The 144,179-nt window shown below is 43.1% G+C and overlaps 2 protein-coding genes across 2 annotated transcripts in view; both read right to left on the bottom strand.

Moving 5' to 3' along the window:
- Positions 1-17,967, bottom strand: part of LOC120936192 (fibrocystin-like) — a 123,461-nt gene extending 105,494 nt beyond the window's left edge. Inside the window, exon 1 of the mRNA XM_040348360.1 lies at positions 16,954-17,967. Within this exon, the coding sequence (XP_040204294.1) occupies positions 16,954-17,912 (959 nt within the window). The 5' untranslated portion in view covers positions 17,913-17,967. The remainder of the gene's footprint in view (positions 1-16,953) is intronic.
- A 53,501-nt stretch (positions 17,968-71,468) lies between these two features.
- On the bottom strand, positions 71,469-138,131 carry LOC120935615 (fibrocystin-like). Its single transcript, XM_040347664.1, has 6 exons — positions 137,978-138,131; positions 129,101-129,253; positions 126,889-127,767; positions 120,704-120,869; positions 117,857-118,005; positions 71,469-71,653 (listed from the first exon to the last, which is right to left on the bottom strand). Exons 1-6 carry the CDS (start codon positions 138,129-138,131, stop codon positions 71,469-71,471), a joined length of 1,686 nt encoding a protein of 561 aa, XP_040203598.1.
- Between the last annotated feature and the right edge of the window lie 6,048 nt (positions 138,132-144,179).

The raw sequence follows: 144,179 nt of genomic DNA, 5'->3' as shown, positions 1-144,179 counted from the left end.
TATATAAATACCTGTAATACTAATAGTGTCCCCATTGGAAGATTTCCCATCTATTCCTGTTCTGTTGACAACCCAAAGTTTGGGATTTTCTTTCACTTTCAGTGAAAATGGTAAACAGAACAAATAGGGTTAATGGGGGCACAGACAGCAATAAAAACCGGACGGGGCTCTAATCCCTCTCCACTCTATCCTAAACCTAAAAGTTAGTTTTGCCTTTAGTTATACTTTAAGTTTAACTCCATCCAAATAGCCAAGTAACCTATAAAAATGTGTGTTTTAAAACCAACATATACAGTGCTGCGAAAACCTATTCATACCCCTAAACATTTTCCACATTTTGTCATGTTACAACCAAAAACATAAATGTATTTTATTGGAATTTTATGTGATAGATCAACACAAAGTGGTACATAATTGTGAGGTGGAAGAAAAATGATAAATGGTTTTCCATATTTGTATACAAATAAATATCTGAAAAAAGTGTGGCGTGCATTTGTATTCAGCCCACTTTACTCTGATACCCCTAACTAAAATCAAGTGGAACCAATTTCCCCTCAAAAGTCACCCAAATAGTAAATAGTGTCCACCTGTGTGCAATTTAATCTCAGTATAAATACAGCTGCTCTGTGAAGCCCACAGAGGTTTGTTAGAGAACCTTTGTGAATAAACAGCACCATGAAGGCCAAGAAACACACCAGACAGGTCAGGAATAACGTTGAGGAGATGTTAAAAGCAGGGTTAGGCTATAAAACAATATCCTAATGTCACAGTCGCGATAAAAATCGCTGATCAACGCCATTACTAATAATAAAAAAAATATAATAAAACTATCCCCTATTTTGTAGAAGCTATAACTTTTGCATAGTATCAATATCAATATCCGCTTATTGCAATTTTCTTTACCAAAAATATGTAGAAGAATACATATCGGCCTAAACTAAGAAATACATTTGTTTTTCTTTATATAATTTTTTTGGGGATATTTATTATAGCAAAAAGTTAAAAATATTGGCCCAGATTCAGCATAGCTTGCGCTATATTTGCGGGGGAGCAGGGCAACGATTTTGCCCTGCGCCCCCGCAAATATTTTGCGCTGCCCTCGATTCACGGAGCAGTAGCTCCGTGAACTGCGAGGGCGCGCCGGCAAATTTGCCCGGCGTAAGCGCACGCAAGTTAAATGATCCCGCCGGGGGCGGGAATCATTTAAATTAGGCGCGTTCCCGCGCCGAGCGTACAGCGCATTCTCCGTCGGGAAACTTTCCCGACGTGCATTGCGGCAAATGACGTCGCCAGGACGTCATTTGCTTCAAAGTGAACGTGAATGGCGCTGGACTTACGCAAACGCCGTGAAATTCAAATTTCACGGCACGGGAAGGCCGGCTATACTTTAGCATTGGCTGCCCCTGCTATTAGAAAGGGCAGCCTTGCGCTAAAGTTGCCATACGGAAACTCCGTACCTGGCTTGCACGGGGCCCGCGCAAGCTTGTGAATCAGTGGTAGTATGCAATTTGCATACTACACGCTGATACACAATGGGAGCGCCCCCTAGCGGCCCCCGCAAGAATGCAGCCTAAAATCTGCGAGGCATAAGAGCCTTATGCCGCGTAGATTTTAGGCTGCAGCCGGTGTAACGAGGTTCCTGAATCAGGAGCACTCGTTACACCGGAGCAAGTAAGCAATTGCGCCGTGTAACTTATGGTTACACGAGCGCAATTGCTTCTTGAATCTGGGCCATTGCTATTTTTGTCAAAATTGTCACTCTTTTTTTTGTTTATAGCGCAAAAAATAAAAACCGCAGAGGTGACCATATACCACCAAAAGAAAGCTCTATTTGAGGGGAAAAAAGGACATACATTTTGTTTGGGTACAGCATCGCACGACCGCGCAAGTCAGTTAAAGCGACGCAGTGCTGAATCGCAAAAAGTGCTCTGGTCAGGAAGGGGGTAAATTTTTTAGGGGCTTCAGTGCTTAAATAACAATGTGGCTTGTGTAGCCAATGTATATGCTATATTACTTTTTTATTTGCAACATTTTTTCCACAAAAGTAGAATCACCCTTTAAGTTAACTTGAAATCAGAAAGTAAGGGCGAGCTCCCTGGAGTTTCCTCAATCCATATTCAGGGAAACAATGTCATGGGGGAAAATGGATGTCATTTATGATGTAATGAATTACAACATTCTGTAAATGAGGCCAGACAATGAGATCATAAAAGAACATTTTGAATCTAATGAATGTGGGGGACTTGTAATGATTCACTATTGTAACTTTTTCCTGCAGAAGCATTAGAGTCACTCTGTGCAATCGTATCCGTGAAATGCAGCTGGCCTTTTAAAAAGTAATAGACAGCTTGAAAGGTAAAAGGATTCTATTAGATAAAATGCTACCGGATGCATTATCAGGATGATTGAACGTTCAACCTTGCTAAACGCTCTATTTTTATCCTTATCCGCTCAGTTCAGTTCAGAAACAAAGATTAGGTAAAGTCCAATCCACTCAAAACTTTTTTCTATATAGAGTAGGAAAAAGGAATGAGAGATTGCTGTCTCTCCATAGGGAAGATTTAGGCCTCGTATACATGATAGGATCGCCAGAGGAGAACGGTCTGAAGGACCGTTTTCATCAGTCCAAACCGATCGTGTGTAGGCCCCATAGGTTATTTAACCTTTGGTCAAAAAAATGAGAACTTGCTTTAAAATTGAACCGATGGACGCCTAACCGATAGGTCAAAACCGATCATTAGTATGCAAATACATTGGTTAAAAACCCGCGCATGCTCAGAATCAAGTCGACGCATGCTTGGAAGCATTGAACTTCGTTTTTTTTCAGCACGTCGTTGTGTATTACGTCACCACGTTCTGACACGATCGGTTAATTAACCGATGGTGTGTAGGCACGACGGGCCATCAGTCAGCTTCAACGGTTAACCGATGACAACGGTCCTTCTGATCGTTCTCTTCGGATGGACTGATCGTGTGTACGAGGCTTAACTCCCACTTCCAGTACCACTGTCACTGGGATAAGGGTAATCTGTGCAATAGAGACCTATACAACAACAAAAAAATAACAAGGTAAGAACCTTTTTAAAAAAATAACATTTTTATAACACCTTTTCACCCTTTTGTAGTTCTGTTCTAGAGTGACAACATTGATTCAACCATACATTTGGTACAATGAGGCAGCGTTGTCACTCTGAACTAGGAAGCATGCTACTGTTAGTTAGAATTTCCGATAAAAAAAGTCAGACGGAATTTTTTCATCGGATTTTCCGACAGACTTAGAAAGAGAACATATTCTCTTTTTTTTCCAAACGGAAAAAAATTCTATCAAAAATTCCGTTCATCTGTATGGAATTCCGACAGAGAAAAAAATATGCATGCTCGGAAACAATTCGATGTATGCTCGGAAGCATTGAACTTCATTTTCCTAGGCTCGTCGTACTGTTGTACATCACCACGTATTTGACGGTCAGAATTTGGTGTGTCCATGTGTATGCAAGACAGCTTGAGCGGAATTCCGTCAGAAAAAAACATCAGAGTTTATTCCGACGGAACAAACGGTCGTGTGTACGCGCCATTAGGTTTAAATATGTTTTAAGTTGTCTGTGTACAGCAGAGAACTACCTACTTTTCCACTAGGGGTTAATCAGTTGGTGGCCCCAGTTTTTTAAAATTTGAGCTTAGGAAAGAATGTGAATATTCAGCCTTAAATTCTAAGGGCCAGATTCTCGTAGATCGGCGTATTTTTGTGCGGGCGTAACGTATCCTATTTACGTTACGCCTCCGCAACTTAGACGGGCAAGTGCTGTATTTTCAAAGCACTTGCTCCGTAAGTTGCGGCGGCGTAGCGTAAATAGGCCGGCGTAAGCCTGCCTAATTCAAATTTGCAACAGGGGGGCGTGTTTTATGTAAATAACTTGTGACCCGACGTGATTGACGTTTTTCACGAACGGCGCATGCGCCGTCCGTGGAATATCCCAGTGTGCATTGCTCCAAAGTATGCCGCAAGGACGTATTGGTTTCGACGTGAACGTAAATGACGTCCAGCCTCATTCACGGACGACTTACGCGAACAACGTAAAATATTAAAAATTTGACGCGAGAACGAGGTCCATACTTAACATTGGTACGCTGCATGTACGCCTCATATAGCAGGGTTAACTTTACGCTGGGAAAAGCCTAACATAAACGGCGTATCTGTACTGTGTCGGCCGGGCGTACGTTCGTGAATTCGCGTATCTAGCTGATTTACATATTTCTAGGCGTAAATCAGCGTACACGCCCCTAGCGGCCAGTGTAAATATGCAGTTAAGATCCGATGGCGTAAGAGACTTACGCCGGTCGGATCTAATAGAAATCTATGCGTAACTGATTCTAAGAATCAGGCGCATAGATACGACCGCTCAGACTCAGAGATACAACGGAGTATCTGGAGATACACCGTCGTATCTCCTTTGAGAATCTGGGCCTAACTGTATTGAAAATTCTAGTTCCCAGGCTCATATTTTGTGCTTACTGGAATCAGCCATCAGTGCACAGGCCCAACGGGAGACCTCTCCCTCCCAAATAGCATTCACTTCTACTCCAAAGGATCGGCTGCACCACCGCCAAGTTTTTGAAAAAAACAAAGCTTGTCGTGACAACATCCCCCTTGACACAGTTTCCTCCTCTAAAGTAAAGCTTACTTGTAAAGGTATTTGTATCTATTCTCTTACTTGGCTTTACTTATTTTGTCTTAGGATGACTCTTGCATGTAAAGGTCTTGAGTAGGATACAAGGAGTGCCCGGTGTTCAGAAAACTGCAACTTTGATGTATGGTTCATAAGACGTTTAATAATAATATAAACATCTACATCAAGCCAACACGTTTTGGGGGAATGGACTCCCCCTTCTTCATGGCTGTTGCTGCTTGCTATTGGATACAAATGGTTCCCAAAATGATATATTGATTGGAAAGCACAATGTCAGAGGCAGTGCTAGCCGCCACTCTGTCATTCACCTCTCCAAAACCTGGTAATCAATATATATCATGCTATGCTTATACTTTTAATAAACGTCTTATGAACCATACATCAAAGTCGCAGTTTCCTTGGCCCCCGGGCGCTCCTTCTATACTAACCAGGATGTCTCGCTAAAACGACCATAAGGCCGTATTGGGAAGGTAGTATCCCAAGCCTCCAAGAGTGTCTACCACCACTGGGCATGACCTACTGGAAGGGAGCTCTTCCTCTTTGCCCACACAATCACTCACCCATGACCATTGACTCATCCAGTCAGTTCAGCGTGGTCTCCAGCACAATCCAGATATCTTGCATGTAAAAGTCAGCAATAGGAAGCCCTCTAAGGGGATCCAGAACAATAAAGTCATCACAGGTCTTACTGGATATACAGTATGTGCTGTTTTCCACAGTTAGCTGTCCGGAATGTTCTCTAAACCTTTTTATGGTCTAATCTAGCAGTTTGTGACTTGTTTCTGCTGTGATTACGAGATTGCCATGCAGTACACTTATTTATGGCTCCTGGAACTAAAGACAATAACCTGTTGATGACACAGGTGTGCTACATATGCCCAAAAAAACGTAATTGAAGTACACAGGGCACAATGTAGCATGCCCCATCCTTCTTACCCGCTGCTGTTCTCCCCCTTTAATGATTGTTGCAATTCCCGGCTGTCAAAATGACAGCTGGGAGCTGCTGTGTAAATACAGGAGTTGTTGAAAGCTGCTGCTGTCAAAAAAAATGAACCATCTGACACAGTATTTTTAAACATTGTTCAGACAGGAGATAGAAATACAAAGTAATATTATTACATTTTTCTCTGTTTTGTTCATCTGCAGAGCAAAGGGATAAACTTGGATCTGAATATGATGTCAGATAAAGCACTTTACAAGTAAATAGGTTTACATTTCTTTTTTTTATATTCTTTTATTAACCCTTAGTTTAACCTAATCAGGCCCAATTAAAGGGGTTGTAAAGACAAAAATATTTTTCTCTTAAATTAAAGTCTGACAGTAGCTGATAAAGTAAAAAGTAATGTTTTGCATTATAACTAGTTTGATACCTGTTGAAATCGAGCGTTTTATTCACCTCCGTCACTCCTGAATCATTATTCTCACTGACTTCCTGGTTTGCGGTTCACATTCATTCTTGCTACATCACGGCTCAATGGGAACTACAGTTCCCATTAGGCTTAGCCTCCATGCCTGTGAGGGATAAGAGAGCATCTTCACGCAGGGCTGTAGTCATAGGGAGGGGGTGAGCACATTCTGCTTTCCACCATGCAAAACAGCTCAGATGCTGGTGGAAAGCAAGAAGAGGAGTGACAGGAAATGGCATTTTCAAACCTGGATTACTGTATTTTGGAGGTCAAAAGGAAAAACGAGGTAAGTGATATTTAAATGCTCTAGCTTACAGCAATCAATTGATCTAATAAAAAACAAACCTTTAGTGTTCCTTTAACTCCTTCTTCTTCTAAAGCGGATAGGAAGTTCAGTCATCTCTACCTGCAGCAGCCTTTTAAAATATATCTACAGGCAAAAATGTTTTTAGTTTTGAGCAAAGTGGAGAGCGCTAGAACAACCACATTTTGAGTTGCCCCCAGAACAGTAACAGAGGCGTAATCTTACAATTAGGAAAATTGTTCTGGTGACAATCAGGGATTCCCTAATTTTTCAGGGATTTCCTCTCACTTCCTGCTTTGACTATGGGACAGGAACATAAGTGTGCACACAGGGTGTGCCAGGTGTGCCCAGGCACACCCTAATCTACCCTGTGCAGCACAGATTCCCTCTACTGCCCTGGCTCCTATCTTTTCCCTGCAGGGCTGCCAGCTTCCCTCTTCTCCTATCGGATGTTGCTGCTGGGATGTTTAAAAAATGGGGAAGGGGCCAGTAAATATGTAATTTACTGGCCCCTTCCCTTTCTGAATGAACACCGCGAGTGATCGTAGTGTGTGTTTTGGCTTTGGGGTGCACACCCCAATGCAATAGGCTGTGCACACCTATGGACAGGAAGTTAATAGAAATACCCCAATGGGACTCAAAGGGATCAAAGATCAAAAGGATGAAATACAATGTTGCCTTTAGTTCTACTTTAAGCCTTGCCAATACTAACCAAAGTCAACACAATCCTTGGCCATTGACAGGCTAAGCTCCTCCTTTACACATTCCTATTGCTTCATCATTATGATGGGCTGCCACACAGGCCAATAGGAAGCAACGCAACTTTAAGCACTCACAAACTGAGCTCAGGATGGCCTGGGATTGGGCTATAAAGAGAGGCAGTTATCTGCATGCTACTCTTGGTGTCTCTAACCTTTAAGTCACTCATTGTAAATGGGGGGAAGCATTGCTGCGTACTGGAACTTCATTGTGTGGGATGCCCAGTTGTTGTAGAAAACTCACCAAGGAATTGTCTTGTCTGAAATAGCATTAATTTCCTCGTACTGGCCCAAAAATATACAGAACATTATAATTTCTTCCAAATAATAAGACCCAAGTAAATATATTATGACTTATTATTACTGACTATCTTGTTTCCCTTGCTTCTCCTTTAAAAAAAAAAGACATATTTTAGATGGCTGATTTTTAACCTCCACGAGTGTGTATTTCTGTCCCCAGCAATGTACAGTTGGCGCTGCCTACTTTTTACGATATGTTATAAGAGCGTAATAAATCTGTTAGCTTAAAATCGAATCTCTGTGGCCTTTTAGAGAAATCATCATTAAACGCGGAGCCCCCGTTAACGACGCCATCCTGGAGAAATTGTTTAATCTCCAGCTGGGGTGAAAGGTCGCCAAATGCATTTTTTATAATACATCAACTTGACACGCAATAGGGAAAACTGCAATAGATAAAAGTTACGGAAAAGGGCACCCTCTTCTCTGGATAGGTCAATAGCAACCAAGAGAGCCACTCATCCCGTCACCTCTCAACGCACTGCGCCTTTTCCCATTTAATATGGACACCCAATTAAGACCTGAGTAGCATAGGCGGCCTCATTTCGGGTGAATTATTGCACATCCTCCCCCTTCCCCGAGATGGAAGTGATCACAATATATCATCGGATGGTGAGAATTAGTCTTAATTGATTTGAGTTACCAAGCGATGATAGGCCACTTAGACAATGTAAGCCTTATTGGCTCCTGGAAGGGATGAAGGTAAGATTAGATTGCTGGGCCCGTTGCCGTGGTGACAATGGGCAGCTGACATCTTGTTAGACAATTGCAAGGTTCTATTGCTCTCACCGATGGGGTCGTCAGTAAGCTGAAGTGATGTCTAAACATGGTTATGTGTGCTCTGATATTAAAACAAGAGGATAAACACCTTATTGCCAGTAACCTGGATTTGTCATGGCCCTGTTGTTATCCAATTTAAAGCCACTAATGCGACTATAGCCAGGGGGCAAAAACAACTAACAACCAAACCGAGGCGGTGTAAAAAAAAAATAGCAACGCTTTACTCCTCAAGTCAAAACAGTATACAGCATACAGTAGCTAGCACTCTTGTTGGGTCCATTCACATCTCTCCATGTATGTTGACATATGTTTTAACACATACTTTTAAATGAAATGTGTTGTGTTAAGGAAGCCCATGTTCATACATGTGTCCCTCTGCATTGCATGCAAAATTAATATTACATGCTGTACTTTTTTGAACGCACATAAAAGCAACACAATGGTGTAAATTAGGCTCATTGAAAAAAAAATATATATATTTTTTTGCATATGTGTTTAAAAATGCATTTGACTTCATCTGCTGTATAAAGTAGGTGTTATCCCAATTTAGCTGCAAAAGTGCAAATATGTTTTAAGCAATTGATCTAATCGATGTATTATGTTTTGAACTTACATACTGTATGTATTTGTATTACTACATGTATTTTTATACACCTCAAAATATTCCTCAACCACTGGTCAGCAAACTTAGTTGTTTGATACTCAACATGTTTCCCAGATCACTGATCTGCTTCATCAGGAGGATTAGGTCCCTTTCACACAGGGCGGACTTCGGCTGCAATTCACTTTCTCGGCAGGGGAATTATCCACTTGTAGCACTACCCCCACAGAAGCTGCTTGAATATTTGTGCCGGGGTCTCCCACTAATTAATCCACAGCCAGTTACATGGTATTTTCATGCAGCCAGTTGCACACAATCTTCCCCTCATTGTCTCCAATAACAAATCTAGGGGATGTGTTTTTATGTTTTATTAGGAGAACTTGGATAATAGAAGGGAATTAGTAGAATACTCCAAAATAATTATGCACAAGTGAGGACAACTCTTTCAATAGAACTGAGTGCTGTAACTGTACTTACAAGGCCCTAGGCACAGGTCACCTTCCTCCATGATACCAGACAGGATCCATGGACATCCTCCCTCATTCAGCTTGCAAAGGAACCATGGGTTGTAGCTTCAAGGTTTCAGGCCCCCAGGTTGACCACATGAGGCCGCCTGGCAGCCTACGCTGGGGAGAGGCAGCAGCCTCCTCCCCCCTGGACTTCTCTCAGAGGGACTTGACCATGAGCCCATGTGCTCTTCAGATTTAAATACAGGTACCCAGCATTCCTTGGGGCATATCCCCTTCTAATTGGTCAGGACTGTATATACATCCATGCTCTCACCTGCTAGGTTTCCACCCACTGTCCAATATTTCTCATTACTATTGGACCAGTGTGAAACCTTCAAGACAGCATGAGCAGCACCAGAGCACACTGAGCAGACTCTACCAATCAATCACAGCTCTCTTTTAAGCAGACATCACCTGCATTTGCTTAGCTGTCTCCCTGTTAAGCAGGGAAACCCCAAAACGATATACACTCACTAGTACCTAGACGGGCGCTACACACTGATCCCACACTGAGCAGGTGGATGACAGGTCCATGTCCACTCTGCATAGGTGGACACAGCCTTCTCTCCTCTATTGGCAGCTGGATACAAACGAACCACATTTCTGTTTACACCCGACTGCCATCCGATCCAGCCAGGTGAAGTAGAATGGATCACCCTTTCCAATCACACAAATGGACACAAGTCCATTTAAATCCAGATACCCAGAGGAGAATGGAGGGTCCGGTTGGGTCTGTCTGCAAAATGGACAGGTGGGTCCCGACTGGACTACCATGTGACAGTGTAAAGCCCTGCTGCTGTGAAAATGGGTGTAGAAAGGCAACAGTGTTTGCAGGAAGGCAACATACGGAACTCCATTTATCAGCTTTGAGTGTAAAAAAATGTTTTTACAGCTTACTCCGGGTTATGGGTTTCCCGGATTCTGCTCCGGAGTTTGAATATTTCAAAGTGCTTTGGACAGGAAGTAATCTCCAACCCAGTGTCCGTGTTTTGCTAAAGACCAGCAGGTTGTGTGTCAAGGTGTGTACATTCCTTATAATGAAGACCTTTGGGCATAGCTCAGGGCTCCTCTTTGGAGACAGAGGTGCTCTACTCAAGAGACTGCACTCCATGCTGGAGGAGAGATTCTATGTCCATAGAACAGGGCAGTTAAGTGAGTCTGGGATACAGAGAGAGCCCAGATGACTAGGCGTGTCCAGGCTACTGAGGGGATTTGGAGGGGTGAGAGAGCCCGGGGTGTCAGGAGAACCCCTCTTAAGAGGCCAAGAAGGGGGCCTGTGCAGCTGAATGCTGCAACTAAAAGGCAGAGAGAGCCAGGAGAGCCCAGAGAGCCAGGAGTGGTGTGTGAGATGGTTCGAGGGACGTATCTAAAGAAGAGGGAGCAAGGTGGGTCAGCATTTTCCATTGTTTGTTTTGCTGGTGAAAATCCACTGCGTGGACAACTGTTTCACACAAATCTTTAGCCACTTGCTGACCAGTCACGTTCCTGGTACACCACTGGACTTCAAGTGGTTGCTCCAGGATGATGCCTGTGTAAATCCTCTGTAAATCTAAAGTGGTAACATGTAAAGACTTTTAAAGCATCGCCTATGGATAGTAAAATTTACATTGTTTATTGCCGTTGCACGACGTGCACAATTTTAAAGAATGACATGTTTGGTATCTATTTACTCTACATAACATCTTGTATTATATTTTACACAAAAATTGGGTTATGGATTGTGTTTTTTTTTTGCATTAATATTTTAAAAAGTGTATTTTTTTTTTAAAAAAAGGTAAAAGAGCAGCCCAGTAATCTTAAGTGTCTGTTGATGTGACTGTGGATGGGTTATCTAGCCAACATGACAAGACTTTTAGATATTTTTAGTAGATGTCTTGGTATAAAGGTAGGTTAGAGGTCACCAGTCACCAAAACCGAATAATAGGAGGGGGAGGATTTTTTCCAACACATAGAGATAGCTTTCCTGGCAACTCTGCTTGATTTTTAGTTTTAGTACTAAGCCCCAGAGAAGAGCCAGTGAGCTGCCATCAGGGCTGTCTTTTAATATCCATTGGACCCCGGACAAACATTTTCTTGGCCCCCCTCCCACACATAGACTTAAGCAGGCCATAGTCGGATCGTTTTTCTTTCCTGCAGCCACGGATTGAAGGAAAGAAAATTGGTTGATTCCCTCATTAACACAGTCAGTGTTGACAAGGGATTCCCTCAGGAAGGAGCCATTGTCTTCACAGTGACATTATGAACATAATGATTTTTGCTAGCAGTTTTAACAGCCGCTAACAATGATCACATGTAAAATCTTGCAGGCTGGTTGTAACCAAAGTTGATCAATCAATTCAATCTGAACCATCTTTTGCCGGCTTTATCTAATAAACTTTACCAACGTAAACATAATTAATTGGTTCCACACCCACTGATTGTTTGCTAGAGGTTACTGCACATTATTACTGCTCACTTATTGGTTGCTAGGGGTTACTTCACATCATTACCGCTCACCCATTGGTTGCTAGAGGTTACTGCATATCATTATCGATCACCTATTTGTTTCTAAAGGTTACAGCACATCATTAACACCCACCACTTGGTTGCTAGAGGTTACTGCACATCATTAACGCTCACTGATTGGTTGCTAGAGGTTACTGCACACCATAAATGTTTACCGATTGGTTGCTAGAGGTTACTGCACACCATTAACACTCACTGATTGATTGCTAGAGGTTACTAGACAACATGAATGCTTACTGATTGGTTGCTAGAGGTTCCTGCTCATCAATAACACTCACCCATTGGTTGCTAGAGGTTACTGTACATCATTAACACTCACTCATTGGTTGCTAGAGGTTACTGTACATCATTAACACTCACTCATTGGTTGCTAGAGGTTACAGCACATAATTAACACTCACTCATTGGTTGCTGCACATTATTAACGCTCACCCATTAATTGCTAGTGGTTATTGCACATCATTAATGCTTAACCATTGGTTGCTATAGGTTACTTCAAATCATTAACACCCACCAATTGGTTGCTAGAGGTTACTGCACACCATTAACGCTCGTTGATTGGTTACTAGATGTTACTGCTCTTTATTAACACTCACCCATTGGTTGCTAGAGGTTACTGCACATCATTGATGCTCACTGATTGCTTGTAAGGCCCCGTACAGACGACTGAACATGTTTGCTGAAACTGGTCCGCGGACCAGTTTCAGCAGACATGTTCGGTCGTCTGTACAGCCGAGCGGACAGGATTCCAGCGTACATTTGCCCGCCAGACCGTTTTCGAGCGGGCAAATATTTCTAAACATGTTTAGAAACATGCCGCTGGAATCCTGTCCGTTGGACATGTTCGGTTGTCTGTACAGACTTACGTACATGTGCGAGTGGCCGCCATCCCTCGCATGCGTCGAATGACTTCGAATGACGTCGGATTTCTGTATGATGTACAGCCATCATACAGAAATCTCCGGGCGGGCATGTACGATGAAAACGGTCCGGCGGACCGTTTTCATCGTATATGTTTGCCCGTCTGTACGGGGCCTTAGAGGTTACTGCACATCATGAACACTCACCCATTGGTTGTTACAGTTTATTGCACATTATTACTGTTCACTGATTGCCTACAACTCACAATGTCCTCCACTGGAAGTTGCTCTGGTCCTGCCGCCACTTTATTAATCTCCCTCCACTGCTGACAGAAGAAGGGTGAAGAATCCATATGCAGCCCACTCTGTGTCTTTAAACTCTACGTTGCTGACTGGAGAAGGGGGGGATATGGGGGAACATAGAGAGCCGCACTGCCTCACTCCCTGCCACAGCTGTTCTGGTCCCGACAGAGGGAGAAATGTGACTTTTGGTCTCTAGCACATACAGCCCACAGCATTGCCTTTCCCCTGTCACATTGTGGCTGCTTGAATTAACCAGCCAGGAGAGCAAGTGCGGGGATGGACTGCACCCACTATAACTGGAAAAGAAATTGCGGGCAGTGTAAGCTCACGGGGCAGCTGTTTTGGGCCACACAACAATGATTGGGCACATGTGCCCCTTTTGCCCTGCATTAAAGATCGCCCTGGCTGTCATTGACTAGCCCCCATATCCACCCCCAACCACACCTTACTTTATGACATCAGTCAGTGGTACCCTGCCAGGGCAGATGTCACAAGGTGCCTGCAGTGCTGGGGGGCACCGGGTAGCTTGCATAGAGGTCTAAAAGCAAAAATCTAGTCTTGTCATTCACCACTTGGTAAATGTACTCTTGCAAAATAGAGTTCATATGTACCTTTAAACAGAAGCAAGCTAACAAAGACATTTTGCAAAGTTTGATGCTATCAGCAATAAGAGCATATTCTCAGAGAGTTGTGAACATTACCACACCCCGCTGGAGAGAAGACACTTCAGCTCCAATTCTATTTCCTTCTTGCTGCCAGCGGAGTTGAATCATTGAAACAGATTTGACACTGCATGTTTTCAGCCATTACAGCTCTTCCTCTATGTCAAGCCGAGAATAATGTGACCATTGACAGGCCACAGACAGGGTTGAGTAAAGTGTAATTTCAGGACTTAGTTTCTAGACAAAAGAACTTTTGGTAGAAAGAAATAAGTCTCGGCATTTGTCTTTGAAAAGGGCAAACTAAAAGGAATGACCCAGTTTGCCGTGATGGACCCTGGTGCTGATAACCCAGAGGTTCGGTACGCCAGTTCTGTGTGTGGGTAGGTATGCATTATGTGTACATCACTGGAAATGAGCTTCACAAACCATGATAAATATGAGAGATTCCACCACAATGGAAGCATACAGTTATGCCATACCATTAAAGCAACATTGTCATTAAAATAAAAAATTCCACATAGACATCTAGTACATATATAAAAAAAAATGTGGATATATTGGGCCAGATTCTCATACATTCGCGCTGCTCCTGGGCAGCGTAATATATGAGATCTACGTTACACCGCCGCAGGTCTACAGGTTTACATCCTGATTCTCAGAACACTTACCTGTAAACTTGCGGCGGTGTAGCGTTAGATTGCTCGGCGCAAGCCTGCCCAATTCAAATGGGGCGGGCACCATTTAAATTAGGCGCGCTCCCGCGCCGAGCGTACTGCGCATGCTCCGTCGGGTAAATTACCCGACGTGCATTGCGCTAAATGACGTCGCCCCGACGTCATTTGCCTAGATGTATACGTAAATGACGTCCAGCGCCATTCACGGACATCTTACGCAAACGACGTAATTTTTATTGAATTCGACGCGGGAACGACGGCCATCGTTAACATTGGTTGCGCCTGCTAATTAGCAGGGGCAACCTTACGCGTCGGGTACGCTACGCAAACGACGTTAATTCGCTGCGTCGACCTCGCGTATGTTCGGGAATCGCCGTACTTACCTCATTTGCATAGACGACGGGGAAAAGCGACGATGCGACACCTAGCGGCGGGAAAAAAAATTTCTTTTAAGATCTGACAGCGTAACAGCCTTACGCATGTCAGATCTAATGGGTACCTATGCGCAACTGATTCTGAGAATCAGTCGCATAGATACCCGGGGCCAGATGAGGTGTTACGACGGCGCTAATGGTGTTGCGCCGTCGTAACGCCTTTGAGAATCTGGCCCATAGCTTTCCTGCTGCCCACACTGTAGAACTCAGCTCTACTTATAAGAAATCATCTTTTCCCTTCTGGGAGTGCCGATGCCCTGGGTCCTCTGCAGCTCTTACTGGTTCCTGTCCACCACATCATCACAGGAGACAGCAGTGTGGAAATCAGGAGGAAACTGTGAGAACTGTTTACCTATGGAGGATTTCTCAAGACTAAACTGGATATTGGCGACATTAACAATAAGAAAGGTATGTGTCTGCAGTCTTCTTTTACAGGTACTGTATTTGTTCTTTTGTATTTTTTTTTAATTGTTGAAATCATTTTAAAGTGATGTTTTTTATTTATTATATCAAATCTTTAATTTTACATTGGGTATGACAGGTGTACTGGTGCCACAAAAAAGCACAGAGCAGAAGCTGTTTTCTTTCAGACTGTCAACCTCTAACCTAATTCTTGATGCACCTCCTCATATAAAAAGAGTAGGTGGAAGAAAAGTTCATTCAATCCTCTAATCATTTAATTATCTGTAAATTGCAACTTGACCTACAGAGTTCTATAAACAACAGACTTGTGCATGACAAACAAGTGTGTTTAGTTTAGTTTCTGTTTCGATTCATCAATCTAGTTATTTTGTTAAGTTAAATTTGTTTGATTCGTTGAATTCCTTTTTTGGAATTCGTATTCGCAATTTAAAAATTGTCTTCGAATTTACAGATTTTTACAATTTGAAGACATCAAATCGATAAATGTTGGAATCGGTCGAAACTAAAATGTTATATTGTTTTCGATTCGAATGTAGCAAAGTAAACAAACAAAAGAAAAATCTTCATCAAATGATTACACTGAGGCCTCGTACACACGACCGAGTAACTCGACAGAATCCATCAAGAAACTTGGTGGGAGAGCTTTTTTGCAGAGGAAAACGGTCGTGTGTACGTTTTTCATCGAGGAAACCTCGACGAGAGTCTCAATTTCCTCGTCGTGTTCCTCGTCGGGCTGGTTTTCAACGAGAAACTCGAGCGTGTGTATGCTAAGAAACCCGCGCATGCTCAGAATAAAGTATGAGACGGGAGTAAATGTAGCATTTATAATGGTGATAACACATTTTGCACGCTGTAACAGACTGAAAAGTGCAAATCGTCTCTTGCCAAACTTTTACTTAACACGCAGTAACATGAGATTAGCAAAAGCAGCCCCCAGGGTTGTGCCAGTGGAATCGAACTTCCCCTGCCATTGTATGTGTTGTACGTCACCGCGTTTGAGAACGAGGAGATTTTGTCTTGACCGTGTGTAAGCAAAGCAAGCTTGTCGTGTGTACGAGGCCTGACTCTTTAAATCACCATTGGCTTAACAAAACCAGCATTATTTTGAAATGGTACTCTAATAACACACACAGTCTTTAATGTCAGCAATATGTGTAGTTAGAATTCGACTAGAGTTCAATGTAAAAAGAATTTGTTTATATTGTAATTCGGGTATTCGGATATATCCGAAACTCCGAATAACGAAAAATTTGTCCGAACATTCATTTGGAACTAAATGAACCGCACATGTCTAATAAACAACAGACTTAGGACTAGCCTGGTAAACAATGGGCTAAAACTGCACTGGACCATACCAAAAGTAGTGCATGCACTACTCTTCAAAAATGCACTGCACCAGATTGCATGGTACCATGCTATCCCATGCATGCAAACACACTGCTTTACAATCTGCTCTTGGGGTGTCATAAGAATTATATTGAAACCCACAGCAGATCGCATGCCCAGTGCATTTTGAATGCGGTTCACATAGACTTACCCAGTGAAAAAGATCAGTAAAGCACAACCGTTGGGTAGTACAGTAAAGCAGGAAGATTCTGCATATGTAAGAAGTAAATATGGTTGCCAGTGTTCACAGGCTCCCTCCAGTTATCCTTTTAGCCTCACTACACAGCCCATAAAATAGGGATTGAAACATTGTCATTGTCTATAAAATCACATGATCATCAGTATATTAATCAGCATAATTACCTGCTTCTATTTCCCAAATCTGGTACAGCCACCATCATATAATCAATCTGCACACTGAAAGTATTCTCCAATTCTCCTGTCTGCAAAGCACTGATAATGCTGTTGGATATGTTCTGCATGTCCCTTTGTGTTGAAGAAGTTGCTATTCCTTTGGAGGCATTAGTTGGGCTCAATACATTAGGTTCATCTATTTCCACAATAAGTAATTCCAATTGGCTCTCTTGTCTTTGTCTTTTCTTTCTGTCAATATCTTTTAGGTTGGTACCAGAGTGACGTCTGACTCTTCTCTGTTTTTGGATTATGGATGGGCAGTGCCGCTTACGCTTTGAATGGCTGTCTGTGATGGTCTTTAACGTTGAAGCTCGACCCTGGAATATCTGCAGTACTCTTACTTGAGCTGGATCAATGTTCAAAAAGTGGGCCAGTTTCAAGCCTAACTGGTTGTAAAGGTCTGTGCCAGTTCCTTCCACCACATAGAAAAACAAGTGAACAGATAGCTTGGTCCATATCTCTAGTGGCTCATCTCCTTGCAAGATAACATACAACAAGTTCTCTCTAAAACTAAAAAAGCTTGAGCCATGTTTCTGATGTTGAAAGTCAGGTGCTATGTCATAGAGAACTGTGGAATACCGTTCTCCTCCTGAAACAATATAAAAACTATCTGGGATGTCGTAAAATAGAGCCAAGACAAGTTTGGTGGAATTCTGAGCCCCATGAAGCTGAAGTTTTAATGCCCTTGGAGTTGTACCTGTAAAACAAACTTTAGTAATTTTGTTTGCTGGCAAGATTGAGTAAAAGGTCTTATGACTGGTTATGTTACAGCACTGATCTTGAGTAGTTCCTCCACTGACAAACACTTGAGCAAAACGATCTGTTATTGCCAAGATTGGACCAATAGGGTCTACAGGTGTAATAATGTTTTCAAGAATTACGACACTGAGGTCCAACTGGTGACACATATGAGCCTGGGAATTCGATTTGTAGGTGCACTGGCCCTCTGTCCGATAAATTCCTGTAAAGAAACAAGTCGGAATTATTTTGTGGTTTCCAAAGAACTGTTTAGGTCACAATTCCATTTACTGTATTTGCTGGCGTATAAGGCCCCGTACACACGACCAGATCTGTCCGCTGATATTTCTCCGCGGACCAGTTTCAGCAGACAAGTTCGGTCGTGTGTACAAGGCCTAAGACTACCTTTTACACTGGCCAAAAAGCAGGGGGTCGTCTTATATGCCGGGTCAGCTGCTTGGATGCCAGCTGAATGTGTGGTAATACTGTATGTAGCTTCGGCTACATACAGTATATACCGCTTAGCCAATCTCGGTGAGCGATGTATTCAAATGAATACAGAGCCTGCTCGGATTGGAGTAACAACCTCTGCCAATATGAGCAGGCTACATACAGTAGCCTGCTCGGATTGGCTTTGAGAGTCAGAGAGGCGTGGGCTGATGATGTTACAGCCTCTGCCAATCCAAGCAGGCTTTGTATTCATTAATAAAATACATCGCTCACCGTGATTGGCTCCAGCAAGAAGTAAGAAGAATATAGCTCCAGAAGGAAGAAATATGAAGCATCAGAAACCTCGGAAGGGGGGTCGTCTTATACGGTGAGTACAGGCAAAAAAATCTTAAAAAAAAAGTAAAATTAGGGGATCGTCTTATACGCCCGGTTGCCTTATGCACCGGCAAATACGGTATATATTTTTTTCGCTTTTTTTATTTTATTGGGTACAGCAACAAAAGATTACATACTGTAGTATAAGTGCATTTCATTTAAACATGATAAGAATATTGTCATAGTTATAAATAAATGTTATTGCATACAGTAAAAGATGTCATGTTTTCCTATGCATACATTATACATTTCCACTGTGTGGTAAGTAGAGGTATTAGGTAATAGATTTGTATTTAGAGCTCATAAGGCTGCAGATCCACAGTTGGGAAACTTTTCGGTGATAACCACATATAAACATAGGGCCAGATTCAGGTAGGGAGCGCATAACTCCTATTTATCCTATTTACGCGACGCCTCCGCAACTTTGACAGGCAAGTGCATTATTCACAAAGCACTTGCTCCGTAAGTTGCGGCGGCGTAGTGTAAATTGGCCGGCGTAAGCCTGCCTAATTCAAATGTGTAAGATGTGGGCGTGTTTTATGTAAAATCATCGTGACCCCACGTAAATGACGCTTTTTACAAACGGCGCATGCGCGTCCGTGAACGTATCCCAGTGCGCATGCTCCAAATTAACCCGCAAATAGTCAATGCTTTCGACGTGAACGTAAATTACGCACAGCCCTATTCGCGAATGACTTACGCAAACGACGTAAAATCGACAAAAAATTTGACGCTGGCCCGACGTCCATACTTAACATTGGCTACGCTCATATAGCAGGGGTAACTTTACGCCGGAAAAAGCCTTACGTAAACGGCGTATCTGTACTGCGATGGCCGGGCGTACGTTCGTGAATAGACGTATCTAGCTGATTTACATATTCTAGGCGTAAATCAGCGTACACGCCCCTAGCGGCCAGCGTAAATATGCAGTTACGATACGACGGCGTAGGAGACTTACGCCGGTCATATCTTAGCAATATTTAAGCGTATATCAGCTTGAGAATACGCTTAAATATACGACGGCGGGGATTCGGACTTACGACGGCGTATCTACTGATACGCCCGTCGTAAGTCTACCTGAATCTGGCCCATAGTTGATAACATAGAACATATAACAGTAAATTTTAGCCAACACCATTAAACTAAAACTTATCTCCAAGCAGAAATATAAACTTTGGTCTCCATTATCCTTCTTCCACCCTGGCCAATGCTAACTCAAACCACGCTACATTTTACAGAACATTTTACAGATGCTGTATCAGGTCATGTACTGGAATTCTTACATAATTTCAATTCTTTGCGCTTTGGTTATTTCAGAACTTATATATGCTGACCAGGACTTTTTTTTTTATTAAGTAGGGATCGGTTCCTCAAGGGAGTTGATTTCATCTATCAGCATTAAAGTGGTGGTTCACCCATAAAAACGACTTCCCCCTATTACACTGCCCCCCCGCATTACAATACGAATATGCCATTCATTTTTTTTTGGCTGCTGTACATACCTGGGTACAGCTATTCACCCGTGTCCTCCGGGTTGCGAGTCCCGCGGGAGTGGGCGTTCCTACCATGGCGGTGATTGACGTTTTGACTAAAAAACGAGCTCCCCCCGTCGCGTAAGCAGCGTCACGATTGGCGGAAGGAGCCGAACGGCGAGTCGGCGCTATACTGCGCCTGCGCATCGCAGTTCGGCTCCTTTCGCCAGTCGTGACGCGGCTTACGCGACGGGGGGAGCTCATTTTTTTGTCAAAACGTCAATCACCGCCATGGTAGGAACGCCCACTCCCGCGGGACTCGCAACCCGGAGGACACGGGTGAATAGCTGTACCCAGGTATGTACAGCAGCCAAAAAAAAATGAATGGCATATTCGTATTGTAATGCGGGGGGGCAGTGTAATAGGGGGAAGTCGTTTTTATGGGTGAACCACCGCTTTAAGTGGTGAAGAGTGGGCTGGAGGTCCAGTAGGGGAAAGCCTCTATGTCAGTATGATTTTTTATTTTTTTTGGGCTTTCGGCAAACACAGAGGGGGTTATTTACGAAAGGCAAGTCCACTTTGCACTACAAGTGCAAAGTGCACTTGAAATTGCACTGAAAGTGCACTTGGAAGTGCAGTCACTGTAGACCCGAGGGGGACATGCAAGGAGAATAAAAAAAACAAAAAAAAAACATTTTAGCTTGCATAAATAAAATTGGATAATAAAATCAGCAAAGCTTCCCCTCATTTCAGATCTACCCCTCGGGTTTTTCAGCGACTGCACTTACAAGTGCACTTTCAGTGCAATTTCAAGTGCACTTTGCACTTGTAGTGCAAGGTGGATCTGCCTTTCGTAAATAACCCCCATTATTTCCCATCTGATCCCAAACACATGTATGCAATTTATGCAAATTATTCTGATGACAACTGCCTAAAAGGGAGATTTCCCTCACTAAAACGTAAGAAAAAAAAAGTTTTGGTTGTACATACTTTATTAAATGTGAATATACCCTGATTAACCATAACATTAAGACTACCCACCATAATATTTTGGCCATTCACCTAACATTGAGTGGGTCCGCTTTTTGTTGCCAAAACAGCCCTGACTTATGAAGGCATGGACACCACTAGACAAAGCATCACACTGCCTCTGCTGGTTTGCTTTCTTCCCATAGTGCATCCTGGTACTATCTCTTCTACAGGTAAGCAACATACATGCACCCGGCCATCCACATGATGGGAAAGAAAATGGGATCAGACCAGGCCACCGCCTTCCATTGCTCCGTGATCCAGTTCTGATGCTCACATGCCTATTGTAGGCACTTTTGACGGTGGACAGCATGGGCACCCTGACTGGTCTGTGGCTGCATAGCCCCATACACAACAACAACCTGCAATGCACTGTGTGTTCTGAGACCTTTCTATCAGGACCAGAACTAACTTGAGCTATAATAGCTCTTCTATTGGATCAAACTGCACAGACCAGCCTTCACAACCACATGCATCAATGAGCCTTGGCCACCCATGACCCTGTCGCCAGTTTGCTGGTTTCCCTTACTTGGACCACTTTTGGTCAGTCCTGACCACTGCAGACTGGGAACATCGCACAGGAGCTGCAGTTTTAGAGATACTCTGACTCAGTCGTCCAGCTATTTCAATCTGGCACCTGTCAAAGTCTTCCTTAGGCTTGGCTATATTGTCTGACATATCATATCTCTGACAGTCCCATGTGCAATTTCTGACTGTCCCGTGTGTAATCTCTGACCATCCCGTGTGCAATCTCTGACCGTCCCATGTGCCAGGATGTATGCAATCTCTGACCGTCCCATGTGACATGTGTGCAATCTCTGACCATCTCGTGTGCAATCTCTGACCATCCAATGTGCAATCTCTGACCGTCCCTTGTGCCATTGTGCAATCCCTGACTGTCCCGTGTGCAATACATGCAAACTGACCGTTCTGTGTTCCATGCATGCAAAATCTGACCGTCCTATGTGCCGTGCATGCAATCTTTGACGGTCCCGTGTTCCATGCATGCAATCTTATCGTCCCATGTGCGATTAATGCAATCTCTGACCGTCCCGTGTGCTGTGTGTGCAATCTCTGATCGGCCCGCGTGCAGTGCTCCAGGCCCCTCCTCTTCATTGGGTGCCACCAAGGAAAGCCTACTAGCACCATGGGGGCACTTATGCAGGCTCGCTCCTGGGTCCTGCTGCTGTGTCCAATGACACAGACAGCGATACTCAGCCCTGCTGCCCACTCCCATGTTACTGGATTTGAATGACAGCAGTGGGAGCCAATGGCTCCTGCTGCTATCAATCTCACAATGAGGAGAGAGGCAGCGGCTGGAGTTGCTGCGCTTGTGCACATTTCTGGATCGGGCTCAGGTAAGAAAAAAGGGGGGGGTCTGGGGGGAGCTGCAGCACAGAAGGTTTTTCACCTTAATGCATAGAATAAATGAAGCCTGTTATCATTATTACATCATAAAAAATTATATATATATATATATATATATATATATATATATATTTTTTTTTTTACAAAGAAGCAGTGTGAAGCTGGCTATGCACTAGTAGGTTTTCCAATAAACATTTATATGCACATTCGTAGGAAATTTTGTGCTAAAATTCTCAGTAGATTGGATTACTTGACAAATGTTGTTTGAAAATACTTAAAAAATAATTTTTTAACATTTGATTTTGGAACAAATTAGCTTTAATGAAGGAAAACTAAATTCATTGTTACAAGTTCATTAATTCTGAAAATTTTCCACCCCACTTCTTCAAATGTTCCCTTTACTGCGGTTTAAAACGGTTGATTTGACCCCAGTATCAATTAGAAACACAAAGAATGTTCTTAAAACAAAAAAAATGTAAACAGAATTCTTCTAGTGTACGACCAGCTTTAGTACCTGTAGTTGACTAGATATTATCTTGTTACATAGTATAGTTTGAATCAGCCTTTCTCAACCTTTTTACCATAAACGGGTTGTAAAGTTTTGTGTTTTTTCATCTTAAAGGGTCACTAAAGGAATTTTTTTTTTTAGCTGAAATGACTGTTTACAGGGTATAGACACATAATAGTTAACTGATTCCTTTTAAAAATGATTAAAAATATATATAAACCAATCATATAATGTGCCTGCAGTTTAGTTTCGTTTTTGCTGTTGTTTGCTGGTTCTCTGATGTACAGAGAGCCACTAGAGGGCAGTCAGCCAATAGAGAGCAGTGATACTTTGTCTAAAACTCCTCAGCACCAATCCAGTTTCGTTTTACACACAGTAATTACACCTCCTTGATTAGTCACCACCGTGAGAAATCTCCCAGTACTGTGGTGATCAGGAAACAGACAACCAGGAAGTATCCAGAACAGAGAGGATTTACAGCAACATCAAAGCAAAAACGAACAATGAGGACATGAAACCAGGACTGCAGTAAGGTAAAGGAAGCTATTTAGCTAAAAAAAAAAAAAAATTCTTTAGTGACCCTTTAATGCATCCTATGCATTAAGGTGAAAAAACATTGTGCACTCTCCGGCCCCCCCCGAGCCCCCGTTTTACTTACCTGAGCCCCAAATCTTCATGGGCGCGATTCCGCGTTGCTTTCCCCCAGCTCTTGTGGGCTCTTCATTGGATAATTCATAGCAGCGCAGCCATTGGTTCCCACTGCTGTCAATCAAATCAATGACGTGGCACGCCGGGGGGCGTGGCAAAGTGATACACTCAGCGGTTATGGCCACTGAGTGTATCATACAGGAGCCTGCCCACAAGCTAACCCCCTTGGGAGAGCGCTTCCCAGAGGGGGGTTAGCTCTTGTAGGGAGGTGCCGAGACAGCCGCCGAGGGACCCCAGAAGACGAGGATCGGGGCCACTCTGTGCAAAACAAACTGCACAGTGGAGATAAGTATAACATGTTTGTTATTTAAAAAAATAAAATAATTAAACCTTTACAACCCCTTTAAGGAACCATTGAAATGTATTTCTGGTCTCAGGTAACCCCTGCTGATAATTACGATATCTGCACTTTTATTTTGAATATTTTTTGAACATTTGTGAATATTTTTGTAAAATTTGCTGATAATCTATCAAATGTACAGATGCTGCTGATACTGTTTGGGGAGGCAGTTTGACTTTGGTCTGTATGTGTTTTTTTTTTCTGTTCTCTTTATTTCTTTTTTGTTGTTTTTGTTGCCTATGTGTTATAAAAACTTTAAAAATAATATCTGAATTAAAATAAAAATAAAAAATAATTACGATAGCTACAACTCACAGGAAAATTAGCGTGAGAGTCAAAAGGAAGAAAGCTCCTTACATTGAAGCCTCGTACACACGATCGGATATCTGATGGAATCTAATCCGATGTATTTTTTTGTCAGATATCGGATGAAGCTGACTTTCATCAGTCTTGCCTACACACCATGAGCCAAAAATCCGACCGTGCCAAAATGCAGTGACGTAAAACACTATGACGTGCTGAGAAAAATGAAGTTCAATGCTTCCGAGCATGCGCCGACTTGACTCCGAGCATGCGTGGATTTTTGACCGATGGACTTCCACACAGATGATCGTTTTTTTCCATCGATTTGTTATCCATAGGAAAAATTTAAAACATGTTCTATTTTTTTTCACTGGTGGAAAACAAACCGATGGGGCCCACACACGAACGGTTTGTCTGATGAAAACAGTCCATCGGTCTGTTTTCATCGGACAAACCAATTGTGTGTACAGGGCTTAAGGGTCAGTAGGAAGAATCCCCCTTATAAATAGCTGAAAAGATCATTGATCTCAGTAGTTATTTATTTGAGAGGCAGAAGTTGCTTATTGCTGAAGGAACATCTAGCAACCTCTGGAGGAATCCCAAATTTTCATGGACCTCTGGTTGAAAAATGCTAAATTAGACTAAAGCTGGATACACACTATACAATTTTCTTTAAATTTTTTCCCTTAGATTTGACAAAACCATTTATAATATGAGGTCATTTTGGGTACGAGATGGCTAGGCCACATTCCTCCCCTCCAGACAGACGCTGTCAGTTTGGCTAATACCTGCTCCACTACATGCTGTTGGCATTTGTGAGTGTTCCGGGTTAGGCCTTCTCCCACCGAGTTTGTTGTGAGCTGTTTTGTCTTTACTACAAGATTTACTAATTGCACTAGAACTGTGTAAGAGTTATTGCCACTGCACCATGCTGCACCATGCTGCACCCACCCACATACTGTTTGTAGGCCAGCCTGATTGTACAATAATATGCCCCCTAGAGGCCGTTTCAAGCCTTCTAAACTGCATATGTGTGTGTAGTCCTGGCTCCATCATAGCTTTAAACAATGGCTGTGAGCCAATAAAACTCCACGCATGCATGGTCTCCTCGGCCCAGAGCAGCTGCTACTAAACCAAGCTGAAGCCAGCAGAGGGTGCACTGTGCACATGCACAGTTTGAATGGCTCAGAATGGCAGCTAGGGGCCCATTATTGTGAAATTCAGCCTGCCCTGCAAACGGCAGGTAGGATAAGAAAGTGGGTCCAGCACTATTTTTGTAGAGTACACCAACAGCTGCATGTGTAATGGGAGGAACATCAGGCCTCGTACACACGACCGAGTTTCTCGGCAAAAACCACCAAGAAACTTGCTGGGATTTTTTTTTTGCCGAGGAAACCGGTCGTGTGTACATTTTTCGATGAGGAAACTGTCGAGGATCCCGTCGAGCCAAAAAGAGAGCATGTCTTCTTTTTCCTCGACGGGAATGGAGAAACTTGCCTTGTCGAGTTCCTTGACAGCCTAACAAGGAACTCGACGAGGAAAACTATGTGTTTCGCCCGTCGAGTTCCTCGGTCGCGTGTACGAGGCTTCACATTTCATACAGGAGGAGCTATGGTATGTACTATTCATTTCTATATTTTTTACAAGTTATTATATAGTGCTGACAAATTATCCTGCTCCTTACATATATATTGTACATATACATCAGTTCCTACCCTCAAGGAACTTACAATATAAATTCCCTAACTCACATTCATACATACGCATACTAGGGCCACATACTAGGGTCAATTTAGACAGGAGCTGACTAACCCATGTCTTTGAAGGGTGGGAGGAAACCAGAGTACTGCCTCGACACACCACCGGCTTTCCTGGCAGGAAAACTGCCATGAGAGCTTTTGGCCGGGAATCCTGGCCGTGTGTATGCTCCATCGCAGTTTTCCCAACAGGTTCTCTTTTTTCCTGCTGGGATTCCCGGTGGTTTTTAAGCCAGCAGTTTCCCTATGGGGAAAACCTGCGATGGAGCATACACACGGCCGGGTTTCCCGACCAAAGCTCTCATGGCAGTTTTCCTGTCGGGAAACCCGGCCGTATGTAGGGGAAAAAAGCTACCGAGCAGGTTCTCGGTTTTCCCGGCTGACTTTTTACCGCCGGGAAAACCGATTGTGTGTACAAGGCATACCCGGATGAAACCCACGCAGGCAGAGAGAAAACATGGAAACTCCATGCAGGTACTATCATGGTTGGGATTCATTTGGATATAGACCATTATAGGGGGATTTTTTGGAATTTTTCCCAAAAAGATCAACTTACACTTTAAATATAATCAGCTGTTGAAAACAATGTTCAAGTGCTTAAACACTGAAACGGTTAACGCATTTTCAGCCCTACAAACAGATCCACTCACTTGAGATATCTTCCTGCCAATCCCAATTTTCCACGGCCTGTTGATTTTGATCACTTTTAAATGAAACCCACACCGGCCTCAGTAATCATAATGTCATTTGCAATTTCCCACAAAACACATTTATCCACTTAGTAGCACATTGAAAAGAAGAACACCCGATGAACTCCTAGCAAAAAGGAAAAAAAAAGGGGGGGGCCTAATCGGATTACTTCCTCATGAACCTCCAAGCAGGGGTGCTTGTAAGGGATCTGTACAAGAAAAAAAAAGACAAAACTAGGCCCGGACACAGCTGACTCTCATAATGAAAACCGGTGGAGATAGCTGGAGCAGCACGCGAGGGGCAGAAGGATAAAGACGCCCCAGGGCTTTCCTCAAAGAGACTGGCCGGAGTGGATGAAGCTTAATGAATTCTCCAAATGACCGATGGATGCCAAGTGCACCGGCTTCGCTCTACAAAAACAATGGTGCTTGCTTTCTGCTTTACGTTAACAAAATTAAATCCAAATCCCTGTGTCTTCTTTGGTCTCCTCATGTGTGACTCTAAAAAGCTCCATTGTATAGTTCAATAACGATATGAATACCTTCTGTTTTGGATAGAATGGATAGTGCTATGAAAGATGATTGCTAGAGAATTTGTTCTTTAATATTAAAAAATAAATATAACAAGTTCATTCAAAAACTCCTGTGAAATTGTATTTAAAAAAATAAAATAAAAATCTGGATAGAATGGGGAAAAACAGCAGTTCTGTCTGTGGCCCCATTTTAGAGATGTTTATGTACTTCCTGTCCCTGTAACACCTGCATAAGAAATGGTTGTTACCGGTACAAGAAAGCACAGAAAGCAATAAAAACCTTGTCAGAAGTTCTAACCCTTCCTCGCTCTACTGTCGTAGCATCTTTGGGCCAGATTCAGAAAGAAATACGTTACTCCACGGCGGCGTAACGTATCCCATTTACGTTACACCGCCGCAGGTTTACAGCGTAAGTGCCTGATTCACAAAGCTCTTACCTGTAAACTTGCGGCGGTGTAACGTAATTTCGCTCGGCGCAAGCCCGCCTAATTCAAATGGGGCGGGCACCATTTAAATTAGGCGGTTCCCGCGCCGAACGTTCTGCGCATGCTCCGTGTTCAAATTTCCCTGACGTGCTTTGCGCGAAATTACTGCGCCCCAACGTTTTTTTTTAACTGCGATGTGCGTAGCGGCGTTTCGTATTCCCGGACGTCTTACGCAAAAAAAAAAATCGAAATTCGACGCTGATCTAAAGATAAGCCATGTTAAAGCAGGTGTAACTTTGCGACGGGAAAAACCGTCGAGCGACGACGTACGAGATTGCGACGAACGCACGGATCTTCGTGGATCGCCGTAACTAGTCATTTGCATATTCTACGCCGACCGCTATGGAATCGCCACCTAGCGACCGGCCTAGAATTGCATCCTAAGATCCGACGGTGTAAGTCAATTACACCTGTCGGATCTTAGGGCTATCTATGCGTGACTGATTCTATGAATCAGCCGCATAGTTAGGACGGGCGGATCACAGAGATACGACGGCGTATCAGGAGATACGCCATCGTATCTCTTCTGTGAATCTGGCCCTTTGTGTTTAGAAAGCTCTCCTATCCCTTCCTGTCAGGACAGTAAGTGAGGTGAAATCCCCCCAATAGGAAAACAGTCAGCAATTAAAACCTGATAAAGGCTCTCATCCTTAAAGTAGTTGTAAAGTTTCAAGGTTTTTCACCTTAATGCTTATTATGCATTCTATTCATTAAGGTGAAAAACCTGGCGCATGCGCGGGACTTCCGGGAAGACGTGCTGAACGGGAGCTCCTGACCGCCCCAGCACATCGAGGCTCACAACACCCGTATCGCTGGGAATTTTGTCCCGAGGAAGGTCCGTGTAGGCAGCAGGGATCACAGTGCATCTCCCTGGATGTCAGGCAGCAGCGAACGGAAGAGTTTTAGCCGTCAGCTGGACTTCGGCCTAGCGGCTCCTTCAGGCCCTAAAATGGCGACCGCGCCGTCTCCTCGTGGAGACGCAGCTGACACAGACTCTATAGCTGACCCATCGTCCCCGATCCAGCACAATCTACCATTGCTGGCAACTCCTGTGAGTAACGAACCTCCCTTCTTAGTTTCCCCTGCCTCCACGGAGTCACTTATTAAACGCACAGTGGCTGACATTATGGGAACCCCCAGGCTGCAATCCCCTTTGAGCCAAGCAGGCTTCCAGTTACCATCCCCCATGCCTCAGCCTTCTCACACTGACATGGGACAGCTCCTTAATTGCTTTTCTGACATGCTGGCAGCGGGGCTAACACAGACTGCAACACAGATTACCACCTCTATTAAGGCTGATCTACAGAACATAGGGGTCCGCATGGAAGCCATTGAACAGGCTGTGGACAATACCGCAGCCCGCACCAATCAAAATACTAACTGCATACAGTCGCTGCAGGACCAACTCGAAATAGCACTCGCTAAAATCGATGAATTAGAGAATCGCAACAGGAGATATAACTTTCGTATAAGGGGTATTCCTGAGGGAATTGTCAATATCCCTGAGACAGTGAAATTATTCATAAAAACCGTCATCCCTGATATTCCTGACCACAAGCTTGAGCTGGATAGGGCCCATAGAGCTCCTCAACCTCCTCGCCAAGACGGGCTCCCGAGGGATGTGGTGGTTAAACCCCACTACTATAGTGTAAAGGAGGAGGTCATGAGGAGATCCCGCACTATTGATGATCTCAATTTTCAGGGGAGCAAGATACAGTTATTTGCTGACATATCGGCAGCTACTATCCAGAAGAGGAGATCCCTGAAGCCTCTCCTAGGGGTCCTTCAGCAGAAATCTATTAAATATCGGTGGTCCTTTCCGTTTCGCCTTCAATTTGAATATAAGGACAAATCCTATAGTTTCTCAAGCTTCAGGGATGGTGAACAGCTACTATTGCGTCTCGGCTTCATAAATCAAGAATTACCCCCTCAGGACCCTTCTCTTCGCCCTGGTACATCTAAAAGACCTCCAACTGGCAGTCCTATCACCCCGTTGTGGAACAAACAGCAACCAAAGAGGCCCAGAGACTCTCGTCCCCCAAGATGAATACATCTTCTGGCTTTACTTCCTCGAGTATATTACACACTTGTAAGAATGTGAAAAGGGGAAAATACTGCGCTAATCTAAAATATCAAGTGAGCAGCCACACAAGCAATATGACAAAAATTGAAAATAAAATAGTGGAAAAATATGCAGCGCTAAAAATTCTTATAAAGAACAAATTATGCATCAATGTGATGATAACACAATAACCTGTGAATGAGTGTCCATTTGAAACAACCAACACAAAAAGAAAATACAAAGAAAAAAGTCCATCAATAGGGGGTGTATGACCACATCCTCATCTTTGGGAAAACTTTCTGCACGGTAGAATCAGAAATAGATGGAATACTCTTACCAGATGACGTGGATCTGCTTGTCAGCGACAACAGATCACAAAGGCATGTAAGGGATCGGCTCGGCTCTGCTCGGCTGGATGATGGTACAGTGGTAGACTCACCACGGGGTATCCTGTTGGATGGCTGAAGCCTGGACTGGAACCTCACCGTAGGTGTACTTGCTCCAACTCGAGTCCGTGGACAGGAACAGAGGGTCCGATTCTTTAAACGCCAACTGGTGATACGAACAGTGGTGTCCACTGATGCAAGGTGCACACTGGTATGGAGTTTTGAAAAAACTTTTGCATCCAAGCAAGTCATGCAGGGAAGAGAAAGAAAACAATGCTCCGGATGGTGCAGGTAAAAGAGGGTAGGTTTTATTGAAATAAAACCAATAACATGAGAGTGATCACTTCAGTATAAAATTGAATAAAAGCAATATGGGGTGCAGGTATAGCAAGCCCGACGCGTTTCGTCCAAGTGGACTTCAACTGGGGCATCTACCTTCACCCCCATATTGCCACATATATATAATAAAATTGCTTAGTCAAACCAAGTGGTTTGACTAAGCAATTTTATTATATATATGTGGCAATATGGGGGTGAAGGTAGATGCCCCAGTTGAAGTCCACTTGGACGAAACGCGTCGGGCTTGCTATACCTGCACCCCATATTGCTTTTATTCAATTTTATACTGAAGTGATCACTCTCATGTTATTGGTTTTATTTCAATAAAACCTACCCTCTTTTACCTGCACCATCTGGAGCATTGTTTTCTTTCTCTTCCCTGCATGACTTGCTTGGATGCAAAAGTTTTTTCAAAACTCCATACCAGTGTGCACCTTGCATCAGTGGACACCACTGTTCGTATCACCAGTTGGCGTTTAAAGAATCGGACCCTCTGTTCCTGTCCACGGACTCGAGTTGGAGCAAGTACACCTACGGTGAGGTTCCAGTCCAGGCTTACAGCCATCCAACAGGATACCCCGTGGTGAGTCTACCACTGTACCATCATCCAGCCGAGCAGAGCCGAGCCGATCCCTTACATGCCTTTGTGATCTGTTGTCGCTGACAAGCAGATCCACGTCATCTGGTAAGAGTATTCCATCTATTTCTGATTCTACCGTGCAGAAAGTTTTCCCAAAGATGAGGATGTGGTCATACACCCCCTATTGATGGACTTTTTTCTTTGTATTTTCTTTTTGTGTTGGTTGTTTCAAATGGACACTCATTCACAGGTTATTGTGTTATCATCACATTGATGCATAATTTGTTCTTTATAAGAATTTTTAGCGCTGCATATTTTTCCACTATATTACACACTTCCTCGTGTGTTGTGTTTCCTGCTGGCATAGTGGCGTTTTCTATAGCCACCGAGGTCATGCAATTCAAGTTGCTGTTCAAGTTACTCTTTATAGCTCAATTCAGAGATACTAGTCTACTCGACTAGTTTTGTTTTGTTTTTCCTGACCCTTTTCTCCCTCCGGGGATAACGGGGTTTATTTTTTTTTTATTTTTTATTTATTTTTTATTTTTTTTTTGTTGTGTTTTTTGTGTTTTTTGTGTTTTTTTTGTTTTGGTTGAGTGGGCTAGTGTTTATATAATTGCCACATTGTTCATACTTTAACCTTCTTCAGTGTTTAAAAGAAGAAAAAAAAAAAAAAAAAGAAATATTTTATATGTCTTTATCTAGACCTTAAGCCTAGAGTTCTCCCAGCCAAAATGTTATTATTATAATGTGAGCCTTTCGGCTGGGGCGGACTAGCTTGCCACTCCCTCTACAGTAACAGGACAGAGTTCGCTCTTCTTGTGACTGTAGGAATACAACCCCTATTGGGGTTGTCACCTTATTGGGTCCACCTTTGTTTTGGACTCGCTCCCAGGACTTGGCTTGCCAGTCCTGTCTACGTTAGTCTCCTAGCTAGCCTTAGCTAGGTTTCTTTTCTTTCCTTATTTTCTTTCATTCCTTCTTTCTTTACCCTAATGATTAGACTTTACACTTTATGCTTACCTATTTGTTTTATTTTGACTCCTCAGAAGTTCACACGGAAGGCCTCCACATTGCTGAGAACTTATATGCAACCTCCATCAGACTCCTTACTGTATGTTCCCGGTCTTTTAAGGGTTAAGGTAAGCCTTTCTCCGGTATGTTCGCACACACCCTCCTTGTTCCATGGCTGATACACCTCCAAGTTTGGCTGCTCTCAGAGTAGCATCGCACAATGCTCAAGGCCTAAACTCCCCACTTAAAAGACGCAAGGCATTTCAAAGTTATCACTCCAGGGGCCTAGACGTTGTTTTACTCCAGGAGACCCATTTCCCCATCACCTATAAACCCCCTTTTTTACACCGCGGATACCCAACTTTTTATATGGCGAATGCTGAATCTAAAAAGAGAGGGGTGGCAATACTTTTTTCGAAAAAAAACCATTTTGTGCACTCTCTAACTGTGGCGGATAAGGAAGGACGTTACATTCTAGTGAAGGGTACGATAGAGGGTAAGATTCACACTCTAATTTCCTATTACGCTCCCAACACCGGACAAGCCCATTTCTTTTCTAAATTATTTACTGTTCTGGCATCGCACTTTGAGGGCAGGGTGATTATGGGTGGGGATTCTAACATTACCTTTGACAATATCCTTGATAAATCCGTCGCCGGGATTCCCCGCCTTAAAAGACCTCCTAAACAAAGCCTTCAAATTGCCCGCCTTCTACACTCCTTAGGACTCATAGATACATGGAGGGAACTTAACCCCACGATGAAAGATTACATGCATTACTCGGCACCTCACAAAACTTACGCGAGAATTGATCATATTTTTTTGCACGCCTCTGAGGTCTACACCGCGTCTTCCGCGTCCATTTTTGACGTCCCGTGGTCTGACCATTCATTGGTCATTGTTAAAATTGCTAATGTAATCTCCTCCCCCGGGTTTCGTCCGTGGCGACTTAACGCTTCGCTTCTCTCTAACCCGGTTCATTGCACTATGTTGGAGAAGGAAATTCGGGAATATTTTGTAAATAATGATAATAGTGAGACCTCCCCCAGTTCCCTGTGGGGGGCCCACAAGGCAGTTCTCCGGGGGAAGATCATACAGCTTTCGTCGAAACTGAAGCGGGAACATAAATTGGACATTTTGAAACTTGAAAAGGACTTTACCATTATTAGTAAGGCTCATAAGCGTAATCCCTCTCGTGTTTCCCTTGACAAACTTGATTCAGCCAGGTTGGCACTCAATTTGGCTCTCACATCCTCGGCGGATAAACATCTGACATGGCAGAACAGTAAATTTTACATGCGGGCAAACAAGTTTGGCCCACAGTTAGCGGCTAAACTTTCACCTAAATTGAGGTCGTATGCAATCCCTAAGATTAAGGCCACGAATGGCAATCTGACCCAGAACCCCGAAAAGATTCTCAGGACATTTCAATCCTTCTACTCCTCCCTATATTCTTCTGAGACTCGACTTTCCCAGACGGATCTTGACTCTTTTTTACAGAAGATCCCTCTCCCCAGACTTTCAAAATCCCATCGTTCCATACTTGACTCACCATTCCAGGCAGCAGAGATTTGTGCTGTTATTAAAGACCTTAAAACTGACTCTGCCCCGGGCCCCGACGGATTCTCAAATCATTATTTTAAGACCTTTTCTGACATTCTGGCTCCCTATCTGGTCCGGTTCTTTAATTCTTTACGCAGTGACCCATTATTGGATCCCTCGGCGAATCTAGCGTTCATATCAGTCATTCCCAAACCTGGGAAAGATCCCAGTGAAGTGAGCAATTACAGACCAATCTCGTTAATTAATAACGATATGAAGATAATGACGAAAGCTTTGGCCAACAGGATGGCATCTTTTATTGATTCTTATATTAACAAGGACCAGGTGGGGTTCATTCCGGGAAGACAGGGACCGGACCAGATACGGAGGGCAGTAGATGTTATTTCACTTATGAGGTCGGGCTGGGATGGTGGGTCGCCCCAAGAAGGTTATTTGCTTTCCATTGATTTACAAAAGGCGTTCGATACGGTTGAATGGCCATACCTTTTTGCTTTGCTCCGTCACTGGGGTTTTGGACCTGAATTTCTTAAACTTTTGGAAGCACTTTATTCCCAACCCATAGCACAGGTCAGATTTCAGGGCCACTTCTCGGAACGTTTCCCCATTAGAAAGGGGACGAGACAGGGTTGCCCTCTTTCCCCCCTTCTTTTCGCGGTGGCCATAGAAACTCTGGCCATCGCGATCAGACAACACCCTGACATTCAAGGAGTTCGCTGTGGACAATCGACGCATAAATGCGCCTTGTTTGCGGACGACGTCCTACTGTTTCTTACTGCACCACTCACCACGACCCCTAACGTGATCCGCCTCCTCAATGATTTTGGCGACATTTCTGGTTTGAGAGTCAATATGTCCAAGTCTGTTGCACTAAACGTCTCCCTCCCTCAATCCCAAGTGGATAATCTGAAAAGTCAATTCCCGTTTTCCTGGAACTCTACTTCCATCCCGTATTTAGGCATTAATCTTACCTCACAGACGGAGCTTCTCCATAAACATAATTATCCCCCTATGGTTAAAAAGTTAATGACTGATCTTCATCAATGGTCTCTATATAATCTTTCATGGCTTGGCCGCGTAAATGCAGTCAAGATGACCCTCCTACCAAAAATTTTGTACCTTTTCCGCTCCCTTCCCATCCCTGTCACTAAATCGTATATTGATTCTCTTCAATCTGCTATAACTAAATTCATTTGGGAGAAGAAGGGCAACCGCCTCTCTAAGACAGTGCTTTTTAGGCCTCGGCTAAAAGGTGGCCTTGGGCTACCTAATCTGTGGTGGTACTACCGGGCGGCCCAACTTAGCCAGTTTTCTATAATTTACCTTAGAGGCCCCAAGCCGGATTGGGTCTCTATGGAAAAAGCTGCGACCCCGGGATACACCCTTGATTTCCTCTTATGGAACAATCCTAGGAACCGACCTCCGATTTTAGCTCCTACACTGTCCCACTCTATGTCACTGTGTGACTCATTACACAAAATACCATCACTGGTATCCCATTGGCACCCACTTGCACACATTTTTCGCAACTCCCGATTCCAACCCGGGTTAGATATTGCTGCCTTCAAATGGTGGCTCGACAAAGGCCTGTACAGGATTGGCCACTTCTTTAATTCAAATGGGCCCCTCACATTGGGTTATTGTACCTCTAAGCTCAAAATGCCCTCATCTGAGAAATTTCGCTTTTTTCAACTTTCCCACTTCTTACAACAGATTAGGAGGACCTGCTCAGAACAACCTACTGTGACCCCATATGAACAATGGTGCTCCTCAGCCACGGATACAAGGGGGGGTATATCTTTAATTTATTCAGCTCTAGCCGAACCTCTGGAGAAAGCGCTTTACATGAAGTGTTGGGAACGTGACCTTGACCTCGATTGGCCATTGGAACGGTGGCATTCTTATGTGGCCCGTTCCTTTAAAGGCATTTTGAATGTATCGCTTGCTGAAACGAGCCTCAAGGTCATGACCCGCTGGTACTTAGTCCCTACCCGTATTGCCAAGTTTTACCCACAATCCTCTCCCCTATGTTTTAGGGGTTGTGGGCTTTCTGGATCACTCCTTCACATACTGTGGGAGTGCCCAAGGATTCGTTCCTTTTGGCACAGAATCTTTCACCTTGTCAAAAAAATCACGGGAGTAAGAGTTGCTTTTGATCCTACCATTGCTCTACTTAATAGCCCTATCCCTAAAATCTCTAAAAATACACAAGCGTTGATATTTTTTATTTTATTAGGAGCAAAGATGACTATAACCAAGGCTTGGAAATCCCCGTCGGTTTCTCTTTTAATGGCCAAGAGAAAGATCTCGTGGATGATGTCTAACGAGAGGATTTCCAACAAGATCCTTGATTCTGATGAGAGGTTCAAGCTCATCTGGGAACCATGGGCAACGTATATTGGAGTCATTCTCTGAACCCTTACCTTGGTTCTTGGAATTTTAAGCTTGTCAGGCCTTCCGTGTGTCTCCTGCCCCTTTTTCTTCTGTTTTTTATTTATTTATTTACTTACTTATTTTTTCTTTACCTACTCTATTTTCCATTTTTTTTTCTTCACCTCATTTCCTTTTCCTACTTGTCCTACATTCTATAAGTCGAATAACGATGTAGCTAGGGCTGTAAGAATACTATTAGCCTTGAATCTCTTCATTGCTTTTGTTTTTTTTGTTTTTGTTTTTATTTGTACGTATTTTTTTTTTCCTTTTCTCTTCCGCAATGAGGGTTTATAAAGTCTCTATTTTTAGGGTCTCCGAAAGTTGTTTCTATGTAAATATCAATCTCATATGGCCCCTAGGATATGTCGACCCTTAGGCCCTGCTCGATTCTACTCCAGATCGGAGCTTCGCTTTACAAGGCATGCTCTCCATTATTTTTGTAATTCTGGGTGGGCCAAAATGTTTTGTTGGGGAGATCCTGGGGAGCCCACTCCCGGGGCAGTATGTTCCCTTTTTGGGGCTTGGGGGGTGGGTTTGACGGATACCCCTAATACTGTGATTTGCTGTGCCTGTAACTTTTGACCGATTTTGTTGTGAATCTGACTATTTTGCATTTTTACTTTGCTCCGATCTTTTATTGCATTGCTGTGTATCGCTGCATAATTTTTGTTTCTTCAATAAAAAAAATTTTTTTAAATTCAAAAGGTGAAAAACCTTCCGTGCTGCAGCTCCCCCCTTTTTCTTACCTGAACCCGGTCATTCCAGCGTCAAGGAGGATCCCAGAAGCTCCAGCCGATGTCTCGGGTTCTCATCGGATACATTGGCTCCCGCTGATGTCAATTAAATCAAGTGACACGGCAGCTGGGAGGGGGGGCGAGTCCTGTTGTCTGTGTCAATGGATGCAGCAGCAGGACTTGGCAGCGAGCCCGCACGAGTGCCCCCATGGAAAGCGGCTCTCTGTGGGGGCACCCGATGAAGAGGAGGGGCCCAGGCCATTTTTCAGCTTTCAGCGCTGTCGCACTTTGAATGACAATTGCGCGGTCATACAACACTGTACCCAAATTACATTTTTATAATTTTCTTCACACAAATGGAGCTTTCTTTTGGTGGTATTTGATCACTGCTGGGTTTTTTATTTTTTACTTTAAAAAAAAGACAAAAAATTTAGGAAAAAAATTGTTTTACTTAACCACTTGCTTACTGGGCACTTAACCCCCCCCCCCTCCTGCCCAGACCAATTTTCAGCTTACAGCGCTGATACACTTTGAATTACAATTGCACGGTCATACAACACTATACCCAAATGTTACAAATAGAGCTTTATTTTGGTGGTATTTGATCACCTCACCTATTATTTTTTTTTAAAAAGACCACGGGCCAGATTCTCAAAGGCGTTACGACGGCGCAACACCATTAGCGCCGTCGTAACACCTCATCTGGCCCCGGGTATCTATGCGACTGATTCTCAGAATCAGTTTCGCATAGGTACCCATTAGATCTGACAAGCGTAAGGCTGTTACGCTGTCAGATCTTAAAAGTATTTTTTTTTCCCGCCGCTAGGTGTCGCATCGTCGCTTTTCCCCGTCGTCTATGCAAATGAGGTAAGTACGGCGATTCCCAAACATACGCGAGGTCGACGCAGCGAATTAACGTCGTTTGCGTAGCGTACCCGACGCGTAAGGTTGCCCCTGCTAATTAGCAGGCGCAACCAATGTTAACTATGGCCGTCGTTCCCGCGTCGAATTGAATAAAAATAACGTCGTTTGCGTAAGACGTCCGTGAATGGCGCTGGACGCCATTTACGTATACATCTAGGCAAATGACGTCGGGGCGACGTCATTTAGCGCAATGCACGTCGGGTAATTTACCCGACGGAGCATGCGCAGTACGCTCGGCGCGGGAGCGCGCCTAATTTAAATGGTGCCCGCCCCATTTGAATTGGGCGGGCTTGCGCCGAGCAATCTAACGCTACACCGCCGCAAGTTTACAGGTAAGTGTTCTGAGAATCAGGATGTAAACCTGTAGACCTGCGGCGGTGTAACGTATAGCTCATATATTACGCTGCCCAGGAGCAGCGCGAATGTATGAGAATCTGGGCCCACATTTTTTAATTTCTTTTAAAATATTTTTTTATATTTTGTTCTAAAATTTTTCAAACAGGTAATTTTTCTTCTTCATTGATGTACGCTGATGGAGCTGCACTGATGGGCACTGGTAGGCTGCAATGTAAAGTGGTTGTAAAGGCAGAAGTATTTTTACCTTAATACATTCTCTGCATCAATTTTAAAAAAAAACTTCTGTGTATACCCCCCCCCCCCCCCAATACTTATTTTAGCCTGATTTTGATTTAGCCATGTGCCTGAGAGCAGACACTCACTCAGCTCTCTCCTCACTGGACATGGAGGCAGCAGTGGGAGCCTCTGCATTGCTTCTGTTATAGACAGTCAGTGAGCAGAAAGTGGGGGGTAGGGATAAGCCAAACTGTGTGTGTCTATGGAAAGGTGCAGCTCAGCTTAGGATTAAGCCTGCACCAGTGCCCCCATAGCAAAATTCTTGCTATGGGGGAACTTGGCAGGAGGAAGGAGCCAGGAGCGCCGGCAGGGAACCCCAGTAGAGGAGAACCTGGGCTGATTTGTGCAAACCCATTGCAAAGAGCAGATAAGTAAAACATATTTGTTGTTTAAAAAAATACATTTACAATCACTTTAAAAAGGAATTTAGGGAATCCCAAAAGCTTGCATCTGTAATAACATAAGTTAGCCAATAAAGGACATATAACTTAAAACACAATACCTTCTACAGAATTTAGCTTGCAGCTTGCAGACAGTGGGTCGTAAAAGAAACATGCTCAGAAATAAATTAAAGTGTTGTTTAATTAACTTTTTGAATTTGTTTAATTAATTAATTTAATTAATTAATTTAATTAATTAGTTTAATTTGCTTCTTCATCACACAATGCAGTGTAGCATAAAAAAAGACCATAATTGAGTAGGGTCCATGATAGTTTTTTATTTGTATTTACAGTTACAACTTCAGGTCAAGCTTTTTGGAATAAATCTCTTCTTCTAAGGTCCAAGCAGTACTGATTAGACATGTGCACAACAAAAAAAAATGTTTTTTTTGTTTTGTTTCGTCTCGTTCCGTAGATTCGTAAAGATTCGTAATTTCGTAAGACGCAAGTTTTCCTATTCGGACCTGTTCATATTTTCGTAACAGTTTTATTTTCATTTATACTGAATGATTCGTAATTCTGTCTAATTTATTTTCGTTAATTCGAAATTCGTAATTTTGTTAGATAATAATTTTCGTTTAATGGATTCGTAATTTTGTACATTCGTAAATACATTGCAGCGCGGTCATTCGCAATCTCGTATTTTAGTTTCATTTTCAACACGCGGCTAATCCATATTAAGATAGACTTTCTCTTAAGCCCCGTACACACGGTCTGACATTTTGCCAACAAACTTCAAAATGAGCAAGTTTTCCAAAAAATCCGACCGTGTGTACGCTCCATCGGACAAAAATTTTCGGGTTTTCATCAGACAAAAGTTCGCTCTGCAAACATACAAACTTTTCGGCAACAAAAGTCCGGCCAACTCCCTTCGGACAAAAATCCACGGAAAAGTTTGTTTGAAGGGCGATCGTGTGTACAAGGCTTTACACTGTCCAATGTGACTCAGCACAAAAGAGATAAGCTGATTGGCTAAGATATTAAAGCGGAGTTCCACCCAAAAATGGAACTTCCGCTTATCCCACTCCTCACCCCCTTACATGCCACATTTGGCATGTAATTTTTTTGGGGGGTGAGTGGGGGCTTCAGGAGGAGTGGGACTTCCTGTCCCACTTCCTCCTTCCGCCGAGGGGCTGGTAAGGCGATTAAACGTAATCGCCTACAGCAGCCCCTCCCTGTAGGCGATCGCCCAGGACACGTGACAGGTCCTAGGCAATCGCCTGTCCAATCAAACAGAGCAGCGCTGGGCCGCGCGCGCATGCGCAGTGCCGCTCGCGCATGCGCAGTGGGGAGGGGGGGGAGGGGGGGGAGCGGAGCCCCGGCCGGCGCGTCACTGGAACGCTGGAGCAGGTAAGTGTCTGTTTATTAAAAGCCAGCAGCTACACTTTTTGTAGCTGCTGACTTTTAATAAACATAAATATTGGCTGGAACACCCCTTTAAGTAAGATACATCACTCACTAACTACACTGCCCAGTGCCTATTCGAAAGAATTATACAAGTACACAAATTTACGAACAGACAAAGAAACGGATTTACAAAACACACAAATGAAAATATGAACATACGAATGAAAATACAAATATATGAAATTACGAACAAAGGATTTAAAATACGGAATGCAAATTGTTCGTTATAGATGTCATTTTCGTTCTTTTGCTATTTCGGTGTTTCGTATCTTAGTAAGTTTGTCCAATCGTACGTATTTTCGCTTGTTCGTTATTTTGCTTATCTCGTATTTTAGTACTTTCAGCTATTCGGATGTTCGAATTTATCCGAATGTACGAATACTAACAAATTTGTACGAAAATCCATTCGTTACGAACCGAATCGCACATGTCTAGTACTGATAGACAAAACCTTGCGTATTAGTGATGCTTGGACCTTAGGTTAGGGGGGAATAGGCCAAAGGTTTGCCCGGAAATCTAACTGTTACCAAAAAAAAAAAAAAGTATCACAGGCAGTACTTAACTGTGATGGACCAAAAGAACTAATATGGCTATAATAACTTTAAGCAAAATAGTCCATTATTAGGAGTTAACTAGAAGTGGGCAAACAACTTGTGAGGTCATTGCAGGTTCCTGAGCTAATTGTCCTAACAGCCCACACAGCTAACTAATCATGGAGGGGGGAGGGGGGTTATGGACTTTTTTGGGGATTGGAACATCAACAAGATTACTATTAATGACCAGTCTTTCTTTGTAAATTATTGGGCAGGGGTTTTAATGGAGAATGTAATGTAAGGCTCTGCCCGCCTGCAGCCTAGATTGAATGGCCTATGTATGCCCCATTATCACATACTGTAAATAAATCACCTTTCACAAGATTCAAATAACATTTATTATTTTTAGTTTAAAAAAAACTTGCACCCCTCTATCTATACGTACACGGCTTTGGTTAGTAAATCAGGTATTGCCTTATGAAAAACGTATTTTTGAACACAGAGATTGCCCAGCTAAGTATAATAAGGTTTGGGATCCATCTCACTTCAACCAACGCTTGAGAATATCATTGGGGGTATTAAAGTGTAAGTAACCCCCCCCCCCCCATTGTTTTCAGCCAACTAAGCTGCCATCTTTGCCTCTGTTTATTCTAAAACTGCCACGATGCTGCACATGTGCAGGGCCATCTTAATAGCATCATGGGCCCCTGGGCAAAGTAATGCTATGGGGCCCCTACAAGTTTGCCCCAATTTACGCACCTACTCTCAATAATGAAAGTTTAATAGTTCTACTTTACAGCGTGTCACTTTCTACTGTCCCCTGCCACCAGATTCAGCGTGTCACTTTCCACCCGTCCCCTGCCACCAGATTCAGCGTGTCACTTGCCACCCGTCCCCTGCCACCAGATATTTTTGGGGATATTTATTATAGCAAAAAGTAAAACATATTGATTTTTTTCAGAATTGTCACTCTATTTTTGTTTATAGCGCAAAAAAAAAAAAAAAAACAACACAGAGGTGATCAAATACCACCAAAAGAAAGCTCTATTTGTGGGAAAAAAAGGACGTCAATTTTGTTTGGAAATCACGTCGCGCGACCGCGCAATTGTCAGTTAAATCAACGCAGTACCGAATCACAAAAATTGGCCTGATCCTTTAGCAACAAAATGGTGTGGGGCTTAAGTGGTTAACAAGAACCGGTTTAACTCTTAATTTCGTAAAGTGTTCTTTACTCATAGAGCAGTAAGAATGTTAAACTCCCTTCCACAGTTGGTGGTGTCAGCGGTGAGTGCAGATAATTAAAAAAAAAAAAACATTTAGATTGGCATCTCAGCGAACACAGTTTACAGGGATATGGGAAATTCTAATGACATAAGCACATACACACAGGTTGAAATGGATGGACCGGCATCTTTATTCAACCTTACAAACTTTATAACCATGTAACTAAGTGAAACCAATCTTTGTGCGCTTGAAGAGCTTCGCGAGCTTCACCTTTCATTGTGATCTACTGCAATTGACACCTCTCGGTGCGTCAGATGACTGCATCTCCCCACTATGTGCTGTAGTTCTACCCACCTATACTATACTATACTAGTGGCATAGTGGCTGGAGTGGGTGGGGAATCACAGTTGGGAGGCACAGGCATGCCATATGATGATAAATTCAGCCTGCCTTTTTTATTTTCATTATATTTATTTATGTTAACCCTTTCATGACTAAGCCTATTTCTGACATTTGTTGCTTACAAGTTAAAATCCGTATTTTTTGCTCGAAAATTACTTAAAACCCCCAAACATTATATACATAATACAGTTAGAAACACATGTGAGGTCACACTTAACCCCTTCAGCGCTCCCTAGTGGTTAACTCCCAAACTGCAATCGTCATTTTCACAGTAAACAATGCATTTTTATAGCATTCTTTGCTGTGAAAATGACAATGGTCCCAAAAATGTGTCAAAATTGTCCGATGTGTCCGCCATAATGTGGCAGTCACGAAAAAAATCGCTGATCGCCGCCATTAGTAGTAAAAAAAAATATTAATAAAAATGCAATAAAACTATCTCCTATTTTGTAAACGCTATAAATTTTGCGCAAACCAATCGATAAACGCTTATTGTGATTCTTTTTTACCAAAAATAGGTAGAAGAATACGTATCGGCCTAAACTGAGAAAAAAAAAATTTATATCTTTTTTAGGGATATTTATTATAGCAAAAAGTGAAAAATATAGTTTTTTTTTTCAAAATTGTCGCTCTATTTTTGTTTATAGCGCAAAAAATAAAAACCGCAGAGATGATCAAATACCACCAAAAGAAAGATATATTTGTGGGGAAAAAATGACACCAATTTTGTTTGGGAGCCATGTCGCACGACCGGGCAATTGTCAGTTAAAGCGATGAAGTGCCGAATCGCAAAAACTGGCCGGGTCCTTTACCTGCATAAAGGTCCGGGTCTTAAGTGGTTAACCAACTTTAAGAGGATTCAGCAAATTTTTTTTTTTACAAATACATCTAAAACACATTAAATAGACTACAGGGATTCTGCACCTTGCACATTCCGGATAACCTCATTAAATAAAACCACATGTTGACTTTTAAAGTATTTTCTCAAATTGTCTGCTGAAATTCTTATCATTCCAAAAACACCTGCTTTTCTTTTACACCATTCATAAACTATACAGCGCAGTCACCACAAACAAACACAGCTCCAGTTCGAGCGAGTCAAAACATAAACCAATAAAAAAAATTACAAATAGTCTAGAACTCGTTTTACCAGTATTTACCAGAAAATAAAATGTAGCCTTGATATAACTCAACCCTCCACTAGCACCGCCACAACCACCTTGGCTCTCTGAGGTAAAACTGAGCCGTGTTGATGCTCACAGGCTGTTATCAAACTGTCAACCTCGCCTAGGCCCGAGCGCACACAAATGCGATTTCGGCCCCTTTTCCTATTAAGTGATAAAGCCATCACCGTGCTACCATCTGTTTTGGGCTGCTCGGTAATTTCACTGGACGAGCAGAACAAGAAACGAATGTGGTTCTGCCACGCTTAGCTCGGAGTTGCGGACATAATGAGACCTGAAAGGGAAGGCCCGGATGTTATAAATTTGTGCCATATGTGGCTATTTCCTGTGTCGGTTCCTTTCTCATAACCAGCGAAGAGAGGGGTTTTTTTTCCTTCTTCTTTTTTTTTTTTTCCCCTCTCATGACCCCACACCATGACTCTGAAATCTTTCATGGCTGCTTACAGGCCTCAGGCCTTTCCACGCCAGTTGCATAAATAAATGGCTTTGACAGCAAGCATCATAAGGGTTGGCGGTTAATACGTGTTCACCACAAATGCTTCTACAGCACACTGGAGAGAAAGAAGGAGAGGAGAGATTATTTTCCTACCGCTAAACAAAAAGAATGTCTTTTGACAAGCAGTGAAAGAATTAAGTCAAATAAACGTGAAATATGTTACAACTAAAATTACAATCCTTCCCCCCACCGCCATCACCACCACACTTTCTGTTTACGATGGATCGGTGGTTTCACGAGAAAAGAGAAAAATGGTTCCCTTTTAACAAACAAACATTCTGCTTAAAATAAAAGATGCCTCTCGGGCTGAAGTGTTTGGGTCAGAATTTTTTTTTTTTTTTTTTTTACCTTTAAAATAGAATTATTGTTAGCTTCATGGGAAAAATAAAAAAATCCCTGAAGTCCTGTTTTAAGAATAAAAACGGTTTGCAGCTGTCGGAAGTCTGCGACGAATTATCTGTAAGTTATTGTTAAAAAAATAAATGCTGGAATTGTACAGTGTGTTTTTGGCTGTTGGCTGGCATGTTAGATATATTTATGAATTTAATCCAACAGGTTATGAAAACATGCCCAGTACTTCCCGTTCATGTAATCTTCTTCCTGCATATACTAATGAACTTACTGTAAGGCCCCTTTCACATTGGGCAGCGGAGGTGCGGTGGCGGTATAGCAGCACGATTTTTAGCGCCGCTATACCGTTGTATTTACCTTGCAAACCCTTTTTCGGCCGCTAGCGGGGGTTAAAACTGCACCGCTAGCGGCCGAAAAAGGGTTTGCCAGCGGAATTACTGCGGTTTCCCATTGATTTCAATGGGAAGGAGCGATATAGGAGCGGTAAACACCCTGCTCCTATACTGCTCCAAAGATGCGGCTAGCAGGGCTTTTGGAGCGGTCCTTCGGGATTTCACATTGTAGACTGCAGGGCACGATTTTTTCAGGCAGTATAGCAGCGCTATTTTTCGCGCTAAACCGGCTTAAAAACGCGTCAATGTGAAAGGGGCCTAATGCCGCGTACACACCATCACTTTATGTGATGAAAAAAAACGACGTTTTTTAAAAACGTCAATTTAAATGACCGTGTGTGGGGGAAAACGTTGTTTTATGTCTTGTAAAAAACGACAAAAAAAAAATTGAAGCATGCTACAATTTTATGTGTCGTTTTTCAAAACGTCGTTTTTTACTTCACAGAAATTGACCGTGTGCAGCAAAAAACGACGTTTAAAACAACGTTTTTAAACCCGACAGTACCTGCCGCCGAGAATGTGTTTTTAGCACGACGGCATCGCGCTGATTCTCGGCGACAGGGTGCCGACATCTCGCGCTTGCTGGAATAGTAAAAGCACATTCCAGCAAGCGCGTCATAGAAGCGACGAGAGATCCGACTTGGATTCCCGCCGATTCTACACGTGTGCGGCGTTTGTTATGAATCCTGAGGGGGAACTCCCCGCCAGATTTTAAATAAAAATCCGGCACGGGTTCCCCCCTCAGGAGCATACCGGGCCCTTAGGTCTGGTATGGGTTGTAAGGAGACCCCCCCGCTTATCGGAATCTGGGAGCCCCCTTTTAATAAGGGGGCCCCCAGATACCGGCCCCCCACCCTAAGTGAATGGATATGGGGTACATCGTACCCCTACCCATTCACCTGGAGGAAAAATGTTAAAGTTAATAAACACGACAAAAGGGTTTTTAAAATAATTTATTAGTCTGCTCCGGAGGCACCCCCCTGTCTTCTTTAGCTCTTTCACCAGGGGGGGGGGCTTCTTCTATGACGTCTTTGGGTGGGGGCCGCTCTTCTTCACCGCTGTCTGGTTCTCTTCCACCGCCGGGGACGTCTTCGGCGGGGGGTGGTGTGCTTCTCAGGGGGGGGCTTCTTCTTCCGCTATCCGGGGGGGTCTTCTCTGCTATCCGGGGGGTCTCCTCCACTCTCCGGGGTCTTCTTCTATGTTCGCCGCTCTCCGCTGTTGACTGACTGCTATGAAGCGAGCTTCAATGGAAAAAAGTGGTGAACGTAACCTCGCTTTGCTAGAGCATTGTGAAAAAAACGATGGTGTGTAGGCAACGTCGTTTTTGAAAATTGAAGTTTCAAAAACTTCATTTTTTACTTCACAGAAAATGTCGTTTTTTTTCATCACATAAAGTGATGGTGTGTACGCGGCATAAGTCTTCATACTTAGATTGTATTTTTTGATTACTTCTTCATCTTTTTCACATTTACATATTTGTATGAATTATTATTTTTAGTATTAAAAAATGTAAAATAAACAAATCCAGCGCTATGTGATATATCACTCAATCAGTTCTAAAAAATAATTATATACCGTATATACTCGAGTATAAGCCGACCCGAATATAAGCCGAGGCACCTAATTTTACCACAAAAAAATGGGAAAACGTAATGACTTGAGTATAAGCCTAGGGAGGTAAATGCAGTAGCTACTGGTAAACAATGCCCATCTGGAGCCTCACTGTGCCCATTGGCAGCCTCACTGTGCCCACTTGTATCATAAGTGCCCATCTGCAGCCTCACTGTGCCCATCTGCAGCCTCACATACCATTGATTGCGGTCTCCCGCTGTGTCATGCAGTCTTAACTGTTCGGCAACCATCCACTGTAACAAAGCTCCGCCTCCTCCTCGTCTGTGATAGACGGAACACTGATTCAGTTTCCCAGCATTGCATCAGTGTTCAGTGTTCCATCTATCACGGATAAGGAGAAGGCGGGGCTTTGTTACAGTGGACGGCCGCCAAACATTTAAGACTGCATGACACAGCGGGAGACCCTCCCTCGAGTATAAGCAAGTGAATGTTGGAGCAACTTTAATTCCCAGATAATAAAATGGTAAAACATATATAAATGAAATACTTGTCAAGCAAGTGCACAGTGAAAGAAATACAAAAATATTGAAGTAAATGTCAAAAATTCTCAATTTTAACAAGTTCACAGTGAGAAAAAAAAATTATTCACACATGTGCTCCCTCCATGTGGCTGCGCTCACCTCCAATTGTGTGACCGCACAATTAAGTTTGGTTCAAAATAGCAGCTGAACCACCTCTGAGCTCTAAGTAGAGGGATTTGCAGGCTCCCCCAGGTGTAATGCAAAGATGGTATCCTCAACTTAAAATGCATTATCATTTAAATATAGAAATGTATTGTAGGTAAACATCAGGGTACTCACACTTTATAGGTGCTTGCAGCGCACCAGGCTATAGAAAACATACAATGTTTAAATCCTCTCCAAATGGTTTGCAGGCTTGTGTGAATCAGAAGCTAGCACAGAGAGCAAGTGACTGTCTCCTCCAGTGTCCTGGCCCCTCCCCTACGCGTTATGACACATGGCAATCACGTGTCTTCCTCAGGGGGATCTCTTTAAAGCCTTGTACACATGACCGAGTTTCTCGGCAAAAACCAGCAAGAAGCTTGCTGTTTTTTTTTTTTTTGCCGAGGAAACCGGTCGTGTGTACACTTTTCGACGAGAAAACCGTAGAGGATCTCGTCGGGCCAAAAAGAAAGCATGTCTTCTTTTTCCTCGACGGGAATGGGAAAATTCGGCTCGCCGAGATCCTCGGCGGCTTCACAAGGAACTCGACGAGCAAAACGATGCGTTTCACCCGTCGAGTTCCACGTGTGTACGATTCTTATTATTATTATTGTAATCTGCATACTTAAAATTTTGTTAACTCCTTTAAGACCAAAGGTCATTAAAATCTAGATGCCAAAATCAAATTTAGCAGCATCAGCTGTCGGCTAACTCAAATCCTAGGTAATTTATACAAATAATGTTGCACTCACAATATACATGAATAAGTGAAAATTATTTAGTAAAAAAAACATAAGGTAACCAATATTAATCATCACATCAAATTCAACCAAATCCAAATGAATACTAATTTTGGTTCCTACATATATAAATAAGATGTGAATAGTCCAATAAAAAAAGTCCACAACAGTGGCGGCCGGTCCACAAGCCCGCTGCATCGTCCCCAAGCTCGCACCATCTGTGTGGCCATGCACTGTGCAGGACGCAGGATCAATAGGTTTCTAACAAGTTTGTCACCCCCTCACAGGCATATGACCACATCCTGAGGCCCCAATTGGCCAGTTTTTATATTGTCCTCGGGGCGCAGTGCTCAGAGCCCCCCCCCCCCACTCTGTGATGCCAGCGAATCAGCATCGGTTCCCGACTTCCAGGTAATTCAGAACTCCAGTGTCCTGGCCCCTCCCCTACGCGTGATGACACATGGCGATCACGTGTCTTCCTCAGGGGGATCTCTTTTATAAGTAGTATTCTTATTATTATTATTGTAATCTGCGTACTCCCGACTTCCAGGTAATTCAGAACCCAAAAAGAAGACCGGGTGAAGACAGAAGCTGCGACATCGGACAGTAATGGGGAACTCCGCCATAGGATGAGTGTGGACCTGGAGGGGGCCCCACGCGCTCTCCCAAAATCCTTCAGCCACTGGTCCACATAAAAAATAACCAGGGTAGAAATAGTGACAAATCTCATAAACTTTGAATTTCACTGTGTGCTTGAAGTGAAGTCCACCACCAAGGCCCACAAGATGGCTGCTTACTTTAAAGTATGGACCCTAAAAAGTTTGAGGGTCCAAACTCTCAACCCCCCATGTTATGTTAATGAAACATGGGACACCACCTTAATCAATGATATGGATCAACCATACTTTTTTTGACACAGTAGTATTCACTTATTCATTTATACTGTGAGCATGACATTATTATTTTGTATCATTTTTTGTATGAAGTTGGCCACTTCTTGTGTTGCAGCTTATTAGTTTATTAGCAGAGATTTTGAAAGTGAGCGTTTTTTATAAAGATTTGTTATAGGGAATTTGCCTGCCAAAATACATTTGATATTTTTTAAGGATACCCAAGACTGTAGTGTCACTATATCAATACAGTATACCTTCTGTCCAGCAAAGACTGTATACAGCCAGAATGTACTGGAGGGAAGGGCATCATTAAAGTGGACCTATTATTAAAAAGAACAATTCACATATATAAAATGATATACCGTAATAAATATATTATAAAGATTAAAGCAGAACTTTACAAGTAACAATTTAAAAAAAATAATGTACTTTAGCAAGAAACATACTGTACATTCCACATTATTGATTATACTAGCACAATCAGTGTGTGCTGTAAATTGCCTTCAGCATTGTTTTTGTACCTTCTTGCCAGAGGCTGCCATTTGCTGAAGCCTAGAGCAGCAGTAAATCTTTAGGCTGTCAGCAGATCGGCCTCTACATTTGCAGCACACTGTCGAAAAATAAAGAGCAACTGGGCATGTGCAAAGCGGGAGGGGGTAGGGGGGATACAGTGCGTTACTGTATTTTAAACAGTACAGGTACATATTTTTAATGTTTTACATAGCAATATCTGCAAAATGGTTCAAGCCTGAAGTGATCTAGCAGGACTTATTTTTCTGACTAAAGTTCCACTTTAAATAATATTTTTTCCATGTAGAAAAAAAAAACTGCTTGCACCCTTATTAACTATGGCCACAAGTTCTCTGACAACCAGTCATTACTGCAGAGTACCTTTTTTATTCCCTCAGCTTAAAGCGGAGGTTCACCCTAAAATTCAAGTTTGTTTTATCCATACCATTACTCATCGTTAATGTACAATCCGTCCTTTTTTTTTTTTATTCTGTTTCCTTACCTTGATTCAGCAGCATTTTGTCTTCCTCCTGGATCCTTTCCCCACGGGAGTGGGCGTGCCTTTAGTTTTTCCCCGATCAGCGCGATGTCTCCTGGGAGTGATGTGTCGAGACTCCCAGGAGACGCGATGTAGCGTAATCTCGCGGGTCACGTGACTCGGCAAGTGGGTCATGTGACCAGGGCAGATCCTAATTCGCCATTTTAGCTGAGGGAACACAGGTGTAAATGCCTGCTGGGCTTCAGAGTGCCCACACTGAAGATGGAAACGTCCATCTACTAATTTTATAAAGTATCGTTTGCGGGCCAAACACAATGCGGGCGGCTATAACAGTGGGACACACAAGTGGCTGTTTTCACAAGGTAAGAGCACCCGAGGGATTTAAAAAAAAAAAACGAAAACCCGCAGAACCCCCGCTTTAAAGCAGAGTTCCACCCAAAAATGGAACTTCCGCTTATCTGATTCCTCCCCCCCTCCGGTGTCACCTTTTAGGGGATGGGGGAGCGGGTATCTGTTTTTTTACCTGTCCTCACTACCAAGAGACTGGGCTGCAGCTGCAGCGAAGTACATCAGCAGTACATCAGCAGTTCGGCCCCTTCCTCCTCCCTCCCCTTCTGCCGGGCCAGTGAGATAGCGCAGCACGCTATATAAACTGCTAAATACCTTTTCTCATCAGCAGTGTATAGCAGTCGTGTGACGTCTATCAGTGTCCAGCCAAATACTGTTTAAAGCTTGTAGGAGGAGTTTTCATTCTTCCCTGATTGTCCTTTGAGGCTGCTGACCCCTGACCCTCTGTCCCCTGACCCTCTGTCTGGACAGTGCTGATTGGCCCTATGCTGATCACATGCACCTTCCCCGCGCTCCCATGCCACTGAAATCTATCCAATGAGGATGGAGCTGCTGGACTTGTGCTCGTCACTGGAACGGACGAGTTTAGGTAAGAAAAAGGGGGTGCTCTGGGGGCAGCTGCAGCACAGATTGCATTAAGGTGAAAAACATTAAGACTTGAAAACCCCTTTGAAGTGACACTAAAGGTTCAAATTTTTTTTTTTTAAATAACAAACATGTCATACTTACTTCCATTGTGCAGCTCGTTTTGCACAGAGTGGCCCCCGATCCTCGTCTTCTGGGGTCCCTCGGCGGCTGTTTCGGCTCCTCCCCACTTCTGATAACCCCCTCTGAGAAGCAATCTCCCAAGAGGGTTACCTTGCAGGCGTGCTCCCGAGTGCTGTATTCGGCGTCCATAACCACCGATTACAGAACTCGGCCCTGCCGCCCCGGCCCTTGCGTCATTTGAGTTGATTCACAGCAGCACGAGCCAATGGCTGCGCTGCTATCAATCTATCCAATGAAGAGCTGCGAAGACCAAGCAAAGGAAGAGCGCGTTTGCGACGCAGGAATTTCCAGGGCTCGGTAAGTAAAACGGGGGGGCTTGGGGGCCAGTGATCGTAAGATTTTTTTTACCTTAATGCATAGGATGCATTAAGGTGAAAAAACAAACCTTTACAACCCCTTTAAGTTCCTCTTTATATACCTTACGTACGCACGGGTTCCTATAACGTGCTTTGGGAAAATGTCAGCGGCATCAGTTTTAGATGTGTCTGGGATCATTCACAATTTCTAACACATATTGACCTCTTTATGACCTGCATTTGGCCTGTTTTAATAGGGATTTCTATTCTTATAGACTTGTATATGATTGCCTAAATTGAAGAGAAGCCATAATGATGGTTGTGAGTCCTATACCCGGTCCCTGGCGGGAGAACAGGGGTATGAATCTTGGATGCCTGGGTTATGCAACACACTGAACTGTACCAATAAAAACCTACACATTGACATTAGATTGCTGTATATTAATTGGTTTACCTCCCTCTGCTTTCAGTTCTATTGGTGAACTTACCCACCATGCCCAGACGTGGCCAGACAAGATACATGTATTAGAAAGAGTAGAAAATGTAAATGTTGTGTGCACCCCCTCATGTTGCTGCTGATGGCACTGGGCTATGAATTCCATATAGATTCTATATAGTAAATAGTCCTTGAACTGGGCAGTAGCTGCCTATTCACTCAGAGTAAATATTTCTTCCAAGTTTCCCACTCTTTGGTGACCTCCAATTCTGGGGGTCAGCAAGGTCAGACCCCACACTGTAGAACGCATAGTCAGGAAGTCACAAAATCCTGCACGCCGCACCCTAAACAAACATCGCTAAACTAAAGTTTATTTCAGTTTACTTAAATAAACATAAATCTATTTGTTTTTACCAAATGGTCTATAATATATGCATGGTGGGTGATCCGGTTACGCTTGCTCAATAGTCAGTGCACTGTACTAGTATTAGTATGCAAAAAGGAATAATTTATCCTAACACTACTAGAGGGGAAAACAAGTCAGAAAGCCAGAACTCAACTTGACCCAAAGCTATTGCATGGCTGTTGTAACTTTAATCATTGGCTGTTTTCCTACAGTATATCGCTCAAGAAGTGACATATCCTCATGGAAACTTACAGTTCCACCCACCTGCTACAGTTCTAGTTCTACTCATCCAGTAGATCTGCTGTAACTAATTAACAAATATAAAAGGAAGTGGGTTAACATGCAGGAGCCACCATTCTTTTGGCTGCTGTGTGCGTTTACTAAAGTGTGATTTGGTCTGTCATTACCTGCCTTCGATAGGTAATGGAGAACAGCATAACCACTCCTCATTGCAGCAACATAAACCTGGGCACAGTTTATGTAAGCCGTCACTATGGCTTATCTCATTTTCATAAATGGACACCTTTATAGGAGAGGGAAAACAGAGACTGTTGTAGGAAAAACTTGCCAGCAGAGCTATTAAAAGCCATTGGCATCATCACAGAAATATTGTTTGCAGGTGAGGCCAGTCTCTAACGCAGGGTTTCTCAGGCCAGGTTCACACTGGTACGACACGACAGTCATACCACTTTGGATCCAACTTTGCCCTGACTTCAATGAACAGGAATCTGACTTTGATCCCCCGACAATACCATGTACTGTGTCTGGTATGAATCTTTAGGGGAAGCTCCAGCCAAATAATAGATACAAATGGCATGGGTTCCCCCTCCATGAGCATACCAGGCCCTTTGTTTTGGTATGGACTTTAAGGGGAATCACCACGCTGAAAAAAACGGCGTTGGGGTCCCCCCCAAAATCCATACCAGACCCTTATGCGAGCACACAGCCCGGCCTCCTGAACCGTACCAGGCCGCATGCCCCTAACATGGGGGGTGGGTGCTTTGGGGCAGGGGGTGCCCTGTACCCCCCCACTCCAAAGCACCTTGTTCCCATGGTGATGAGGACAATGGCCTCTTCCCGACAGCCCTGGCCATTGGTTGTCGGGGTCTGTAGGTGGGGGCTTATCAGAATCTGGAAGCCCCCTTTAACAAGGGAGCCCCAGATCCCGGCCCTCCACCCTATGTGAATACACTGTACCCCTACCCATTCGCCTGAAAAAAAGTGTCAAAAATAAAACACAGCACACACAAAGTAATGTATTAAGGCTGCTCAGGGGGTCTCTTCCAACTTCTTCTCCCCTCTCTTGCTCTTCTCCCTCCTCCGCAGATATGTTCTGCCTATGCTGGTTCTTCTCCCCTCTCCGGGTCTTCTCCACTGATGTCTCCGCTGATGTCTTCTCTGCTCTCTCTCTCTCTCTCTCTCTGGTTGTTCTACCTCTGTCTGCTTTAGGAACATTCTTCCAACTGAACTAATGTACCAGGAGTTGTAGAATTAGTCATTTTTAACATGGGTTTCCTGAGACCGGAAAGTTGTTTCAAGGGTTTCTCTGTGTTGAAAAGGCTGAGAAAGACTGCTCTAATGATTAGGTCCACTCCTGGTACTAAGAAATGTTGGTACTACTTAAGAGTAAGGATGGGTTTAGACGTGTTCGCAACTCCACGTTTCCGTGCATGACAGGAAGCTACCTGTGATTAGTGGGCCCGCGCTAATCACAGTTAGTGAGACATTTCCAGATCTGTGCAGCCACGGATTGAGAAATTTCTGACTGCCTGTGATTAGTGATGCGCAGTGTAAGCTTCCTGGCGGACTCAGGCACGTGAATCCATCCTTCCTCAAGAGCTTGTTTACATGGCCTTTTGTTCAAGTCAGAACTGCTTTTCACCCCACTCTATTTAATAGGAAAGCAAATAAAGGCTTGATGCAGCTTATAAGGAGATGAACTGCAAGTCAGAAGCACCTGTGAAGTCCCTCAGATGGAACTTAGAAACATGTAATACTGCTCTCAAATGCAAGCTGAAGGCATCTACCTTAGCCTGTAAGGTGGCAAGGGTTGAGGTTTCCATCTGGTCCATTGACTACCTCTGATAGTATAAAAAATATCAGAACATATAATCTGTATGTCATTATACTACCCTAGATACAATTTAAGGGGTAATTCACACCCTATTTCACAGGCTCTGCACATTTCTTCACTTTGCTGCATGATTATCATTAGATAATTGTTATGAAAATAAATAATTCCGAAGGAAACATGAGGTCAGCTTGATTCATTGATCTCTTCCGACCACCAATAAACAAACAACCTGAAGGGAAGGTTGAATGTTACTGGACTTACAGAGATTGTTTTGTCTCTCTTCGGTAGAGCAGAGGTTACTGTGGTCATTGACCTTGTTTGGACAACATTTTGGTCATGTATGGGTGCAACTGGGAGAGCTGATTGGAAGAAAAGAAAATGACGATTCCCATCTATTCACGTTTCACATGGGCAGCACAGTGGCTTAATAATTAGCCCTTCTGCCTAGGGTTGCCACCTTTTCTTCAAGCCAAACCTGAACAAAGGGCAATTTTTTTTATTTATTTTTTTCAGTAAAGACTTTAGGATTATAAAAGACCTGGGACACATTTGGGTGCCCCAAGGAGAGTAGTAATGTAGCGCACAGAGCGCGCCAGTGGGTGTGGCCAAATTGCCCTTGGTGACATATTCACACCACCCTTCAGTGATGCCATACCTGCCCCCAGGATCTCTGGGTAAAAAGCAGAAACAGCCTAATACCTCGTACACACAATCCGATTATCGTACGACGTATCGTTCGCATTTTGTTGCATAAAACTAATATGTTTTTTTACCGTTGCCTGTAGTTTTGTTGGCAAAATCTAGGAGAAGCCAGCCTCTCCTCTTCTTCACGTGTACCTGCAAAGGTGACACATAGGGGAAGGAACAGGGGGTAGTGGTGGAGAATGCAGTGGCAGACATGCTAGCAGGCAGAAAGGTGCAATGTGACCCCTGGTGTTGCTTTGTGTCCCGGTCAGGTTTGCAGATATGGGGAATGTATGTGGACTCCACCGCTGCAGGAATTGCTGTTCAGGGACAGAGACCATCCTGGCTCTTAGCTATAGCTCAAAGGAGAAGAAAGAGGTGATCCCTAATTCAGTACATCCATGTAGTCCTACGTTGGTGATGAGAGTGACAACCTCAGCCTGGACTCTGGCCTGGTTGGAGTCCAGGCTGAGGTTGTCACTCCCATTACCAACGTAGGACTACATGGATGTGCGGCATTAGGGATCACCTCTTTCTTCTCCTTTGAGAAAGGTGCAATGTCTGGGGTGTTGGGGTGCAGTGTCAGAGGTGTTGGGGTGCAGTGGTAAGGGTTTTGGGAGTCAGGTAGGTTCACAACCAAGGGTACTGTGGTAGAGCTTCTGTAAAAGGGGTGCTATGGAAGGGGTAAAAGAGGGTGCAGTGGAAGGGGTGCAAGAGGTTGCAGTTTTACATGTGCTGGCTTTTTCTAGGATTTTTTTTTTGCTTCCTTTTTGTCACAGATGCCCATGTGATGCATAGGGAACACTGGGCAGAGAGCATCCCTGATATATTGACATCAGCTCCTTTCTCTGCATCATTGTACTGTGAGCACAGGCTGCCATGATGTCTCACTCCTAGGGGGTGGATCCATGATGCCCTGCACTCACAGGAAGTGGGTTGAATGAAGCTGGGTGTTATTTAGCCCAGATGATGGCTGGCGCTATACTGAGAAGTGGCTCCACAGTCCAGCGCTGGTCCTCTTCTGGGCTTAGTGAGTAATATAAGTTTGGGGGACTGTGCCAGAAAGAAGGTGTTTTGCGACAAAGGCTTTTTTGGTGTTTTTAACAAAAAAAGGAAAAATAAATAAAAGTGGAATTGAGGCTTACTGGGCCAGATTCACAGAAGAGATATGACGGCGTATCTCCTGATACACCGTTGTATCTCTTGTCGTATCTATGTGGCTGATTCATAGAATCAGTTCCGCATAGATAGCCCTAAGATCTGACAGGTGTAATTGACTTACACCGTCGGATCTTAGGATGCAGTACCTCGGCCGCCGCTGGGTGGATTTTGCGTCGTTTTCCAGCGTCGGGTATGCAAATTAGCAGTTACGGTGCTCCAAGAAGGTTTTCGCGTTCGTTACGCCGTCGCAAAGTTAAGTGTGCTATTAACATGGTGTAAAATTACTCCACCATGTTAAAGTATGGGCGTCGTTCCCGCGTCGATTTTGATTTCTTTTTTTCGGCGTAAGTACGTTACGCACGTCATGATTCACAAACACGTCGGGCCGCCGTAATTTCGCGCAAAGCACGTTGGGAAAATTGCGAACGGAGCATGCGCAGAACGTCCGGCGCGGGAGCGTGCCTAATTTAAATGGTACACGCCCCATTTGAATTGGGCGGGCTTGCGCCGGACGGGTTTACGTTACACCACTGCAAGTTTCCAGGTAAGTGCTTTGAGAATCAGGCACTTACACTGAAAACTTGCAGCGGTGTAACGTAAACGGGTTACGTTGCGCCGCCGCAATTGTACCTGAATCTGGCCCACTATGTCTATCCTAACATACATTAGGTTGATTTACTATAACTGGGGAGTGCAATTTTTTTTTCCGTCAAAACGTTAATTGAACAAGCTGAAGTTAGAAGCTGATCTACCATGCACAGCATGCATCAGATTCTGCACTCTCCAGTTTTAGCCAATCAACCCCAAAAGGTATAATTTGTTGGGTACACTACAAAATCAAAAACTTATCCAAAACCAGAAAGACCAAAAAGGCCCCAGGTCATGAGCAGTTAATACAACAACTTGAGTTAATTTACACATTAAAGAGTAAGCAAGAAAATCCAATATTTACTTTTATGGCCAATGTGTTTTCTTAGTGACTAGTGCAGAAACGCGTATCTTTTTGGAAAGGATCAACCAAGCTTTGAAAAATAAATTCAAATCACATGCAAATGTATCTGGACATCAAGATTTGTTTTGAGGTTAAACGGATTACGGACAATGATGCTAATCACCTCCTTGATATTTTATATTAGGGTCTATTATGTCAGAAGGATGAAAGAGCTGTTAAATTCCATGAAGTCGGGTTTGTTTTGTCTACTCTCTGCTGTAATCTTTCACTATCGCACATGGTCAAATCTCGGTGACCTTATTTAACTTGATGCCTGGACCGGACAGTTACAAATGGCGACTTTTAATTGTTTGCACTTGATTTATCCAGATCGGAGACCTAAATGATTTAAAGGGCAACGCAACTTTCCAACAATAAAAAGAGTGCATACAATTACTTTTTTAAATGTTTTATAACTGTTCTTATTAACAGTACTATAAACATTCTATCAATTATATACATTTATAAATTATACAAAATGTATAAAATTCTATAAAAATTACAGAAAATACTATAAAAAATTATTTTGTTTATTAGCTATCATTATCTTCCCTTTCCAGTTCTCTTTTTTTTTCGGGGGGCAGGGGGGATGCAAAATTCAAAGGGCAATGTAAAATAGATGTAAACCCAATCACTAAAATCTCATATCACTTTTAACATGTTAATGTCAGTTTTAATAATTGTTTTCAATCCTCAATCTGACACACATTGCGCAGACATGGTCCAGCATTGTCACTATCAGGAAGCCTGTCCAGAGCAATGATGTGTAGTTGATGCTGAAGTGATTGCATAAAGTGGCTACAAAGAGTCTGGGGGTGATCAACACTGGTAAAAAAAAATTGAAGACATTCTTTTCTACAAGAAAAAACATATACTTATGCCGCGTACAAAACTGTGGATTTTTTTATGACGGAATTTCGGCTCAAACTTGTCTTGCATATTCACGGTCACACAAATCTTGTTGGAAATTTCGAACAATAAGAACGCGGTGACGCACAACACTACGATGAGCCGAGAAAAATGAAGTTCAATGATTCCGAGCATGCGTAGGATTTTTGTGCTTTGGAATTGTATACAGACGATCAGAATTTCCGACACAAACTTTTTTTTTGTGGTTGGAAATTCCAACAGTAAATGTCCGATGGATCCTACATATGGTCGGAATTTCCGACCAAAAGCTCACATCAAACATTTGTTGCCGGAATTTTCGATCGTGTATACGCGGCATTACAGGAGTGAATTAAATTAAATAAGAGAACCTATTTCCTTGCTTAGATATTCTAGATGTTACAATATAAAAAAAATTGAAAGGCTCTTTGAGGCCTTTCAAATTTTTCTGAATAAAGTAGATCTTTTTCTATATACGAGATCAGATTGAATGATACCGTTTGACCCATTTATAGCTGTCGTGACAGAAGATTGTTGATATGTCATTGAGCGTGTGAGGTGATGATTTTTGTTGTTTTTTGCCATTTTCTTTTGATGATGATAATAGGATTCAAATTGGCAATGTGTAGAAAATATATGGGTTAAAAGAACTTTTTTTTGTTGTAATTTATCTGATATTTTTATTGTATGGGATAACAGATAAACTTTTTTTCTTTTCTTCTACTATGTATTAGGCCTCGTACACACGATCGGTTAACCAGAGGACAACGGTCCTCCGTGTGTGGGCCCCATAGGTTATTTAACCATCGGTTAAAAAAAAGCCAACTTGCTTTAAATTTAACCGATGGATTCCTAACCGATAGGTCAAAAACGATCGTTAGTAGGCACAACCATTGGTTAAAAATCCACGCATGCTCAGAATGAAGTCGACGCATGCTTGGAAGCATTGAACTTCGTTTTTTTCAGCACGTCGTTGTGTTTTACATCACCGCGTTCTGACACAATCAGTTTTTTAACCGATGGTGTGTAGGCCCGACGGACCATCAGTCAGCTTCATCGGTTAACCGATGACAACGGTCCTTCAGACCGTTCTCATCGGATGGACTGATCGTGTGTACGAGGCTTTAGAGCTATTTTTGGATGATATGATTTTTTGCGAAGCTTGTAAAGTATATAAATATATTAATCTTTCAGTTTATACTTTGTATTCTTAAAAGCTTGCAAATAAAAAAATAAATAAAAACAATGTTTTTTATATAATAACTGCCAGAAAAAACTTGGTCAGCAAGTGGATAGTGGAGCATTTTTGCATTGTCGGCAATCTGGCTTCTACTTTCTCATACAGCAGATCCTGCGTGATCCTGGATTTAGTTTCAGCTATAGAGAGATTAGATTATTCCATGCTTTAACAATTGTCTGTTTACCAGGAGTAAGGACAAGGCCCATACGGAAAGGCTTTCTTTAATGCTACAATGAGTGCAATTTAAATTAGTAGAAAGAAAAAAAAAGCTGACCACATCTTTTATTCATGCCTGGAGTTCTGCTTTACTTTTACCATTCATGTGGAGTGTGGCTTTAATTGTCTTCTGTCTACATTAGAATGCAAAAAGCATTGATATAGACTTTGTTTACATTAAACATGAGAGACAAAATGTATAAAAATCTCATTGTTCTTGGAGCAGCTGAACTCGTACATTGATGATCACAGCCATGTGCACAGCCTCGGAAGACAAAGGGCTTATTTATGTTGGTAGATTTAGTATTAACGTTTAATTGCCCTTGTGTCATGAGCTCCACAGAAAGGTCTATTGTCTCTCATGAATATAGCCATTAATAAAGGAAAACTACCAATCAATCAATACAAGAAAAAAAAAGACTCACAGAGATTTTTAATTTAAATGTACCTTTAAAGGGTTAATTCACTAACAGTAATATTTTGATTTTGGTTGTTGCCAACTGCCTAAGACAACCTCCGGATTTTTATGTACGTTGGATACCCCAAAACAGTGAGACCTCCCTGGCCCTGCCATAATTCCTAACTCTGCTCCTGTCCATCCCAGTGTTGTTACTGCTTCATCGGGAACATGTGGTGGGTTGTCTCCCACATGGTATAGAAAGTCCATAAAGCCTCATACACACGATCGGACTTCAAACAAACTTTTCCGTGGATTTTTGTCCGAAGGGAGTTGGCCGTGAACGCCCATAGCATACACACGGTAGGACTTTTTCTGCAAACTTTCCCAAAATCATGTAATTTTTCTGCTCTTTACCGCCACCCTTTGGTCAACTGCTATTGTCGGTTGATTTTAACATCGGTTCTGGGCATGTGTGTTTGTACTTTGGACTAAAGTCCGATGGATTTCTGTACACACGATAGGACTTTGCACCGTAGGACTTTTGTTGCCGAAAAGTTTGTCTGTTTGCAGAGCGAACTTTTGTCCAATGAAAACCGAAAACGTTTGTCCGATAGAGTGTACACATAGTCGGATTTTTTTGAAAACCTGCTCATTTTGAAGTTTGTTGTCAAAAAGTCTGATCGTGTGTATGGGGATTTAGAGGCAGCAGCAACACAAAAGTTGTCCCGAATCAGATTCGGGGTTTAATGAGTTTCCTTCCTCTATGTGACTTCATTTTTTTGAGTCTCACTGTTCCATGAGAGTAGCTTCAGACCCTTTATATCAATGGTCTCCAAACTGTGGCCCGAGGGCCGGATGTGGCTCGTTGCTTGCCTTTATCCGGCCCTTGGGGCACTATCCCTCCCACTGATACAAGACCCTATTCTGCTATCCGACACAGACAATGGAGCACCATTTCTCCCACTGACACCACTAATGGGGCACTATTCCTCCCTATGATACCAGCAATGGGGCAGCACTAGTCCTCCCCCTAATACCAGATGTTTACTCTCCAAGAGTCTGAAGGACAATAAACCGACCCTTTGTTTAGAATGTTTGGAGACCCCTGCTTTATATCATGCCTTAGGCCTTGTACACACGACCGGATCTGTCCGCTGATACTTGTCCGCGGACCAGTTTCAGCAGACAAGTTCGGTCGTGTGTACGGCCGACCGGACAGGTTTCCAGCGGACATTTGTCCAGCCGACCGTTTTCCAGTGGACAAAAATTTCTTACCATGCTAAGAAACCTGTCCGCTGGAAGCCTGTCCGTCGGACGTGTTCGGTCGTCTGTACAGACTCACCGGACACGTCCGATTGGCCGCCATCCCTCGCATGCGTCGAAGTGATTTGACGCATGCGTGAAAGCATTGACCTTCCAGGGTCGCGCGCGTCGCTGCATCATCGTCGCGGTGACGGCGCGGCCACGTCGCGACACGTCACCGCGTTTGTTTTCCGCGGGGATTTTGGTCTGATGGTGTGTCATCGGACAGATCCGCTGGTGTGTACGGGGCCTTAGAGCAGTGGTTGCCAACCTCAATCCTCAAGTACCCACAAAAGGTAATGTTTTGGAAATTTCTCTTAGATAAATTAGCCGTTCTAAATACCAAGCCATTGACGTTGCTTTCTTAAGTCATAGTTACATAGGGCCAGATTCACGTAGAAGTGCGGCGGCGTAACGTATCGTAGATAGGTTACACCGTCGCAAGTTTTCAGCGCAAGTGCCTGATTCACCAAGCACTTGCGTGAAAACTTACGCCGGCGGCCTCCGGCGTAAGCCCGCGTAATTCAAAGGGGCTTGTGCCATTTAAATTAGGTGCGCTCCCGCGCCGGACCTACTGCGCATGCTCCCTTTTGAATTTCCCGCCGTGCTTTGCGCGAAGTGACGTCATTTTTTCGAACGGCGACGTGCGTAGCGTACTTTCGTATTCCCGGACGTCTTACGCAAGAAGGAAACATTTTTAAATTTCGACGCAGGAACGACGGCCATACTTTATACAGCACATACGTGTGCTGTGTAAAGTTAGGGCACCTAAAACGACGACTAACTTTGCGACGGGAAACTAGACTAGCAGCGATGTAGCGAACGCGAAAAACCATCGTGGATCGCCGTAGCTACTACTTTGCATACCCGACGCTGGTTTACGATGCAAACTCCCCCCAGCGGCGGCCGCGGTATTGCATCCTAAGATCCGACAGTGTAAAACAATTACACCTGTCGGATCTAAGGGCTATCTATGCGTAACTGATTCTATGAATCAGTCGCATAGATACTCTGAGAGATACGACGGAGTATCTGAGATACTCCGTCGTATCTCTGCTGTGAATCTGGCCCATAGTTACAAAGTTACATAGTTAGGTTGAAAAAAGGCACAAGTCCATGCAGTTTAACCGTAAAAATAAATAAAATAAAAAATATCATACAATCCCATATACCCAAATCTATACCCACAGTTGATTCAGAGGAAGGTGAAAAACAAGTCATGTCTGCAAGGCAAAGGAAATCCTGAAAAACTTGATCTTTTAGGGAGTAAGTAACTCTTTAGAGCCGGGGCCTGCCGGCCCTTTAAGCGGTTTAGAATGCTGGAAGGGTGGGGCAAGGCTTATAGTCATGTGACTTCCAAGATTGCCTGTCACGGCGGTCACATGATCAGAAAGCTCCCGATCGCAAGCAGACGGTAACTGCGCCCAATAGCGCAATCTTGGCACAGCTCTTTTGGTGCTATTGCATGCAAACAGGCCAAGGCCAATCTGCCCAGAGGCCGCATATTTACACACGCTCGGCGTGAGGAGGTCAAGGATTGAGGTTGGGAACCATTACCTTAGAACATAAGCATTTTAGATATGACATCTATTGGGGAAAATAGTGACCTTACTAATTTAGGGGACTCACTAAAATTGCCATGTTGTACTAAGGGGCCCCACATGATACCCAGGTTTTTATATAACGGTTTGGAGCTTTAGACATCTAATGGGTGGAATGATACTGGATGAGAAATACCTGTGATGATTACATTATCAGGAAACACCAATCTTGGAAGATCATACAATAAAAACGTATCCGGTTTGTCAGTCTGAGACCCCCTTACATGTATCCCCTTGTAACTTTGGGGTGAGGGTTGGGTCTTGGATGTTTCACCTTTTTGCCCGCTTAAGCTAGGTACACACAGACCAAAAAAACATCCAAAAGCGGTCAGTTTGGCAGTTACTGGCCAACTTATTCAATTGCCTAAGGTTGTTTATTCACTATTGCTTGAGCTTCAAAGGGCCATCACTTTTATTAAATGGGTAAATATGTTGTAAAATAACACTGATATTTTTTAGGAAATCCATGTGCGCATATTTGGCTTATCACTGGAGCACCTGAATGGTTGCCAAAAATGAATCCCCCTACACCCTTTCCTACTATTTTTACACCTGTCTCTTTTCACTTTTCCTGTTCTTTCTCACATTCCCTTTTTTTTCTTCTTCTGTCTGTACAATCACCCTATCTGCTGATTTGGTGCTCACACGCATCCCAGTACTTCCTTTTACTGCCCACTATTGGAACCTTCGTACCTCTCGAATATAGAAGTCCCTCACCTCTTCTGTTTGGACTACTTCATTCAATGGATATGGTCAGCGATATCAAGGACCCTTTTTCTTCTTTCAGACTAGGTCATTTCTAAACATCTGTTAAACCTATATTTATTTTGTTTTCCTGGAACACACTTATGCCCCATACACAGGATCGGAATTTCCGATGGAAAAAGTCAGATGGACTTTTTCCATCGAAGTTCCGACTGTGAGTATGCCCCATCAGAGTAATTCCATCGGAAATTCTGATGAATTCCATCAGAGTTTACATAGAGAACATGTTCTCTTTTCCCCCGATTGAATTCCGTGAATTTGGTCAGACAAAGGTCCGATTGTGTGTACGGGTGATTACTGTCTTGTTATACGGGCACCCTCTTTCTCTGTTACACTTACCATATTACCTTTATGTAAGGCCTTGTACACACGACCGAACATGTCCACTGAAACTGGTCCCCGGACCATCGGACCGAAATCCCCCGCATGCATCGAAGTGATTTGTCGCATGCGTGGAAGCATTGAACTTCCTGGTTCGCGCACGTTGCCGCCACGTCGCCGCCACGTTGCCGCCACGTCACCGCGTTTTTTGTCCGCGGGGAATTTGGTCTGATGGTGTGTACACACATCAGACCAAAACCTCCCAGCAGACATGTCCGACGAAAACGTTCCGCGGACCGTTTTCATCGGACATGTCTGGTCGTGTGTACAAGGCCTAACTTTCTACTTATGCAATAAAAAAATTGTCCATGAAAAGTCCCCAAGAATTCTTGTTTGGTTGCATATGTTTATATCTAGGATATGGTGCATCCCCTATGTAATTCCCAACTCTGTTCCTCTCCACTTGTGTGGGTGTTTTGAGTGTTCCCACCAGTGGCGGTGCGTCCATAAAGGGTGCATGGGCGCCGCCCCCTCTCTCCTGCCACCTGTCTATCGCCATAGATAGATGCTGGGTGCTCGCAGCTCACTTAGCTTTGTGTTTGTAAAGTGAATGAATATTCGCTTTCCTAACACTGAACCACCTCTCAGCCAATCAGGTTACCTGGCTGAAAAGACAATTTTCAGGTATTAGGTATCCAATCATAGCAGAGAACGGGAAGAGACGATAGGAGAAGACATCGAGGAGCGTGGAGGACACCGCTGCCCCACCGAGACAAGGTAAGTGCCGGGCGGGCGGGGGATGCACACTGGCAGCATTTGATGGGCAAAGTAGCCACAATTGATGGGCACAGTGTCAGCAATTGATGGGCACAGTGTCAGCAATTGATGGGCACACTGGCAGCAATTGATGGGCACACTGGCAGCAATTGATGGGCACAGTAGTGGCAATTGATGAGCACACTAACAGCAATTGATGGGCACACTAGCAGCAATTGATGGGCACACTAGCAGCAATTGATGGGCACAGTAGCAGCAATTTATGGGTACAGTTTCTGCTTTGTATGGCACAGTGGCTGCATTTGATGGCACAGTGGCTGCGTTTGATGGGCACAGTGGCTGTGTTTGATGGGCACAGTAGCTGTGTTTGATGGGCCCAGCTGCTGCAATTGATGTCTTTTTTTTTCAGTTTGTCTGCGCCCCCCCTCAAATTTTGACCACCAGCCGCCACTGGTTCCCACACACCTTGGTGTGTTCCAGCTCCTCCTGTTACCTAATATAAAATAAATTGGAATTAAACAGGGAAAATGGGAGCCACTCATAATGGGCACAGAAAATGTGCAGACCGGGGGAACTCACCGATCTAACCAACACAGTCCCCGTAAGATAGATGAAACTGTCAAGGGGTTTAACTCTTCAGCATCTATTAAAAACTCAAATATTTTTTGGATGACATCAGTATGCTGTCTCAGCTATCATAAACCCTTGAAAAGTTTACATAAATACCTCAAAATGTTCTTTTAGAGTAACCAATTTTTATATAGATTTAATGCCCCTCTACCATAATACACTGCTGACTCCTGTACCTCTCTTTGATATTCCAAGGCGGAATACCTTTAGGATATGTAGCCAATGTAGTATTAGATTTCAAATTACCGAGATGATACAAAAAGGATAAGCCAGTTAGAACCTGCATATAGACAGGTCTTCTGCAGGGCGATGGGGTTTATTTATTTGTATTTTTTTATTGGTGAGTTGTTATTACTAAGCCTAAAGCGGGAGTAGTTAGTTGGAATGTCAGTATAGCCATACATTTCTGATAAAAAATATATCTATAATAAAAGAAAGCTGAAACATTCTGTATACAAAGCTCCAATACTTTTTATTAAGAAAGTATCCTTTGTGTTTGTATGCTTCACAACTGTAGCATTTAATCTCACCTTTGCCAAACTGCAGGACAAAATTGTGTGCAACTGGGATTTTCTACGGTTCTTTCAGGGCTAGCTTTTCCCTAAACTGATATTTCAGTATAACTTAGTTGACAAAGTGATTTAGCGCTTGTCTTGATAGTCAAATGTGTCTTGCTTTTAGATACAGTCTGCTTTTTTTTATATCGGTTTGAGGTGCTTCTTAGATCATTCAGACTTTATTACCAAGGTCATGTGACCTGCAATTGACCACCTTCTGAGGTGCAGTTGACCTGCCTATAAGCTGCATCAACCTATTCAAGAGAAGCAGTTCTGGCCCAACCGGAGTCGTCCCTGAGAAAGTTCTTATTCTTGCTTTCCTAGCCAACTGTTATGGCCATTATGATGAGGGTTTTCTATGCACAATGGATACTTCATAATGTATAACCTGATACAGAATGGTTTGTCATGGCCTTACAGAAAGAGACAGAAAGATAAACTACTGTGGATTATCCTCTGTTTTATTCCATCACATAACGGACGAGGATGAGAGGATGTCCGTGATAGGCGTAACACTGAGCACTAACTCACTGCTGGGAAACTGATGCCGGGTACACACGAGAGGATTTATCCGCGGATACGGTCCTCCGGACCGTTTCCGCGGATAAATCCTCTGAGGATTTCGATCCGCTGGAGTGTACTCACCATCGGATCGAAATCCGCGCTGAATTCACACCGCGGTGATGTGTCGCGCCGTCGCCGCGATGATGACGCGGCAACGTGCGCGACGCTGTCATATAAGGATATCCACGCATGCGTCGAATCATTACGACGCATGCGAGGGATGGGTTCGGACGGATCGATCCGGTGAGTCTGTACAGACCACCGGATCGATCCGCTGGAGCCGATTCCAGCGGATAGATTTCTTAGCATGCTAAGAAATTTTTATCCGCTGGAAATCGGTCGGCCCGAAAAAAATCAGCGGAAAAATATCCGCTGGGTTGTACACACCAGCGGATCTATCCGCTGGAACTGATCCGCAGATCAATTCCAGCGGATAGATCCTCTCGTGTGTACGGGGCCTAAGAGTTCCCCTATCACAGACGAGAACGAGGAGGAGGCACGGCTTTTGAACACTGGATGGATGGCCCTGTCTGACTGTATGCATGACACGGCTCTCATTAGGTATGCAGGCACAGACTTGAGTATAAGCTGAGGGGGGGCATTTTCAGCACAAAAAAATGTGCTGAAAAACTTGGCCTATACTTGAGTATATACGGTACATTACACAGCCCCGCATCTCTGGACCCTTTTACCTTACACAGCCCTCGTACCTCTGGACCCCTTTACATTACACAACCCTCGTACCTCTGGACTACTTTACATTACACAGCCCCTGTACCTCTGGACTACTTTACATTACACAGCCCCTGTACCTCTGGACCCCTTTACATTACACAGCCCCTGTACCTCTGGACCCCTTTACATTACACAGCCCCTGTACCTCTGGACCCCTTTACATTACACAGCCCCTGTACCTCTGGACCCCCCTGCATTTTACACAGCCCCCCACCCATGTCATGCTTTAAATTTGCGCACAAACTATGTTACTTACAAATCTCCATAGGCAACAGGTTAGCAGTTTAGAGTAACAGAGGATTTTAAATCAAGGAAGAAGACACTTGGAGGAGATAAGGAAATGATGCTGCAGAGTTACAGAGGAGGTCTTGTGCTGGAATTATTGCTCTTACTCTAAAGATTGCGGCAATATCCCGCGTGTTCTGATAAATTTTTTTGCTGTCAGGAGGAATGTAAACATCCCTTGTGACAGTATTAGGAAGTGACAGGTACACTTTATGTAGGGTTCGGGGGTCTGTAAGACCCCAAATTTCTCTTTTTGCAAAGCATTCACTATGCCAAGTTTGGCTGTTTTAAATGCTGCATTTTTTTTTAAAATTTAGCGCCTTTAAGTCTTCTGTAAACCGGAAGTGATGTAAACCGGAACCTTCCAGGTTTCTAGATCCGAGACCCAATCAAAGCCGGTTTAGCTTAGTTGCATCGGTTGTTACCCCAAGAAAGCCGACCGTGGTTAAAATGTCCGCGGGCCATATGCACGTGAATTTATCATGTGCACTGATGGGCCGGACACTTAGCAGCGGCAGGCCGGGTGCAGCCCCATGGGCCGTAGGTTGCCGACTCCTGCTTAAAAGGCTTATAAAGTAACGCCTATGGAGATTTTTAAGTACCATCGTTTGGTGCCGTTCCACGAGTGTGTACAAATTTAAAACTTGACATATATCTATTTACTCTGTGTAACATCATATTTTATGTTTTACCAAACAAATTACTATGTATTATATTGTTTTTTTGTGCATTACAATTCACTAACATTTATTGAGTTGATGTGCAAATACCATGTGACATAAAAAATTGCAATACCCGACCGGTGGCCTCAGGGAGGGGGGGATTGATCTAGGCACTGCCGATTACTGTACACCATATCTGCATTAACCTGATTTTGTCTCTGTTTTGACAACACAGCTGACCTCCTGAACCGTCTCCTCCTGATCCGCTCCAATGGCTTTCTCTTCACTAGGAAAGACACCGACTGTGATCTCACACAATATTAGGGGTCTGAATATCCCGGAACGCCGCTCCACTCTCCTACGTGAGCTGAAAAAAGGTAGGCCCCAGTTCGTGTTTATCCAGGAAACACACTTCAAGACACACCATGCACCCAAATTGACTGACGCATACTTTACAAGGGCATTTCATGCCACCAATAGTGACTCCAAGTCAAAAGGAGTGTCAATATTGGTGAGTAAGAACGCACCTTTTCATTTGACGGAACAGAAATGTGATCCCGGAGGTAGGTTCCTATTTTTGAAGGGGACATATGGGTCCACTCCAGTGACGCTAGCTAATGTATACTTCCCCAATAGGGAACATGCCTCATTTTGTAATCGGATAGTCAAGGAACTTCAGGGATTCTCCTCGGGCTGTCTCATACTGGGCGGTGATTTTAACCTCCCGCTTAACCCATTGACGGATACCTCAAATGGTAAATCCTGTATTACTTACAAAATACTTAAAAGAATTAAATCCGCCCTTCAGGGGCTACAATTGGTAGACACTTGGCGTTTTCTCAACCCTGAGGGCCGCGACTTTACTCATTATTCGATTCCCCATGCTAGATATGCCAGATTGGACTATCTTTTCATCTCCCAGAGGAATCTTTCCTCAGTTGAAGCAGCACACATAGGGATCCAATCGATCTCAGATCATGCCCCGATTTCATTGGGCCTGAATCTATTGTCCATGCCCCCTAAACAACCCACGTGGAGGCTAAACGCCTCCCTCCTAACAGACCCAGATCTTCTCGCCTCACTCACTGGCTCTTTGAAGGAATTTTTCATGCACAATTCCATTCCAGGAGCAGACCCGCTCATGGTTTGGGAAGCTCACAAGTGCACACTGAGAGGGGAACTGATTAAAATGGGTTCTAAGCGAAAGAAAGATAGAGAGCGGGAGATCTCGAGGCTGTCGGCTTTGATCCGCTCCTTAGAGTCTCAACATAAACGGTCGCTCACGGTAAAATCGGCAGGGGAATTGCTGGAGGCCAGGAAGGAGTTGCAGCACCTGTTCGACTCAAAGTCGAGGCGAATGCTGTTTTTCAAAAAAAAAATATACTATGAGTCGGGCAATAAATCAGGCAAACTTCTAGCCAGGGCTCTGAGAGAACACACTTTCGCCAATGACATCGCAGGCATTAGACGAGGGGATGGGAAAATTGACAAGACTACGAAGGCTATTGCCTCTCGTTTTCACGAATTCTACTCCAAACTCTACGACTTGCCCCCCCAACATAGGCCCAAGGATATGACAGGAGACAAGGCTCAAATTATCCAAGACTACCTGACTAATAGTAGACTGCCCACCCTGACGACCGCTGATGTGTCACTGTTAGAAGCACCGATAACTTGTGGGGAGATTACCCAGGCTATTAAATTACTGAAGAATGGGAAAAGCCCAGGCCCAGACGGCTATACACTATAAGACCTTTACCGACGTACTGACTACACCGTTGGCCGCTGCCTTGAACTCCATGTCTACGCCCAGGGATGTCCCGTCCGCGTTTTTGTCAGCTCAAGTTGCCATAATCCCCAAGCCTGGCAAGGACCCCATGGACTGCGCCAGCTACAGGCCCATCTCCCTTCTAAACATTGATGCCAAAATATTTGCAAAAATTCTCGCGCTGCGCCTGAACCCGCTTCTGTCGAATTTGATAGGGTTGGATCAGGTGGGGTTTGTTCCGGGTAGGGAGGCAAAGGACAACGTAACCAAAGCCCTGCTCCTTATACAGACAGCACGAGACAAGAACATCGAAGGCCTTCTCCTGTCCACCGACGCGGAGAAGGCCTTTGATAGGGTGGCATGGGATTTCCTGAGGGCGGTATGCGAACACATAGGGCTTGGTCCATGTATGTTGTCATGGATCTTTGCCCTGTATCGTAACCCTACGGCGAAACTCAAAATAAACGGGACTCTATCAGATACAGTACACATCCGCAATGGCACCAGACAGGGCTGCCCCCTCTCCCCGCTATTGTTCATTCTGGCCCTTGAACCCTTCATTAGAACCGTAAATCTAAATGGCGCTGTTAGGGGATTTGAGATACGAGGGAGGGAGTACAAGGTGGCGGCCTACGCTGATGACCTCCTATTTTTTCTAACTGACCCCGCGACCAGCATACCTAATCTCCTAGAAGAGTTTACTCGTTTTGGATACCTATCCAACTTAAAAATAAACTACTCCAAATCCGAAGCCATAAACGTATCGTTACCTACCGATCAACTGACCCGTACTAAAGCAGAATCTAAATTTAGGTGGGAGGATAAAGCTATCAAATACTTAGGAACTCACTTGACTCCACACTTGCAACACATTTACGAATCGAATTTCCCGCCCCTACTGAAGGAATGCGCAGCCGACCTTGCGAGGTGGCGAATGGGCTGCTTTTCTTGGTTTGGACGCGCATCCATTGTCAAAATGGTGGTCTTGCCTAGGTTCTTATACCTTTTCAGGACACTACCCATAAAAATCCCAGCACACTTCTTTCGCCTGATGAACTCTACCATCTTAAGGTTCATTTGGAATCAACGTAAACCCAGAATTAAATTATCTTGGCTGTTCAGGCCCAATGACACGGGTGGGATCGGGCTACCTAACTTTAAACATTATTATTACGCATCTCATATAGCCAGGGTGATTGACTGGCACTGCCATAGACGTTCGAAGGCATGGGTGTCTTTGGAGGAATCCCTATTTCGGCATCCGCTGAGGTTTTCCCCGTGGTCACCCAGACCTAAATTTAAAGCCACCTCTAAGATACAACCTATCACACGAACCACACTGGACGTCATACATGACATTGCTAAAGGGGGGAAGATTACCACGCCCGGGGGCCCTTTGACACCCTTGATGGGAAACGCTGACTTCCCTCCGGGAAAGGACAATGACATCTTCCAACCAGAGCATAGTGACATCCCCTTACTCGCGAAAGACTGTTTTTCAGGAGATAAAATTAAAGACCTTTTGGCACTGCAGGGCGGAAGTGGACTCCCACGTCTGAAGTGGTGGTCATACTTCCAATTAAGAGACTATCTTACTACACAAAGACACTCACAGGACTTCCGCAGACCATTGACCGACTTGGAGAAGACATGCCTAGATGGAAATCCCCTAGAGAGAGCCACATCGGTCTCATATGGCTGGCTGCAAATGACCGAGTGCGGTGGTGCGGATAATCATAGGAGGAGATGGTCGGAGGAGCTGGAGAGGACACTCACGGACAAACAATGGAGGTATGCGTGCATTTTAGCTCATAAAGGCTCCATAAGTACACTTGTCCAGGAAACAGGCTACAAGCTGCTGACACACTGGTACAACACCCCGGACAAACTCCACAAGTGGAATCCTCAAAACCCTCCGACATGTTGGAGGTGCCAGAAGGCAAAAGGCACTCTTCTCCACATCTGGTGGGAGTGCCCACTGATTCTGCCCTTTTGGGACAAGATCACACAACTGATCAAAAAGATCACAGAAACTAAGTTGTCACTGGACGCAGCTTGTTGCCTGTTACATGTCAACCACCTTGCCTTACAAGTTTACAAACACTCACTGACCAAACACCTGATTAATGCAGCCAGGTCGTTGGTTCCCATCTATTGGAGAACAACTACAATACCCACAGTGACTGACTGGCTCAAAAGAATTAGAAACATATGGGAAATGGAGGATGCTGTTGCGCAGGAACATAGCAGAGTCGAGGCCTTCCAAACTACTTGGAGACCCTGGATCGTTTTCCGATACTCACAGGAATATGACGATATCATGCAAAACCCTTAAACATGAGACGGTTCGCCTCAGAGGTGACCCAATCTTTCGATACTTCCCCCTCATGCATCCCTAATTGGAGAACGGGTGTTGGCGTGGTGGCATACAATCCCCCCCTCCCTCCCTCCTCACCGGTGTCATATCTGGGGCCCCCCACTGTCCCTATTCACTTACCTCTCCCCCTGTCTTCTCTCCTCTTTCTACTCCTCTTCATACATGGTTTCATGTGCAACGTATACTGTTGAACCGTTACAACCTTAGGCCGAATTATTATTGTTATCCTTTTAAATAAATAATTTGAAGGTGAACTAGGCCAGGGCTCAGAAAATAACCACTTCACTTGTAATTAGACCCTTTAGGGCAAACATAAGTTGTTTAAGTCAAGACCTTTGAGCTGCTGATCTGCTTGTATTGTGTCTATTTTGTAAATCTTTTGGCTCACGTACACACGGTATCAAGCTGTTTACTGATACACCTGTACTCGCATATGACATGCTATGTAATCTGTATCTGGATCTCTCCTTTTTCTTTTCAATAAAAGTTGAATGTTAAAAAAAAAAAAAAAAAAATTGCAATATCCACCATTTTATTCAGGACAGGAAACGATGGGAAATTCTTTTTAACAAAAACACTGGAATTGTTAATGGTGTACAATGCTTTAGAAAACGAAATGTCGTTCTACTTTAAAGTACATGTAGATGTTCTTAACATCTTTTCTCCTAGACTAGTCCAACTCTACATTAGCCATGAAGGACCCACTCCTGAGAAAGTTCTCCAGACCTTCAGAAGAGACTAATTCTGCGTACACAGCACCATTTTTAACGGTTTATAGAAAACAACGTTTTTTTCAACCCGATTATTGTTAAGCCTGCCTTGCCTACACACGACCGTGAAAAAAAAAGCTCTAGCAAAGCGCGGTGACGTACAACACGTACGACGGCACTATAAAGGGGAAGTTCCATTTGGATGGGGCCACCCTTGGGGCTGCTTTTGCTGATTTCGTGTTAGTAAAACTTTGGTGAGAGACGATTCATGCTTTTCAGTCTGTTACAGCGTGATGAATGTGCTATCTCCATTACAAATGCTAGTTTTACCAGAATGAGCACTCCCGTCTCATAACTTGCTTCTGAGCATGTGCGTTATTTTCACGTCGTTAAAGCCTACACACGACCATTTTTTACGAAGTGAAAAACGAGCATGTTCTAAATTTTTAATTGCCATTTTTAACGTGAAAAATGCTCTGGAGCCCGCACACGATTGTTTTTAATGACATTAAAAAAAATGTAATTTTTCACATTGCAAAAAAGAGTTGTGTGTACACGGCATAAGAGTCCCTATTCAGCATTTATTTGACTACTGCAGTATAGTAATAGGAGACTTTGATGTACAGGTGGCAATATAAAGTAAGAAGTCATGACGTTACTGTCTGCTCTAATACTTTGATCCAGAGAGAAAAAAAGGTTGGCATGCTGGTCCATTGTGCCATCTTCTCCCTCACCCAGTCACCCTGAATAAACATTGGAGTTCCTCTAAAGCCTCGTACACATGATAGGTTAACCAGAGGACAACCGTCTGAAGGACCGTTGTCATAGGTTAACCGATGAAGCTGACTGATGGTCCGTCACGCCTACACACCATAGGTTAAATAACCGATCGTGTCAGAACGAGGTGACGTAAAACACAACGACGTGCTGAAAAAAACGAAGTTCAATGCTTCCAAGCATGCGTCGACTTGATTCTGAGCATGCGTGGATTTTTAACCAAAGTTGGCTGTTTTTTAACCTATAGTTAAATAACCTATGGGGCCCACATACGATCGGTTTCGACCGATGAAAACAGTCCTTCAGACCGTTGTCCTCTGGTTAACCTATCGTGTGTACGAGGTCTAACACTCATGCTATTTAGCAACAAAATTGATGTACCCGATTTGATTTATTGTAATTTCACCTTCCCTAAATTATGGTGATAATGACAGACAAAACTCAAAGTCAATAACTCATGTTAAAAATTCTAAATATAACCTTTGATCTTTTCAAAATAACCCCCTATGTTCTTTGAAATACTACTATTCTTCGAGTAAAATTTAAGAGGCACAGAGTACAAGTCATACTTCAGAGGGAAACTTTCATCTTCTGAAGTCATGAGCATATCATAAGACCTCATACTGAATCAGTGGAAGGCACTGTTATCAGCATTACACATGTATTGCAATCTTTTTGTATGAATGTTGCTGGTCACTGATACATCACATGCTCTCCCATGGCTGCCCCTCTCATTGTCACAGGGTCTCCTCTGACTAGCCACAAATAAAACATGAATATTTGTCTATGTGTGTTATGTCTTCTTAGACAAAAATATTCTCAGAATTGTGTGCAAAGTGAAAAAAAATATATTTATTAGCGCTCAGTCTTTCAGATTTAACCCCTCCGTAGTAATTGAATGGGGAGAATTCAAATGGTACCCAGCAGCCTCAGTAGCAAGATAGTCCCCAGTCTTTGGCCCACACGGCCTAAGTGAGTCTTCAGAGACGGCTACATCTAGGACTGTGCCACAGCTTTGGACTCAGAAAACAATCCGTGAATAACACAGTACACTCAGTTTTAGGAAGCACCAAGATGTAGAGCCCAGTGCCTGAAGGTTATATTCAAAGATTAGCCCCACAATCGTTAGATAGATGCATGTAGCGACTGGCTCAAACAGCTTGTAGAGGAATCTTGACTGAAGAAAAAGTAATGTGATTGCAGATAAATAGCTATGTTAGACTTGTCTCACTAGAGGAGAGAAAATGTATCCATCCTTCTTGGACACTAGTAAAAAACTGAGGCATGCTGGTAGTAGGAGGGGTTATGCCAAGCTGGCCACATTTGTAATACAAGCCTTCTGTAGGTGTCAGTAGAACTCAAAAAAGTCTATAAATTCCTGTGTCCCTCAATAAACAAGAAAGAAGGATACGTATCTAAATTTGCTTTAGTTTACTATATGTATTAACCGTTTGTCGATCGCCTCCTGTACATTTACGTTGGCAGAATGGCACTGCTGCACAAAGTAAGGTACCTGTATGTCACTTTGAATTTGCCACAATGCGCGCACACCTGCCGCAAGCTCTGTGGCCATCCCCGTGGGACCTCGCGGAGTCGATGTCCGCCGGGTGCCCACAATCATGTTACAGAGCTGAAGAACGGGGAGATGCCAGTGTAAACACAGCATCTCCCCGATCTGCCTAGTGACAGGACACTGATCGTCTGCTCCCTCTAATCAGGAGCAACGATCAGTGTTGTATCACTGCTAGCCCATTCCCAAACAGTTAGAATTACTCCCTAGGACATACTTAACCCCTTCATCGCCCCCTAGTGGTTAACCCTGCCAGTGTCATTTACACAGTAATCACTGCATTTTTATAGCACTGATCGCTATATAAATGACAATGGGCCCAAAATGGCGTCAAAAGTGTCTGATGTGTCCGCCATAATGTCGCAGGCACGATAAAAATCGATGATCGCCGCCATTACTAGTAAACACAAAATATTAATAAAAATGGCATAAAACTATCCCTTATTTTGTAGACGCTATAACTTTTGCGCAAACCAATCAATAAACGCTTATTGCGATTTTTCTTACCAAGAATATGTAGAAGAATATATTATAGCAAAAAGTAAAAAATATTGCTTTTTTTTCAAAATTGTCGCTCTGTTTTTGTTTATAGCACAAAAAAAATTAAAAACGCAGAGGTAATCAAATACCACCAAAAGAAAGCTCTATTTGTGGGAAAAGAAGGGAGTCGTTTTGTTTGGGTACAACGTCGCAGTTGTCAGTTAAAGCGACGCAGTGCCGAATCACAAAAAGTGCTCTGGTCAGGAAGGGGGTAAATTCTTCCGGGCCTAAAGTGTTTAATGCTCTATATTTGAACATATTTATGATATGGCTCTGTGATTGTAGTTAAAGCTCAACTCCGGAAATCTGAAAATTCTACCTTGCAGTGGAGCTGCACCTGCACAGGCTAACTGCTCTTTTATTCTGGGGGGAGAGTAAAAGCTTATGTGAAAATGTGCTTCCCTGGCAGGTAGCACTCCCTGCGTGCCCCCCTGGTGGTAGACCGTCCCTCATACCCAAAGCAGGGCTATGGACGTCAGGACATTTGACCACTGGAGAATGGGGAAAAAGATGCTCCATGAGATTAGGTAAGCAAATCTTCCTTTCAATGACCTCTAGACCTTAACAAACAGCTAATTCTTTTACAGAGGGTCCAGTCCTATTGCAAGGGAAAATGTTCAGGTTTTCTGGAATTTGGCTTTAACTGTTCTACTCCACCAAGGCAAGACTATTAGTTTGCTCAGGCAGGAAACTACACAGTGAATCCTATACTTGGTTTTATCTTGGCTGTTGCTAATTTAATGGCTTCAATATATTGAATTTGCGCCAAATAAACTTGCTGCATTTTTTTTTTGGGGGGGGGGGGGGGTTGGTGACTCAAATACTATTTGTACCAGAATAGGAAAGACAACTTGCTTTTTTAGATGGAGTCAGCGATAGCAGGCTTCCTTTGTTAAAGGTTTTGGTTAAGAATGACAGAACAAATTAACTCACATTGACACCAGATAAAGATTATGGCCCAGATTCTCGTAGCACTTACGCCGACGTATCTACAGATACGCCGCATAAGTGTAAATGTGCGCCGTCGTATCTATGCGCCGTGCCCATAGAACTAGATACGCCTGAAAATAGGCTTCCTCTGACCGACGTAACTTTCCTACGCCGGCGTATCTTGGGCGCATATTTACGCTGGCCGCAAGGGGCGCTCCCATTGATTTAGGCGTTAAATATGCAAATGACTGAGATACGCCGATTCACGAACATACTTGTGCCCGTCGCAGTAATCTACGTCGTTTACGTAAGGCGTACGTCCGGCGTAAAGTTATTCCACATATTGGAGGCGCATCCCATGCAAAGGTATGGACGACAGAACAGCCGTCATATTTTATGTTGTTTACGTAGTACTACGTGAAAAGGGCTGGGCGTAGGTTACGTTCAGTGATTCGACGTATCTTAGGTGTTCGCGCATGCGCACTGGGAAGCGTCCACGGGACGGCGCGTGCGCCGTTCGTTCGGCCCATCGTTTCGGTTCATTTAAATGGATCATGCCCACCTTCAACCTACTTTGAATTAGGCAGGCTTAAGCCAACGATTTTACGTTACGCCGGCGCAACGTTGGGAGCATTTGCATTGTGAATTGGGTGCTTGCCTCTCTGCTTTACGTCGGCGTAGCGCACATGAGATGCGCTACGCCCGCCTAAAAATGCGCCGATCTACCTGAATCCGGCCCTTTGGTTTTAACTTCTGCAAACCACAATTACAGAACAATCTTAGCATGTCCTGATGGATGTACATGTAGTTATGGGATGTTCAGTTCCAAGACTTATGCCGCGTACACACGATCGGAAATTCCGACAAGAAAAACGTGGATTTTTTCCGACTGAATTTTGGCACAAATTTGTGTTGCATACACACAGTCACACAAAATTCCGACCGTCAAGAACGCAGTGACGTACAACACTACAATGAGCCGAGAATAATTAAGTTTAATGATTCCGAGCATGAGTCGATTTGATTCTGAGCATGCATGTTTTTTTGCGCGTCAAAATTGCACACAGTCGAACGGAATTCCTGACAAGAACTTTTCCAGTCGGAAAAATTGAGAACCAGCTCTCAAATTTTTGCTGTCGGAAATTTCAACAGAAAAAGTCAGATGGAACCTACACTCAGTCAGAATTTCCGACCAAAAGCTCACATCAGACTGTTTTTAATGACGAGAAAAATGCAATTTTTTTAATTGGTCATTAAAAATGATCATGTGTAGGCTCCAGAGCATTTTGCTTGATGTGAAAAATGGGCAATACAAATTTAGAACATGCTCTATTTTTTCTCGTCGTGTGTGGGCTTTAACGACGGGGAAAAAAACACGCATGCTCAGAAGCAAGTTATGAGAAGGGAAATTTGCATAATCAGCCCAAAGGGTGGCGCCAATTGAATAGAACTTCCCCTTTACAGTGCCGTCGTACGTGTTGTACGTCACCCGAGCTTTGCGCGAGCATTTTTTTTCACGATCGTGTGTATGCAAGGCAGGCTTGACAAGAATCACTTAGAGATGCTGGTGGCGCCTCAATATTTTCTGAAGTTTGCACCATCTATTGATCTGCCACAGCACCCTCAAAGAATAGTTGGTCTGGATATGCTAAATGCCATGTTCCCTATAATCCTGGCTACTCCACTGGACCCCGTTGCCATGATTTCCCTTACTGCTGGTGTAGCAGTCCATATACCGCAATACGCAGTGATTATCCATCATAATGGTCACAATGGCCAGGATATTTAGAGTTAGTTCACGATTATTTTTTTATCAAAAGGTAAATCAACCCTTTAAATCTTTAAATCTCCCCTTTAAATCTCCCCATCATGGAAACAGATAACAGTAAAAACTTAAAACAGGCTCCAACCCTTTTCCACTCTCAATAATGCCCATATATTGGGAACAATTTTTTGCACCCCCAATACCTTCACAAGCTTGATAATTAGGACAATGCCTAAGAGCGGCCATGGTAATATAATAGAGTAGTAATAATAAATAAAACAGTGGGGACATATGGACGAATTAGGTGTTTTGGATTGAAGTGGCCATCTCTTCCAGGACGTTTTTTTGGTCCCAAGTTCGAAGAAGGATCCTCTTCCAGATGGCAATAGGAAGAAAAGTAAAATAAATATTTGGGGTGGAAATTGGCTCTCCATGTTATTTTGGTTTGCCATGCCCAATTTAAAGCATAAACAGAAGCATATGAGAACGGAGCAGTCTTTATCCTGTCAGGAATGCAACTCATCCTGACCCATCTTATTTCAATTATACCTTGAAATGCAACTTATGAAAAGCGTCTCCAAGATGACTACATGGGGTGACACTTCTATACACATCTTACTACTTCTCTTCATTCAAAGCAGGCCTGCTGGACTCAGCTGAGACAGAGCACCAATTTAAATCATATATCCAGCCAATAGGTTTTTTTTTGTGGGGAAAGGTTCCAACATATGCTGGGCTTTTATTACTGTCTAGCGCTTTGTTAGGGATGATTTTCCCCAATTTCATATCTAGGTGACAATGTCATCAAAAGAATGTGTAAAGAATGAGAGTGCCATAGATATAATGTGAGCAAAGTGATTCTTTATTTTGTTTTGGAGGCTCAACACCCCCCTTCATCAGGTCATGCCATTCTGATCCTGTATCCTATTGGTTGCCACCAATATTTTTTATAAAGGCTTAGGCCGCGTACACACGATCGGTTAAACCGATGAGAACGGTCTGATGGATCGTTTTCATCGGTCCAAACCGATCACGTGTGGGCGCCATCGGTTATTTATCCATCGGTTAAAAAAAAGCCAACTTGTTTTAAATTTAACCGATGGATTCTTAACCGATAGAAAAAAAATGATCGTTAGTAGGCACAACCATCAGTTAAAAATCCACGCATGCTCAGAATCAAGTCGACGCATGCTTGGAAGCATTGAACTTCATTTTTTTCAGCACGTCGTTGTGTTTTACGCCACCGCGTTCTGACACAACCGTTTTTTTAACCAATGGTGTGTAGGCACGACTGACCATCAGTATGAAAATGGTCCATCAGACCGTTCTCATCGGATGGACCGATCGTGTGTACGCGACCTTAGATTGTATAAATGAAAACAGAAAATCCCTCTCCTGTTATGTACAGAGAAGTTAGGACTCTCATTATATTGGTGATGCTCTTATCATTTACTCATTCTTTTAACTACTCCTTTAACTACTGGGGATTCCCATGGATACCACAGTTAACAGAGAGCTGCCTCTGAAATCTGGATTTAACGTCATATCTCTCCTACTTTGTGTTCAGCACCCTACCAACATGTCTAAGCTAGAACCCCACCAGCTTTTATTGCTCTCTGTGTACCAACTGAAGGTTATCCCCAACTACAGGTAGCAAATTTCTTTCCTGCAACCATGAGTTGCAGAAAATAAATGTGCATGATTTCCCCATCAACACAGACAGTGCTGGCAGGGGAATCGGCAATCTCTTCTCTTTTGCTAGGGGTGGGCGGAGAAAGCCATGCAGAGGCGGCTCTCTAATTAGGCAAATTAGGCGGTCGCCTAAGGCCTCGCACCCACAGGGGCCTCGCGACCACCTAATTTGCCGAACTAAAGAGCTAGAGGTGGGTAGTAATAGCAGCGCCCGGGTGGCTGGAGGATTGGGTGAGTAGCAGAGCTCCCGCCTCTACCGCACTGGCTGCTCTGTTTCACATTCCCTACTTGTGTGTTGGGCCGGTCACCTGCTCCTCCATGTCCCTCGATCCTTCCTCATGCAGCACCGCTCAGCCCAGAGTCCTCCCCATCCAGAGCTCCGCCAGGGACTCCCCATCATCTCCCCTGGGGGTAGGGACCCCCTTCATCTTCCCTAGGGACAGGGAACCCCCTTCATCTTCCCTGGGGGGGGTACTGAGAAAAAGTGCCCAGACACCAGCACTGAGATCACGCTGACGTCACTGCTGAGAAAGAGTGCACTGACACCAGCACTTTAAGGCTTATAATACATGCAATTTATGCAGTTAATTTTTATCGTTTAAATTTTTTCCATTACGGGCGTGAGTGGGGCCTCATGTCTAAGTTACGCCTAAGGCCTCACAAAGCCTAAAAGCCATGCTCGCAGGAGAAGACAGTGATTACCGCTAGCGGCTGTATCTGGCAGGCTAGTTGTACCCATGGTAATTGATCGATCAACTTGGTAGAATCAGCCTGCCTATTAACGTCTCAAATCTCAGCCGGTTCAAGCCAAACCAACCGAGATTCAAACCATGTATGGCCGGCCTAACTGTGTTGATGGCATTGTCATTAGGACAGGAAATAAATCTCTCCAATGAGGCCTTTAGTTAGTAGTACCTCTCCCATGATTTTTTTTTGTCCAACCAATACTGAGATAAACTTAGCTATGCCACACAATGGAACCCTGTCTGGTAATGCAAAGGACCTGCCTGTTTTTTCTCATCTGCAATCCAGTAAGGCTTACAGGTTTTGTCCCTCCCCTGCCTACCCATCTGCCAACACCCAAGCAAGCACAAAAACGGTAAGAGCAACATTGCAGGGCTGCTTCTACAGTACACTTCTACAGTTCTATAGTTCAAGTTGCTGCTACAGTTCTATAGTGTAAGCAATCAGAGAACAGGCTTGCAATTCTCTTTTTATGTTTTTCATTTTTGGGTAGAAATAGGATAGGGTGAGTCTAGGGATACTCCAGTAATGCCCTGTACACACGACCGGTTCGTCTGATGAAATAGGTCCGATGGAGCGTTTTCATCGGACAAACCGATCGTGTGTGGGCCCCATCATTTTTTTTCCCATCAGTAAAAAAAAAAAGAACCTGTTTTAACATTTTCTGATAGTTAGAAAAACGATAGAAAAAAACGATCATCTGTGGGGAAATCCATCGGTCAAAAATCCACGCATACTCAGAATCAAGTCGACGCATGCTCGGAAGCATTGAACTTCATTTTTCTCTGCACGTCGTTGTGTTTTACGTCACCGCGTTGGACACGATCGGATTTTTAACTGATGGTGTGTAGGCAAGACTGATGAAAGTCAGCTTCATCGGATATCTGATGAAAAAATCCATCGGTCCATTTTTATCGGATGAACCGAACGTGTACGTGGCATAACTGTAACTTGAGAAAAAGGACTACTTAAAGTCTACTCAAATGCCGCATACACACGATCAGAATTTCCGACAAGAAAAGTCTGATGTGAGCTTTTGGTCGGAAATTCTGACCGTGTGTAGGCCCCATCTGACTTTTTCTGTCGGAATTTCCGACAGCAAAAATTTGGAAGCTGGTTCTCAAATTTTCCGACGGGAAAAGTTATTTTCCGGAAATTACGATCGTATGTATGCAATTCCGACGCACACAAAAAACACGCATGCTCGGAATCAAGTCAACACATGCTAGGAATCATTGAACTTAATTTTTCTCAGCTCGTCGTAGTGTTGTACATCGCTGCGTTCTTGACAGTCGGAATTTTGTGTGACCGTGTGTATGCAACACAAGTTTGAGCCGAAATTCCGTTGGAAAAAAAGAGCTAAGAAAAGTCTTTAGATCCAGAAGGCTGGTACTCGTTGTTTCCTGATTTTCAGGCAGCAATGTGCAGGATCCCTCAACTTCAGAAACTTTCTAAGCATGTTCCAGGATGATAGAACAGAGGTCCCCCAGCCAAACTGTGTACGGAACCCCCCAGGAACAGGAGACTTCTGCTCTGGACTCTGGCTTATTTACTTCTCCCAGCCCCCTGCTGGTCAACTGCCATATTGACCAGGGATTGGCTGGGGTGATATTACCATGTAGGCTGGGGTCATCATTCTCCCACCCATTATGTCCCAGGGTCCCCTGGAGACAGAGGGAAGTAATTGAGCCCATATCTAAAGAGCCAAAAACAGACCTATCTAATCAAATAATGCCCTGCCTTCCTTGGTTACAGGGGGGCCAAAAACTAGATTCAACATAACAGTAGCTCTATGGGGTGCCAAACATTTGCTTTTCAGGGCAGCAAGATATAAAAGAAGTTGAGGTCTTCAGGAAGAGTGAGAGTTGTGGGGCTCCTAGAGATCAACACTCCTATGAAGTGTCAGTTTCCCAGCAGATTTGAACACAGAGTGGTGTTCAGCAGGACGGGCACCTGGAAAGTAAGTATTTACAGTCTTTTATTGACAGTTATCCATTTTAGCAAATTTAAAATTGATATGACTGGGTCAATTTAATGCTGAAGCTCTACTGTAAGGACCCACTTTCTGTTAAATTCTTCTAACTGCTAGGGTTGGTCAGTAATTATTTTGAGCAGCCCCTAATTCCCTTTATGCGCAAGTTCTGATAAGGCAAAGGATGACATAAATTGGAGGTTTTTGCTTTTCAAACAATTCAACATTTATTGTCAGTGGGTAAACAGTGGGTAAACGTGATATCATATCATGTCAGCACTGACGTTGGAATAACATGGCTCTGCTGATTAAAAAAAAAGGTAAGAATACTGTATAAGTACAGGTATGATATAGCTTGATACAGTATGGTTGCCCCCCCTTAGGAGATTAATGTGTCGGTTGTTCTTATAAGATTCATATGATAAGACTTATTTAATTGTAAAAGTTCCCAGCTGTTCTATTTTCCATGACTCTTGCTGTAATACCCTTATCGATCTTATCAATGTTTATACTTGTCATGGATGCCTCTTTTGTTTTCTTTGTTTACTCTGTCAAATGTACTGTAAACTTAATTTCCCTTAATAAAATCTTTTTTGTTGAAAAAAAAAAAAGAATACTGTATACATTGGTTTGTTTATCAATAAAGCTATCGATCTGCATGTTTTTTAAAACAAATTTCTCCTAAGCACACATAAAGTGCCCCTGGATGTCGTCATCTGTGACAAAACGGCATAGGGAGGAGCGGCGTGCTGACGTCACCGTCGAGACAACACTACAATCCCGGAAGGATGGGCGGATAGTGACAGCCGGCCGGCTTGAACAATTTTAGACACGCTTTTTTACTACACACTTATTGTAAGTGTATTTCTTTGCTTTTTTAATAAATAGTATAAACAGTACTACACTGTGGCAGTTTTTATATTTCTATGGGGACTATCAACTCGGGAGAGATACTGAGGATCCCCAACGTTGAGGAGACAGGAAGTCTTGCCATCCATTATTGAGAGACCCCGGGCGGGGGTAACTAGCCACAGGCTGTTGTGATCTCCTGACAAGAGATCTATAGAGTCGGTAAGGAGATTTAATATAAGAGGTGGAGGAATCCTTTCTTTAACATCTTGTCACTTCTTCTTTGGTGTTTACTCGTTTGAAGTCACCGTTGACCAACTCACTGAAGGACTGTTACCCTATTGTGTCACCTTTGAGTACTACTCACCGTTTTTTATATCACTTATTGATTGCAGTGATTTGAACGCATGAAGGGACATACTTTTATTTGGACTCCATAATTTATTTCACTGAATATTTTCACTTATACATCAATTCACTTTGATGCTTTGTTTTTCATACATCATATATGATATATTTTTGTATTGCAGTGCAGCTTTATTTTTTTCATTTGTTAAATACCTCCCCTCATCCCTAGGGCAGATTCCTTTCACTAGCGAAGTACTGGGAGCCACAACTTGGTCCTCTCCCATTGACTAACAGTACCGAAGCCGCTTGTATTGGATCTGCCCTGATTCTGATGGGTCATTGATGTGTCTTTGAGCACCAGGTCCATGGGATTAGTGACTTATGGCCACCAGCATCTACTGGCTTCTATATGTTGTAACTGTTGCTGACTATGGCCCGGATTCACAGAGAGCGGCGCACATTAATGCCGCCGTAGCGTATCTCCTTTATGCTACGCCGACGCAGCGCAGAGAGGCAAGCATTGAATTCACAAAGCCAATGCTCCCAAACCTGCGCTGGGTTTCCAAGGCGTAAGTCGGCGTAAGTGGAAGTGGGCGTGAGCCATGCAAATGAGGCGTGACCCCATGCAAATGATGGGCCGAGCGCCAGACAGATATGATTGTTATACACGAACGTCGCATGCGCCGTCCCGTGGACGCATCCCAGTGTGCATGCTCACAATCACGTCGGTACAACTGCCTAAGATACGCCGGATCACTGCCTACGGCGTGAACGTAACCTACGCCTAGTCATATTCACGTCCAACGTAAAATACGCCGGCTTGTGTTCCCTGGTGCAGACCTTTGCATGTCTGCTCCTGAGTTACACCTCCTTTATGGGGCATAACTTTACGCCGGACATATGACTTTACGCGCACTGCGTCGGGCGCACGTACGTTCGTGAATCGTCGTATCTCCCTCATTTGCATATTTGAATAGGAAATCAATGGGAGCGAGCGCCAAATGCGTCCAGCGTAAATATGCGCCCACTCTATGCCGGCGTAGGCAAGTTACGTCGGTGGGATGAAGCCTGTTTTTAGGCGTATCTTAGTTTGTGGGTACGGCACACAGATACGACGGCGCATATCTGCACTTACGCGGCGTATCTGGAGATACGTTGGCGCAAGTGCTTTGTGAATCCGGGCCTTAATGTATGTTATATGTTTTACTTGACTAAGATAATCTCAGCTTTTAAGTTGAAGTTTTTATATCATTTATTTTCGGCATTTTCTCCTTGGGTGCCTATAGGTTTTTCCCATGGCTGTGGGAAATGGTCTAAATAGTAAAGGATTACACTTTGCCTTGGATGCCAGAGGACTGGCTAGAGAGCTGGAGACCATAAGATGGGGTGACAAAATATGAGATGGTTAATATAATGATCAGCAAATACAAGTCAGGAATCCAGGATGTTGACTAGCTAAGAGAGAACAGATTGCACATAAGGACACTACTGTACATGGTAAAAAGCAAACAAAGATCAAAATTATCATTATTTGGACATACAAAAGGAGAGACAATTGAGCAAGATGTAATATAGGAAAGATATAGAATAAATGCTGGGGGCAGTAAAAAAATAAATAGAGGAATGTTTATTAGAATTTGGGAAAATATAGCAAAGCAAAGAAATAGAGAAAGAAAGTTCATCAGTAAGCAATGCAGCAGAGAACGTGCTAGGATGTGTTGAAGGGCAAAGAAAGGAAATACAGTATGGCAAGATGATGAGGTAAGAAAGCAGTAAAGGAAAAGAAACAGGATGAGGATGATAAACAGAACAACTAGGTCAACGGGACCTAAGGAAACAAGTTGAAGAGAAAATAAAACATATAGAGCAAAGAAAAAAAAAGTCTGCGGAAGAAAAGGTGAAAAGAAGTCGGAAAGACAAAATAGAAAGAAAAGAAACTTCTATAAGTGCACAAAATGTGTTACTTTCAACTGACAATTAAACTAGTGTAAACCTGAACTAGACAAGTCTGTCACGAATGTCACGTCTACCCCAACGTAGGTGGTCAGACACTATAGCTGGCTACTATGCGCTTCACCTATAGCAGACCCCTTTCCCTTAAGGCAAGCATGCCTGCTGGTACTTGGTTGCCCCCAGGACTTAAACACAATGCTATAGAGTCTGGCTACCACGCCAGGGCCGATGCAAACTGAACAAAGCAAACAGGTACTTTCAGTTCAACAGACAGTTCAGGTAAAGGCAGGCTGAGTTCAGGGGATAATCCAGTCCAATCCGAATGATACACAGGGAATCCAACAGCAAGTAAGGCAGACTAACAGGAGGCTTGGTCTGAGACAATGCAGGTAATTCTGTCTCTATCACAAGCAAGGGATAGAATGTTTAGTTTGCTTATAGCAGGTGACTGAGCAAATTAAACACCTAATAGGTGAACATAGACAGGGAGAATAGCAACAGCCAACACCCGGGTGCTGGAATGAGGAACAGGGGCACTAAGTGATCATGACAGTCCTGTGCATTGTGCATCATAAACAATTGTTATGTCTCGCCCTATTCATAAAATACCAGTTAACTTTTTTTCATCATATTTGGTTCTTAGTACTCTTTCAGACAATTTTGTTTTAAATACACTAAACCCAACGTTGACTGCACATCATTGCAAATTTGCAGTGGTGCACCATGCCTTGGTGGACCATGCCTGTGCAATGTATGTTGGCACTGCTACTTATAGTCTTCACTAAGAAAAATAAAATAATAAGTCTCCACTAAGAAAAGGGTGACAACTCAGGAACTCAAATGGAAGACCACTGGTAACTCTAAAATCTATAAAATATTTTAGCGATTGGGTTCTACTTAAATTTTTCTTATGGTAAGGATTAAAGTCTAGTGGGAGATAAAAGCAAAATGAAGCAGCTTTTGCAAAACAAATTCAGAATAAGTTAGTAGTACCAAAAAAACTTGAAAAGGTGCTTGATAAACTTTTTCATTCAGGTTTATCTCTAAGTTCAAAATAGGCGTTTACCATACAAAGATATACTATATTACCAAAAGTATTGGGACGCTTGCCCATACACTCACATGAACTTTAATGGCATCACAGTCTAAGTCCATAGGGTTCAATATTGAGTTGGCCCACCCTTTGCAGCTATAACAGCTTCAACTCTTCTGGGAAGGCTGTCCACAAGATTTAGGAGTGTGTCTATGGGAATGTTTGACCATTTTTCCAGAAGCGCCTTTGTGAGGTCAGGCACTGATGTGGACGAGAAAGCCTAGGTTTATGTACCTTGGGTGGCAAGTAGCTGTGAAGGTTTAGTGTCCATGTTACATATATATTGTCTTTCATCAGCTTGCATCTGCTAAACTAAAATCAAGATTGTATCTATGTTCTGCACTATATTAGGGAACACACAATCGATGACAGCGCCACAGTGAAGAACGGGGAAGCCGTGTTTACACGCGGCTCTCCCCGTTCTTCAGCTGCGGAGACCGATCGCGAGACTGTAGCGGCGATCGGGTCCGCGAGTCCCGCGGCCGAGGTCACGAAGCATCGGACCGGGTTGCGTGAGCGCCGCGGGCGCGTGCCCGCGACCCACCGCTGGGCTTTATACAATCACGTACAGGTACGTGATTGTGCCCAGCGGTGCCATTCTGACGACGTATATCGTCGTTAGGCGGTCCTTAAGTGGTTAATGCACATAAATGCGCATTAACAGGTCTAGTCGCTCATGTTCTATGTGCATGGACACATAGGCTTACATAGAGGTGTTTTTAAAGGCTAATGCCTCATACACATGTATGGGGTTCCCGGCGGACTTTTTACCACCAGGAAACCCGAGTGGAAAGCCGAGATCCGGCACGGCAGCTTTTTCCCCCTACACACGGTTGGGTTTTCCTGGTAGGAAAACTGCCATGAGAGCTTTGGCCCCAGAAAACCGGCCATGTGTATGCTCCACTGCAGTGTTTCCCATAGGAAAACTGCTGGGAAAAAAGACCGCCGGGAATCGGGGCAGGAAAAAGGAGAACATGTTCTAATTTTTCCCGCCTGGGGTTTTCCTGTCGGGAAAACTGGCATGGAGCATACACACTGCCAGTTTTCCCGGCCAAAAGCTGTCATGTCAGTTTTCCTGATGGGAAAACTGGTTGTGTGTACGAGGCATTAGAATGAAAAGATGACAAATGCTCCTGCCATTTAGTAAATCAATTTTTTTTGCAGGGAATTCTTCATGTTCTTGGTACTTATCTACTGGCAGGACAAACCGGACTAGTGCCCCACCATAATGGAAGGATGTGAGAGCTGAGCTCCCTATGTCGCGCTTTGATTGATGTTTATCAGATTGTTTTGAGTTTGGGACCAGAGTTTCCAGAGGTGGCTTGACAGCACATGTGTGGCTTCACATTTATCTTCAAACGTATTAACCAGTTTAGTTAGTTTTGTATGTGCTTTCCTAGCTAGAAAGTACGCTGGGCAGGTTTTATTTTATTTTTTTCGCTGCGTTGCCATTGATGCAAAGACAAGGAGAGATGACCCCACTTACATTTTCCTCCAGTACAACACAAAAAGATGAAGTGCTCATCGTCATATTACACCTTCAAAGCTACAGAACGCCTTTCCCCAAAGTCAACATAGACATAGAGCAGATATAGGGCAGCAAAAGACAATTCCAATAATCCTCGCTAGGTAGATATATTGCTTATTACAGAAAATTGTAATAATATATTGAGGAGTCAGCATTTTATCAGGCAAAATTTGTATAGCCCGAGGTTAAAAGTCCAAATACTGTTGGGCCTCAGGGGTAATTTTTGAAGGGGTCTATCTATAAGACAGGCAATGTAATTGGTTTAGAGCCCCCCTAATATATACAGTATTTCTTGTTTTGGGTTATTACTCCTTTAAATATATTGTTGCTCTGAAGTTAGAAGTAAGAGAGATGTTTCTATAGAGAAGATGGAAGTCCTGGTTTAGTTTTGACCTAACCACAAATCTAATGTCCGGATCAAAGTGATGTGATAGCCTGTTTATTGTTATAAAAGCTGTTATAAAACCTTCTGAACATTGACAGGCGAGAAATGCTATGAATAACCACTTGCCAACCGCCACCTGTACATATACGTCGGCAGAATGGCACGGCTGCGCAAAGCGCTCCGTGAACGTGCTCGCGCGGATTCGATGTCCGCTGGGAGCCCGCGATCATCTCACGGACAGGAAGAATCGGGAAATGCCTATGTAAACGAGGCTTAAGGGCTGGTAAGCTATTTATAGCTGCTGACTTTTAATAAATAAAAAAAAAAGTAAAGTTCCTCTTTAATCTTCCAGAAAAAAGAAGGACCAACAAAACGGGTCCTGGGTCAGACTTTAAAGGCAAAATGGACGAGAGTATATATAAAAAATATATATTTTATTAGTAACAATTATTCTTACATAGATAAAGCAGGTATGGGAATAATTAAAAAAGACAAAGACAGTTAACACACAATTGACATAAATTAATGGCGTAACAAATTTGTTGACACCAAATAGACAGCAGTGAGCCCCTATGAGTCAACGCGTTTCAATGTTTTGCTTCGTCAGGACACACTCGGGGTTGTAGACAAAGTTTTCACTAACTTATCAGCATAAAATCCACAGAAGGAAGTTCCCACTATCAACGTCAGCAATCACTGTGTAAGTAAGGGAACACACTTTCCCAAAACTAATGATTGTATGATGAGTGGCCCAAAAAGCTCTATAAAATAGCCATATATGCTGAATAGTTGGGTGTACCCCCCACCCCCGGGGAAAACATCTACCACCAACTTCATTCTTCCACTTTTAGGCTGTCCTAGACATTTAACTGTCCTATGATTCTCCTGTAGGACATTAGGAATGGAATAATTCATGAGCGTTTATTAAACTAACAGAAAACCCTGGCACAAAGGAACAACAGTAATCAGATAAATCCATATTGGATAACTGATTCTTTCCACTTTATCTGTCCAATCGGAGGGTTTAGGTAAAATGCCCATATGCTTATCATCTGAATATCATTAGCTGATTGATTATCTCACATATGTGGACATCTTTACAATCTTCGCTAACTTTTTACCAAGTGTATCTCTTTTGTTTAGGATAAGAGAAAGAACAGTATTTGTCAAGTGCAGTTACTCTCAATAGGTTGGTGTGAAAGTCGTAGTGTTCTTTAAAAGACAAAGCCTATTGATCAAAATGAATCAGCAGAGAAGCTTCATCCCTGAGACTGCACTGGAATATTCAAATAGACAATTTCATTGTGATAAACAACTTGGACTGAGCCTTGCCATTGCCACCAGCGAATAGAGCATGTCATTCTTACTTTACATAGCAGTTCATTGTGTTTATGCACTCCTAATACTCTGTGTCCTCAATGTTTGCTGAGCAGTCATGATAAGCTTATATCTTGTTTAGGATGGACTGTATTTATGCCTGGATGTTTGACATCTTCCAAGATGGTAATTGTTGGAGTTCAAAGACTTTTGAAAGAGGAAAGCTGGCCATAAATCTCAGAAATAGCGATTAAACCAAATACAATATACCGTATTTTTTGCTCCATAAAACGCACCCCCCCCCAAAAAAAAATGGGGGGAAATGTCTGTACATCTTATTGAGCTAATATTGACCAGGCCACCGCAAACTGGTACTAGCATGCAGCAAAACCCATCTCCACCATCAGGAGCTTTGGTGAATACTGCTCTTATACTTAGAGTGGGCACTTCAGGTGAGCCCATGTAACCCGCCAAGGTGACTTGCCATTATATTTATATAGCTGGTTGGTGGGTGCCTCTCTACTGCTATAGAACTGGCCTCCATGCCTGACTCCAGACCATGATTTAGACAGAAAAGGATGATCCTTTAAACCTCATATTCAAACACCTGTCATCTTCAGGCTAAAAATACTTCCAACCCACCATTGCCATAACACTCATCATATCCCATCTTAACTATTTCAGAAAACTGCTCTGTGGCCCATCAATGATCCATATGGTGCCCCTTTTAATATATTCTTAACTCCAATACTTGACCCACCCAACGGAGATTTCATCATCTGGGGCTACAATGAGCCTGCAGAGATGAAGGTTTTAGTGTGACATTTATTCATGGCTGGCAACTTTGGTGCCTTTAGTGTTTTGTGAAGACCGAAAAATTGCATAATTATCTAATTTAAAAATGAAAATAATTAGTATTAGACAAATAAATAAATATTGTATGAACAGTAAATTGCCTCAGAACTCCAATGTTGGTCTGTACCTTGGTCATACATTCAGGGATATAACGCTGACTTGACCGACCTGCATCATCTATGCATTGTAGTCTTAAATGTCTGCTTGGTACTAGACTCTCTTGTTTTTGTGACACATTGTACAACTCCCTAACCGATAGCAGGGCCTCTCTGATTTTATTCTATTTATCTTATTCTACTAAATGGTTCCCTACATCAGACACTTTACTTTACCTAGATGGAGCAGATACTGATGCAAGCAATTTAAACATGTTGCATTGCAGCATTTATTATTTGTGTGTACAAGTGTATAGAACATAATGTAACCTGCCAGGAGGTGGAGTGAATTTGGTATTACTCCTCCTGTGACAGAAGTCAGTGCTATACCGGAAGCATCAGCTTTGCTCTCTACTGTAGCCGCATGCTTCCTTTACTGCGGGATTTATTCTTCACACTAATGCTCTGGGATGGCGTATGGGGAAACCATGACCTGGGCTTGCCGACCAACCATCCCAAAGCAATAGGTGGCAGGCCACATCAGAGGGCGCCAGCAGTTGGACAATGTCCACCAGAACAAATGGAGGGTCTAATCCCCCAAGCAGGGAAAAATAAAGCAATAAAAATGACAAGTCTAAGGCCTTGTACACACGATAGGATAGCCAGAGGACAATGGTCTGAAGGACTGTTTTCATCAGTCCAAACCAATTGTGTGTAGGCCCCATAGGTTATTTAACCTTCGGTCCAAAAAATGAGAACTTGCTTTAAAATTTAACCGATGGACTGGTAACCGATAGGTCAAAACCGATCGTTAGTATGCAACCCGTGCATGCTCAGAATCAAGTCGACGCATGCTTGGAAGCATTGAACTTAGTTTTTTTCAGCACATCGTTGTGTTTTACGTCACCGCGTTCTGACACAATCGTTTTTTTAACTGATGGTGTGTTCGCACGATGGACCATCAGTCAGCCTCATCCTCCCTTTAACTCCTCCCTGTGCTACCCCCCCCCCCAAAAAAAACACCAGCTGCTACTGATAAAGAGACTCTTGATAATTCAGGAAACATCTAACTATCCTTCTTTCTCTTATCTGCTGGTCTACACAGCTGGAAAGTAGTTCTGAAAAAAAAACAGACAACATTCTTCAACATCCTACCAAAACACATTCTAGCATTATGTGGAAATAGGAAGAGATAGCCCAGCACCACACTTCTCACCCAGGCCGAGTGGTTAGCTCCATGATTAAGCCCCAGGGGCCTGGCCTGGATGAATCGAGCTAGGGTTGCTTTTACCCGCTAACCACTTTGGCCGGGCAAGGTATGTGGCCGGGCTAGCTCTTTCTATTTCCACAGCGTGCTTTGGGTCTGGATGAACCTTTATCCAGCCTGTACCCTCTCTAGTCAGCGGCATCCAATTCATCGGACCTTGTTAGCCTAAGCAGGGCCTCTAAGCATTTATCATTGGTCACATTCTTGAATTAGTTAAATATATTTTTTAATTAATAATAATTAATACTTGCATGATATAAAGGGTGGGGCATGTACACATGCAGGTGTGCCTATGCCAACCTTGATGTCTAAATACCACTCTGCCTTACATAAAGTTAGATTCCTATATACACCATGGAGGAGAAATTATTGCTGTAAAACTGGTCATACAGTAGTAGAAAAAATAAAAATGAAAATGTGTTCAAGACATTCAACGGCTTGATGAATGTTATTCAAAAGTAGTTCCAATTCCAAAGGGTTATTAACTGTTTTTTTCTAGGGGACAAAAGAAACAGTTTCACTTACCTGAACCGCCGCTTCTTCACACTGTGGCGAGCAACTGTCCTTACGTCCAGTGCGGGGCTTTGGAACCGACTTTGGTGTTGATGAGGTTTGAGAAGCATTTGCTGCTGAGATGGGTCTAACTGTAGAGGAGCAGTTGATCAGGTAAGTATATCTATATTTATTGTTACCTTAAACCAGGGCTTTTTTCCAGCTGGAACTTGGTGGAACTCAGTTCCACCACCTCTAGCTCAGTCCCTCTGCTCCCTGCCCACTAGTGTTGCTCACGAATATTCGTATTGCGAATATTCGGCTCGAATATGGCATATTCGAGTATTCGCGATATATTTCGAATTTCGCGGTGAATATTCGCTATTCCGAATATTCGCATTTTTTCAATTTTATTTTTAAAACAGATCACATCCTATCGACGTCTAAAAGCATTGCTGGTATGATTAGAGACCCTGGGCCGAGTAGCTAAGCTGAGGCGATCCTTTTATGTTGCCGAATATAAAAAAAAAAAATTGCGAAATTTCGCTAATGCGAATGCGAAAATTATTGCGAATTTTCGATAACTGTGGTAGGAGAACTCTGATTGTCTCTGATGCAAAAGGGGGGGGGGCTTTGTGTATGTTTCTGTTATGAATATTTGTATGTTTGATATTATTTTTTTTTGTAAGAAGGAAAAAATTGCGCATACCTTAAAAAAAGGGGAGAATACAGCAGCAACTCAAAAATGTTATACAACATAAATTAATACAAGACAGAAAATGGAGTCGCTCTACAAGAATAAAAAATATGTCTAGTGACAAGACATGTGGGCAAATTATAAAATAAGCAAGCGCAAATAACTTGTGAAATACACAGTGAAACAAATATATAAAGAAATATAGTCCCAATAATAGAAAAATAATCTTTCATAAAAATGTCTTTGATATGTGAAGTGAAAAAAAGTCCAAAGCATGCAGCATGAACGTGTTCAATCTTCAAGGTGTTTGATTGACAAACGGCTGTGACAGATGGATAGAGTAAAGAATCACCACCAATGCAAAACACTTTTTATTTTCTATTGTAAAATATCACGAATATTCTGAGCCAATCAGAGTGCTCCTTCCGCATTTGCCGAATATTCGCAATTATTTTGTATTGTAAAATATCACGAATATTCTGAGCCAATCAGAGTGCTCCTTCCGCATTTGTCGAAATTTCGCAATTATTTTGTATTGTAAAATATCACGAATATTCTGAGCCAATCAGAGTGCTCCTTCCGAAATTTCGCCATCAATATCGCATTCGCATTTTGCGAAATTTCGATACAATATCACGAATATTCTGAGCCAATCAGAGTGCAAAATATCACGAATATTCTGAGCCAATCAGAGTGCTCCTTCCGCTGTTGTCGAAATTTCGCAATTATTTTCGCATTCGCAATAGCGAAATTTCGCAAAAATTTAATTTCGATAAAATATCACGAATATTCGAATTTAGCGAATATTTCTCGAATATTCGGCTATATATTCGTGATATATCGCGAAATCGAATATGGCGTATTCTGCTCAACACTACTGCCCACCACTATCACTTGTAAACACAAGTGCGACTCATGATGGTCCAGGGAAACTGGCCCTTTTGCCCTGCCTTAAAGATGGCCCTGGCTCACCCCTGAACCCTGCACTCTATGTGTACCCCCCACACCCCAACACTGCAATCTGTGTGTAATGCCCCTTAAGATCCTTCCACTGTTAGTGAAATTTGACCACACTAATAACCTATTAACCTACTATGTGGGGGTGGCGGTTGAGTTCCTGCACCTATTTTCTGAGAAAAAAAGCTCTGCCCTAAACATAAATTAGCAATTACCATTTGTAGTGCAGGCCCAGCCTCACTACAAGGTATTATTATTTTTTTAGTTGCCCAGGGTTGGGTTTTAATTATCAATTTTGGAGAGAATGGACTTTACTGAACAAAAAACACATACCGTGTTAGATATCTGTTCATCTTCCATACTGTTCCTCTAAATTTTCAAGTCATTAAATAAAAAAATAAAAAAACACATCAATATGACTCAAAAATCGAACTACCTTCCTAAAGGGTAAAATTATGAACTAAACGATGCTAGTTTATAGCTAGCTTTATAATTACATTTCTACAGCTTCCTCTCCGTTTTGGGGCTGAAGTGGAAGTCAAAAGTCTGCAGCCTCTGTCTGGGCAACCAATTAGTGGCTCTTCCTGATCATAGATACCACCCCCTGCTATAACTTTGCCCTGACACAAAATCTCAGATAGATCCAAGGGTTCCAAAAAAATAAAATAAAAATACTGCATTGTTTGCTGTATTATTTGTTATAGAAGGTAAATATGCAACCTAAAAAAAAAAAATGTATATCATTTTTGCATGGACTGACTCTTTAAGAAATCCTGGAAATCCCTTTTCGAAAAATCCATATTATGAAGAGCTTTGTTCCTTAACTGGGGTTATTTTGAGATAATACTGCAGTGGATATTTATATCATAAAAAGAGGCAGATGAATATCAAACTCGCCTAAGAGCAGTAAGTAACCATAAAAATAATAATCACAAAAAAACTAGTGACTTTTGACTTTACTAAAAGCATCTTTTTTGTCCCTGGGCAGAAAAAAGCGTGCTATCTGTCAGGCTGTGCTAAGTTGGATTGTTCTGCATTTACAAGCAGCACTTTGCCCGCAGCGCCATCCATTTGAATTAGAAAAAAAACAAAGCATTAATTAACTTGACTCAGGCAGGGCTGATGCGGGGCAGTGTGACCTTTTCTCTATGTCACAAGTCACCGGGATTTGAGCCTCAGCGTGCAGCGGCATCACCAGTAATTCCTGACGCGTTCGACAAAGTGCTGCAGGATTGTTGTCTTTTGTCTATTTATGAAGATGTGGATCTTTTTGTTAAGATTCAGAGATCATATAAACAACCGGGAGGTGTTAGAGAATGAGAGCTTGTTTTATCAGAGTACTGGACGCTATTAGACTGTCCTTAGAGTTCTCTTCTCAGAATCATTTGAAATTGTCTTCAAATATGTTAAATGCCTAAAGACTTATCATTGTATTTACATTTAAGATGGCCATAAATACATGAGGAGATCCATAATAAAAGTCAAATTTGAAAACCTGGTGGCACAATTAGCCAGATTCAGAGAGAGTTACCCCGGTGTATCAGTAGATACGCCGTCGTAACTCTGAATCTGCGCCGTCGTAAATTTAAGTGTATTCTCAAATTGAGATACACTTAAATCTAGCTAAGATACGACCGCGGGCGCCGTCGTATCTTAGCTGTCTATTTAGGCTGGCCGCTAGGGGCGTGTACGCTGATTTACACCTAGAATGCGTAATTCAGCGAGATACGCCTATTCACGAACGTACGCCTGGCCGTCGCAGTAAAGAAACGCCATTTACGTAAGGCGTTTTCAGGCCTAAAGATGTTCCACCAAAAAGATGGCGCAGCCAATGTTAAGTATGGACGTCGGAACTGTGTCGATTTTTGAAATTTTTACGTTGTTTGCGTAAGTCGTCCATGAATGGGGCTGGGCGCAATTTACGTTCACGTCGAAACCAATAAGTCTTTGCGACGTAATTTGGAGCATGCGCACTGGGATATGTCCACGGACGGCGCATGCGCCGTTCGTTAAAAACGTCAATCACGTCGGGTCACGATTCATTAGCATAAAACACGCCCACCTCTTCACAATTTGAATTAGGCGGTCCTAGGCCGGCACATTTACGCTACGCCACCGTAACTTAGGACGCAAGTGCTTTGTGAATACAGCACTTGCCTCTCTAACTTACGGCAGCGTAGCGTATATGAGATACGCGACGCCTGCCTAACGTTAGGCCCATCTACGTAAATCCAGCTAAATATCTTCTGGCGGAGGTCCTAAACACATATGGTCAGGCTACCTGAGCAAACACGTTTTGCTGCCAAGAAAAGGTGAGAGGAGGGTATGGGATAGGATAGAGGAATGGGGGGAGGGGGGCAGGTGAGTATGGGAATGGAAGGCAGAGGCACCTTGTGGGAGAAAAGGAGAAGAAGGTAAAGAAAAAAAGAGAGGGAGAAAAAAAGAAAGTGTGCAGGGGAAAGGAAAGGAAACGAAAGGAGGGAGGAGAAGAGGAAGGAAAATGAGAATAGAGGAAAAGAGAGAAGAGCAAGGGGAAATTACATGATAGTAAGGATAGGAGAAGAAGGGAGGAAGGAGAAGAGCAGAAGGAAAAGAGGAAGAGAGGAGGAGGGGAGGGAAAAGGAGGAGAGAAAGGGAGAGAGGAGTGGGAGGAAAAAAGCAGAGACGAGCAGGAAAGAGCAGAGGAGGACAGGGGAGAAGAGAGGAGGAAGAGGAAGAGTAGGAGAGATGAGTGAAAAACGTTTTCCACCCTGCTGTATCAATGTTTTCCCTGAGAGTTTCTATGTTCACAGAGGAGCCATGTAACATGGGAAGATGTGAAGTTGAAAAAGGAAATAGGGATATGCAGAGGTATATGAATGATAAAACTGGCTGAGGAGAATCACAAAATTGGGAGGTAAAACAATTCACATATACTGTATGTATGTCGCTGTGTATTTAGTTGTATTTAGCACAACTCCTGTGATCGGGTGGGTGCTTGTCACCTGCTGGACAACCGGGTAAGTATAACCTGGTTTCACCAGTTCAACTCGGTCCATGCAAATATGGGGACCCCATAGATCCCATGAAACCAAGCTTCTATGAAATCATTCTGGTACCTGAATTCTCAGAGATGTTCCAGTAAGCTGAGTTTCTCCCAAACAGCTTAGCTAGATTTTTTTGGCCTTTTTTCTTTGAGCAGACTGAAGAAGTATTTGGGCACATAGGGAAACACATACTTGCTGAAAATGTGGGCATCAAACCAACCCTTGTGGGAGGTATGCGTCCACGGGGCAGTGTGGTCTTAGAGGCCAGTCTCTTCATTAGGTAGGAACTGGTGGTGCTGGAGCTGCAGCTTCCTTGGGAACCCATGAGAATGAGATGACAGCCTTGGGAGAGGTAGGATGTTCCTTCTCACTACTGGTGAATATGAATGTGCTCCAGGATAGGTTGATGAATTTCACTGGACAAGAAGGTGAAGGTTGAGGACACACTGGTGAGGCGGATGAAGCTACCACTAGGGAGGGAGCCAGACATCAGACCCCTCGCTACTGGAGTACCTGTCACCTTTACCAGCTACCATGCCTAACGACTGGTTGCTTGTGTCTCAAACTTGTATTTGGTTAGAGATGTACTCTTCCTTGTCTTGCCGAGGTAACTCTTTGTAGTGGTGTTACTTCATATTCTGTTGTGCTTTATCAATACTGGTTCTTTTAGACACACCAGAACCTACATGCACCTCTCTGAATTACTTTAGACCAGGCTAATAACGATTAAAGTGGTTGTATACCCTGTACAACCACTTTTACCTACACGTAAGCCTAGATTAAGGCTTACCTCTAGGTGCTGGAAATATCTCCTAAACCTCCACGGTTTAGGAGATATTTACAATAGAAACGAGCGTCGATGTCTACAGTGCATGAGCCATAGACAACGGCGCAGGCGCACTTTAGAAACGGCGATCATGCTGTCATGCCGCGACTGGTGGCTCCCGCGCACATGTGGGGGAGTGACGCCATGCGACTCCGGCCATTCACAGAGCCAGAGTTTGCGGCCACCGGAAGGAAGAGGGGTGAAGTATGGACGCTTCCTGCAACACGGGACAGCAGTATAATCGCAGGCTTCGGTTTCAGGTATGCAAAAATACGAAGGAAACTTGGACAACCGCACTCCAAAAATGTTCTTTTAATTAAAATCCATCACAAAATAAACATGCAACAGCAAAAAAATTGGAACAAAAGCTAACGTTTCGCACTGTAGCTTCAGTGCTTAGTCATAGCTGGTTATTTTGTGATCGATTTTAATTAAAAGAAATTTTTTGGAGTGCGGCTGTCCAAGTTTCCTTCGTATTTTTGCATCACTATTGCATTGCCGGCACCAATGGTTTGGTTCCAGTGAGGAGGTTCTTTGAAGACTTCTGAGCGGTATTTTCTCTCTCTACCTTGTCTTCAGTTTCAGGTAAGTGACACATTATGCTTTACCTTTGCAGGGAAATAGAGAGGAAGTAAAACCCATCAGGCAACCAATCACCTGCTGTGTAATGTAAAAAGTTAACTCCAGCGGTTCCCGCCCCCACCCAGCCCTGTGATATCGCCACACGCCGCTGTCCTCTTCATTGATGTCAAAATGTCTGCAGGCTGGGTGCCTGTAAATTATTCATGGACACTAATGGGCCGGATATCTAGCGTGGTGGGCCGGGCGCGGCATGCAAGTTGCCGACCCCTGCCTTAGAAGCTCACCAGAATGAGTGGTCCACCACTGTATACTACAATGTGTTAAAGACACGCAAAGAGAAACATGGTTTACAAATCAAAAAGAGAAATGGCCGATTGAAATTGCTTAGAATGCACAATATGGAGGAATTACACTGGTCAATTTAATTCATTAGTTTACAGTAAAATAACAAGTTATTTATATAGGAGAAGAGATGGGCAAACTATTCAGGCCTACCATCGGTTCGACCCCGAACAGAGCCTGTTGGGGTGCTCATCGCTCGGCGAGATGTTCGCCCGCTGAGCGCATAGTGAATAGCTGCCGGTTGTTAAGGAGTGAGCCGGGTAGCCAGCCACCACATCCTTAACTCATCAGCTGAATGAAAAAAAAAACATTGCCGGGAATAGCCAATCCAAACTAGGACCTTTGGGTCTCATCTGACCAGAGCACCTTCTTTCACATGTTTGCTCTGTGAGATGTTCAAAGCTTCAGATATTTTTTTTTATAACTTAAACCTGTTTTAAACTTCTCTACATCTTTACCCCTGATCTGTCTGGTGTGTTTCTTGTTCTTCATGATGCTATTTGTTCACTAAGGTTCTCTAACAAGCCTCTGAGGGCTTCATCGAACAGCTGTTTTTAAAAAAAAAAATTGCATTGATACATGTCCCCCAGGGCAGTACCCATGCCCCCATAGCCTTTGTATGTCCAATAACTTGCATATGAGCCGTCAAAATGGGTACTTTCGATTTTTCAAGTTCGGGTCCCATAGACTTTAATAAGGTTTGCGGTTCTGGTCTGAACTTTTTCCATGTTTGGGAGTTCTGGTGCGAACTGAACCGGGGGGGGGGGGGGGGTGATTGGCCTTAATCTAACATGGAGGTTATAAACTGTGGATCATTTCATTTATGTACCTAAACTGATTTTATTCCATTAAGAATGATGACAGGATCTTTACTTTTGCATCAAGCCTCGTACACACGACCGAGGAACTCGACGGGCGAAACACATCATTTTCCTCGTCGAGTTCCTTGTTAGGCTGTCGAGGAACTCGACAAGGCAAGTTTCTCCATTCCCCGCAAGGTTCTTGCTGGTTTTTGCAGAGAAATTAGGTCATGTGTACGAGGCTTAAGAGGAAAAAACGGAGAAGCCTACCACAGGCAAAAAACAATATTTTAGCTAAGAAAACTTAAAAGAGATTGGTTGTAAAACCACCAATGGAAATGCACATTTTTCTCTTATGCCGCGTACACACGATCAGTTAAACTGATGAGAATGGTCTGATGGACCGTTTTTATCGGTCCAAACCGATCGTGTGGGCGCCATCAGTTATTTAACCATCAGTTAAAAAAAAGCCAACTTGTTTAAAATGTAACCGATGGATTCCTAACTGATGGGAAAAAAACGATCGTTAGTAGGCACAACCATCAGTTAAAAATCCACGCATGCTCAGAATCAAGTCGACGCATGCTTGGAAGCATTGAACTTCGTTTTTTTCAGCACGTCGTTGTGTTTTACGTCACTGCGTTCTGACACGATCGTTTTTTTAACCGATAGTGTGTAGGTGCGACGGACTATCAGTCAGCTTCATCGGTTAACCGATGAAAACGGACCATCGGTCCGTTCTCATCGGATGGACTGATCATGTGTACGCGGTATTAGAGTGATTGTCTAACCTCTGAATCACTTATGTGTTAGTTACAGCAATTCATGTTATTTGTCACTCACTTGTTCATGTCAAAAAGTCAACAAAACATGGCTGACCTTTTAAGAATAAACCTATTTAATTCGGCCCTGGCTACAGTAATACAATACTACAAAAAGGTAGAAGCTCCATTATAAACTAAGCTTTTACCCAGAAGGCTTTATGAAAACAACTACTGCTCTTTACATGCATTTTATACACTATATGACTAAAGGTATATGGACACCTTTCGAATAATTGAGTTCAGGTGGTTTCAGGGAAAGGTAACGTGAATGTTACAACATACAAATGCATTTTCGACAACTGTATGAGTATGATGGGGGCCCTGTGCACAAAGTTCAACAAAGACAAGGTTTGATGAGTTTAGTGGTGAAGAATTTAAGTGGCCAGCACACAGTCCAGACGTCAACTCTACTGGACACCTTTGGTAAAAAAATATAACATGAATTGTGAGCACGGACTTCTCATCCATTGTGAGGTTAGTACATGATCTCCCAAACACAGGGGCACGAGGGGCACTCCATATTAACCACTTGCCGACCAGCACACACACTTTTGTGTGGGCAGAATGTCATGGACAGGCAAATGGGCGTACAGGCACGACCCTTTAAATTCGCCTCCGTGTGGGCGCATGCACCCCTGCTGCGAGGTCCGTGACCGTGCCCGCAGACTTAATGTCTGCCAGTGTCCCACTATTGTGTCACAGAGCTGCAGAATGGGGGGATGCCTGTGTAAACAAGGCATCTCCCTGTTCTGTCTAGTGACACTGATCGTCTGCTCCCTCTCATCGGTAGCAGTGATCAGTGTCGTGTCACAGTAAGCCCAGCCCCCACACGGTTAGAATCACTCCCCAGGACACACTTAACCCCTTCCTAGCCCTCTAGTGGTTAACCCTTTCCTGCCAGTGTCATTTACACAGAAATCAGTGCATTTTTATAGCACTGATCGCTGTATAAATGACAATGGTCCCAAAATAGCGTCAAAAGTATCTGATGTGTCCACCATAATGTTGCAGTGATGATAAAAATTGCAGATCACCGATATTACTAGCAGCAAAAAAATTATAATACAAATGCCATAAAACTATCCCCTATTTTGTAGCAAACCAATCAATAACTTTTGCGCAAACCAATCGATAAACGCTTATTGCGATTTTTTTGACCAAAAATATGTAGAAGAATACGTATCGGCCTAAACTGAGGAAAAAAATAAATATTTATATTTTTTGGGGATATTTATTATAGCAAAAAGTTAAAAATATTGCTTTATTTTTGTTTATAGCGCAAAAAATAAAAACCACACAGGTAATCAAATACCACAAAAAGAAAGCTTTATTTGTGGGGAAAAAAGGACGTAAATTTTGTTTGGGAACCATGTCGCACGACCGCACAATTGTCAGTTAAAGCAAAGGAGTGCCGAATCGCAAAAAGTGGCCCGGTCATTGGGCAGCCAAATCTTCCGGGGCTGAAGTAGTTAATGCTCATTGTTTTGGAATAGGATGTTCACGACACTGATCACTGCTACCGATGAGAGGGAGCAGACGATCAGTGTCACTAGACAGAACAGGGAGATGCCTTGTTTACACAAAATCATCACCCCAAGCAACAAAGTCAAAAGTCATCTTTGACTCAGACACGACTATGGACGCACAAATAGGAGCAGTAGTCAGCGGTTCTCACAATCTTCTCTGCCTGCAGCGTAGACACATCCATACAGCAGTAGTGGTTGGAACAATCATCAATTTCCGACTGGACTATGCAAACTCCCTCTACTTAGGACTACCCAAATACCAGATTTTGCGCCTGCAAGTCGTCCAGAACACTGCAGCCAGACTGGTAACAGGTAAAAAAACGTGGGAACCAATTTACCCGGTCTTGAGGTCCCTCCACTGGCTACCCGTAAAGGAGTGGGTCACATTCAAGACCCTCTGCCTCACCCACAAATGCGCACAAGGAAACGCTCCATAATACTTAAGCGAGAAAATAAAACCCTACGTCACCAATTGTTTTTGTGTGTAATTTCGTAATTGCGTAATCTACGGCCCGGATTCACAAAGAGGGGGCGCACATTACGCCGCCGTAGCGCAAATCAATGTACACTACGCCGACGCAGCCCAGAGAGGCAAGCATGGAATTCAGGAAGCCAGTGCTCCCAACGCTGTGTCGGCGTGGCGTAGGTTTCGAAGGCGCAGGCCGGCGTAGGTGGAAGTGGGCTTGCCCCATGCACACTCATGCAAATGAGGCGTGACCCCATGCAAATGATGCTCTGAGAGCCAGACAAGTACGTTTAAGGAACTGCGCATGCGTCGTGACGTGGACGCATCCCCCTGCGCATGCTCACAACCACGTCGGAACAACTGCCTAAGATACGCCGGATCACTACCTACGCCATGAACGTAACCTACGCCCAGCCAGACACACGTCCAACGTAAACTACGTAAAATACGCCGGCTTGTGTTCCCTGATGCAGACCTTTACATGTCTGCTGCTGAGTTACACCTCCTTCATGGGGCTTAACTTTACACCGGACGTACAACTTATGCGCACCTCTCGTAGCCTGCGCGCAGGTTCGTTAATCGCCGTATTTTCCTCATTTGCATATTTGAATGGCTAATCAATGGCAGCGCCACCATGCATCCAGCGTAAATGTGCGCCCACCCTACGCCGGCGTAGGCAAGTTACGTCGGTGGGATGAAGCCTGTTTTTAGGCGTATCTTACTTTGTGGGTCTGGCGCACAGATACGCCGGCGCATATTTGCACTTACGTGGCGTATCTTGAGATACGTCGGCGCAAGTGCTTTGTGAATCCAGGCCTACATGTCTAAAAATACCACATGCGATAAAAGCTGTCAGTACATAAAATTGGTGCAAAAAAAATAAAAAATTCCAGTGCTGAAATTCCTGCACCCAAAGCAACCTTGCCAATTTTCAGTAGCTGAAAAAAAATAAAACACCCCTTCTCCAGGATTTGTTTCCACGAAAAGATTTATGAATGAAATCTTGCTCATCTTCTTGGGAAGCTGACTTATAATATCCTGTTTGAAAAACAGCTGTCTATCTCTGGAAGATCTGTAGACATCCGGGACAATCTTCCTACCTCCTCTGCAAGTCCAACTTATTAGCGAGTCTCCTCCAGTTAAAAACAGACGGATTTCCAAAAAAGAAAAACTCGTAATCCAAACAGAAAGAATGAAAAGAAAACAAACCAATAAGGGTTCGATCCTATCAAAACATCGGCGTTTCTGGTATTTGCTGGCCTTGGAGAAGACTCAAAATAAATGAAACAAATATGTATTTCATTAAATGCTAATATTTGGAAGACGAAGAAAATGATGAAATGCTTCCAATCTCTTCTGCGAGGATGCTGCAAATAATTTGCAGAGCTTTTCTTTTGTCTAATTTTGGTTCCCTTTGAAGAGCTTCCTCATATGGGAAAGGAGATAAAATAAGACTCCAGGAACCCAAAATCTGAGTGAAAAATCTCAGATTCGGTAGCAAAGGTCAAGGATGAGGTGCCTTGTCGCTTTGAAGATTTATGTTACGGATATTGTCACGGATGTTTTAGGAAAAGGAATTATCAGTGCGGAGGAAAAAAGAAGTAAATATGAAGAGAGTTATTAGGAATTCGGTCCCTGGGATGCCAAAGACGAAACCCGGGGCTTATTTTATAACAGAAAGACTAAAGTATATTAACTTTTCTGTTTCTTATTAAAACATTGTTACTTCTTGTCTATCGTTATTCATGTGCCTAATGAAAATATTTTGTGTTTTTCATTTTGTGTTTTCATATGAAGAAAAATATAGGCATACAATGTCATTTTTGGTATTTTTATTATTTATACAATTAGATCCCAAATAAAATCAAAACATTGTGATAATAAAGGCTGTATTCACACCTGAGCGTAGCTTGTTTGGTCGTTTTTTCGGGCGTTTTTTTCCGGCGTTTTGTTGAGCGTATTCATGCGTATTTGCGCGTTTGCATACAGCGTCATCCGACGTTTTTGTACTTTGACGTTTTTTATTTTAGCCAATAGGATAAATGATCATCTTTTCATCACTTGTTGCTATGTTGGTAGATTTTATTTATCTTCTGCCTGGGTGAAATGTTCTATTGATAAAAGCGACAAAACGCCCGTAGCAAACGTTCGTTGTCGCGCTAGTCGCTTGAATCGAGCGTTTCCATTACTTTCCATGGGAAATACAAACGCTCAAAAAGGCCCAAACCGCCCGATAAAAAAGGGTCCGGATCTTGTTTGAGCTTCAGGCGTTCGGCGTCAGGCGTTTTGGAGTGGAGATGTGAACCATCTCCATAGGGAATAATGTATTTTTTCCCCTCTAGCGTTTTGGAGCATCGCGCTTCAGGCGACAAAACTCTCAGGTGTGAATGCAGCCTAAGGCTGCATTCACACTGTAACGGCGCGTACGCGGCGTATTTTGCCGCGATTTGTTTAACTTTTTTTTTTCTCACAAATTATTTCCATTGCTGTCTATGGCCGAACACCAATGCCCCCTGAAAAAAAGGGTCCGGGACTTGTTTTCAGGCGGCAGGCATACAGCGTTTCGGCGTTCGGCGTGAGATGTGAACCATCTCATAGACAGCAATGGAAATTCGCCCCTCCAGCGTATCGAGCGTGTCGCGCTTCAGGCGTTTTGTCGCCTAGGTGTGAATGCAGCCGCTCCATTCACACCTAGGCGTTTTCACGCCCGCCGCTATTGCAGCCTGCAATACGCTGGAGGGGTGATTTAACCTTGTCAGCTATGGAGATGGTTCACATCTCCACGCCGAACGCCGAAACGCCGAAACGCCTGAAGCTCAAAACAAGTCCCTGACCCTTTTTTTCAGGCGTCTTCGGCGTTCGGTCATATTACACAATGTGTAATAACCCCTCCAGTGAAAATCGCGGTAAAAAACGCTGCGTTTTTTCGTGGCAAATCGCGGTAAAAAACGCCGCAATTTGTCGTGGCAAATCGCGGTAAAAAACGCCGCAAATCGCCTACGCCTAGGTGTGTATGCAGCCGGCTGCAGTCACACTGCAGAACAATTTTCAGGCTTATTTTTTTGAGAATTTGTGCATGCGTAAATGAGAAGTTTAGAAGATTATTTCAAGAATTTGACATGTTTATCAAAGCTATATTAAGATATTAACCACTTCCATACTGCGCCTATTCTGGCACTTCTCTCCATGTAAAAATCATAATTACTCACAACCCCCAAACATTATATATATTTTGTTAGCAGACACCCTAGGGAATAAAGTGGCGGTCATTGCAACTTTTTATCTTGCACGGTATTTGCGCAATCATTTTTCAAACGCCTTTTTTGGAAAGAAAAACAGTTTCATGAATTAAAAAAATAACAAAACAGTAAAGTTAGCCCAATTTTTTTGTATAATGTGAAAGATGGTAAATAGATACCTAACTTGTCACACTTTAAAATTGTGCACACTCATGGAATGGCGGCAAACTCCGGTACTTAAAAATCTCCATAGGTGACGCTTAAATTCTGTAGTTCCCATTAGGCCGTGATGTAGCAAGAATGAATGCGCACCGCAAACCAGGAAGTCAGTGAGAATAATGATTCAGGAGTGACGGAGGGGAATAAAACAGCTCGATTTCAACAGGTATAAAACTAGTTATAAATGCAACACATTACTTTTTACTTTATCAGCTACTATGAGGCCCCATACACACGACCGAGTTTCTCGGCAGAATTCAGCCAGAAACTCGATGGGAGCTGGATTCTGCCGAGAAACCCGGTCGTGTGTACACTTTTGGCCGAGGAAGCCGACGAGGAACTCGTCGAGCCAAATAGAGAACATGTTCTCTATTTCCTCGTTAGTCAATGGGGAAAGTTGGTTCGCCGAGATCCTCGGCACCTTCATAAGGAACTCGACGAGCAAAACGATGTGTTTTGCCCGTCGAGTTCCTCGGACGTGTGTACGGGGCCTCAGACTTTAATCTAAGGCCGGGTACTCATGAGCAAACATGTACGGTGAAACCGGTCCGTCGGACCGTTTTTACCGTACATGCCTGCCAGAGGGCTTCTGTACGATGGTTGTACTAACCATCGTACAGAAGTCCGCGCGTAAACACTACGCGGGGCGTGTCCGCGTCGTCGCCGCGACGATGACGCGGCGATGACGCGGCGACGTGGACGGGCCTGCCATTTAAAGGCTTCCACGCATGCGTCAAAGTCATTCGACGCATGCGAGGGACGGCGGGCGCTCGGACATGTACGGTAGGTCTGTACTGACGACCGTACATGTCCGAGCGGGCAGGATTCCAGCGGACGGTTTTAAAACACGTCCAGGAATATTTTCCCGCTGGGAAAAGGCCCGGCGGGCAAATGTTTGCTGGAATTCGGCCCGCTCGCGCCTACACACGACCGAACATGTATGCTGAAACTGGCCCGTGGACCAGTTTCAGCATACATGTTTGGTCGTGTGTACGGGGCCTAAGAGGAAAATATTTTTGTCTTTACAACCCATTTAAGTCAGCCTTTCTCAACCATGGTTTCATGGTTCCTTGAGCAATGAGTATTTTTTGCAGTACATTTTCCAGGTAAAGAACATACTGAATGTACCATGAGCCCTAGATGTGACAATTATTAGAAGGGGTTCCCTGAGCAATATGAAGGCCTCTTCTGTGTTAAATAGTTTCAGAAAGGCTGGCCAACAGGGATCAGGGAGGAATGTGTTACCTGTTGGAGCATATTGGACCATGCTTTACATTTTTTCTTTTGCCTTGTTTTGGATCAACTGTGGGTTTAGGGCTTTATGAATGCAGGTTTTTAATGTATGTTTACTGTATATTATTGGTTGAACTCTATTGTGTCTTTCTTTAATCTATATAAGTATGTAAGAACGGCTATTGGGCCAGGAAGGCAGCTTTGCATTTTTAAAAAAAAGTTACAAAATACGTTTTTTCTAATTGCTTCAGTTTTTGTTCAATCATTTCGTTATCCATAGGAGAAAATGTGATTCCATTGTTCTTCAGCACAGTAGGAGGCAGCCACGAGATCACACAGTTGGAAGAAAGTGCCTGATCCATAACAGAAAGTGGGAGATATAAAGGTACTAATCTTGAATGAAATAAGAGAGGACTCTGCTGACGCTCACCATACTGATAACATCTGACTTTAAAGAGAATAGCTGATTCCAAAATTCCGTGATGGAACTTCTCGAAGAGATGCTGTGAAAGTAACTTGGTTTATAAGCATAGAGGATAAAATGGGGCAGGAGAACAAAGATTTGTGCTCCCGGGGTATGTACATACTAAGCATTTTAGTAGATTAGCTGTGCAGCTTTTGTGCTGCGCCCCTTGTTAATGCATGGGGATATTTTGGTAATTGCTTTCTATTCATTTCTACTGGAAGCCCAATATATGTATATATCAGTGCAGGTGTGACATGCAGAATACACCAAAAGTAGGTCTAGATGTATTCCAGGGCATGCGAGTCTATATATTATATACATTTATTACAGGTAAAAACTGGAAAATAATGGATGTTAAAGGGGTTTACATTTTTTTTCCCCTAAATAGCTTCCTTTACCTTAGTGCAGTCCTCCTTCACTTACCTCATCCTTCAATTTTGCTTTTAAATGTCCTTATTTCTTCTGAGAAATCCTCACTTCCTGTTCTTCTGTCTGTAACTCCACATAGTAATGCAAGGCTTTCTCCCTGGTGTGTAGTGTCGCGCTCGCCCCCTCTATCTGCAACGTAGAGAGCGTCCTGACTCTCCTGTAAGGGAAGGGGCGAGCACGACACTCCACACCAGGGAGAAAGCCTCGCATTACTGTGTGGAGTTACAGACAGAAGAACAGGAAGTGAGGATTTCTCAGAAGAAATAAGGACATTTAAAAGAAAAATCAAAGGATGAGGTAAGTGAAGGAGGCCTGCACTAAGGTAAAGGAAGCTATTTAGAAAAAAAAAAGAATTGTACCATTACAACCCCTTTTAAGTCTAAAGCCCTGTACACATGATCGGTCCATCCGATGAAAACGATTAACCGATGAAGCTGACTGATGGTCCGTCGCGCCTACACGCCATCGGTTAAAAAAACGATCGTGTCAGAACGCGGTGACGTAAAACACAACGACATGCTGAAAAAAACAAAGTTCAATGCTTCCAAGCATGCGTCGACTTGATTCTGAGCATGCGTGTTTTTTTAACCGATGGACGTGCCTACTAACGATCGGTTAGGTATCCATCGGTTAAATTTAAAACAAGATTGCTTTTTTTTAACCTATGGATAAATAACCGATGGGGCCCACACACGATCTGGTCCGATGAAAACGGTCCATCAGACCGTTCTCATCGGTTTGACCGATCGTGTGTACGCGGCATAACTGGATGACATTTAGCACAGTGTACCAGCAATTCTGATCAATGCAAGCCAGGAAAAGCGTACTAGACAGAGTCGCCAATGTGGTATACTCTACACAGAGAGGGTGCATCAAAGGTATTCACAGTATATCCATAGGTACTGGTTAGTAATATTCGCACCTCCAAGCAAAGCAGTAATAGCCAACGCTGGCAAAAAAAGAGGTCAGCTTTAAACTGTTGGATCATATGTCCGAGCTGCTCCAAAGATCCACCGAGCCAGTGGTGCCCCGGACGGTCCCTCTGTCTGCCAAAGACCCAACCTATATTATATGTGTTATATGTTTACTGTGGTTGTATATACCATTATTGCTGGTTGCTCATATAAAGTATGGTAGAGGTAATCCCTACTGCTCTTGGCCTCCTCCAACTCTACAATTTTTTTTTTTTTGGAGCTGTGATCTGACTTTCTGTTAGAGGGTGGCTACGTTTGTTCTCTATCTCTATGGCCCCACTGTATTTAGGAATGTAGTCACCCTCTCTTGCTTAAGGAAGGAAGGGGGACCCCTGGAAGTTTCACATCTATGGTGTCCTGCTTCGATGAATGGAGTGGCAACCTCAGCCTGGACTCTGACCAGGCCCCGCCCCAACGTGTTTCACTTTGCCATCCAGAGCTTAGTCATGGCAAACCCATGCTTGTTTCCAAGTTGGACTGTGGACTATGGACTATGAAATGTGTAGTTTGCGTGGAACAATGCACATGACCACAACGAACGTGTACTGCTTGCTCCAAACATACAGAAGTGAGGGGCAAGAGGAGCAGTTCAGAAATTCACAGAGGTTACAAGGAAGAAGAAAAACACAATAAGAATTAATTTTGTGAAAAATAGAATACAGAGACATTAAGCAGTGGATGTGTATGGATTATTTTTAGCAAATGAAAACATCTTTTAGTATCACTTTAACAACTTGCCGACCGCGTTATAGCCGAATGATGGCTACAGCGCAGCTGGCTAGTTCTGGCAGGCCGTCATATGACAACTTCCTGGGATTGTGCCCACTGCATTCCCACTGCGGGACACGGGCAGCTTGCTATGTGATTGCAGTACCCTCTGGACACTGCTGATCACATATTAAGGTAAAGAGCCAATCAGGAGCTCTTTACCACATGATCAGCTGTGTCAAATCACAGCTGATCATGAATGTACACAGAAGGCGGGTATTCAGCATTCTTTTCCTAATGCTGACAGTGTGTGGAGACAAGAAGAGAGCGGATAACTGGTTTGTGTAAAAGGGATATGTACACTGATAATCAAGGCACTGATCATCAGTATCAAGATCATTGGAGTCCCCACAGTTCCCACCAGTGCTTTCAATCAGTGCCTATTAGTGCCTCCTCATCCGCATCACTAATCATTGCCAACTACCAGTGCCCATCAGTATTGCCTATCCGTGCCCATCAGTGCCGCATATCAGTGCCCATCAGTGCTGCCGATCAGTGCTTTCTATCAGTGCCCATCAGTGCCACCTACTGTATAAGTACCCATCAGTCCCCTAGACCTAAACAAGCAATTAACCCCTAGCAGTGCAAACAAAGCCCCACTGAAGGGGATCATTGTCATGCTCCCCAGAGTTGGGCTTTAAAGAATACTTAAAATGAAAAAATATCCTCCATCATGCTATCCTTCCCATGATGACAACACTGACTGCTGTCAAACTGATCCTTTTGGTTTCAGTGCTTAGGGCTCATTTAGATTTGCAGTAAGGGAGTGTTATTAATGCACGACTGAGACGCAATTTTAGCCCCTACCCCAGGCACCTCTCCCTTAAGCTGCATAGGCAGCAGACAGGGGTGTTCACCTACTGCAGTGGCAATGCTTTGCTTTACACCCAAAGTCAAAATTATCAGTTTGGCAAACAGCAGGGCGCCAAATGCGATTGGGGACATGCTGCAAAAGCTTATATTAGCCTTCATTCAAACGTGCGGCGAGAAGGTGATAAAATAAGCCCTAATTCCACCAAAAGCAACCCTGTACAACTGTGGTTACTGTGCACTGGTGTGGCATTTACAGAGTTAAAAACCCCTCCTCACTACCTGCCACATGCCTCTGAAAAGTGTTCCGAATGTGGATCGTTCTTACAGCAGTAGTTTTGACTACACTTATGTCACGTACTCACGATCTGAATTTCCGAAAACAAATGTACAATCGGAGCTTGTCGGAAATTACGACCGTGTGTAGGCTCCATCGGACTGTCAGGACCTGGGATTGAACCTGGGACCTCTTCTGTGTCTGGCATTGACGCTTCCCACTAAACTATCTGGGATGCTGGACAGTTCCCTGCCTGATCTGCTGGATAAACCTATATGATCCATTAGACTACTCTGCTTGGTGTCTTGATTGCTGTTGAACCTTGAACCCCTTGCTCCTCCCATGAACTTCCTATACAAGCCTTGTCTCAGCACTTCCTCTTTGCCAAGTTATTGTGCCTTCTCTGCCTGTGCCATGCTGTTGTCTTTCCTGCTGCCATCTGTACCTGCAACCACCCGTGTTTGACCCTCGGGCTATTCTTTGACTACTCTACTGCTCGATCCCAACCTGCAGCCACTCGCGATTGATCCATTGGCTTGTTTACTGACCACACTGCTGTTTCATCCTTGTCTGTTTATCCGCTATTGGACCCCGGTTTGCTCACACACTGGTGGGGCAAACTTGAGGACCGCGCCCTGGTACTAGCTTGCAGATAAATCCATCTCCACTATCAGGAGCTCTGTAGAAAAAAAACCAGCTAGTACTTAGTCTCAGCACCTCAGGGGAGCCTGTGTCATCTGCCAGAAGTGACTGCCTGTCCTGCCACTACTATTGCAATTGGTCTTCAAGCCCGATGCCTGATCCTCACACGGACATTTGCTGTCGGAATTTCCGACCAAAAAAATTTTGAGAGCTGGTTCTCAAATTTTCCGACAACAAATTTTATTGTCGGAAATTACGATCGTGTGTACACAATTCCACCGCACAAAATTCCATGCATGCTCGGAATCAAGCAGTAGAGCGGCACTGGCTATTGAACTTCATTTTTCTCAGCACGGCGTACATGTTGACGTTCGGATTTTCCGACAACATTTGTGTGACCGTGTGTATGCAAGACATCCGTCGTAAAAAAATCCACGGTTTTGTTGTCGGGATGTCCAATCGTGTGGACGCAGCATTAGCCTACTAAGACCTGGGATGAGTTAGTGGGGGGGATTTACTAAAACTGGAAAGTGCAAAATCTGGTGCAGCTCTGCATAGAAAACAATCAGCTTCCAGGTTTTATTGTCAAAAGCCTAACTGGACAAGCTGAAGTTAGAAGCTGATTGGCTACTGTGCACCAGATTCTGAATGCTCCAATTTTAGTAAATCTCCCCCATTGCTTCAGAAAATACTAATAGCTAGATTCACAAAGAGTTACGCCGGCGTATCAGTAGATACGCCGCCGTAACTCGGAATCTAAGCCGTCATATGTTTAAGTGTATTCTCAAACCCAGATACACTTAAACCTAGCTAAGATACGTCGTATCTTAGCTGTCTAGTTCTGCCAGCCGCTAGGGGCGTGAACGCTGATTTACGCCTAGAATGCGTAAATCAGCGGGATACGCCGATTTACGAACGTACGCTTGCCCATCGCAGTAAAGATACGCCATTTACGTAAGGCGATTCCCGGCGTAAAGTTAGTTGAACAAATAGCTGGACTAGTCAATGTTAAGTATGGCCGTCGTTCCCGCGTCGAAATTTGAAAAATGTACATTGTTTGCGTAAGTCGTCCGTGAATGGGGCTGGACGTAATTTACGTTCACGTCGAAACCAATACGTCCTTGCGGCGTACTTTGGAGCAATGCACACTGGGATATGTCCACGGACGGCGCATGCGCCGTTCGTAAAAAACGTCAATCACGTTGGGTCACGAGTAATTTACATAAAACACGCCCCCCTCATCCTCATTTGAATTAGGCACGCTTAGGCCGGTCCATTCACGATACGCCGCCGTAACTTAGGAGGCAAGTGCTTTGTGAATACAGCACTTGCCTCTCTGACTTACGGCGGCGTAGCGTAAATACGATACGCTACGCCGATTCACTAATACGCCGCCGTACCTGAATACAGCTATAAAGCAGTAGACAGCCAAAAGGATGACACTTTATTTACTCAGACACCCAGCATGTTAGTAATGGCTTTCTTATTTCTTTATGTTCTGTATCCTTTAACAAAAAATAAGCCAATAGGAAATGTCAACTAAGGATGTTACCAAAAAAAAAAAAAAGTAAGAAAGTTTCCAGCTAAAAAAAAAAAAAAAAAAAACATCAAAAAAAAAACAGATTAGATGACTTAACGGCATCTTTGTTCTGCCTTGCTCATCGCCGTCATGAAACTCTTCCCTAGCCTTAGATGACCATGCTATCCTTCAACATCATAAACAGATGGGATGTGTAACCTTGGCCTAAGAGAGATAGCACACTCCGAGCCATATTCTATGGCTTTGCCGTTCCTGCCCGCGATCGCTGACAGTATTTTATGTTGGGAAAGCCACGGCATCCACAATCTCAACGGTCGCAGGCGAGAACATAAATTTGAGCAGAGATTAAAGAGACACATACCTAGTCTCAGTCTTTGAGGCCTATAATTGGTTAGGAAAGAAAATGAGATTTTGCCTCCGGCTACAAGAAAATGCCATATTCCAGCTCAGATAGAAGCAGACACGTCCTCTGTCAGCCTTCCAGTTGTATTTGTAACTCCGGCGGCCTGTCAGTCCTGAAGGATGAGGATGCTCGGAATAAAAGAAAATTACAAAAATGCCGTTTGAAGTTCTCGCAGCGGCGGACGAGGAAAGAGACGACTGTTATTTTTTCTGCTATGAAGCCAGCAAACCAGCGATCTACGCTACAGATATTCCTCATTTTATGGATTCTGTCTGTATGTTACTCCTTGTGCGGTGCTGGAACTTATTGCAGTGTAAGTTTAAAGGCAAACTCCATGTTTTCTAGGTTTATAAGCTTATAGGGGTGTCTAGCGACTGTGAGTCCCACCAGTGTTTTAGTGTGCCCACTGCCTGCAGCCTGTCAAAGCCTATAGCAGGCTGCGGCTAGACGGGGTTGAACACTGTACCAAGTGACCCTACGCCCTGTAGATTGCCCTGCATTTGGCTCCATCCGTCTTTCCATTAACTCTGACCAGCTTCTCTGTCCCTGCTGAAGAAAAGAATCCCCACAACATCATACTGTCGCCACCATGTTTCACGGTGGGGATGGTGTGTTCAGGGTGATGTGCAGTGTTAGTTTTCCGCCACACATAGAGTTTTGCTTTTAGGCCAAAAAGTTACATTTTGGTCTTTGCTGGAACTTATTGGAGTGCAAGTTTAAAGGCAAACTCCATGTTTTCTAGGTTTATAAGCTTATAGGGGTGTCTAGCGACTGTGAGCCCCACCAGTGTTTTAGTGTGCCCACTGCCTGCAGCCTGTCAAAGCCTATAGCAGGCTGCGGCTAGACGTGGTTGAACACTGTACCAAGTGACCCTACGCATTCAGCGACAAATGCATGGAATGCAAAATCCCTGGGTTCCAGGCATTCGTCCCTAAACATACAGGGCCATAAATGCAAGTAACACTTGGCGTTCAGCCCCATCCAGCTGCAGTCTGCCATAGATTTTGACAGACAGAAGGCAACAGGGCTGGACCCTGCACCATTCCCATGTGCACCTAAATGCCAGGAGGAACGCACAGCAGCTAGACTCCCCCATGTGCAAGGGGCCCGATTCTGTTCAGGCAATCTCATGCTCTACATCAATTTTCCACACTGTACAGCCAGATAGGTGACTCCCTAATGCGCCATTATAGCTTCCTGTGTTACCTCTCCTTCTTTGAACAATAACTCTACATCATCATCATCTTTATCCAGTGAGCAGGTAGGTGACCCAGGAAGCAGCACATGATCTTACTCCTTGAAAGTTCCACATTTTTTTCTGTTACAACCAAAACCTTAAATGTATATTATTGGGATTTTATGTGATAGACCAACACAAAGTGGCACATAATTGTGACGTGGAAGAAAAATTATTTACAAAAAAAAAAATACTGTATTTTCCGGCGTATAAGACGACCTTTTGTACTTAAAAACTTGCCTCAAAACTCGGGGGTTGTCTTATACGCCGGTACTTGTCTCAGTCAGACCTTGGGTGTCCATTATTCTAAAGCCGCACCTCCTCCTCGTGCTGTTCTGTTATAGTTTCCCAGCAGAGCCTCTGTTCGGTGTTCCGCCTATCGGGGATGTCTTCTCATCCCCGGACTCGGACGAGAGGACATCTGTGATAGGCGGAACACCGAACACAGGCTCTGCTGAGAAACTGAGTGTTTTGTCTATCACGGAACAGCACGAGGAGGAGGTGTGGCTTTTGAATAATGGACGCCCGCAGTCTGACAGACTCTGCATACAGGGATAAGATATGCAATGGCACAGTAAGGCATGTATTAGCACAGTGAGGTTCCTGTCAGTGGTTATTCCGGCTACCCCTCAGCTTCCAGACAGACTAGTAGGAAGGGGGTCGTCTTATACGGCGAGTATATCCCAAAACAAAAATTTTATTATGTGACAACACTGAATAAATGACACTTTGTTACAATGTAAAGTAGTGAGTGTACAGCTTGTATAACAGTGTAAATTTGCCGTCTCCTCAAAATAACGTAACACACAGCCATTAATGTCTAAACCGTTAGGAAACAAAAGTGAGTACACCCCTAAGTGAAAATGTCCAAATTGGGCCCAATGTGTCAATATTTTGTGTGGCCACCATTATTTTCCAGCACTGCCTTAACCCTCTTGGGCATGGAGTTCCGCCAAAGAATTCTCTAACTGTACCAGGTTGGCGTTACATTCTACACCTTTTACAACACTTTAAATTAGAAAATGTAAAGCATTCTCTGAATGGTGCACTTGCCAAGCAGTCGACCTCCTGAATTCACAATGCATCAGGCTGGCTGACCAGGTATGGTTTATACATAGTTGCATTGGTCCAAGCTGGACCAATGTAATTATATAAACATATACCATACCTGGAATTCATCTTTTGGCTTAGAACAGGGGTTTTAAAACTTTCTAAACAAAGGGCCAGTTTATTGTCCTTCAGACATCAGGGGGGCCGGACTGTGGTCCCCCTGGAGAAGAAAATGTGCCAGCGTCAGTGGAATGCCTCTGACTTGGTGGTCAGTTGGAGTAAATAAAAAGACATAGCATCTCTGGTCAGTAGGAGCAAGAATAGTGCCCTGTCATTGGTAGTAGAGGAATAATGCGTCGTCATTGGTGACATTTAGAAGAATAACGCCCCATCATTGGCGTCTTTGGGAGTAAGAGAGCCCCATCGCTTGTGTCATTGGAAGGAACAGTGTCTCATCATTGGTGTCATTGGGCGGAAGAGTGCCCCATTGTTGGTGTCATGGGAATCAATCTCACCTTCACTGAGATCCCTTCATTGGTTGCTAGTAAAAGACAGAATCACTTTCAAGGCACTCTGCCTAATGCATAAGTGTAATCAAGGCAACGCCCCCCAATATCTATGCGAAAAAATAAAAGCCCATAACCCCAATCGCATTCTGCGATCCACCAATCAAAACCTTGTCCAGATACCCAAAGCCAGATACAAGTCCAAAGGAGATCGAAGATTTGCAGTCCAGGGATCTCGGCTGTGGAATGCCCTACCAACCACCATCCGACTGGAGTCGGACCACTTGGCCTTCAGGAGAAAGATTAAAACCCATCTCTTCTGAGGTCAAGGGGCTTCCTTACCCAGGAAATGGATACAGCGCCCAGAGGCGATTCAGTTTGCATGTGTTGCGCTCTACAAGTTTCTCACTCACTCATTGGGAGGAATAGTGTCCCATCTTTGGTGTCATTGGGAGGAAGAGTGCCACATTGTCGGTGTCATTCGGAAGAATAGCGCCCCATCAATGGTGTCATTGGTAGGAATAGTGCCTCATTGTTGGCATCATTGGGAGGAATCGTGCCCTATTGTTGGTGTCATTTGAAGGAATAGTGCTCCATAGTCGGTGTCATTGGGAGGAAGAGAACCCCACTGTTGGTGTCATTCAGAGGAATAGTACCTGATCATTGGTGTCATTTGGAGGAATAGTGCCCCATCGTTGGTGTCATTGGAAGGCATCGTGCCCCATCATTGGTCTCATTTGGAGAAATAGTGCCCCATCATTGGTGTCATTGGGAAGAACAGTGCCCCATTGCTGGTGTCAGTGGGAGGAATAGTGCACCATTGCTGGTGTCAGTGGGAGGAATAGTGCCCCGAGGACCGGATAAAGGAAAGCAGAGGGCATTTGGCCCGCAGGCCGCAGTTTGGAAACCACTGGCTTAGAACAATGGTATCATCCTTGTCTTTAAAGCATAGCTGAGATGTAGTCACATAACTGGCTGAACAGAGTTGGACATCATTTGTGAAATATGAAAGAGTTCACATACTGTATATTATATAGGCTGTTTGGCTGGAGCGCCCTTCCGAGCCACATTTTGTATTTTTAGTATTGGCTTACCAAAGTTGAAACAAGGTTGCAGGATACCGAGTTCAGACTTGGGAAAGACAGAAATCGGAGGGGACAGGCCTGTGAACGTTCCATCCAGATCCTTGAATAAGGCCATCTGAGTCCCTGAGCATTCCATCGATGCTGGACATTCCGGAGTCCTATCGAGACAAAATGTTAGTTACATAACACTGGGGGGGTAAATGGGCTTGATTTCTACCAAAACTGGAAGTTTTTTTAAGTTCGTAAACCCCAAGAAGACAAAAATAATATGCTAGTTCTTTGTTACCCCAACATGATAGGTTCTCCCAACAAGGAATACATCTTTCAAGGTTATTACTTGCAAGCTGTTATATGATTGGTTGCTGAAGGCTACACTACATTCTCACTCTTTTTACTCTTGTGTATTCATTTATTAAGGCTGGGTTCCCACCGCAGCATGCTCCAGCTCACAGTAGGAGTCCGGTGCCTCTCCATTCACAATTTCAGGTCTGATTAAAGTGTATTATAGGCAAAAAAAAAACAACATATTTCGTACTTCTAAGGTTTAGGAGGGTGTCTATGGGAATGTTCAACCATTCTTCCAGAAGCACATTTGTGAGGTCAGGCACTGATGTTGGATGAGAAGGCCTGGCTCACAGTCTCCACTCTAATTCATGTCAAAGGTGTTCTATCAGGTTCAGATCAGTACTAATCATGCGTTTAGTTCTGCACTTCTGTGATCCGTATTATGCCGCCAGCAAGCTAATGTCGCGTACAGGCGATCAGTTCATCCGGTGAGAACGGACCGATGGACCGTTTTCATCGGTTAACCGATGAAGCTGACTGATGGTCCGTTGCGCCTACACACCATAGTTTAAAAAAACAATTGTGTCAGAACGCGGTGACGTAAAACACAACAACGTGCTGAAAAAAACGAAGTTAAATGCTTCCAAGCATGCGTCCACTTGGTTCTGAGGTATCCATCGGTTAATTTTAAAACAAGTTGCCTTTTTTTTAACCGATGGTTAACTAACAGATGGCGCCCCCGATGGCGCCCACACACGATCGGTTTTGACCGATGAAAACGGTCCATCAAACCATTCTCATCGGTTCAACCGATCGTGTGTACGCGGCATTAGCCTCTCGGTGTGTCACTGAGAGCCTGAGCCAGCCGCTCCCGTCCCGTCCGCAGCCCAGTGCTCAAGTGAGAGCTCTCTATTCACTGAGGCTCTGTACACACGATCAGTCAAAACTGATGAAAACGGACTGAAGTTCAGTTTCATTGGTCCAAACCGACCGTGTGTACGCCCCATCGGTCTGTTGTCCTTCGGACAAAAATTAGAGAACTTGCTTTGAAATCGAACCGATGGACCGCTGACCGATCGGTCCAAACCGATGGTTAGTACACAAAAGCATCGGTTCAAAACCCGCGCATGCTCAGAATCAAGTCGACGCATGCTTGGAAGCATTGAGCTTCGTTTTTTCCAGCACGTTGTGTGTTTTACGTCACCGCGTTCTGACCCGATCGGTTTTTGAACTGATGGTATGTACGCACCTCAGACCATCAGTCTGCTTCAGCGGTGAATCGATGAAAACGGTCCGTCGGACCTTTCTCATCGGATGGACCGGTCGTGTGTACGCGGCCTAACTTAGCTTACAAAGAATGTCACTTAACCACTTGTCAACCGCCCTCCTTCAAAAGACAGCGGGAAGAAAACCCTGTTGTTCTGGGTGGATGTCATACGACGTTGCACCTTTAAAAAACACTAGGGGACAAACATTTGGGGCGCGTCACTGGGGATCCAATGCGCGTGCCGCCGGGCACCAGCGATTGCCCAGTAACTGAGCAGGACAGTGGATCTGTGTGTGTAAACCGCAGATGTGATCAAATACCAGCAAAAGAAAGCTCTATTTGTGGGGAAAAAATGATAAAAATTTAATTTGGGTACAGTGTTGCATGACCGCGCAATTGTCATTCAAAGTGTGACAGCGCTAAAAGCTGAAAATTGGTCTGGGCAGGAAGGGGGTGAAAGTGCCCAGTAGGCAAGTGGTTAAACTCCAAGGGGCATATCCACAAAGATTTGCACCGGCGCAGCGTATCTAAGATACGCTACGCCGCCGTAACCTACTTGGCTTTGGTTTGAATCCTTAACGAATTTGCGCCGTAAGTTACGGCGGCGTAGTGTATCTCTCGCGGCGTAAGGGTGCGGAATTCAAATGCGGCGGGTAGGGGGCTGGTTTCATTTAAATGAAGCGCATCCCCGTGCCGAACGAACTGCGAATGCGCCGTCCCTAAAGTTTCCCGCCGTGCATTGCACTAAATGAAGTCGCAAGGACGTCATTGGTTTTGATGTGAACGTAAATGGCGTTCAGCCCCATTCATGGACGACTTACGCAAACGACGTAAATTTTTTAAAATTAGACGCGGGAACGACGGCCATACTTAACATTGAGTACGCCTCATAATAGCAGCTTTAACTATACGCCGGAAAAAGCCGAACGCAAATGACGTAAAAAATGCACCGGCTGGACGTAGGTTCGTGGATCGCCGTAAATAGCGAATTTGCATACTCGACGGAAACGCCACCTAGCGGCCGCCGAAAAATTGCAGCTTAGATCCGACGGCCTACGAAGACGTACACGTGTCGGATCTAGCCGAGATGCCGTTGTATCTTGTTTTGAGGATTCAAAACAAAGATACGACGTGGGAATTTTGAAATTATGCCGGCGTATCAATAGATACGCCGGCGTAATTTCTTTGTGGATCTGCCCCCAAATGTTCTGCTAATATATCATCTTAAGATCACAAAACTGGCTGATGCATCCTTAACTGCTTCCCGACCGCCATATGTTTTATGTCCACAGAAGGGCACATACCTCGGCATCTGATGGAAGTAGAACTTGTTTTCCTGTGAAATATGGAGCACTTTTATCCTTTTTCCAGTCACTGGGGTCATTATGGCTGGACTTTCTGGATTCGACATTATACACGTGTCAACGTCATTGCTGTAGCAGCTTCTCTTAAACCCAGAGAATGTAACATCTGTGGAGGTAAAAAATAAATCTCTATAATAATAGAAAAATAAATCATAAAAAAATAATTCATATTAAGTGTCATGCTACTGGCTGCAAACCCAGATAAACAAATCTGTTTGCTTATGGATTAGGATTACGGTATGTTGCTAGAACCTGGGAAATCCCTTTGTTCTGTATGATGACTACAGAAGAGTAAAACAGACAGGCATTTAATGGAAGGGGTTTCCCATCTGAGTTCTAGGGGGGGGTCATACACTAGTAACATTTTGTTTTTAAAATTTTCATTTTAACCGCTAACCCCAGAGCATTTGGCTGCCAAATGACCAGCGCACTTTTTGTGATTTGGCAATGCTTCGATTTAAATGACAATTGCGCTGCCGTGCGACATGGCTCCCAAACAAAATTTACGTTTTATTTTCATACAAATAGAGCTTTCTTTTGGTGGTATTTGATCATCTCTGCGGTTTTTATTTTTTGCGCTATAAAAAAAATAGGGTGACAATTTTGAAAAAAAAAGCAATATTTTTTACTTTTTGCTATAATAAATATACCCCAAAAATATATAAAAAAAAATAATTGTTTCCTCAGTTCAGGCTGATATGTATTCTTCTACAAATTTTTGGTAAAACAAATGGCAGTAAGCGTATATTGATTGGTTTGTGTAAAATTTATAGCGTCTACAAAATAGGGGATAGTTTTAAGGCATTTTTATAAATATTTTTTTTTACTAGTAATGGCGGCGATCTGCGATTTGTATTGTGACTACGACATTATGGGGGACACATCGGACATTTTTGATGCTATTTTGGGACCATTGTCATTTATACAGCAATCAGTGCTAAAAAAGGCACTGATTACTGTGTAAATGACACTGGCAGGGAATGGGTTAACCACTAGAGGGCGAGAAAGGGGTTAAGTGTGTCCTAGGGAGTGATTCTAACTGTGTTGGGGCTGGGCTTACTGTGACACGACACTGGTCGCTGCTCCTAATGACAGGGAAGAGATTATCAGTGTCCTGTCACAAGGCAGAACAGGGAGATGCCTTGTTTACACAGTCACCCCCCTGTTGTGCATCTCTGTGACACAACCGTAGGACACTGGCGGACATAGAGTATGCGGGTCACGTGGGCATGGTCACAGAGCTCGCGGCAGGGGCAAGCACGCCCACATGGCGGCACATTTAAAGGGACATCTATATACGCCCATTTGCCTGTCCGTGTCATTCTGCCGACGTAAAGGTGCGTGCGGTGGTTGGCAAGTGGTTAAGAATGTTGGTTTGATTTCCTAATCGTTAGTGGGGTCAGATTGTAAATACATTCAGCGCTAGTACAAAAGCTACCGAAAGTATATACAATGGGGAAATAATTATTTGATCCCCTGCAGATTTCGTAAGTTTGTCCACTAACAAAGAATTGAAGGATCTATATTTTTTACCATAGGTGTATCTTAAATGACAGAGACATAATAACAACCCAAAATCCAGAAAAAAACACACAAAACAAATGTTATAAATTGAGTTGCAGTTTAGTGAGTAAAATAAGTATTTGATAAGTATTGATCCCCTACCAACTAACAATAATTCTGGTCCCCACAGACTGGCTACAGTAGGTGCTCATGTGGTACACAGATTAGTGCTGTCAATTTAAGAAGGTGCTCCTAACGACAACTCGTTATGTGTATAAAAGACAGAATCTCTTGCTTCCATTCAAACCTCACCATCATGGGCAAGAGCAAAGAGCTGTCCAAGGACATCAGGGACAAGATTATAGGACTTGCACAAGGCTGGAATGGGCTACAAGACCATCAGCAAGAAGTTTGGTGAGAAGGAGACAACTGTTGGAGTGATTATTCGCAAATGGAAGAAATACAAAATAACCATCAATCGCCTTCAAGTCTGGAGCTCCATGCAAGATTTCGGGGTAAGGATAGTCATGAGAAAAGTGAGGGATGAGCCCAGAACCACACGGGTAGAGCTTGTGAATGATCTGAAGGCAGTTGGGACCACAGTCACCAAACAAACCATTGGTAACACAATATGCCCACATGGATCGCATAGAATTAAGATAAAAAAAACCTTCTGCCTTTACAACTCCTTTAAAGTCATGGAGTGGCCTAGCCAGTCTCCCGACCTTCATCCTATAGAAAATTTATGGAGGGAGCTGAAACCTCGAGTTGCCAAGCGACAGCCAAGAAATCTTAGGCCTCGTACACACGACTAGACATGTCCGATGAAAATGGTCCGCGGACCGTTTTCATCGGACATGTCTGCTGCGAGAATTTGGTCTGATGTGTGTACACAACATCAGACCAAATTCCCCGCGGACAGAAAACGTGGCGACGATGACGTGGCGACGTGCGCGAACCCGGAAGTTCAATGCTTCCACGCATGCGTCGAATCACTTTGGCGCGTGCACGGGATTTCGGACCAGCGGACATGTCCGATGAGTCGTACTGACCATCGGACATGTCCGACGGACAGCTTTCCAGCGCACATGTTTCTTAGCATGCTAAGAAACTTTTGTCCGCTGGAAACCTGTCCGCTAGGCTGGAAAATTGTCCGGTCGGCCCTACACACGACCGAACATGTCCGCAGAAACTGGTCCGCGGACCAGTTTCAGCGGACATGTTCGGTTGTGTGTACGAGGCCTTAAGGATTTAGATAAGATATGTAAAGAAGAGTAGACCAAAATCCTTCCTGAGATGTGTGAAAACCTGGTAACCAACTACAAGAAATGTCTTACCTCTGTGCTTGCCAACACGGGTTTCTCCACCAAGTCATGTTTTGCTTGTGGATCAAAAATGTATTTTACTCACTGAACTGCAACTCAAGAACTGCAAAGAAGATGGACTGGCCAAGCAAGTCTCCAGACCTAAACCCTATTGAGCATCTGTGGGGCATCTTCAAATGGAAGGTGGAGGAGCGCAAGGTCTCTAACATCCACCAGCTCCGTGATGTTGTCATGGAGGAGTGGAAGAGGACTCCAGTGGCAACCTGTGAAGCTCTGGTGAACTCCATGGCCAAGGCAGTGCTGGAAAATAATGGTGGCCACACAAAATATTGACACCTTGGGCCCAATTTGGACATTTTCATTTAGAGCTGTACTCACGTTTATTACCAGAGGTTTTTTGTTGAGTTATTTTGAGGGGACAGCAAATTTACACTGTTATACACGCTGTACACTCACTACTTTACATTGTAGCAAAGTGTAATTTCTTCAGTGTTGCCACATAAAACGATATAATAAAATATTTACAAAAATGTGAGGGGTGTTCTAACTTCTGTGAGATACTGTGTGTATATATATATATATACAAAAAAAAATCTCAAGAAGATTGACCATAAATGTTGCAAATTGGCCAACCAATGTATATAGGATATAGAAAATAATTGTCTTCGTGTCTCTATAATGTCAAATTTTTTCTCTCTATGTCAAATAATCTGGGACTAATAGAGTTGGGTTAGGCACATTCAACCGCAGGTTCGATAGACACAGATCGCTGTTGTCACCGTCATGTCGAATCTTCTATCTATATCGAACTGTTGTCACAACGAAACTAAAATATATATATTTTTTTTTAATGTCAGATCTTTCAGATTTCGGACTCACATGCACTGCACATTTGTTATTATTCGTTAAAACAATCAAATGATCTTCTTGTACACCGCCTTCCCCATATATCGGTCAGCGATTATGGTCAGAATATTATGATTGGACTTCTTGAGATCTTCATAATATAGACACTGGCCCGGATTCACGTAGAAGCGCGTATCTTTGTGCCGGCGTAACGTACCCTATTTACGTTACGCCTCCGCAACTTTGACAGGCAAGTGCCGTATTCTCAAACCAAAGTTGCGGCAGCGTAGCGTAAATAGGCCGGTGTAAACCCGCCTAATTCAAATGTGGTAGATGTGGGAGTGTGTTATGTAAATTTAATGTGACCCCACGTAAATGACGCTTTTTACGAACGGCGCATGCGCCGTCCGTGAAAGTATCCCAGTGCGCATGCTCCAAATTAACCCGCAAGAAGCCAATGCTTTCGACGTGAACGTAAATGACGCCCAGCCCTATTCGCGAACGACTTACGCAAACGATGTAAAATTTCCGAAATTTGACGCGGGAACGACGTCCATACATAACATTGGTACGCCTCATATAGCAGGGGTAACTTTACGCCGGGAAAAGCCTAACGTAAACGGCGTATCTGTACTGCGTCGGCCGGGCGTACGTTCGTGAATTGGCGTATCTAGCTGATTTACATATTTCTAGGCGTAAATCAGCATACACGCCCCTAGCGGCCAGCATAAATATGCAGTTAAGATACGACAGCGTAAGAGACATACATCGGTCGGATCTAATACAAATCTATGCGTAACTGATTCTAACAATCAGGCGCATAGATACGACTGCTCGGACTCAGAGTTACGACGGCGTATCTGGAGATACGTCGACGTAACTCGTACGAGAATCCGGGCCACTGGGTGTGGAATTTATCATTTGTAATCAGAGTAGTCTTGTTTCTAGTTGAGTCAAATTGATGGTTATTTTCAACCTCGGTTATGAGAAAAATAGAGGGCAGGATGCAAACTTTTTCTCAAATTCATTTCTAATGCCGCGTACACACCATCACTTTATGTGATGAAAAAAAACAACGTTTTTAAAAACGTCACTTTAAATGACCGTGTGTGGGGGAAAACGTTGTTTTATGTCTTCTGAAAAATGACAAAAAAAAATTTAAGCATGCTTATGTGTCGTTTTTCAAAACGTCATTAATTACTTCACAGAAATTGACCGTGTGTAGCAAAAAACGTTGTTTAAAACAACGTTTCTACACCCGCGCATGCCCAGAAGCTAGTTATGAAGCGAGCTTCAATGGAAAAACGTGGTGAACGTAACCTCGCTTTGCTAGAACATTGTGAGAAAAAACGATGGTGTGTAGGCAACTTCGTCTTTGAAAATTGAAGTTTCAAAAACGTAGTTTTTAACTTCACAGAAAATGTCGTTTTTTTTAATCACATAAAGTGATGGTGTGTATGCGGCATAAGAGTGAATGTGGTTTCCATTCAAGAAAGTCCATTCACTTCCAAAATCAAACGTTAAAAGCATTATTTTTTGAAGTACGTTTGAACGACATTTGTCGTGTCATCGAATGTACTAGTGGGAATTTTGGTAAAATATTTGTATGAATGTTCATTTGAAAATCTTCTAGTCTATGGGCACTTTTAGTTACATATAAACCAGCCATATAACTCCAACATGAATTTAGAAAAAAAATCTACCGTATATGGTGTTCTATGCCTCACTTATGATGCACAGGCCTAAAATGTTCTATTGTTTACAATTGATGTAAAGGTTTTTGTTCAGACAAAATTTACTCCTTGATTGCTGCTAATCATTACGAGGACATTTGCATGCTTCCTTCCCAGCTTAAACCCCAACTGAAGATTTTTTTTTTTACTGTAATGCAAGTCAAGCTGCATAAATAGTAATAGATGTGGGCATATTTCCTATATTTGCAGTGTGGAGCCTGATGGGATTCTGGGCTGATCACAAAGCTCAGTGGTCCAGATCATCAGTCACGGGTGCTGAGGATACAATACAGTAGCTATCAGGTAAATCAATGAATTTCTCTCATTCAGCCCATGGGGTTGAATTAGTGAAAATGAGCCATGCATGGCTAGTATTAGGATCAAATTTAGGGAAGAAGAGCCCTTAGATTTAAAAAAGTGAACCCGTGAGGTTCAGAGGAAAGGCTTTTCTGGTTATTTATGGCATTAGCATAAATTGTAGTGCAATGAGAGTCACAGAATTTGTGGAATCGGGTCTACCTGTGTGCAAATAAAGTGCCACATAATGGCAAAATAAATACACCTGATTTTGAAAGTGAAGATATCTAAAAAAAACTGAATCATGAAGACCAGAGAGCATTGCTTGTACTTACACAAGATGTTAACTTTTACTCGTTTATTATAATTGACAGGTTTGCTTTAGGTTCTCAAAATCTGGAAAGGTTTACCACCAACTTACCTTGCAGCTTCATGATGCCTGGGACAGCTCCATCACTTCCTAGCATGTGCCATGCGTAATTTGGCCATCGCCGTGGCCTTTCAGTAAATGTTGGCCAAAGGATGCCAATGCGACCTCCGAAAGGTGAAAACGGTGCCCGGTCTCTCATTGTGACAAGAGCAGAAAAAGGTTTGATCCTGTCTCTGATGCAATCAAAACTGGGACTAGATGCACTTATTACTGATTTTTGAAGAGTTACATCGTGTTTTGGGTACTTATACGACTCCACAGATCCTTGGGAGACCACTGGAAAAAGACCAATGCCATTGTCCACAAGAGCAACATTCTCAATCCTTACACTGCCCTCAAGGAAGAAAACTAAACCATAATCATAGTTCTTATAACAAGTGAATCCAGTTATCTTTGTACAGTTCTTAAAGCCATCATCCCAGTAGATATGAAGACCATGAAGACTTGAATGGGCCACATTGGCCGAGAAAGAGATTTCATCTGAATAACAGCTTTCACCTTGCACGTGATAAGCAATTCTTTCTGATCCCGCTACTGCATTCATAGACAAAGAAGCTTGACTAAGGTAATGCATCTTAATGCCTTTAACCCATTCTGACTGGGTATCGGGTTGCTTTATTAGAACAAGCAGGTTATTGGTCACGGTAAAGTTATCTCCAATAACGTGGATTCCATGGCCAGTGAGGTTAACGATCACATTAGAGTGTAGTAAAATATTTGAGCTGTTAGAAGCATGGATCCCACCTCCACAATTCTGATGAATGCTTGAAGATACAATTGACGAGTGGTGTGAGGTATTTCTAAACGTTATTGCTGAATGTAAAGAGGATCCAAAGTTTGAAATTTCAACGTTTGAAATCTCCAAAGTTCCTGCAAAGAGAGAGAGACATTGTTGGTGTTCTGTTCAAAAATTTGAAATAAATCTTTTAAAGCTGGAGCAACAACCTAAAACAAGAAAATTAAGGTATGGTACACACCAGACCCAAAGAAGCCACATATTCTTTCATATGCCAGGTTAGAAAAGATGTATTAAGACTCTACGGGCCGGATTCACAGACAGCGGCGCATATTTCTGCCGGCGTAGCGCATCTCATATGCGCTACGCCGAAGTAACACAGAGAGGCAAGCACAGTGGCCCAGATTCACTAAAGAGTTACGACGGCGTATCTCCTGATACGCCGTCGTATCTCTGTTTTACGGTCTTCCTAACTATGCGACTGATTCATAGAATCAGTTACGCATAGTTAGCCCTAAGATCCGACAGGTGTAATTGTTTTACACTGTCGGATCTTAGGATGCAATACCGCGGCCGCCGCTGGGGGGAGTTTGCGTCGTAAACAAGCGTCGGGTATGCAAATTAGGAGTTACGGGCGATCCACAACGGTTTTTCGCGTTCGCTACATCGCTGCTAGTCTAGTTTCCCGTCGCAAAGTTAGTCGTCGTTTTAGGTGCCCTAACTTTACACAGCACACGTATGTGCTGTATAAAGTATGGCCGTCGTTCCCGCGTCTAAATTTGAAAATGTTTCCTTCTTGCGTAAGATATCTGGGAATACGGAAGTACGCTACGCACGTCGCCGTTCGAAAAAATGACGTCACTTCGCACAAAGCACGGCGGGAATTTCGAAACGGAGCATGCGCAGTAGGTCCGGCGCGGGAGCGCGCCTAATTTAAATGGCACACGCCCCTTTGAATTACGCGGGCTTACGCCGGAGGCCGCCGGCATAATTTTTCCCGCAAGTGCTTGGTGAATCAGGCACTTGCGATGAAAAATTGCGGCGGTGTAACGTATCTACGATTTACACTTACGCGGCGTATCTCGAGATACGTCGGCGTAAGTGCTACGTGAATCTGGGCCTACATGTGTGAGCTCTTTGATACTTGTGCGTACCCTACTTCATATAAAGTGATGTACGACACGTTTCCATGCAAATAAAAGGTGTACTATAGCACTTTAAATGGGTATCACTCCTCTTGGAATTTTTTAACATTTTCTAGTAAAGAAACCAGGAATTAAAATGGATTTATTTGTGATTTTCATTAATCTACACAATTGTCTCTGTGCCATTACAAATCACAACCCAGGTTCTCAGGTACACACCACACAAATTTGCTAGTCAAGCTGACTTTCCCATTGCTTTCCCATTGCTTTGATCACTATAAATATGTATATATTGTATATCACATCACATAACACAACTCACCAATATGTTCTTTATTCTGATCGTTTTTATACTGTCCCACCAATATCCTTCCAGTACAGGGTATATCAGCTTCAATGTGAACATTCCGAGACAACAGGCCAACTTCAGCTGCCAGTGGGATTCTCCAAGCATCCTCTATGTTGTAGGTAGTGCCTGATAGGAAGGTTTAAAGTACCGGTAAGTGTCATGAAAAAAAAACACATACTATGGCACAGATTCACGTAGGAGAGACGATGGCGTATCTCCAGATACGCCGTCGTATCTCTGAGTCTGAGGCGTCGTAACTTGGCGCCTGATTCAAAGAATCAGATACGCCAGAATTTCTCCAAGATACAACCAGCGTAAGTCTCCTACGCCGTTGTATCTTAACTGCATATTTACGCTGGCCGCTAGGGGCGTGTACGCTGATTTGCGCCTAGAATATGTAAATCAGCTAGATACGCCTATTCACGAACCTACGCCCGGCCGTCGCAGTACAGATACGCTGTTTACGTTAGTCTTTTTCCGGCGTAAAGTTACCCCTGCTATATGAGGCGCAGCCAATGTTAAGTATGGACGTCCGGCCAGCGTCGAATTTTCCGTCGATTACGTCGTTTGCGTAAGTCGTCCGCAAATAGGGCTGTGCATCATTTACATTCACGTCAAAAGCATTGGCTTTTTGCGGGTTAATTTGGAGCATGCGCACTGGGATACTTTCACGGACGGCGCATTAGCCGTTCGTAAAAAGCGTAATTTACATGGGGTCACAATAAATTAACATAAAACACGCCCATGTTCCATATTTGAATTGGGCGGGCTTACGCCAGCCTATTTACGCTACGCCGCTGCAACTTTGCTTTGAGAATACTGCACTTGCCTAGCGTAAATAGGATACGTTACGCCCGCTCACAAATACGTGCTCCCTACATGAATCTGGCCCTATATGTAGTACATCTATGAAATATATGCACACTGATTTGCGTATTGTGTACTACCTTTTTGGCTACTGGCTCACAGTTTGATTGGTTACTATCCCTCTCCAATGCCACTCCCTTATGTCAATACTGTTCATTTGTAAATTAATTTATGTACCCTTTACTTGCATCTTGATATAAGACCTCAATAAAATGTATGGAAAAAAAAATACATACAAAAGAAATACATATATACCGCTCACAGTGGGCCATTACAACTTTTGTCTTATCCACACTGGACTCACTACATGAAGTATCAGGCCCTGACCATTACAACCTTGGCAGACGACACTAGAAATCTTAAGAGACATAGCCATGCAGTGGGGCGATTGTGGCTTAAAACCAAATCCCAGCAAGCGTTCACCCTATATAAATCTGCCTTTCTAAAATACAATTCCTGCCTCCATGCTGCCAAACATGCCTACTTTGTCACTCATTAAAGCGGGAGTTCACCCATTTATTTATTTTTTGCCCTTTTCCCCTTAGATTCCTGCTCGTTTTGTCTAGGGGAATCGGCTAGTTGTTTTAAAATATGAGCAGTACTTACCCGTTTTCGAGATGCATCCTCTCCGTCGCTTCCGGGTATGGGCTTCGGGAGCGGGCGTTCCTTCTTGATTGACAGTCTTCCGAGAGGCTTCTGACGGTCGCATCCATCGCGTCACTAGTAGCCGAAAGAAGCCGAACGTCGGTGCGGCTCTATACTGCGCCTGCGCACCGACGTTCGGCTTCTTTCGGAAAATCGTGACGCGATGGATGCGACCGTCGGAAGCCTCTCGGAAGACTGTCAATCAAGAAGGAACGCCCAGTCCCGCAGCCCATACCCGGAAGCGGCAGAGAAGATGCATCTCGTAAACGGTAAGTACGGATCATATTTTAAAACAACTAGCCGATTCCCCTAGACAAAACGAGCATTAATCTAAGGGGAAAATGTGTTCTCTATGGGTGAACCTCCGCTTTAATATTATGTCATCTAGACCTCGTCGTCTCTTTTCTACTTTTAACTCACTCACTGCTTATGAGATTGCTAAACACTTCAAAAACAAGATTGATGCAATTTGCGGGGGCATCTCCACTGCACAGATATCTATACCACTTAACATACCCTGTACAAAACCACCCTCAACATGCTCCTCTTTTGACCTTGCTACCACCGAAGACGTTGCTAAACTTTTTCAGAAGCCTGCCTTACCACCTGTCTACTGTCTCACTAACAACAACCTTCTTAAACTCCTTGCAGCAGAACTTTCGCTCACTACACTCCACTGAAACTGGCCTACTAAAACTCACTAATGATCTACTAACTGCTAAAACCAATAGCCATACTCATACTACTTCTGTGGCCTTTGATACAGTTGACCATCCCCTCCTTCTCAACTAAACTCCACTCTCTTGGCCTTCAAGACTCTTCTATCTCCTGGTTCTCCTCCTACCTATCACAGTGCTCCTTCAGTGTTACCTATAACTCTGTCTCCTCCTCTCCAATTCCTCTTTCTGTAGGGGTCCCCCAAGGTTCTGTCCTCAGACCCCTTCTTCAGTCTCCTCTTACATTACTAACTTATTAATTGAGGTATCAGCTTGGATGTCACACCACTTCCGCAAACTCAATCTTTCTAAAACTCAGCTCATAATATACATAATCACATAATCCCTCCTGCCTGTGCCCCCTCCCCTGACATCTCCATTAAGATGAATAATACAACTATCATTCCCTCCCCTTATGCCAGGGTGCTCAGTGTAATCCTGGACCTTTTCAGCCCCAAATCCAATCGCTGTCCAAATCTTGTAGACTTCACCTCCGTAACATCTCCAAAATATACCCCCTTTTTAACCGTTGAAACCACTAAGCAACTCATTCACTCCCTTGTTATCTCTCACCTTGATTATTATTATTATTATTAAACAGGATTTATATAGCGCCAACAGTTTGCGCAGCGCTTTACATCAGGAAAAACAGTACAGTCACAATACAAATCAATACAGGAGGGATCAGAGGACCCTGCTCGTTAGAGCTTACAATCTAGAAGATGATTGTAACTCACTCCTCATTAGACATGTGCATTTCGTTTTGTTACGAATTCAAACAAATTTTTCATTATTCGGAAATTCGTATGCATCCGAATTTCCGAATTACAAAATGAATGAATTTAAACAAATTCGAAAAAACGGGAGCGAAATTCGAATTCAAATCGAATTTGAAAACAAATTCGAATCGAATTTGAAAACAAATTCGAATCGAATTTTAAAAAATAGAAATCGATTTTCTAAAAACTACAATAAAATTGAATATTAAACAATAAAGCAATAGAATCAAAAAGAATAGAATAGAAGTTAATAGAATGTAATAAAATAGAACATGACAGTCTTCCGAAATTCGAATAGTATAAATTTGAATTCTAGAATAGATTGGAAAATAATTAAAATAATTAAAATTTATGGAAACTAAAATATAAAAGAATAGAAAAACAATAGAACAGAATAGAATCAATTATAATATATATTATATTTTATTCTATTCTCTTGTTTTTCTTTTCTATTCCATTCTAATCTTTTCTATTCAAATTTGAATTCATTTTATACGAAATTCAAATTTCTTATTGAATGAAATCGAATTTGAATAGAAAAGATTATAAAAGATTAGTTTCATATTAGAATTTGAATTTTTTTTTACCGAATTCCTAAAAAGTCGATCAAATTTGAAAAATGTTATTTGATTAAAAAAAATCTACTGCATTCGAATAAATTCTACCACATTTGAAATAAATCTAACGAATTAGAAAAAATACCACATCCAAATTTTTATTACATATAACCATTTTCCAAAATTCGAATTTCATATAGAATGAAATCGAATTGGAATAGAAAAGATTAGAATAGAATTAATAATATTTTTTTTCTATTCTGTTCTATTGTTTTTCTATGCTTTTCTTTTCTATTATTTTCTATTCTATTCTAATCTTTTCTATTGGAATTCGATTTCATTCTATACCAAAGTCGAATTTCAGAAGATGTTATATATGAATATATATATCTCTATATATAGAGATATATAAAATGTGTTTTTTCTGTTCTGTGCTATTGTTTTTCTATACTATTCTTTTCTAGTATTTTCGATTCTTTTTTAATCTTTTCTATTCAAATTCGATTTCATTCAATACGAATTTCGAATTTCAGGAAATGGTTGCGGTAGAGTTTTTTCGAATGCGGTAGAATTTTTTTCGAATACGAAATGAATCCCGAAAACGAATGTAATGAATGCAACGAACTTAACTAAACAAATTTAATTAAATAACGAATCAAAACTAAATGAATTTTTTCATCCTGCACATGTCTACTCCTCATAGGTCTACTTCTTCGCAAGCTATCACCTCTTCATTTTATAATGAATGCTGCTGCCAGGCTCATCTACCTTACTAACCGCTCACTGTCCACCACCCCTTTCCGCCAATCCCTCCACTCGCTTCCCATTAACCAAAGAATAAAATTCAAAACATTAATAACAACATACAAAGCCATTTACAACTCTCCCCCGAGTTACATCACCAATCATGTCTCCAAATATCATCCAAATGGTTCTCTCCGCTCCTCCCAAGACCTCCTGCTCCCTAGCTTCCTTGTCTCTTCCTCCCATGCTCATCTTAAGGACATCTCCACAGCCTCTCCCATCCTCTGGAACTCTCTCCCCCGACCTTTCGGCTATCTCTTATTCTGTCCACTTTTTGGCGATCCCTGAAAACTCATCTCTTCAGGTAAGCCTGCCTTCAGCTTATAACTGAATCTTGTATTTCTCCCATCAGCTCATCCCTCACAGTTATTACTTTTTTTCCCCACTAGCTCCTCCCTATTAAATTGTAAGCTCCCAGGAGCAGAGCCCTCCTAACCCTCTTGTATTGTTGCTGTACTGTCTCCCTATATATTGTAAAGTGCTGCACAAACTGTTGGCGCTATATACATTCTGTATAATAATAATATAAAAATACTAGAAATGCATAGTGGTGTATCGATGATTACAGATCTGCATTCATTTGTGTCTTATACATCTGCCTAGAGTTCAGCTTTAAAGTGACTCAGTATGGAGTTCAACTGAATAAACTACAAACTTCAGGGGCGATAAATACTAAGGGATTACAGTGATGGGAAAAAAAAAAAATATTTTGTATCATCATTTCCCATTCTGACTCACTCAACGATGAAATAGGAGAGATGACTTTCTAAATTTTAATCCGGCTAAAATGGCTACTTTAAATCCTGATAATCTCCATTATTAGATGTATTGCAGTGGGGAAAAAGAAGAGCCAGCATTTTGTAAAATGCTTTCCTTGCTGGTCCGTGACACTTGAGCTCTATCTACAAACTACTCTCACTTTTCATTAGCTAAAAACCATTTGCTTTACAAGCAGGCTGCAAAAAAGCAGACAAAATCTTTGTAAAGCTCAAATTAACTTTCAGGGTAAATCAACTAAATCCATTTCTCATGCCTCCAAACAAAGTTTCCAAAGTCTTATGCCGCATACACACGATCGGTTCGTCTGATGAAAGCAGTCTGATTGACCGTTTTCTTTGGATGAACCGATCGTGTATGGGCCCCATCGTTTTTTTTCCCCATCGGTGAAAAAACTTAGAACCCGTTTTAAAATTTTCTGATGGTTAAAAAACCGATAGAAAAAAAAAATGATCGTCTGTGAGGAAAGCCATTGGTTAAAAATCAACGTATTCTCAGAATCAAGTCGACGCATGCTCAGAAGCATTGAACTTCATTTTTCTGAGCATGTCGTAGTGTTTTACATCACCGCGTTCTGACACAATCGTTTTTTTAACTGATGGTGTGTAGGCAAGACTGATGAAAGTCAGGATATCTGATGAAAAAATCCATCAGACCGTTTTCATCGGATGAACCGATCGTGTGTACAGGGCATTACAGTCTTTATAAAGCAACTGCATCATGAGTAGAAAAAGCATATTGCCTGCTACTTCCATGCTGCAGAGAAGGGCATTTTCTCTTTGTGTAGAAGAAATGGTCTCTCTACAGACATCCAACGTGCTGACTCTCCAGAGTCAGACATCTGCAGTGAGACTACTGTTTCCACATACCGAGCAAGGATCCTTCTTTGGAGCATGCTGGCAGAGGACAGGCTTTTGAACTCAGGATGTGGTTTCTTTCTAAAAATAACAAACTGTAAAGCCAATGGCAAATTACAATTTTGAATGGACCAATATCCTGAAACAGCATAACAAGTATTTGGCTTGGAATTTGCCATGCACTGATTTAAATGGGCAAGTTTGACAGGCAGTGAAAATCTAAATTTTTCCGGCATTAAAACTGTAGGACGCAGAATAAATCCACGCATCTGTATTCTCGCAATGGTTCAGGCTGGTCATGATGTAATAACTAAGTAATAGTCATAGTGTGATTGTGTGAGGGCCTCTTCAGTCAATCCTGATATTTTGTATTATCCCTCTCTGTGGTACTACCAGTTGATCCAATTTTATCCATCCTTATCTTGGTGTTTACTCATCTACTGAATACACAGGTCAGAGTTTGAACCAATACTTTGTCTCTGTGTCTTCTGCCTAATCTGGAAGATTATAATTCATTATTTTGTTTTTTCACACATGTATTCTTTTATTTTGTTTCTAAACATGTACTTTCTCATTGTAGTGATCATATACATTGTGCCTGATATCAAAGTTCTCCTGAAGAAACCATTTAAATGGCGAAACATGTAGAGACTTATCAGTATTGCACCTTTGTTTGTATAACAATGATCAATTTTTTGAATGTCATCTTATGTATTCATTCTATATTAATTTTAACTCATTAAATTTATATTTTTCTACATTTTTGTCTTTCTTGCACCTTAAAAGTCCCACAAACCTTGTTTTCATATATTGTTCATATATTACAGGATGTGGCGTTATTCAATCTTTCAGTAGCCCAGCCAAAAAATTCCAGTCAAACCTGTAGTTTACCAATGCAGGGCAAGGTACCAGGTTGACTTGATAGCCTTTGTTTGCCCATTAACCAGTTACTGCCTCAGTAACCAATATCTAGACTCGAGTCTTGTGATAGAAACAACCTCCTGCGATGAAGTGTGGTGCTCAAAAGTCAGTTTGTAGGCAGGTGCAGTCTACTTTCTCCACTGTGAGAGGCACACAACTGAATCAGCATTGCAGAGGGGGAGAAAGTTGAGAGGAACATGGTGCTGGCAGATACTGTCAGTACATGTCAGATGTCAGTACATCTGTGACCTGCGCTGCCATGCATTGCTGTCATATTCCATGAGTGTTTCCGCGTTAAATATCTTCCCACTGGGCCTGTTGTGAAATACTGAACTGTACATCTTTAATACAAATTTAATTCCTGCAACTGGACTCTGTGTGATTATTGCGGCCACACCACACTGCACCCAGACATAAGTTGAATCTCACTGTTTCTGCTCCACTTCAAAATCTAAAATGGAAACCGCACTTTGCTGCCCTTCTAGGACTGGGGTAGTCCCAATACACTGTATACTGAAGCAGCGGGGACTCCCCTTGAAACCCGTTAGCCCTCATAGACCTGCGTGGCTTCTTCCCGAGATAAGAGGTTTGAGCAGCGGTTTTGGCTTTTCTGTTTCTGGATTATATATTTATTTGTTTTATTTATTTCAGGTACTTATATAGTGCCGTCACTTTACATATACATTGTACATTTACATCATATATATGATTGTAGTATAGTGTATTGTCTATACATTGGTTGGTGAGTATAATACCTGTTTTTATTTAATCAATAAATGGTGTATAAAGGTAATGCGCTAGGCTGGTGTGCTTTCTTTTTTGGTCTTTCAGTGTCAAGTGTTGTGATGTGGGATATGGGGAGAGTTCTTAGCCCTGTGTAGGCTCCAATTCAACCCTCAACCCTGACCTGGGACATATACGGGGATTTTACTCCATCCTCCATGGACAAAGAAGCATGTCTAAGGTGAGCATCAGAAGCCATGAAACTAACCTGGTATTTTCTTATGCCATCCTTTGAAAGTCAGTATTGACTGTTGTTGACCATTTGCTCTCATTTTTGGTATCTACTGTAAATTTGTGCACCTAATATGGTGGACATCGAGTGGATATTACATTGCTGAGATACTATTTACTCCAAACTGTGCTTATGTTGTTGTTGATTCCTCAGGACATGTTTCAGGAACTCAATTGTTGTTGAGGCCCCAAAAGAGAAATGTCCTCAACTTCTGTGTGTGGGGGTGAATGTGACTCCATTTTCCTCTCACCAGGACCAAGCCAACAACATACCTAAGCATAAGCACTACTACATTCTTAGCCCTGTGTAAGCTTCAACCAAGTCGACTTGGAGCTTACACAGCACTTTTTCACATCATTCCGGCAGGCATATGGGATTGTAGGGAACAAACGAAGGGTAAATATAGGCACAGTTAGGTTAATAAAAAAAGGCAACCTGCAGTTCTTCACCTACAAGAACAAAGCATAGTTTTGGTGGAAAGCTGGCTATACTCTTCTATCCACTGGAATAGCAAAGATGATCTCAAGTATTTGGCATAAAATAGGCAATCTACCAACCAGTTCCACTGACCACCAGAATTCACTTATTTGTGTAGTCACAACTGTGCAATCAATTGCCAGCTTAAATACAGCTTATTAAAACTATGATAATGTCTTTGAAAAAGGTCTGATTTTTCCACAAAGTTTGGTGGAATTTTAAAACCTATTTTTCCTTGTGGTGGATTAAATCCTTTGTTTTATGCCTTTGGCTGATTTGGAATTTTGACAGCAGTTTAAAGGTTGATCACTCTACCAAATTGCCACATGTATGGTCAGATTTTGTGTAGATTTTAGTTGTCTGTTGCTTTAGATCTAGACAAAAATGTTAAGTGGAATATTTGTTCAATTAAAAAATTGTTGCATCAGCACTTACCAGTATGTCGGTAATTAAGTTTCCCCCAAATTCGAATTAAGTAGCCATACACGTCTCTTAAATGGAAAACTTCAGCTTGGTGAGCTTCAAATGAAGTAGAGCCAACTACTATTTTATCACCTGGCTGCCAGTCTATGGTGTCATTTAAAGTCATCCTACAAAAACGGCATACAGCAGAACAGTTAGTATATATATATATATACATGTAAAGTGGAGGAGGAAGCAGTGCTGGAATGGTAATTTGTGATCTGGGGTTATTACCTCCGTAGTGTTGAGTATATTCAGTGAGACCATGCCAGTCAGAAAGTAGATTTTTGGGTTAGGCCCACTTTTATTAAACAAAAGCAAAGTTTTTCAGAAAATCAGTTGGGGTTTTTAAACATCAAAAACAGTCACAGTTAAAACATACTGAGTAACCTGGCTCTCTTTTCAGCAGCACCGCTGCTTAGGTTCCAACGATTGGTCTTTGGCTTTTGATTGGTGCCTCAGACCAGCCCACCCAGCTCTCCTGGCTCCCTTTCAGCCTTAAATTGCAGCACTCGGCATGGGCCCACACCCTGGCTGCTCAATAGGGGATCTCCTTGCAACGATTGGTTCCAATTGGTTCCAACGATTGGTCTTTGGCTTTTGATTGGTGCCTCAGACCAGCCCACCCAGCTCTCCTGGCTCCCTTTCAGCCTTAAATTGCAGCACACGGCATGGGCCCACACCCTGGCTGCTCAATAGGGGATCTCCTTGCACCCATCTGAAGCCCTCCTGTTTCCTACCCTGAGACCTCCTGGCTTTAAAGTGGAGCTCATGTGCCACCTCAACAGAGCAGATCTGTCTCCAAGATGGAGACCACCTGGAGCCCTGAGCTAAGCCCAAGCCAAGAATTATAAGGGCTGATACACACACTGCTGGTATTCAGCAAGACTTGACACTGTGATGGAGGCTCACCTTCAAGCCAGATCTACAATGGAATGGTTTAGATCAAAGCACATTAATGTGTTAGGATGGCTCAGTCAAAGTCCAGACCTAAATCCAATTGAGATTCTGTGGCAAGAGTTGAAAATTGCTGTTCAGACGCTCTCCATCCAATCTGACAGAGCTTGAGTTATTTTGCAAAGAAGAATGGGCAAAAATCTCACTCTCTAGATGTGCAAAGCTGGTAGAGACATCCCCAGAAAGACTTACAGCTGTAATTGCAGCGAAAGGTGGTTCTACAAAGTATTGACTCATGGGGGCTGAATACAAATGGACCCCACACTTTTCACATATTTATTTGTAAAAAATGTTGAAAACCATTTATCATTTTCCTTCCACTTCACAATTATGTGCCACTTTGTGTTGGTCAATCACATAAAATCCCAATAAAATACATTTATGTTTTTTGGTTCTAACATGACAAAATGTAGAAAATTTCAAGGGGTATGAATACTTTTTCAAGGCACTGTATAAATATCACCATATTACCAATCCAGCGCTGATTCCTACTCCACTCTCTGACACGACACACACGTTTACCTTTTTTACATTTTCCCTTCCCTGCACTGCTTTCTCCTCCTTTATCCAACAAGGCTCCCACTGTCACTTTAACCACTTGAGGACAGCTGCACGACAATATACGTCGACAAAATGGCACGGCTGGGCACAAGGGCGTACATGTACGTTCCCTTTCAGGCCCCGTACACACGAGGAGACATGTCCGATGAAAACGGTCCGCGGACCGTTTTCATCGGACATGTCTCCTGGAAGCTTTTGGTCTGATGTGTGTACACACCATCAGACCAAAATCCCTGCAGACAGAGAACGCGGTGATGTAGAAGACACTGACGTTCTCAAACACGGAAGTGCAATGCTTCCACGCATGCGTCGAATCAATTTGACGCATGCGCAGGATTTCGGGACGCTGGTTACACGTCATAACCAGCGGACATGTCCGATTAGGTGTACTAACCATTGGACATTTCCGACGGACATGTTTCCAGCGGACAAGTTTCTTAGCTTGCATGTCCAAGTTTCTCAGCGGACATGTTCGACCGTGTGTACGCGGCCTAAGAGCCCAACCGTGGGTCGTGCAGCACAGCGGTCCCTTTCTCAGTTACTGTCCCCGCGGGAACAGCGGACTTGATCGCCGCCGGTGTCCCACGATCGGGTCACAGAGAGGAAGAACAGGGAAAGGTAAGTGTAAACAAACCTCTCCCTGTGCTTGATCGCCGCCATTACTAGTAAAAAAATAATAATTAATAAAAATGCCATAAAACTATCCCCTATTTTGTATATGCTCTAACTTTTGCGCAAACTAATCAATAAATGCTTATTGCGATTTTTTTTACCAAAAATATGTAGAAGAATATGTACCGGCCTAAACTGAGGAAAAAAATATATTTCTTTTTTTATATATATTTTTTGGGGATATTTATTATATCAAAAAGTAAAAAATATTGCATATTTTCCAAAATTGTCGCTCTATTTTTGTTTATAGCGCAAAAAAAAAACCCCGCAGAGGTGATCAAATACCACCAAAAGAAAGCTCTATTTGTGGGGAAAAAAGAAAGCCAATTTTGTTTGGGAGCCACGTCGCATGACCGCGCAATTGTCAGTTAAAGCGACGCAGTGCCGAATCGCAAAAAGGGGCCAGGTCCTTTACCTGCATAATGGTCCGGGTCTTAAGTGGTTAATGTCGATTATCCATCTAGCTTGTTGTGTCATGTAAGGTGAACTCCTTCCTAACGTACCTTTTTTGTTGGATTTATTTTGCTGTAGTACATATGTTTTTTTGTTTTTTTTTAAGGTATAGCATCTGTATTGTATGCACTTATTTGTAGCAATTACTTTGTACAGATCTATAGGATACTCTACTATAAATAAATAACCTTAGTCATAAGACTGGTCATGCATTATCTATGGTCATTCGATTAGTATGTAGTACATTCTTGCTGGTCTGGTCACATACAACTCTACCTTTCCCTAGGTATATTCAGACAATATTTAACAATGGCCCTAGAGCCGTCTCAGGTATAGTGATAATACTCAAATATGCTGTGTTTAGACTTTCTTCTTGATAACCTACATTTCATTTCCAGGCGCAATGTCAGCCCCGAGACGTGTCCACGGTTTGCTGGGATAAGCACTATGAATCTTTAACTTTCCATAAACTTCTGCAGTAAGCAAAATAAAGATATTAAAAGATATTAGTTGAAGCAGGAAAACAACTGTTGATATTATAAGACAGTAGATGGATTGACATTTGCACAGGGTTCCATCAGTTTTAAAAGAGACCCTATAACCAAACTAAACAAATTGCAGGTAAAAGTATTTCCTAGGGTATTAAAACTGCAGAAGCTGTCAATTCTCTAGCACAGCCCCTTCCTCCCTTGCACTTCACTGTCCTCTCCTCTTCTGGGAGTTTCTTATTACTGTCTGTGCTGTCCAAGCTCCTCTTCCCCCTTTCCTTTTTTTTTTTATAATTCTTTATTTTATATATATTTTCTACATACAGGTCAGACTAGGTACAGCTTCATCTTTACATCATACATTGCACTCCTTATCTTAACATTTCTTATGCTTTATATTGCGACCTCCTGTACCCCTTCTGGTCCCCCTTCTACAGCCCCGGTCTCCTCTCTTGTATATACCCACGGTCTTCTTATACCATCCTCAGAGAGGTGTCCTGTGCCTCCGAGATTATTAATCATCCTCCCTACCCCCCCCCCCTTCCCACAACTAAAATAAAAATAAAAGACAAAATATAAAAATAAAAAAAAAGAGAAAGGAAAAAAAAAAAAAAAAAAAGTCGGCCGTAGTCTCTCCCCTCTTCCCCCCCTATCCGCTCCGCTCCCTGTATTCCCTGTATGGAGTCCATACCCTCCAGTAGGTCTCCTCTTGTTCCTGTATTCCCATTGTGAGGTTCTCCATCATCTGTATCTCGTTTATTCTACTTAGCCATTGCGATTTGGTTGGGGACGAGGTGTTCTTCCATAAGATTGGTATACAGGCCTTCGCAGCTGTTATCAGATGGCGTATTAGGGATTGTTTATATTTTTCCATTGCTATGGGAATGTCGAGTAACAAGAACGCCGCGGGTCTGTGTCCCAGGTCAATCCCGGTGATTTCCAGGACCGTCTCCGAGACCATCTCCCAGAATTCTCTTATCACCCGACAGTCCCAAAATATGTGTACCATAGTGCCCTCTTCCTTCTGGCATCTCCAACAGACTTTGGACGTATTAGGGAAGAGCCGGTTTAGTATTGATGGTGTCCTATACCACCTTGTCAGGACTTTGTATCCCCCCTCCTGGTACCTAGATGCAATTGAGGCCTTATGTGTGAATGCAAAAATCTTGTTTTTCTGTGTCTCAGTAAACTTGATGCCCAGATCCTTTTCCCATGCCTGCATAAAGACGAGCTCTTGTGGGGCGTTAACTTCAGTCAATATATTATACATATAAGACAGCGTATGTCTCATTGGTTCTTTTTTTAAACAGATTTCCTCAAATTTGGAGAGGCTTCCTATTTCTGCCTCATGGATCTTCAGAGAGCCTAGAAACGTTCTTAGTTGATTTCGTCTCCAACTGTCTATATCTTCTCCGTATGCCATCTCTAAATCTTCACTCTGCATTACATGGTTTTCTCTCATGAAGTGTATCAGCCTACTGACTCCCTTCCGTCTTATGTTTTTAAACTGTCGGTCTCTTATACCTGGCTCAAAGCTCGGGTTTCCCAGAATAGGTGTCATAGGGCCAATACACTTCACCAGATTCGATTTCATACCTATCCTTCTGATAACTCTAAGTGTGGCCTTTATCATGGGATGTTTCTTTGCAGACGGGGATATCTTATTCATATCCAGCCACGCCATTCCTTCTATGGGGATATTGCTGACTTCTTGTTCCAGGTTCACCCAGGGTTTGTTTGTCTGGTGTGAACACCAGTCCACAACTCGTGCAAGATGAGAAGCCTCGTAATACCCCATAGGGTCTGGTAGGCCCACTCCTCCTTTTTCTTTGGGTAAGATCAATATGTTCCTCCGGACTCTGGCCGGTTTTCCTGCCCATATGAACTTCATAAATTTAGAGCTTAAGTCTTTCAAAAATCCCCTCGGGAGTGTTATGGGAAGGGTCTGAAATAAATAGAGTAGTCTAGGCATAGTATTCCTTTTAACTATGTTTATTCGGCCAAACCATGAAAAGATTTCTTTGTCCCACCTTAGTAGATCTAATTTTATTTGTTTTAATAAGGGTAGAAAATTTAGTTCATAAAGCCTACCCAAGTTTCTTGGTATTTTTGTCCCTAAGTATTCTACATGGGATTCTGTCCATCTAAAAGGGAAATTACTGGGTAGTTGTTGCCGCAATCCACTGTCCACCTCAACTCCCATTGCTTCTGATTTGTTATAGTTTATTTTAAAATTAGAAATGTTTCCGTATCTTTTTATTTCTGTTAATAAGCATGGAAGCGATGTTATCGGGGATGTTAATGTGAACAGTAGATCATCGGCATATGCTGCCACCTTATAATCCACCTTCCCTACCCGGATCCCCCGTATATGATTATTTGCTCTTATAATTCTTAAAAAAGGCTCCAGCGAGAGAACAAATATAATTGGGGATAGCGGGCAACCCTGCCGGGTACCATTATGAATAGGGAAGGGGTCTGATTTTTTCCCATTTACTCTAACTCTTGCCGATGGGCAGGAGTATAGGCTTGTGACCCAGTTCTGTACACCCTTTCCCAAGCCAATATGTGATAACATTGCTTTTAAATACCCCCATTCCACCCTATCGAACGCTTTTTCTGCATCCGCGGATATCAGAACTGCAGGCTTATGGCGTTGTTGGGCAAGGTATATTGTACTTATTACCCTTTGAGTGTTTTCTCTACCCTCTCTACCCGGGGTAAACCCCACTTGGTCAGGATGTATCAATAACGGGATATATGTTAGTATTCTATCGGCCAAAATCTTCGCTAGAATCTTTAAATCAACATCCAGCAAAGATATTGGCCGATAGCTGGAGCACTGGGCAGGGTCTTTCCCTTCCTTGGGGATCACTACAATCTCAGCCAGCAAGGTTTCTGCCGGCATCCTCTGTCCATCGCGGATCGAGTTAAATGCCGCTACGTACCTAGGTGCCAGTTTTTCCGCGAAGATTTTATAGTATCGCAGTGTATATCCGTCGGGACCTGGCGCCTTTCCCGCTTTTAAGGCGCCCAGTGCTCCC

Source organism: Rana temporaria, chromosome 4 (genome assembly GCF_905171775.1).
Source record: "Rana temporaria chromosome 4, aRanTem1.1, whole genome shotgun sequence".
NCBI lineage: Eukaryota > Metazoa > Chordata > Amphibia > Anura > Ranidae > Rana > Rana temporaria.
This window is presented reverse-complemented; position numbering and strand designations above follow the sequence as displayed.

Coding starts and splice junctions, on each gene's coding strand:
- LOC120935615 (XM_040347664.1), bottom strand. CDS start 138,131: ATGACTTTAAATGACACCATAGACTGGCAGCCAGGTGATAAAATAGTA. Junction 118,006..120,703: donor TACTTCCATCAGATGCCGAG/GTATGTGCCCTT, acceptor TTGTCTCGATAG/GACTCCGGAATGTCCAGCAT. Junction 71,654..117,856: donor GCAACCTTGTTTCAACTTTG/GTAAGCCAATAC, acceptor TTGTCCCAAAAG/GGCAGAATCAGTGGGCACTC.